Below are 144,179 nucleotides of genomic sequence, written 5' to 3' on the forward strand. Positions count from 1 at the left end.
ACGTCGCTGATTTTGTCGTGCTACCAGAATGTTCGAAGGATGTAATACTCGGAATGGACTTTCTCCTAACAAATGGTGCCATAATCAACCTGCAGAATTCTAGCGTGTCATTTTCTACGAAGCAGGCTATAGACATGCGAGAGTCGGAGGAGCTAGAACACGTTGCCTTGCGGGTTACCGACGATGACATAACCATGCCATCACGATGCAGCATGCTGGTTCGCGTAAGAAACGAAGCATTCGACGACTCGGAAGGTATAGTGGAGGCCAACGTCGAGCTACTGTTGAAAAAAGGCATTTGCGTAGCACGAGGAATTGTTCAACTACGCGATGGGTGCGCTGATGTATTGCTGACAAACTTCGGAAGTGAATTTCAGCACGTCGCAAAGAACACAGCCATCGCCTTCCTGCACAGCGCTACTGCGGTCACAGATGTATGTAGCTTAGCGTCAAGGCCACCTGCTGTCCAAACTATGCATGACGCCGTAACATCAGTTGCGATCAACCAAAGTCTGACGCCAGCCCAGAAAGAAATGATGGAGGACCTTATAAATGAATTCGCAGAATGTTTCTCCAACTCGTCAAAGGTACGGCGCACACCAATTGTTAAACACCGTATAATAACAGACGAAGCGACCAGGCCAGTATAACAACATCCGTACCGAGTGTCACCGGTTGAACGAGAGATCATAAAGAGTCAGGTGCAAGAGATGCTTGAGGACGATGTCATTCAGCCATCAAACAGCCCGTGGGCGTCGCCGGTAGTCCTTGTGAGAAAGAAGGACAATACATTGAGATTCTGTGTTGATTACCGGAAATTGAACAGTGTGACCAGGCGGGATGCATACCCCCTTCCCCGCATTGACGACACGTTGGATCGCCTACGACATGCAAAATTTTTCTCTTCATTAGATCTCAAGAGCGGATATTGGCAAATTGAAGTAGACGAAAGAGACCGTGAAAAAACTGCTTTCGTAACCCCAGACGGCCTGTATGAGTTCAAAGCGCTTCCATTCGGCCTCTGCTGTGCGCCGGCGACATTCCAGCGCATGATGGACAGTGTCCTCTCGGGTCTTAAATGGCAGTCATGCTTAGTTTACCTAGACGACGTAGTGGTATTTTCTGCAACATTCGACCAGCATGTCCAGAGGCTGCGTTTAGTGCTTCAAGCCATCCGCTCGGCAGGCCTAACCATTAAACCGGAAAAGTGCCAGTTTGGATTCCAAGAACTTCGTTTCCTGGGTCACGTAATTAGCGCGCAAGGTACTGCTCCGGATCCCGACAAGACTGCTGCCGTTGCACGATTTCCAAAGCCTACAAAGAAGAAGACGGTACGGCAATTTTTGGGACTATGCGCTTATTACAGGCGATTTGTAGAAAACTTCTCGAAAATTGCCGAACCTCTGACGAAACTGACTAAAGAAGACGTACCCTTCATGTGGCATGCTGAACAAGAGGTTGGGTTCAATGAACTAAAGGAACGATTGCAAGCCCCACCGATCCTCGCCCACTTCGACGAGACAGCGGACACAGAAGTCCACACAGATGCAAGCAATCTCGGTCTCGGCGCGGTTTTAGTTCAGTGGCAAAATGGGGAAGAGAAAGTCATAGCGTATGCTAGCCGCACTCTCTCGAAAGCTGAAACAAATTACTCTGCGACGGAAAAGGAGTGTTTGGCTGTCATATGGGCCATCAGCAAGTTCCGACCATACCTTTACGGCAGGCCGTTCCGTGCAGTCAGCGATCACCATTCTCTTTGCTGGCTGGCAAACCTAAAAGACCCATCTGGACGACTTGCGAGGTGGAGCCTCAGGCTACAAGAATACGACATTACTGTCGTGTACAGGTCTGGAAGAAAACATAACAACGCTGACTGCTTGTCCCGCTCACCAGTGGAGTCGACTCCTTCAGAAGAAGATTTCCCGTTTCTCACAGCGATGACAGCTTCGGAAATCGCCGAGCGTCAACGGGCCGACACAGAATTGCTCCCACTCATCAAACACCTCGAAGGATACGACGTCCAAGTCCCACGCATGTTTATGAGAGGTTTATCGTCATTTTGCCTCCGAGATCATGCACTCTACAAGAGAAACTTTGAACGCAACCAGGAAAAATTCTTACTCGTCGTACCGTCAGCCATGCGACCAGAAATTTTGGAAGCTTGCCATGATGAACCATCGTCGGGTCACTTAGGTGTCAGCCGGACGTTCGCCAGAATTCGTCTCAGATACTTCTGGCCTAAATTGTTAGCGTCGGTGCAGCATTACGTGAAGACATGTCGCGAATGTCAAAGGCGCAAAACACCACGCGTGAAACCGGCCGGACTTCTTCAGCCCATAGATCCACCAAAGACTCCATTTCAACAAGTTGGAATGGATCTTCTTGGCCCGTTCCCAACATCATCGTCACGGAAGAGATGGATCGTAGTAGCGACGGACTATTTAACACGATATGCTGAAACTGGCTGCCTTGAGCGAGGAACGGCAGTTGAAGTTGCAAATTTCTTCGTTTGTAACATAGTACTGCGACATGGTGCACCAATGGTCGTGATTACCGATCGAGGAGCGGCCTTCACAGCTGATTTGATGCAATGTTTGATGAAGATGACTCACACCAGTCACAGAAAAAGCACTGCGTACCATCCCCAAACAAACGGCCTGACGGAACGTCTAAACCGAAGCCTGGCCGATATGTTGTCCATGTATGTCGACCTAGGACATAAGACATGGGACGCAATCTTGCCTTACGCCACTTTCGCCTATAATACGGCAGTACAGCAGACAACCCAGGTCACTCCATTTCAACTGGTCTATGGCCGCACAGTAACAACCACACTGGATGCTATGTTGCCGGTAGAAGATGACAACAACAACCCGTACGACGTCGACGACTTCCTACAACAAGCTGAAGAAGCCCGGCAGTTGGCACGGTTCCGTATCCGCCAGCAACAACGTAGGGACGCAAGCTATTACAACCTGCGCCGCAGAGAAGTTCAGTACCACCCGGGCGACAAAGTGTGGGTATGGACACCAGTGCGTTGTCGCGGACTAAGTGAAAAACTCCTTCGCCGATACTTTGGACCTTACGAAGTTATTCGCCGAGTAGGTGACCTGAATTACGAAGTCATCCCTCATGAGCAAGAGCGATCAAAGCGGCACATCCATGCGGAGGTCGTACACGTAGTCCGCATGAAGCCTTACTACGACAGGCAATGAAAACACATCTATAGATAAATTTGTTTCATACGCATCGGGACGATGCGTTTTCGGAGGGGGACTAATGCCGCAAAGAGCTCTCCACATGCCAGGTACGAGCGCTCTCGTTACGCACCTTTGCAAGCGTCTCATCGCTAAAGCCCATTACTCGTCGCATCGCCATTAGAAGAGCGCCAGCAATGCCTCGCGCATGGCGATACAGCGCGTCTCCCGTGCACGCGCTCATGGCAGCGCCCGAGTCTGCCGTCCAATGAGAAGCCACGGCGTGGCTCTTGGCCTTCGGGGCGCGTGAAAAGTGCGTTCGGCGGAGAGACGCGGTTGACTGTGGAATAGGCTGCTGTTAACTCTTCTTTTAAGTGTGTGAATGCTTAATATTGAGATTCCGGGCACAAGTTCGCCCACAATAAACCAGTGTGTTTAGTGTGCTTCATTGAAGAGTGCTACAATATTTCATGGCTTATGCTGGTAGACAACTTGGGTCACTCGGTCGGCGGAAGCGGCTAGATAGATAAGCTTAAACACCTACAGTACGTAAAGAATGCCAACTGCATTAAAAATCTTGACGTATAATATCCAAAAAGTATAGTGTGTCGCAGTGAAGATTAACCATGCTGTTAAAAAAATGCGATATAAGGTTATGGGACGAACTCTGCTCAGTTACGAGCTCTCTTGCACCATCACGATAATTTTTGTGCGAACGATATTGCTTAAACAGGTTTTTAATTCTGGAATTCGGATGTAACTTTCGATAGGAAAACTTATTGCATTTGAAAAAGAAGCCCATTTTGTTGTTTTCAGTTGCTATGTCCTTCTTAATTATTTTTTCCACTCTTTACCAGTCGAGAGCAAAATATGAAATGTGCCAGTTTATTACACGCCCGCACACCACATTAGCAGTTCAAAAAGTGAATTGAAGGAACTAGCAACTCCATTCATTGCCCAACTCGGTGATCACTTAGAAGTGTTCGTGTTGGCTTTGCGTCGAAACTTGCAACGACAGAGCCTAAATATGTATAGATGCTAATAGGCTAGTTGGTGAGCCACGATACTGAATCAGCGCACTTAGATCTGTCATGTACACACAGACATAGAAAGGACATACACAGGCACTAGACCAAGCAACGCCACCACCTCGATGGGCAGTACTTTCTTCTGAATTGAGAAGTCTGAACCTCTGGCCTTGCACGTAGCTGCTACAAACAGGGCAACGACATGGTATGGGTCAAGAGTATGGGGAGGTAGAGAGCCCGAGTAACTAGAAATAAATTTGCAGTGCCTGTGTATGTCCTTTCAATGTGTGTGTGCACATGTCTGATTTAAGTGCGTTGTTTAAACACATATGACAGCTTTTGTTGTCAAGAAGTGTTCCGCATAGAAAAAAACATGCAATTCGTATATATGAATGAGTATTATGTGTATACCATGTATTTTAGGCCGCATGGTTGAACCCTGTTTTCTCAGTAACGTTTGGCAGTAACATAATATGATATCGTATTCAGAATTCCTTCTTTTTACTGTAGTAGAAGGTGAATGCAATAACGTCATGCTCTTTTCTGACAATCTTTACAGATTGAATCTCATTTTGAGACAATATTAGACAGTAAATTTTCTGCAGAACGATAACATCTCACTTAACAGCAATAATTCTATTACAGTAGATTTCCTTGTCTGCGCTCCAAGTACTGACAAAAAAAAATTTTGTATGCGCTGTTGCCGAGACATTTGAGACAAATGTTGAAAATAAAAGATCCTTTGAGATTATAGCTCTTAATGTGGGAAAATAGCTGTATTACACAAGTACAGTGGAATAAAACAAAATGGTGTATTCATTCAACAAGAACCAGTCAGGTACTCGTCACCACAATGTGTTTTCTTGATCTGGTGTCTAACCTTCCATACTTTCTTGTGGCCTGCTGTGTAGCCTTATAGGCAAAGTAATGTCAATACTGGTCAACGTTGTGTTACTCCTGCACTGACTAGCGCCTAGAAATATGTTCACTGTACCTATGTCATACAATATCAGGCTGAACAAGTACACATGTGAAGAATGTACTCCAGCTAATACAGGCAGAGTTCACGATTTGAGTTGGTCCTGAAAATGCTTTTTGTTGCTAAATAGGCGCTGACAATGCCACTAAACTAGAAAAACTGGGTACTGGCTTTCTGGAAGGCGCTTAGTGGTCTATACTGCAGAAAGGTAAAAGGGGGCTTGTGGCAGCAGGCCACTAGAAAGTTTCAGAAAACGGTCATTCTGCTGCAAAAAGATTTCGCACCCGTACAAATGAGCGACTGATTCTTGTTTGGAAAAGACTGGGCATTTCAAGTCTCGCAAAAACAATAACCAATATTTTTCCCCAATATTTTGGCTATGCTGTTTCCTTAAAATCTTGCACCCGTCACATTGCGGAATTCCATCTTTCCTGTTGTATTAGCTGGTGACGTAGATGTTACTTTCATGACAAATTCTGATCTCCATTTTATGTTAATACATGTAATGTTCACAAATTATCTACCTAGGTGTAGGTGCATGCTGTTGCTGTGGAATTCAAAACATGCAGTAAAGAGGCTGCACGGCAGGCCACAAGAAAGCATGGAAGGCTAGACACCAAATCAAGAAAATGCATTGTGGTGATGAGTGCTTGGCTAGTTTTTATTGAATGAATCCACCAATTTGTTTTTATTGATGTAGCAGCAATGAAAATGCAGGCAATGTATCAGACATGCTCATGCCAAAAATGTACACTACCCCAGACGTCTATTTTTAACATTATCAAAATTTTTTGAAATCACTTTTGGCATATAGCATCTAGTCGAGTGGATTACTACTTCAAGAAGCAGGCATCACTTACACAAATTTAAATTGCATAATTGACTCACTAACAAATTTTCACTAATCTACTTGTTAAATAATTACATTAGCGCACATATTGCATACACGAATCGAAGCCAGTGGTTTCACAAGACACATCCACTTGGAAAGAATTTTTGAAGTAGCGCTACTTTTAGGATAAGCACTGTCAAAATTGTGGTAAAAATGCACTATTCTTCCACTTACTCTTTCAACAAGTTTTATTTTTTATACATGGAAGCTCAAAAATTACCGAAACACCAACAAACTTTATCGCATACCTTGAAACCAGTGTCGACCTCAGAATTACTTCCAAGTGGATATGACTTTCACAGTCACCGGCTATAATTTACAAACTGAAATATGTCCGTAAATATTTTAGATGTTTAAAAAAATTTTAACTCGTCAAATATGCATTTTAATTTCTCATGCAAATATTTTCTGCCTCTGAGAGTAATATAACTGGAGAAGTAGAATTGCACTGCATATCCCAGGTGATTTCAAAAAAAAAAAAAAATTCTGTTAATGCTAAAAAATATAATACAATATATTGGCATGCCTATTATTACTTTCCTGAAAGCTTACATTACACACTGCCATGTAGGACAAATTTAACAGTAAGGCCAGAGTATTTGCCGTATTTGCACGATTCTATCGTGCCGCCGATTGTAACGTTCAAATAACCAAAAATATAACTTGGTGCCGATTCTACAGCACACACCAAGTAACGAAACTTGAGTCTACGTGTACCGTGCTGAAACAATACTATGGAAAATACAAAGGCACACAGACACGCACACAACAGAATCTTAGCAGCTGTTGGCTATCGGAGTCTGATGACACCTCCTTTTTGGTGTCTACCGACAACAGAACTGCAGAAAGTCATTTTCAGTTCAATTTAATGCGCTAGAAATGTCACTTCTGGAGGCTCGCGCAACCATCGTCTGCGGGAAGGCATTCCGCGCACCATCGACCTACCTTGCGATGTCTTCGAGTGTCACTTTCTTAAGAGGAAGCTTTAGCTCGGGCCCAACTCCGACGCGGCCTATCCAAATACATGTAAAACGCAAAAACGTTTTTATGAGATAACCCCTGGACCGATTTTGATGAAATTTTTTGCATATGAAAGAGAAAGTTAAATTCTAGTGACTGTTGGAAGCGGAATTTCGATTTAGGGCTTGAATTTTCTTAAAACGATTTTCAAATATTTGACCGTTTGAAAAAAATAGAAGCACGAAGTTTACAAATTCATAGCTCTGCATCAAGAACTGATATCGCGGTTCTGTAAACGGAATCCATTAGATCATTCAAAGCGGACAAATTCGCTATGTCATTTTCCATCTTACGTGAATTTGTTACGTTAGTTACAACGGTTTTGCAAAAGTTGTATTTCCCAACGATTAAATTTTTTTATATTCATGTGTAACATATCAACTTTGTCCGCTTTAGATGTACTATTAGATGCAATTCACAGAATTGTATTATCATTTTTAGTGGTTGAGTGACAGAGTTGCAAACTTGATAGTTTCGTTTTTTCAAAATTTCCGATTTTTGCCAATTTTTAATAAAAAATTGACAACCTAATTCAAAAATTCGAAACCAACAGTCACTAGATATTAAGTTTGTCTTTTAAATGCAACAAACCTCGTCAAATTTGGTGCAGTGGTTGCCGAGAAAAACGAATTCTCCTTTTACATGTATTTAGATAGGAGCACTCGAGCTAAAGCTTCCTCTTAAGAGGACCCGTTGAATGGCAGTGTGGCTAGCTACCTTACATGGAGCTTCTTTTACTAAGAATCAGTTTCATTTTTTAGTCTGAGTAGAATTGGTTATGATTGCAACGTGCATGACAATTTGAACGCACCCTCTATTAAAAAAATAAAGAGTGCGTTAGAATCTTGCAGATATGGTAATACCATGTTTGCCGCATGGATACTTTAACACTATTGCCAATCTGATGCTTTCTGCCAAATTGGATATGGCTTCATTACCACCCAGATTCAATTTCATAGTTGCAACTTGTTGCAATTTTCACGCAGGCAATGTGTGCCTTTTTAACTAATCTGTGTAGAGAGGCAGAACCACATTACTTGTACCAGCAATTTTAAATACACTTTCTGACAAAAAAAAAAAAGTGTTATACAAGCTGAAGGTGGTGGCAGAGAGGAAAAAATGACGCAAAATTCCAAACAAAAGCTTTTATGGAAAGGTGTACAATTCAACTCACAGGCACCCAGACACTGCACAAATCTATTGAACACTCGCTGCATTCATCAGGATGCCTCTACAGATTGGTTCACAAATGCGACCATAAGCTAACGCCCTATTTGTTTGCAAAAACCAACAGATAAGAAGAGAAACTTTCTGGTTTACATAACATATAATAAGTACTTTGAATCTAGATGAAGGAGTCACTGCACCAGTGTCCATTCAGATAAGGAAAGTCACATATATGTACAGGCATACACAATTCCCAATACAAGGTCTAACATAAAGGTCACGCATTACAGGGAACACAGGTAAAAAATTAACACTGCAATCATAACACAACACTATAACACAGACATTACACACCAGACTACAGCTAGTCTGCAGTCCATTAGTTTCTCAGGTACTTCACTTTCGTGACTGATCTTCCTGAACTTGCATTCGAGATATCGCTGCCCAACAAACATGGAACATTAATAACAAAGTGAATGTGCAAAAGAGTCTAACTTAAATTCAATAGCAAGCAATTGCAAGTTTAGTAGCCTGAGATCACAAGATCTACATAATTAAGAACTTCTTCCCAGCTTAAAGAAGTAGAAAAGAGGATGTGAAATGGCATGTAAAAAAAGCTTTCATGGTTGATTTGCTGCTCACTCAACCAGCCCCAGTCATTTTCAGAAACCATGAATTCGACGCATCCTCCATTATTAAAGAAATAAAAAAAACTGATATTACCAATGGCACTACGAAACACAACAAGCATGATTGCCACAATTAGAAAATAACTGAAGGTGGGCAATGCTCCCATCTTAGCCTCACCAGTACTACATATGAATTTGTTATTGTTCCTTCATTTATGCAAAATGAAAAGGCATTACATTCATCATTAGTTATAACCATGTTCGAGGTTGACTTGCTTTTATCGATCCCACATGCCATGGATTCCACTGGCGACTTGCATGACCTGTGCATCTTGACCAGTGGTGCAGAAAATTGTGCACAACCGCTCAAAGTTCGTTTACTGAAACATTAACAGTGAAGCTTTGAACCGTGATAGTGTCTCGGAAAACAGAAACAGAAGCCCATAACTAGGAACAAAAGGTGTACCAAACCTTGCATCCAGGTATACACTAGTTCACAGACAGACAAAACAGTGCAGTTGTCACTTTGCAAGAGAAGCTGATGGATAGTGGTGTTCACATAGAGGTGGATCCACAATCACAACCCAGCAATAAAAAGTAATGTCGCTGCATTGGGAAGACTTCGTATCCTTTAGCAGTAAAGGTGGGACATGATGCAAGTGCTTGGAACTTGCTTTGACACTAGCTGACTATGTAAATGGCAGAGCACCACCATATTAGTAACTTACAAATCTAGTTGTGGTCAACATGATTACGGCTAAAGCATTCCATAAAAAATCCAAAAGATGCATACTTTCTATACAGTATGTGCAGCAGAACTTGCACAATACTACTCTTATGGCCCCTATGAAGTTTTATTACATGTACAAATAGTACAGAAGACGAATCAAACTATTAGACTGCATATGAAAATGTTGCGGTTGGGATAATACCAGAGTACTTTACATTAATCGTACAGAAATCTTAAAGAAAGAAATGTTCAGCAACATGTCCATGTGCCAACAGACCACACTTTCAGGCATGCGATCACATTTACAGGTGTTCACAGACACCACCTAAAACTCGGCACGTCACAAAGGCAGAAGATTTTCGCAGACTTCCCTTTGAGCGACAACTTGAAGCAGTGCACTGACGTAAGTTATTCTTTTGATTGTTTCTTTACACAAGTTGCCAAGTTGTCAGGTTTTTCTTTTTCTGCACATTTTTGCACGATAATGGCAGCTAAAAAAACAAGCCAAGCGCATTTGCAGTGCACTTAAAGATTAACCCTTTGATGCCTTTGATCGAAGTAAAACCATGAGTAGACACTGCACTAATCCACTGTTGTTGCACAGCTCTTCATATTACACTGCCAAAGCAACTCTCACCTGCAACGACGTTTGTGAAATTGAGCCAGTTTGTTTTCACTTTCATGAGCTCACATATACATAGCGCAGCGCAGGTTTGCTCGAAGATGTCCCATCGGCTTGTCCAGTGTTACCCAAACCACCACATCCACTGGTTGAAACTGACAGTTCAAAGGCATGCTAGAAACTTGGCACAGTGGCTTCCACTTACTGCAACATTAGTCACTAATTCAACCTTCCTTTAATATAAGACTGAAAAGGCAACATGCTTCTTAAGTATGTGCAGTCAAACCTTCTGTATACTAATGAACAACCACATAATGAATTCTTGAATTTACGGAGTATACTAATGTTGTTTCTCATTAATATTAGCACATAATGAATGTGCTTACAATGAATACTAGGATATAAACATACTTTTGTAAAGAATGCGACTTTGTTGTTCTGAAATATAACTAGTCCTTTCACTTAGAACAATGTGTAATTTTCCCCTTTTTTCAAGTGCAGCACAAGCTGAATTGAAATGTGTTCACTGTAACAAGCAAGCACTGTGTGCTCATCGACAAGGCAGCAGAGGTACCATGTGCCCATAGCTTGACAAATGAGACTGCAGACTGCGTACCAATGAACAGCGCATTTTTGCCATACAGTTCGTGTAATTGGTACGATGCTTCGTACGCCAGTCCGGTAAGGCTTAGTCAGGGTAAGGCCCATATTGAGAGTCTTAGTTCCTGCAATGGAGAAATTGAGCAAATGACACGGCAGCTGTTGCCTCACAGAATTCAAGCAAGCCTTGCTCATTAGTATGGCACACTTAGCATAGGCTTTCTTTCACGTGCAACACTTCTTTCAACAAGCATTTCCATGGAAGACAAGCATCAATCTACTTTTGCAATCAAACAAATTAATTTGAAACTGTAGCATACCTGCCAAATTGTGAACATTTAGATTCGCAAAAATTGTGTGGACATCAAAGAAAAGGAGGGGGGGGGTAGCAGGCATAGCACACATTTTTTTTATAAGCTTGGCCTGAGCACAGTATTTCTGTAGGATGTCAGCATTTCATTAATGATGATTTAGCTTTCGACACAGCAGAGAATGCTGAGCAACAAATTGTTTTCTTTAGATCACAGTAGATGTTCTAGCGATTTTGCTGATGTTGCCTCTTTCAGTAGCTGATCTGTATAAGTTTGCGCTAAGCAAATATCTCTCTGGCATCCTTTCACCACCAAAAGATTTCGACTAAAAGGTGTCGAAACCAAAACGAACATTTTTTCGCTAACAAAATGTATTTTTCTTAAATCTTGATGCAATGTACGTATAATAGCAAAGCAAGCTCAAATTTGTGAAGGTTGTGGAAAATTTGGAAGAGTGGGTAGGTATGCTAATAGAGGAGCAAGTAAGCCCTACTTGGAAAAAAGCGAAGTGCTGGCTAAACACAGTTCACAGCTGACACGTGAAATCATTGAGACAGATCTCATCAGGAAGTTTGATAGCTCATGCGTCAGTTCTCCTTCGATTGCACTTTCATCTCGGGAAATGGCGTATCCTGACGAGGTTTCAATAGCAAACATTCAGTGTGCACTGTCGGCATGTGGCTATCATTAAAAATTAAATTATGGGGTTTTACGTGCCAAAACCACTTTCTGATTATGAGGCACGCAGTAGTGGAGGACTCCAGAAATTTCGACCACTTGGGGTTCTTTAACGTGCGCCTAAATCTAAGTACACAGGTGTTTTCGCATTTCGCCCCCATCGAAATGCGGCTGCTGAGGCCAGGATTCGATCCCGCGACCTCGTGCTCAGCAGACCAACACCATGTGGCTACTATCAGCATTGCAAATGATGCTCCGGGATTTTTGCCGATTATTCACATGTTGCGCATGGTAGCACCTTATATATTTATTCCTTCATGGCTTCATAAATAAACTGTTGCAAGTCAGCGCTGTGTGCATGTTGCTCTCTCATGCCCTTGTCTTTTTTTCGCTGTGTCCTTTTTCCAATGAATCACCAACAAGCCCAAGCTTCCACGCTGTCTCAAACAAGGCAGCAAGTATGGGAGACCTTGAACGTCATGGTGGACTCATCATTGACGAAATGAAACTTGCAGAAAACTTTGGTGCTCAGTGAACATGTGGTAAAGTTAATGGATCCGTAGATCTTGGTTCCTTCACTCCCGAGGCTGACAAAAGTGTTGCATGTGATCGTGGTCTTTTGATAATGTTTAAGCCTCTGTTAGGCTCATGGCACCAAATCTTGGGGGTATTTGCATCTAGAGGCAATGTGAAAGCACCATTGCTTTCCAAAGTCATTTTGGAAGCAGTCATCCTGGCAGAGAATGCTGACCTCAGGGTAGACTATGCTACATCATATGGCGCATCCTGGAACCATGCAATGTGGTATCAATTTGGAATATCTGGCTTGGCATCAGCTATCAAGCTGTCAGCACCTCATCCTGCCAATGTCAAGAGGCGGCTTTTCTTTACACCCAACTTTCCACATCCAGTAAAGTGCATCAGGAATGGCTTTATTGAAAACGGCCATAAAACGCCAGATGGGCACGTAGATGTTCAGCCAATAAGGATAGCTCATGACTTGGACAAGTGCGCTACAATGTTGAAAGCCATGCCGAAGATTACAGAAGTATACCTGAACCCCAACAATTGTGAAAAAAAAAAAGAAAGTTAATTATGCATTTTCTTTTCAGCCTTGAGGTTACACATGGGCTTTTCTTGTACAAAGAAGCAATCTCAAAGTCGTACTCATATCGAGAACAGACGGAAGAATTTGTTCACTTCATGGAAAGCCTAATTGTCGTAATGACATGAATGAATGCCTTCAACAGCACTAAGAAAAAATTCTTAACAGGAAAGAGTACTGCAATATGCTCTAGAGTACTTGAACCATTGGAAAGCCTGCAGGGGACCTACGAAGGCAGGCTTTTTGTCTGCTAGCACTGCACATGGCCTAACAGTAATTCTGGAAAGCACTTTGGAACTTCTTGCATACCTGTCAGAGAAAGTGCAATATAAATATTTGTTGACTTCACATCGATAACACCCCCCTCTCCTCCAAACCATCACGCGGATGTAAGCTTTTCGCTACCTTCGCTTAGGCAGCTCGGAAAGCTGGGCGACTCGACACAAGCGACAGTGCCATCACCATCAATGCTCCACACAGACTGACACAGGCAAAGAAAAGACAAAACGCCACATCTCGCCATTTTGCAAGCAGCGTGCAATTCGTGTGGTCGCGTGTTCCGCAATCGGCAAGTACGGCAGTTACACGGCTGCATTCAAACTGAAAGCTGTGCAGTATGCACTCGAGCATGGGAACCGTGCTGCAAGCAGGCATTTCGGTGTCGGAGAAAGAAGCATTCGCTACTGGTGAGGTAAGCAAGAAAAACTTCAGGCCACAAAGAAGTCGCGACGGGCCTTCCGCGGTGCAATGTCGGGAAAGTATCCGCAAGTGGAAGATCAACTCGTTCAACACATAGGGGGCCTTCGACAGGACAGTTGTGCAGTGTCTCTCGACATAGTGCAGACTGAAATGCGCAGAATTGCCTGAGCATAGGGCATCGAAGCGAAAGATTTCAAAGCAAGTTCCGGATGGACAACGCGCTTCATGCGACGCCACGGACTTACCCTGAGGAGGCGCACAACGTTGTGCCAGCGCTTGCCCTCAGCATACGAGGACAAGGTACTCGAGTTTCACCGTTTTGTCATACGGCTTCGGCAGCAAAAAAACTTCATTTTGTCACAGACAGGGAATGCAGATCAGACTCCTCTCTGTTTCGACATGCCGAGAAATACAACAGTAGAGGAGAAAGGTGCACGAAGTGTGCTTATTCGAACATCTGGCGCAGAAAAACAAAGGTGTACTGTCATGTTGGCAGTGACTGCGGATGGGTGCAAACTACCGCCTTATGTTATTTTTAAGAGAAAGACACGCCCAAAGGGAAATTCCCTTCGAGACATCTACATGAAGCTCCAGGAGAAAGGTTGGATGTCCACGGAATTGATGGTGGACTGGGTCAAGACCGTCTGGGGTCGGCGGCCGGGCGGCCTATTGTATCCAGCCATGGTTGTTTTAGACAGTTTTCGTGGGCACCTTGTACAATGTGTACGAGAGAAGTTGTCAGAGCTGCGTACGGATATTGCCATGATTCCGGGAGGCCACACTTCCGTGCTGCAACCTCTGGACGTTTCCCTAAATAAGCCTTTTAAGGACAATGTTCGAAGGCTGTACACCAATTGGATGGCTGGAGGACAGCGTCAACTAACCCCCAGTGGAAAAATGAAGAGGCCGCCTATGGAAATGTTCTGCGAATGGATCGTGGAATCTTGGCGAGAGATCTCCGATAACGTCGTCAGGAATAGTTTCAAGAAGACTGGGATCTCCAATGCACTGGATGCGAGCGAAGACGACATGCTGTGGAGCGCAGACAAGGAAGACGAGTCTCCACCCGGCGGTGATGAGTATGTTCTCTCCAACTCGGACTCGGACTCTGAAGTCTTAATAAATTTTATGTGTGTTCAGTCAATGTCTCTCGCTTGTTCATTAAAAGGTAAGTAGGTAGCTTTTATTTTCCATTTTATGCTGGATTTATTGGTAAATTATGTGAGAGTAGCCATATTCCTGACGTATGTTAACATTTAAAGCGCGAGAATGCGAGTTGAAAAAATTTAGTAAATTTTACCTCGCGTAATAGGTGCACCCCGAACTTCGAGCAGGATTTTCTGAAAGAAAAGTGCACCTATTATGCGAGTAAATACGGTATTAAGATAACGAATTGGAATTCATTTAGTAGGCATAACCGGTTCTCCTTAGCTCCTCCTGACACCCCCTCCCTTCAGGAATGGATCAAACAATTTCAAGCTGATCTAAAAACTGGAACTTGGCACATTACTGCGACAACAGAGACGCCCGATGTAGATCCCCATTTGCTCTATCTCAGTGAGGCCCGCAGAGGCCCTACCCGGCGGTGGCGGCAGCAAAAACTTGATCAGGAACTTCCTCTCTATGTCGCCCGCCTAACTACGCAGGCAGATGACTACGCGAACCACCTCACTAACAACAATTGGCATAGCCTTTGTGATTGCCTCAGTGGCACCTAAGCACACCCTGGACCTGGTCGCTTCTCTCACATTATGGCACGCTTCCACAGGAATGGCGCCATGCGGACATCATACTAATTCCTAAGCAAGGCAAGCCACTGTGCCTTCAGAATCTCCGACCGATATCCTTAACTTCGTTTGTAGGTAAACTCTCTGAGCGTGTTCTACTTTCCTGGCTACAACCCTTTCTCGAAGACAGCCCATTATTTCCTCATGCACTCTTCAGCTACCGCCCTAACGTCTCTATGCAGGACGTTTTGTTGCAGCTTGGTGGATTGCCCCACTGCATCCCAGGCCAGAGCTATTCTGGCCCTGGACCTCAAGGGGGCCTTCGACAATGTCTCTCATGACCTAATCCTCCACAATCTGGCTCCTTCCCAGTGCGGCACACACACCTACAACTGCGTCAGAGCTTCCTTTTTGGACCACATGGCCCCTATTGGCATAAGAGCTCCGGTTGGATGTCATCACACTCACAGGTAGAGGAATGCCACAGGGCTCGGTTCTATCACCCACCCTCTTCAAAGTGGCTATGGCTAAGCTGTCCCCCTAATTAGACCACATACCCACCATCCGGCACACTCTCTATGCCGATGACATTACAATCTGGGCAACCCAAGGATCCAATGAGGCCATCCAGGATGCTTTCCAGGAAGCTGTATGTGATGTGCAAAACTATGCAACCACAAGTGGCCTTGCCTGTGCAGCCAACAAGTCCGAATTGCTCCTTGTGCACAGGCAGTGCTGCAGAACTGACGAATTCCCTAATGCGGTCGAACCTCGATATAATGAACCTCAATTTAATGAAATTCTCGAAATAACGTACTTTTTATTTTTCCCACTCTCTGCCCCATTGAAAACCATGTATTCTTTTTTGCGATTTAACGAGGTCACTTTATACTGCACTTCCGATTTAACCAAGTCGTCGCGCATCGCACGCACGTACTAGGAGCCTCCTTGACAGGCAGACAAAAACTTTAGCCAGGCATGCAGCGATTTGCATGCGCCCTTTAATGCTTAAATTTTCCCGGCGCGCTTCAATACGTGGAGCAGAACGTGCCGCTGCACCATCTATTGTGTACGTATGAAACCCGCAGCGGACGCGCTCCTGTAGTGCTAGCCGGAGTGCTTCAGAAGTTCCAGGATGCATCACGCTAAGACGTCACCAGCCTGTTGGAACAGGAAAGTGCCAACCGGAAGTAAGTTCACGAACGGCGGTTGTTGGGCACGTTTTCAGTTGGTTGTTTGATCTGGTTGGGCCTAGGTCGTCCTATTCACGATGAGTGGTGCACCTTGCAAGAGAAAAGTTTTGAGCCTTGATGTGAAGGCCAATATTATCACATAAGTGATGAGTGGCGAAAAGAAGGCGGCTGTTGCTGAAAGGTATAAAATTTCAGCGAGCTCGCTTTCAACAATTTTGAAACTGAAGGACAGTATCATGAGTGCTGTCAGTGCTGGTGGTTCCAGCCAACAAAGAAAGAAGGTAAAGGAAGTAGCTTACGTCGACGTAGAAAAAGCTCTTTTCTTATGGTTCCTCGATATGCGCGCAAAAAACATGCCGTTGAGCAGGGCCATTCTTCAAAAAAGGCCCTTAACTTTGCTTGTATTCTTGAGCACAACAACTTCAAAGCCAGCAGCAGGTGGCTGCAATGATTCAAGGAACAGCATAGTATTGTTGGGAAGGTGGCCAGCGGAGAATCAGCCGAGGCGAACTCAATTGGAGCAGTGGACTGGCTGCGTGATCGTATTCCTGACATTCTATCACGTTACAATGTCTCTGACATATATAATGCTGACGAGACCGCATTTTTCAACCGGCTGTTGCCAAGGAAGACGTTGACTTTGGGAAATGTAAAATGCCATGGTGGAAAACACAGTAAACAGCATCTCACTATTCTGTTGTGCGTGAACATGGACAGCAGCGATAAGCGTGTGCCATTCGTAATCGGCACAAGCGAGAAGCCGCGTTGCTTCAGCGAAAAAAGGAGCATGCCAGTCAAGTACGCCGCAAACACAAAGGCATGAATGACAAGGGATTTGTTCAGCAACTGGCTGAAGGATCCAGATGCTGAAATGCGCAAAAGGGGTTGAAACATTTGCCTCCTTCTGGACAATTGCTCAGAGCATCATGTTCAAGATTGTGCGCTTTCCAACATTGAGCTTGAATACTTCCCTGCCAACTGCACCTTCCTGATACAACCACTCGACCAGGGAATAATAAACAGGGTCAAGTGTGCATACCACAAGCAGGTCATCGAAAGGCTTCTGCTGAACATCGAGCTCTGCAGAGAGATGAAAATCGACATGTTCATGGCCTTGGAGATGCTTTCGCGGTCGTGGGAGGCAAAAATAGGGACACTGTAGCCAAGTGCTTCAGGAAGGCGGGATTGAAGGAGAGCGTTTCTTTGAATGAAGAAACGGAGTGCAGAGCAAATGACGGTGACGAAAGTATGGCATACACAACAGATGTCGTTGACTTGTGGCAGCTGCTCTCCAATCAGGGAGGTGCTCTAAGCGACGTGGCACTCGAGGACTTTGTCTTCAGCGATGCTTGCGCTGTTACAACTGAAGAGCTGGACGATGACGCAATAATCCAGAGTGTCACAGATACAGAAATGCAGGACGACACGGACGAAGAACTCCAGGCGGCAAGCAGCATAGCTACACCGAAGCAAGTCATGGATACGCTGGATCTCTTATGCACGTATGCGGGTGCGCACTCGCAAGAGCAAGCCTTAGCAGCCCTGTCAACCGACGAGCGCCTTATAACCCCGACGCTTATTAGAAAGCGGCAGATGAAGCTGACGGAGTTCTTCGCTTCCACCTGAGTTGCATAGAATAGCTCTGCGGGAAGTTAAATAAAATATATTCCAGCGTTCATGAATCAACGTCGTCATTGCTTTACTGAGCGCGGTATCATCCGATGGCTGCGAGCGTTAAGCGCTCTAATGGTAAGTGGTGGCCTCATGGATCCACCAAGTTCATACAACTTCCAATTTTCTTCGAAAGAATATTCAAGTTGATAGCTCTGGTATGTGCATAACTTTTTTTTCTTTGTGCCACAGGTCGCCATGTCTTCGTGAAAGGAAATTTTTTTCTCTTTTAGTGATGACAAATCATGATGATGATGGCACTGATGGCCACATCTAGTGGCAGCTATGAGCACTAGGCACGGCGCTTGCTGCAGACTTGCTCTTCACTCACCGTACGTGTAATGGAGAAAAATGCGTTCGTACCCGCTGGCTATCGGGCATCACGCTCTTGGTTGTGTTATTAGTTCCGGGGTTTGTTGGTTATCTTTGTAATTTTGCTATCTACAAGGTGCCATACACCAAGAGTGTTCCAAGAACCTGCATCTTTATTTGAACTGCTGAAACATGCGAACCTCGACTTAACGAAACTCGCGGTTTAACGAAATTTTCGGCTGCAAATTGGACTTCGTTATATTGAGGTTCGACTGATCTTCCTGTTTTCACACGGCAGCCTCATCCCTCAGGTAACTAACCTCTATATCTTGGGCCTCCACATTCAGTCTGATGGCAAAGCCTCGCACACTATGCACCTTCTGGGTCAGCAGATAGCACAGGTTACACATGATAAACCCCATTACTAATCATGAGAAAGATGTCCTCTACATAGTACAGGCTCTGCTAATCAGCCGGCTCACCTATCACGTTCCGTATCATAATCACCCTCTCATTCAGACTCAGAAGATGGATGCCCTTCTACAGAAGGCAGTGAAAGCGACTCTAGGGCTGCCTCCACATGCATCCACACAACAGCTTCTTCAGCTTGGTATCCACAACACCGTAGGTGAACTTCTCGAAGCTCAATGCAATGGTCAGCTCCAACGTCTCAGGCGCAGCTGTCATGGCTGTGCTATGTGCTCTCATCTTGGCAACCTTGTCCTTGAGACACCCACACATGTGCCACAATATCGCCTCACTCCTGCTCTATGTGCTAGCATAAGTAGCTCTGATTCCCCGCATATCTTGTGGGTCTTCTTCCGAAGACCCACAAGATGTGCGTGACACCCACACTTCTGCGCAAGTCAAAAAACAAGAGTCAACATTTGTGCATGGGTCGTTTGACTCTCAATAGCAGGCGAAGAGTCGTCGTGGAAGATCGCGACTCCTCTGATATTCGAGATGAGTCTGGCGAGAGAAAGATTATAATGCAGGAGAAGAAATACCAGATAACGTCTTCTGTTTTAGGCAGGCCCTCGGGTTCCTGTCCTGGTTGTAATGCGGTGTATCATTCTTTCATCCTTGCCATGTTCTACAATTACTCTGAACTTTATATATTGACTTTCCTTGACCATGTTTGTAGATACCTCACACGCTTAAGTGATAGCTGGTTATATATAAGTGATAGTGGGATATATGATCTTATCGCACTTGACTTTATACGTAAGCTCACGGCAACACCGACAGATATATTTCGACGGTTGTGTCAATATAATTGCTATTGCGAAATTCACAATAAAGAGAGAATTTTACTAAGGACCAACAACGCTGCTTCTCCACGCCGTGATACAGCGGTGAACGATATTTCTGGAAAATATGTTGCTAAATCTTCACCAAATGACTACACTCGCATTTGGTGACAGCGGAACACAGTCGCAAGAAAGTGTGGAGGAAATGCCGGAGTTCTGGCAGCTTCAGGTGCACTAGATTATTCAGTAACATCGGCGGCTTTGTAGTTCTACCTTACATCAGAGCAAACTGTACTCGACAGAAATCAAGGGCGGCCGCACCGGTATAGCTAAGCAAATTAAGGACAATTACGCCTCTTCTTCACACTTCGAGCACGCTCCGACAGCCACGATAGATATTTCAAATGTAACCACACTTGGACGAGCAAATTTTGTTTCTGCGAAGTAAACGTAGCGGGTATTTCAAGACGCATGTTAAATTCATGGCTGTTTCATCCGTGAACATTACTTACGTGACATAACATTATCAGTGAGCGAAAGAGTTTTTATTTCAACGCGAGGAAAGAAAATCGAAACTAGCGCAACTGTTTTGCTCAGTAGTCCGGATACAAAATGATCCAAAGCCGAAGCCGTCAATAGCATGATGCCATTTTGCAGTTGCGCTGCATCACGCACGAGTACGTTGTCGTTGAGTGGTTCTGAAATCGCTGCGTTAGGGGCGACTGCAACCAGGCGTTGCGGCAAGTTATGGTGGGAGCTTCTGTCCGTGCTGTGTGATTGCGACGAGGAGGACCGCCGCCAGCAGCGGCGTGTCGCCGATTTCGTCTTCGCCGACATCGAGCAAGTGCAGCTCGCCGGACCGTCACAAGCGCCCGAAGTGCTGCGGTTTGCACTGCGTCTTTCATTGTGATATGAGAGATCGCAACGCACAGAGACGGCCAGATGCATACGAAAGACTACCATCGGGGAGTGACCTGTGCCATATTTCTCTTAACGTCTCAGATAAGCATATCAGCTTTTGTTCCGAGTTTACAAATGGCGCGTACTCGGCCCTTCCGGTATGGCTGCATTTTTCGCCACGTTTCTCTTCGCAGTTCACAGACGTTTCTTAGGCATGCGTGCGCGTATGTATGCGAAAATACTACTGGCAGATGGAAGCCTCAGGAGAGCATCTGAAATTATAGCAAAGCTGCACTGCCAGGGGAAACACCATTCTTAACGACTCTAGTGACGAATGGCCCGTTGCGTCGAAAAATCCATAGAATATCAAGTAGTGCGTAGCTTGAAGTCTAGAAACAATAGTAGCCCCAGTGTGACTTTCTCTGGTGAAGACAGCTTGTCGAAAACATTGAAGACAGCTTGTGTATTGTGAAGATTTACTAGCGCTTTAGGTATGTTACCGCGAATAATAAAAGCGCTACAATGCTCTATTGAGCATCAGGCGATGGGGCAGCACAGATATTTTCGCAGCGGTAAGGCGGCTGCATGCACAAGCGAACAGACAATGCTTTAAAAGCGCTGAAATAGAACAAATTTATTGTGCACATGGCTGCAAGTCGGAAACACATTAGCTCACAATCTAAGCCAATGTTAATTTATTATTTTTAATGTAATCTTTATTTTCACGGTTGTAAATATTTAAAAGCATAAATTTGCTGCAACCTTTATATAGTAAATCCTACTAGGCTTACAAAACCTGGTTGTGTTATGTGGAGAATTTGTAGCATTGCTACTGGATTTTCTATTTTGAGTCCGGTGTTTCATGAAAAAGGTCTTTTTAGTTGTAGTCTTATGTCAGTGCATATATTTGGCAAGCAGAAATGAGTTGATTGCAAAGTTGTACCTCCCAGTGAGCTGCATATGAAACCAAGTTTATCCTGTCTTGGCTATTGTAATGTGCATACAACAATTTTAAGTATATACAGCTGTAGTTGGCTTAGTCGCTGCAGCATACTTTGTAAAAGTAGAAGGCCATTTATTATTTTGCTGCTTCCATGCAGAAACACCTTTTTTCTTGTACCAAGAAATGCTGACAGTATTGAATGAAATGAAGTGTGGTTTATTTTTCTACTAACTTAATAAAGGAAATTTCGTCTGCAGCGTATCAGAGATTAGTTTACCTTCTTGTACTAAACAATGCGTTATGTCCTCGGCTACTGCTGTTGTCCTGTGTATTTTTACAATTTTGAAATGTATTTTATTTTAGTTATTCAAGAAATGGCAACAGCCAGAAGTCACCATCTTATCCAGCACGTTATGGGTGAGACAAATTGTAGCAGGCGCTTTTGCATATCTCATTAGCATATGATGCTATTTGTTGTAATTTTTGTGTCCACTTTCCTGGCCTTTATTCATTTTAGCATTATTGTGCAAAGGGTAATATGTTTACATCGAGATAGAGTAATTGCCCAAAGGCAAGACATGGCTGCAGGAGACTACACATAAGCCTTCTTTGTCCGTATCTCAATGTTGCACAGTTACTCTGTCGTTATGTACCAATAAGCCCAAGTTCCTCATCAGCTACATTTACTAATTCTCCATTATTACAATTTCATTCATACAACATTGAAAGTACAGAGGTACACAGGAAGACAGAGACTTGACATGATGAAGAGCCGTAGAACAAGGAGCATCGCTGTAACCAACGTTTCAACAAAGAGAAGATTTTTCTCAAAATGTTGGCGACAGTGAGTTTCCTTGTTTTCACTATTTACGGTTAAAAAAAAAGCAGTATTGCTCTTGCTCAAGTATTATGCATTATGGAATAAAAATTAGCAGGGTGAAATATCAGGAATGTCAAAATTCTTGTATGTATAGTCCAACACTAGAGCGAAAGCCAGAAAAACAAGATGTAGAGAACCACACTGTTATTTTTCACTGCCCAGTTTGGCCAGCTTCATTCCGAGCTTGCACTTTGTTGCATTAACGACCACTGGAATTCGTTAATTGAATTAGCTTGGTGATTTACTTATGTTAAGAGATTTTGAACTTGTATTAATGCAGCTTAACATAATGCAAGTAAAAAATACACAATGACATTTTAAGAGGATTGCAGTTGACTAGCAGATCACTTGATGGTATGACCTCAGGTTTCCACCGAGCTTCCATGCACAAATCCGATGCACATTCTTTTTTGTCATTGCTTGGATTTTCATAACTACAAGTACCATTTCTTCTTTGTCGACATTCTAGTTGTGTTGTAGGACCTAACTGTTTACCTTTATTTGTATTGGTATCCATGTTACACAGACAGCTGAATTTTTCTTGTAAATTGTGACATGGTAGGACAAAGAACATTTGTGCAAATCTGCTGCAGGTACACTCTGGCGGCTTTCGCCCCTGCGTCCTACCCACCACCGTATCCTGAATACGTCCACTAGGGAGTTGGCAGCCTTAGTGATGACGCCAAGCAGGCTGGAAGCCGACAGGAAGATTAAGGTAAATACATGTCATTAAGTGGCAACTTTTTGAGTAAAGTGGCTTGTAGCCACTGAGCAATGAAAGAATTAACTTCGAAGCAGTTTAGACTTCCTGCTATCGGTGCAGGAATCCTCAAGTCCATGCATTTTGTCTTAGCCACCAAGAGGCTATGTGGATTAGACGAAATGCGATACAAATTGTGAAACTAGTGGGAGACCACTTGTACAATTTTTTTTCTTGCTTAACACAAAAACTGCTTTGATAAAGCTTTAGCAATTTAAAAGCAATACAATGTACTCTCATACATGGTATTGGGCATAAATTTACTAGGACTGCCTCAATAGTAAGTATGCCAATAAACATACACCAAAACTGACTTTTTTTGCAAGTTCATCCTCATCTCTGTGCATTGCTGCATAAAACCAGTTTTTGCATATAGCACAAGTCCTAAACATGTGGATTACATAAATTTGCAGCTTTTGCTGTAAGCCAGTTATATGAAAATAAAGTTAATAGGCCATTTTGTCCATTTTTAATGACTCATAACAAACTGAGCAGTGGCTAACATGCAATTCAATTTTTGGTGTAAGGCCTCTCTTTAGTGTCCTGAAAAATTTGGCCCTCTTAATGAAGAACCAATTTTTCGGCTATGCCTTTTATGACGCGTAGTTTGGTGCTTTACAAAAAATCTCACTTAGTGCTTGCGCCAGTAAAAACACTTTTTGAGTTAAGTATTTCTTGAAATTAACATTCATCCTATATTGAAGGGTCTCCAGTTTTTCAAAAAGAAATTTCAAGTGGTCGTGTGCCAGGTTGGGACAGCTCGCATGGAATAGCCTACTTACACAAATAGGGAGGGCCACGTTCACTTGACTTTATGTTAAGATACTATTATTGATCTACAAAAGACAAAATGAAACATTCTATCCTATAAGCAGCTCTTCACATTTATTTACACTTTTGCACATTTGTATACCTCGAGTCTGGTGACTTGTGTCTGTTTGCATTATCTGCTATGTGCAGATGGTAAACGTCAGGTTTGCCCTATGGTACAGAATATTTTGGTGCGTAAATATAAGGATCTGTGTTTTTAGGTTGCCTCGAAATTTTACCCAAGCCATGCCGCACACTCGGGCCAGGCCTCTTGCGAACGACGTATAACCAGGCTCAACGCATCAGTGTCGAGTGAGTTCCGAGATCAAGGCAACCTGCATGCAACCTTTGGTGACCCCTCTACATGTTCCACCTATTTCACAGCTTCCATCTATCCAAACAGCATCACCAGCTGTGGTCACTTATCGAACCATGGATAAATGTTGGGGTGGAGTGATTTGAAGAGACATTCTATTTGTCTCTTCAAATTCCTAGCAAGTACTTGTGTTATTATAATTTATATGTGTCTTTAGTACCTAGCTTTTAATGGTTCCTTTCTATTATAATTCTCACCATCGATTCCTGCTGTTATAATGTATGTCTGTCTTTATGCCCAGCTTTTCGTAGTTCTTTTGTACTTGTGTATGTAATTGATAGGTTCATAATTCAGAAGGCTAAAATCCAAATTACGGCATTTTTTTTCTTCTTTTTGATAATCTACAGAACTGCAAAGTGTTCAGGAAATGTAACCTAACAAGGGCTCTGGTGCAGGATAAATTTAAGAGCAATATAGACTACTTATTTCAAACACCCATTATTTTTGGAAAAATCAAGAATATAGGAGCACAAAAAAGAAAATATTAAACTAGAGAAACATGAGTTCCCCTTAGAAGTCTGATAATAATGTGACTTCCTTCCACTGCAAAGATACCAGTGGTACTCTGATACAAGGTTTGAGACACGAAAGCTATGATGCCCTTGGCATTTCTCAGTGCTTATTTGCCACACTGACGAATCTCAAAGGCAGCGTAGGTTTCATTCACACATTGGTTGTATTACACCTTTTGAGTATGCATTTCTCAAACACACAGGTTTACAGCAGTGCTTTAAATAGCAGATGGATTTCCTAATTTATTAGTGCAAGAGTAACAGTACAGATTATGTAAATATAATTTTACAGACTATATGTCCATGGATGCACGCTTCTGATGACATAGCAGTGACGTGGTCGTGGGATGAATGTCTTTATTTCAGATTTAAATATTGGCTTCCAGGTATGGGTTAGTCTCCTACACTGAGTATTCTAGGTCAGAGTCCATTTACTAGAGAAAGTGAATTAAACTAGGAATTATAAACATCAAAAAATCTTGTTTAGGACACTAATGTGACAATAAGCAAGGTTCTTTGTGCATTCATTTCCAAATTTGTGAGGATATATTTTACGACTGGTTTCATTATTGCGAGAACAAATATTTGTTTATTGTCACACTAGAGTTGGCTGTCCCCATTTGTATACAACCCCTTTACAGGCTAAACATTCAGTGGATTACCCTATTTATTCGCATAATGATTGCACTTTTTTGTAAAAAAAAAATTGACTCAAATTCAGGGGTGTGATCATCACGCGGGTTAAATTTCCCACAAAAAGAAAACAAAAATTTCATCTGGTGTTTGCTATGAGATGACAACAGGTCAACAAATGGGCGGCTGCTGCTGTACGTAGTGCGGGACACCAAAAACGAATAGCGGCCGACGGAGCAAGCCGAATGTGCCGAACGCGATTTTTTTTCTTCTTGCAAGTACGTTACATGCATTCAAACAGTTTCTTCCATATCAGTAACGAATAATATCGGCAAGTTTGCAGCAATAATGCAGCCATGTCCACTTTGAGGGGGCAGAAACAGATGGGCGCGCTTAGCTGCCAGTGACAGAAACACATGGTGGGCATGCTGCGGAAACTGCGGCATATCTTCACTACTATCCTAATACCACACGTTTGCGCTAATGGTGGGTGAACATCTTAGCTGTGTTACAAGCATTGGCGTATGAATAAAGTACACCGTTAACGTATCAGTGTAAACGTGGCTACTAACGTTACCGCTCGCGATTTGTTGCGTGCCCACGAGTGCAGATGAGAAGAAACGAAAGGCGCCTTTTTGTCGTTTTTGTTGACCACAACCATTATAAAGCCTACACATAATAAAGGCAAGTTTGGTTGTACCTCTTTTTGTCATCGAGGTGCGGAAAGTAATGAAAGTAATGAAATGAGGCATCTACTTAAACATGTTTGGTGCGTGCAGACCGCTTGGTTTGTATTGAAGAGTCGGTCGCGTAGCATTCGACAGATGGTAAGCGCGATCATTATTAGCTAGACTTGGCACACGATATATCGCTGCGGCAAGTTCGAGGTGCGATCATTACACGGGAAATAAAAAAAATCGAATTTTGACGACAAAATTTAGGGGTGTGGTCATTACGTGAGTGCGATCATTATGCGAGTAAATACGGTAAATACGGTACTTTCCCGGAGATTTCTGGGAAGAATGTGCATTCCAGACCAACCTGTACTCTGTTCAGGATAGAGGGAGGTCTGTGCAAACAGATTCAAAAGAACTGAAGATATTTGCGAGCATCCACATTGCAATGGGGATCCTGAAGCTTCCCACGGTTCGGCTGTACGGGTCAAGAATGTTCAGAATCGAGCTCATTGTTCAGGCCATGACCCTAAACAGGTTTTCCGAACTCGGGAGCTACGTGCACTTCGTTGACGAGCTGTCAATACCAGATGAAGAACAGGAGAAAAACAGGCTGTTTCTCGTAAAGCCAATCATCACCTCTTTCCGAAACGCCTGCATTGAGCTACCGCGATCTCGTGAGGTGTCCATTGACGAACAAATGATACCGTTTTCTGGAAGGTGCCCTGTGCGACAGTGCGTTCCCTCAATGCCAAATTCTGTAGGGCTTAAAAATTTTGTAATGACATCCCCAGACGGCTTGGTGCTGGACTTCGCCATCTATATTGGCAAGGGAACAGTTTCTGATGATGACATGCGGGAATTTGGTCTTGGTGGAAGTGTTATTAAGGGACTTGTTCAAACATTAAATCGAGATCGAGATACTTTCGTCTTCACGGACAGGTATTTCACAGGCCTCAAGATTGCTAAGCACCTGGTAGAAGGAAATGTGTTTTTAACTGGAACAGTGATGGAAAACCGGACCGGCGGAGTTGCGGCCGCAATGCTGCAGGACCGAGATACGCAGCGCGGAGATTCAGTGTGTAAGGTGCGGAGTGATGAAAAAAATGTGCATTGTGAAGTGGAAGGACAATAAATCTGTCCTGATGTTATCCACTGCATTTGGCATCGCGCCAGAGGAAGCTGCCAAAGATGGTGTAAGGATCAGAAAAAAAAAAAGTCAAAGTGCAGCAGCCAGACGCGGTAGCAAAGTACAATAAGTACATGGGCGGAGTGGACTTGATCGACTGTTTCGTCTCGTACTGTCGTATCTCAATGCGAACGAAAAAGTGGATGGTCCGTGTGTTCGCACAGTTTCTGGATATGGCCTGCTGCAACGGATGGATCGAGTACAAAAGAAGTTGTGAGCAATGGAAGACCACAAAGCAGCAAACGCTCGACCAGCTGGAATTCAAAATGAACACTGCTGTTGCCTTAATTCAAGCAGAAATGTGGTGATCGAAAAGGTCAAGAGATAGCGAAGCCAAAAGCGACAATGAAGAGGCGCAACCAAGTCCACCACAGAGGGGAAAGATCATTCCACTACCTCCGGATGACGTCAGATATGACAGGACAGGACAGGACACTTTCCGGAGAAACATAAGCTGGGATCGCACAACAGATGCCGAAATCCAGGCTGCAGTGGTAAATCGAGAGTGAAATGCATGAAATGTGGCATATTTCTCTGCTTGTAAAACCGCAACTGCTTTCTTCCACACCCGTTGAGACCCACAGCCCCCGATCGGGTACAACCAAATTTCACCACTTCTCTTCGTTTCTTTTAGTCTTGTTTTTTTCCTATGCTCATTTGTGTCTAGAAGTGCCAAATAAACAAGTTTGAGACAGATTGTACGAAAACTTCTTTCTTGGGACTGAAGAGGTAAGCTGACCTCAAGCTTGTTGACAGTGTCCAAATGAGAAAGGCCAGCTCCTTCCATTGTGCCACAACAGCGGCGAAGGACGCTGAAAGCTGATGCAAGTTCAGCTGCAGTGCATGGTGGTTGGTCCTCTTCATTGGAACCTTCGCCCGCTGCTCGAGTCTGCATCCTCGTCACCCATGATGTCAGCCACAATCTCCGCATCAGCGCGATCCGCTACAGCTTGCACGCCGTCGTCAGCGCTGACGAAATCGCGTGCTGTAACACCACCTGGGATGGCATCTGGGAATGCCGAGAGCTTGCGAAATTCGCTGTTCAGGCATCCAGCGTCATCGTCTTCACTGTCAAGACATCCGTCGTCTGCAGCTACCACAAAGCCTGCTTTATAGAAGCAGTTCACAATTGTGCTTTCCTTCATGTTGTTCCAAGCACCAGCGAGCATTTGAATGGCTCCGAGGAGGTCCACCTTGAGTTCGATTCCTAATCGAAGGTTGATTAGTAGCCTCTGCACCAGTCATCGTCTGTACCCAATGTACCCAACCTTATACGCTTTCACAATACCTTGGTCGAGAGGCTGAAGTTTTGCCATTGTGTTTGGCGGCAGAAACTTGAGGGTGATCTGCTTTAATGGGCAGACGACATGATGGGTCGAACAATTGTCAAGAAGACAAACTTTGCGGCCAGACTTCTCCAGTTCGGCATCCCATGCCTGTACCCACTCAACGAAAAAATAGCGTGTCATCCAAGCTTTCTTATTGGATGCGTATCGAACCGGGAGGCCTTTCGCGTTCTTAAAGCAGCGTGGCGACCTGCTCTTTCCGATAACAAACAGCCATAGTTTCCATGACCCGTCCATATTTGCAGCACGCAAAATCGATACGCACACTTTGCTGTTCTTTCCACCATGGCATGCAGTGCCCTTCAGATGCAGTCTTGTTTGGCAGCATTTGCCAAAACAGTGCCGTCTCATCTGCGTTGAATATTTGGGATGGCAAAAAGCCGTCGGAAATATTTGGCCACTCTTTGGACAACCACTTCTTTATGTGACTTGTGCTAGTCGCCTCGCTTTCGCCCAAAAGGGTCTTTCCGACGAAGCTGTAGCGACTCTTAAATCGCTGCTGCCAACCACTGCCACCAGTGAAGCTTTCTTCTCCGAAGGCCACAGCAAACCATTTGGCCTTGTCCACGAGCATTGGGCCATTAAAAGGTATGTTCTTCACATGTCTCTCCAAAAACTTCGTGTACAATGCCTTCTCGACCTTGTCAAAGGTTAGGACGCGCACATGACACGCTCCAGGGCGACTGGACTGCACTGCCTTCAGCTTAACATTGGCTTTGTTCTTGAGGATTGTACTCGGGGTGCTGCGAGGAATTCCGAATGCCGCGGCGACCGACGACTTTTTCTCGCCAGCCTCCACCCGTCGAATGATGTCCGCCTTAGTTGAAAAATCCAAACTCTCGAGTTTTTTTGCGGCCATGGCTCCGGAATACGTGCCAAAAGTGGAAAGAAAAACACACTGCACCACACGAGTCTCAAGCCTTCGCATTGGCCTCGTGAATAAAAGGAACAAAGAGAATCGAAAGACGCACCGCTCCGCGTCTCCGCACTACCACAAGCCTAAGCTGCACTGATCTCGTTCGTCTCGCTGCGCCAGCGGTGTCAGCCAACCAAACACAGGAAACAGGCGCCTGCGGTCAGCATGGTTTCTCCCTCCCGCTTCCCTTTCACACCTAATCGCACTCCAAGCGCTCCTTGTCACGTGCCTTTTGCCCACACGCCCCTTTCTCAGAGTGTGGGGTGGCGCGCGTGAGATCGCGGGAACATCGCGAGAACTTCGTGAGGAGAAGCGCACTTGCGGGGATGGGACACGATGGAAGAAGCGCACTTGCAGGGGTGGGGTATGGTGGGAGAAGTGCACTTGCCAGGGCGCAGCTCAGCACGGAGTTCGATACACAGATATGCCAGTGCACGGGAGTTCTATATACGCGAACAATAGCGCTATACTTTTGCATGCGATTCCCAAGGGGATTTTTCAACTGTTCGACATAGGCAATAATTCGATATATCAGGGATCGAGTGTATAGCTTTGAAACAAAGAAATCCAGTGAGGGCGACGAGACGCCCGTGGTGCATCAGAGAAAACTTGCAGAAACATGTCAGGCACGGTGCTTGCGAAGGAAACACCAGACCAATGTGCCACAGACCACAACTTACAAGAACCAGTCAGTTGACACTAAAAGTGCAACGGTGCATGGTGTGGCGACGCTGCATGTCTGAATCTTTTTTTCTTTTTCCAACATGTTCCTTGGTTAAACTGGCTCAGCTGAGTTCTAAACTAAAGAAAAGCTGTCCTATAATATTGAACATCTGAAAGACATTTACACTGAGCAATAGAAATTGTTGTATAAATATACAGTGGGAGAAAATGTGAATCTGCAAACGCGGCCGACCACGCGTCATACGCGCTATTTGTGCCCGGCCGAACGAAGACAAGCCCAGCCTACGGCCCTGTTAAGCTGAGTCACTCTGTCAGTTCAGTCGCTTTGTGTACTGTACCAACGCATTGACTGTACGTACTTGGTGTCTCAATACTTCATGTAAGCATCAATTATGTTTGCCCTGGTGCGCTTCCACGATGGTGATATGAAGGTTGTGGTCAATGTCAACCAGATTAAGAACTTCACAGCCAAAAACGCCTTAGATTTTGACAAAACAAAGTGGCACCAAGTATACTGGCAAGACGAGCAACAAGAAGGGTACTTTAAGGCCCAAGTGCTCCGATTGTTCGGTGAGTTAAGGTGCATGAGATTTGCTCATATTTCATGTGTGTGTGATTTCACTTTTTTTTCCCATTAGAAACACAGGAGGAAGCCGAAAGGCCGGCAAAACGTGCCTCCCGCCCTCCGCGTCTGGTGTCCGATGACAGCGAGGCCAGCGACGCCTCAATTTTAAGTGCGGATTCTTTAGCCAAGGTTGGAAATTTGTGCACATATAAATATTGAAGTTTGTTTTTGTGCTTGTCAGCATGCATAAACAACAGAAATATAGACTTGTCAAGGACACGCCTTGCACGTGAGTGTTGTTTCAAGTCTCGCTAACTTCTCGATCTTATTGTTACAAGTATCGTTACAAGAGCCACATGATGGTCAACTAATATGTCTATATGTTTAATTCATTACTGAATGTAATACCCTCGCAATTTTTTAATGGTATCACGTGAGCATCGACCGCACGGCATGTCAGTGGCCTTCTAGTGGTGAGGGGCACTCCTGAAGCGAACACAGCACAATACATTTGAGCTACAATTCGCCTCGCACGACCGCACGTAAAGCTGGAAATCCCACCTATCTTGCCGCTACTAGGCTGCTGACACGCCATACGGGCGACGCACAAGTGATATTGTTAAAAAATTACAAGGGTGTACATATTGTATATCTGATTGCCTCATACTGCCCTAGCTTAATTTATTTCAGGCCATCTTTAGATTGACATTTAGTGGCATACGTAGGGCATGATAGTCGCATCATCATCTCGGAAAAGAACATATCAGTGATTGTAATTCATTGATGAAAGAGTTTTCTGAAAGAAACCACACAGTTTCTTTTTCCATGTAGCAGCTTTAGGACATCTTTACGTATCAAATAATTTACTTCTACAGGGAAAATGGCTACATTTTCATAACAGCCTGTTATGCATATGCTCACGCTGTAGTTTTTCTATTCAAGTTTTTGCCCTGTAAAAGTGAGTAAATATTACCTGGTCACATTTCTCTATCTCTATTTTAAATGTAGGCAATGAAAAAAGCTGCCAAGTGGTTCAAGTTAAAGAAGGAAGAAGTAGAGGCAGCATTTCAGCAAGAACAAATGGACATGCTGTTTGCCATAATTGGCCATAGTGAACCAGACTGGGAAGCCAAGGCCAAGTGGGTGGAGCAGGAAAATAGCCTGCTGAAAGCTACAAATGATCGGCTCAAAACTGAAAATGACTAGCACAACAGAAGAGTGGAAATACTTGAAAAAGCACTGTGCAGCAAGATCTTTAAGACAGGTCTGCATTTTATAGCAGTTATTCCATTTGCAATGGTAAACTTTTATTGCTAGATGCCAAGACGCACATATTTGGTTGTTTGTCATCTCTTTCAGTTATACTGAACACATGTGGTATGTGAATGTCGAAAGTTGTTTAGCAAAAACAATTATTTTCCATTGAGTACCACCATGTGTTTCTTTGCACAGAAAACCACATGCTGTCTCAGGAGCATCAACCTGGCTCCTGCACAACAGTGGTCGAGAAACGTTTCCAACACAAGAAACCACCACAGGTGCAGGTTTCCTCGGAGGGAGCAGAGCATGCGTCACCTGTGGCAACCTCACTGGAACCGTCAACGCCCACCAGGCCACAGTCTGCAGCAGAGGCCGAAGCAAACTGGGAGGGTGCCGACGGTGAGACTGTGGAAGCTACAAAGCTGTATTCACCAATTGGGAATGAGGTTTGTGCTAATTAAGCTTCACTTGAATTTCATTTGTTTCAAAGTACAGGTGATGAATGGCCAGTTGGCCTGCTCTTACTCTGTTTGGTGGTTTAGTAGCAAAATGTTGAGATGATTTCTTACTCTGACATGCTGGGTCTTCCTTGTCATCCATATAATTTGTACTCGACTCTGCTGCCCTTGGTTTTGGTGAGTATTGTGTGTTGTGTACTGTGTAGCTCCATACAATGAAATAAGGACATGATGGAAAGCAGAAGAAAAAAAAATCAAGGATGATAGGATAGAGCACTACTAGCATAGCAAAGCATTTTGCTGGAATCAAATAGTAATTACAGAAATCAACAGAGCTTAAAGAATGTGCTTATTGCACAAGGCCAGTAGTTGGTGCCAATATTTAACTGCATGTAACTGTTGTTTCCTAGCAAAACTTTTTTTGGGGTGAGTTGATTCCTAACTGAGCGCTAGACCTGTGTACTCATCTCATGCTTGCTTCTTTTTTTTCCACATTACTGTTTTTCCTTCTTTGTTGTTTCGTTCACCTGCACACACTGGCCAAGGCCAATGTTCTTCCCCGTGATAACTAAAGAACGCTGCATGCAAATGTCTACAAGCATGCTATTGACTGGTAATTGCATTACAGCATAATCTTGCGATTGCAATGACAAACCATTAATTAAAAATAGTATTGCATCACTTCATATTTTATTGCAGTAGTAAAAGTCGGTATGTGACAGTATTGCTATGGTTGTTTTATCGTTTCAGGTGCTCCTGGGTAGTGGCTGCAAAAATCAGTCTATGAACATTTGATGCAGCGCCCAAATTATGGCATTTTTGTTTGTGAGGCCAGTGTACAAATATTTTCGACTGCAGGCCTCATTAACAGAAGTGTCACTGGCGCTGCATCAAACAGGACGAAAATGGAGGCCAAGCCACCCTTGGGTACAACAAAGTATGACATTCTGAAAGGTATGCACTGACCCACTTAAAATGCTATAACTGGTGCATACATGCAATCTTTTGCTGTAGTTCATCTGTTGCAACATTGTGCACATTTGCAGTGAATTAAAGGTGTAGATAATTTCTCACTGTGCTCCCAACTTTCTATACTAATACTTTGCAATCGAAATTAAACTTTGATGGATTAAAAGAAAGTGCTTCAGTTTCTCATTTCAAGGCGCTGTTTATATTCAGCATTTTTCAGGCACTACCTCGAGCGCCGATGCAGCAACCGAGAAGAAATTACTACAAGACACAGTTGCCTTGGCAAAATAGTCACCTGTAAGATAGCAGACATCATGAAGGGACAGAAGAAGCATATGTAGTTTTGATTTTGAGAATATATCTGTAAATATATATGCCTCAATCATCCATTCTGCTTATTATACTAGGGGTGTTGCCACATTGCAGACCCTCTGCATGAAGACGGACCCCCACGACACACTTATACAGGACTAATTCTAATAGGCAAATACATGACCAATAGGTGTCAATGATCCAACAGACAAGTACAAAGCCAATACATTACCAATACGCCAATATAGTTCCCATAGGCAAATACAGAACCAAAAGGCCAATATAGTTCTAATAGGCAAGTACAGAACCAATAGGTCAGTATAGTTCCAATAGGCAAATACAAAACCAATAGACCAATAGCTGTCAATAACCCAATAGGCTATTGGTTTTTCTATTGGGAATTTTTGCTAGGGAAGACCTTCATTACAATCGCAACCGATAGCATTATCAATTATTGTGACAACTTCCAGCTTCACCACTGCCATCATAGACTCAATGTATCATATTTAGTCGAATCTAGGCTGATAGTTTTAGGGTCGGCTTAGATTTGAGGATTAAAAACAACGTGCCAGTAAATATGCTGCACAACTAGTGCCATCTAGAAAAGTCAGTATTGCAGGCACTGCTAACTGTGCCAGTAGCCAACTGAAGTACACGAGCGATGTCACCATTTTGGCCTGTGTCGTAACGGCGTGTGGCATGGCAGTATCATAATGGCACCAAACAGGTGACGCCACTGTGGTGCCACTTTCAAACAAAAGTTGTGCTAGCCACAGAGGCATCGTTGAACATTCAAGCCAGGCAGGACTTCGGCATCAATGAGAAAAATGTGTGCTGTTGGAGTGGGCAACGGGAGACGCACTTTGCGCACCCCGCAACGAGGAGATGACAGTGGTAAGGAAGATAGCAACGTAGAACGAGCTTGGCATGTTCATGTTCAATAAATGCTGGTTTCATTTTGTGAATGCTGTCCTCGCTTTTTTATTGCGAAGCAATACTACTTTAGGTTGCACTTCAGCCCGTTCCGTGGCGAGGCGGTGGTAGGCACCATTGACCTTTAGCGTGACCTCGCTGCGTGACGTCACACCACGTGACCTAGAGTGACGTCACACCAGCTGTGTAAAAACGGGGCCCCATCTCACGCCGTCGCGAGGCGGTAGCCACCAACGGCGGCCTAACTCCCGCTCCTCTCACCAGGGGCGCTACGGTCGGTGTGACGTCACACCAGCTGTGTAAAAACGGGGCCCCATCTCACGCCGTCGCAAGGCGAGGCGGTAGCCACCAACGGCGGCCTAACTCCCGCTCCTCTCACCAGGGGCGCTACAGTCAGAGTGACGTCACACTAGCTGTATAAAACAGCTCCGCTCCTCTCGCCAAGGCAGTCATACAGCCAGATGTTACGATGGTGCCTACGAACAAGGCAGCTCGGCAGAATGCAAAGAGGAAGCATCAGCGAGCTACGGAGCCGGAAGAAGAACGAGAAGAACGACTTTCTAAGCGGCGTGCCCAGTATGCAGCTCGGCAACAACGTGCAACCTCCTCTGTGGAAACAGCAGAAGCAAAGGAAGAAATTATGAGCTTGCCCGACAGTGAGTCTCCTTCTACTAGTTCAGAACGCTGGAACGCGACTAAATGGCAGAGGCGTGTCCAAGAAACCCCGGAACAGTGGCAGCAGCGGCTCGAGAAGGAACGTGCATTTCGAGAGAAGGAAAACGAAAAGCGAAGAAAACAGCGTGCAGAAGAAACACCCCAGCAGAGACAACAGCATTCGAACAAAAGACAGGAGAAATCTCTCACCAAGGCTGGCCCGACTCAACCCGAAGGACACATTGCAGTAGAACGACGTGAAGAACATGCGAGAAGAGTAAAGGAGTTTGAGACGGCAACGCGTGAATTCAACAGACGCTTTACTAACAACCCGTTCGGCTATGCGTGTACAGTGTGTGACCGGTTGTGGCATAAGGACAAACTTACGCCGGTGAGTGCTCTCACGTTTCCCACATTGCTTAAGGCTTACCCGGACTGGAAAGAAGAGACTTTAGCCGGTGCTGTGATGTGCAATACATGCAAGAATAGCCTTAAAGAGGAAAAGATTCCTTTGTACAGTGTTTCTAATGGCTATAGATACCCGCTGATGCCAGAAGGGCTACCGCGTTTGAACCCAGTTGCCGAGCAGCTTCTGTCTCCGCGTATACCGTTTGTACAGATGTGGAGACTAATGAATTGGAAGAACGGTCAGTACGGTATAAGGGACCAATCGTGAATGTGCCGGTAGAGACTGACCATATGTTGAAGCAGTTGCCCAGAGACGTGGACGATCAACAGCAAATATTTGTGAATATAAAGAGACGCCGCTTTGCTAAGACCGTGTACCTAGCCGATGAGGTTTCACGTGAACAGTTGCTGCCCTGGGTAGAGGTACTGCAAAATTCTCCATTGTATAAAAACTATGACATTAAGATCGACCTCGCCAAGGTAAACAACTTGATTGATATGGCACAAGACAATGAGATGGAGTTGGAGGAGTGTGGTGGTGATGACGACGAAGGTGACCCCATGTCAGAGGTAGCTGCATTAACAATGGATCACACACTATAGTGTATGACGAACAAGCAACTCTGAATCCTGTGGTAACAATGGCTCCTGGCGAAGGTCAGAAGCGATGATTCATCAATTGGGCAAACCAACGGCATTCCTGACTCTTTCGGCATCGGAAGTACACTGGCCGCGGCTTCTCGAATTACTGAAGAGCTTGAAGGCAACCCCATCTGATATTGGTATAGATGAACATGAGATGAATAGCTACTTTGCTGCAATCTTGGTGAACGAAGATCCGGTGGTTTGTGCCGTGTACTTTGAACATATGGTTCGGATAATTATGCAAATTCTCTGCAATAAGCGGCTTAGCCCATTTAAGCCTAACCACGTGGTTGAATACTTCAAACGCATTGAATTTCAGCATCGAGGCAGTGCTCATGCTCACCTTCTACTTTGGCTCAACGATGCGCCAAACGAAGAGGCCGCCAACAACGACATGCCGGAGACGGTAGCGCTGGCCGAACGACTGCTTTCACTGAATCACGATGCTTTGAGTAGGCCTAGAAGCCAACGACATGAACATACTCATACATGCTATAAGGGTAACAGGAAGAATTGCCGATTTAATTACCCACTGTGGCCGATGCCTTGCACCAAAGTGTTGACACCGTTGGTTGCCCCGGACAAGGAAGCAGATCCTGAGGGTGCTAAACGATTCGAAGTACTGAAGGAAAAACGAGATGCGCTTCATGAAGCCTTAAACGCAATGATTTACGACACGTACGAATCAATGTGGGAGCAGCATGGCATTGAAGACTTTGAGCAGTACGAAAAGGTTATCCAGACTGGACTTTCACGGCCTACCGTGCTGTTAAAGCGACATTTAGACCAATGTAACATCAACGCCTTCAATCCTTGGATATTCGAAGTGCTAAACTCGAACATGGATCTGCAAATCATTCTGGATGTATATGCCTGCGCTGCCTACGTAGTCGAGTACGTGAATAAGGCTAACCGCGGTGTATCGTCTCTTAGCAGAGCCATTAAGAATGTGATTGCCGAAGACCCAGAGGCTCAACTGTCTTACGAACAGGCGTTGTGAAAACTGGGTGTACACATGCTGAATGCCATCGAGATGTCTGCCCAAGAAGCTGCCTGGATGCTACTTCAGTTTGAAATGAGCCAAACAAGCACAGATGTAATCTTTGTGAACACTGTATGGCCGGAAGAACGGGTCAGAAGTAGGAAAAGTGGACGCGAAATGGATGCTGAACACTTGGAATTAACCAGCACTGATATATGGCGAAAGAGTGCTGTGGAAAAGTATGAAGAACGCCCCCCTGAATTGGAGCATGTCACGCTCGCAGAGTTTATGACAGATTACAACATCAACAAGATGACCAAGCGAAGAAAAACGGCAATACTTCGGTGCCGGGACTATGGTATAAACGATGTCGTCAACTACAAACGAGAGCACGTGATGTTGTACTTACCATTTAGAAGGGAGAACGACTTTCTGGATGGCAATGCATTTGAAAGCATCTTTGACGAGAACAAAGAAAGAATCATGGAGGTGAAAAGCAAGTATAACAGTGGAGTTACGAAGGCTGAACTACTGGAATACATTCGTGACATCAATGATCAGAATGGCCAAGAGGTGTCATCCACAAGTGTGCAGGAAGAAGACGAAAACGGGGATGGGGTAAGCGAACGAACTCGCGCTAGGCTGGTCGAAGAGAATGACGACACGGACATTGTACCAGAAAGCACAGTTACAAGCATCGTCGTGGCTGCAATGTGCCCAGGCGTGAAGAAAAGGGAAGACTGTATGCCTTTGGATGAATTCTACGCAAGAATGAAGATGACCAACCATCACCAAAGAATGTTAATCGAAGAGGTTATAAATCGCATCACCAATGAGGACACCAAGCCTCTTAGAATCTTCTTCACTGGACCGGCCGGGTGCGGCAAGACCTTCACTCTCCGTTTAATTATGGATGTCTACAATCGGTACTGTAAAAGTCGAAAGTTTGGTTACGGAGATGGTGAAATAACGGGAGTAAACGCCTACATAGCGTGCGCCACAACCAGTAAGGCTGCCATTGCACTTAATGGTATAACTGTGCACTCAGCCTTCAAGATCGTCATGACATCAGGCCGTGAAGACAAAAGCCTTTCTGCCTCGGATCTGAACACATTTCGAACCCTGTTCAGAGGAGTGAGATGTATCATTATCGACGAAGTCAGCATGTTATCTTCGGACCTGCTTCGACAAGTGGACCGGCGGCTTCGTGAAATAAGGCCGGACAGGATGTTGGAACCCTTTGGGGGCTTCGATATCATTCTATGTGGAGACATAAGGCAGCTGCCGCCCGTTAGAGCATCCGAGGTGTACAAGCAGCCAAAGACGTGTGGAGCCATGTATAACACAGATGTTCTACCATGGCATCACCTGGAATACTTCCCCCTAACCCAAGTTGTCCGCCAAAGCGACGCAGTCTTCTCAACTCTCTTAACCAAGATTGGCGATGGCAAAGTGTTGGAGGACTTTGAAGTTAAACTACTGGAATCTAGATTTATAGACCCGGAGGATAATGCAGCGCAGTGTTACGACGCAGTTCGTCTGTACTACAGCAACAGCGAAGTGGATGCATATAATGAAAAGGTTGCCCGTGCAAGTCGAAACAAAGTAGAACATCTAGCGAGAGACTTGGTAATTGGCCACAGGTCACAAGAGGAGAAAGATTTGGCTAAACGATCATTGGAAACCTTTAGTCGAGTTGAGACGGGCTACTTGCCTTCACTAGTCGTCTTGTGTGTGGAGAAACCGTACATGTTGATAGGGAATTTAGATATTACAGACGGATTAGTGAATGGTATGTTAGGGACACTCAAGCTGATTGAATAGATGCACAGGAAGAACCGTGCAGAATTTGGCTACGTTGTCCACCTGGAGTTGGCCTCATAGCTAAGGCAAAGCTTGCACAGCGCGGGTACGGTCGTCATATAAACAGCTGGATACCCGTAGATTTGGTGTCCGTGCAGTTTCAACTGAAGGGAAAATTAGTAAAGCACATGTCAGTCAAGCAGACACAGTTTCCTTTGATACCTGCCAGCGCCATGACCATACACAAGTCTCAAGGAGGAACCTTCGATGCTGTCGTGTATGAGTACGCATCAAACCATCCACAGAAACTTGTCTATGTAGCCCTGAGTAGGGCTACAAGTCTAGAAGGGCTGTATCTTACCAACAAGAAAGGATGCCATAAGTTTACACACAGAGGACCTAATGCAGACAGGTTCCTCAAAGCGGAGTTTGAGCGTTTAGAGAGACATAGGCTAGACACTGCGTTTGATCGATGTGAGCAGTTGGTGGCGAACAGCACGATTACAGTGGCCACACTGAACGTTAGATCACTCGATGCTCATAAACAGGAAATAGCCATGGACTCATTGCTTATGTCCGCTCATGTCTTAGTCTTTACTGAAACTGGATATTATCCAGGCGAGTGTCCTTTGGATATGCGTGGTTTCAACTTTGTGGGTGCAGCCAGACGTGTTGATCAGACTAGAAATGCAGGAGTGGCTATATATGTAAGACAACCTCTGCAAGCTACCGTTGTGACGCCTCCAGTACCGACGGAACAAGGAGAAGCACTGTGTATAGTAATTTCTGCCTTGGACTTAGTTGTGGCTGGTGTTTACATCTCACCCCAGACAGGAAATGATGCTGCTCTTAACATCTTGGCCAATGGTCTACCGGAACGAACTGACAGAAGAATGCTCGTCTGTACAGGAGACTTCAACAAAGATCCTACAAGAGACCCATCGTTCATCGAAGCCCTCGACACCAGATATTCCCTTGACCTATGCCCACTACAGCCAAAGTCTACAACTCAGTGGGGAAGCAGTTTAGATTTAATCATGTACAGACATTCTGACAAAATATGTAATCAGTGATGTACAAACCAAAAGTCATTACTTCACAAATCACTAAAGCGTATTTATAGGTTTAAATAAAAGATGAAACAAAGTAACATGTGTGTGTCGTCATTCTTTACTACGACTTGGTAAAACCTCCGGCGTTGGGCATCAGGTGCCATTCCCAAGATGAAATTCAGCTAAAAACGCGCGTGGTAGTTGACGTTCTAGACATAATCGCACAACTCTACTAATACGTGATGACAGACCCAGGGCCCACGATGCTCGATTACTACTACATAAATAAATACGCCTATCAGAAGTTGCTCGAACATCGGCGCGCCAAGGGAATCGACGACTTTAAGTTTTTCGGCGACGACGCCGTAACGTGGGAACCCCTTCCAGTGGATTACCCGTGCCCGGACGGTTTGACGTGTAGCAACGGTCGATTCGTGTTCACGAAAAGTGGGTGTGAAGCCACGTCGTGCACGCCGTTTGAGCCATACCGTCGTCTCGGCGGTCCGTCAAAGACGCCGCCCAACCCCATAAAGCGGTCTACTCGAACCATGTTCAACAAAAACAAAATAAAAACGCGTTTTGCTACCTGGACAAGGTCTCTATAGGCGACGCGTACGAACGCGTACCGTGCTACAAGAACGACATTGTAAGACACAAGATGGGTCTACCGCCGGACCCCGGGGCAACCAGCGACACGCCGGACATGCAGATGCACAAGTGGGGCAAACTTAAGATGACTGACGAACGATGGGGGTGTTATGGAGACAACTTGGCCATCTACAACGTGGCCGAAACATACAAGCTACCGCTAATGCATCGTGAAGACGACGAGGAGACATACAACAAACTGTATCGCATTTTGGACGGGGACAATAACCCCAACATTTATTACGGCGTAACGCTACCGTACTTTAACGAACGCTACTGCAAGCACCGAGTGGGCATATCTTACGACGCGGAGAAAATGGAGTGTTACCGCACCGTCGGCCAATCGATACTGGAAGATTTTGTAATGGGCACGCTGGTGAGGGAAATGTTTGTCGGCATACACGGATTCGACGGATGACTTCCTCTTAGATGATTCACTGTAAGCCGTAACACTAGCATAACCCAAGACTACCACCAGCCATACTACCAGCTGATCCGAGAATAACACACTATAGCTTCGCAATTACCAGGCTTAACCAAGCTAAGCCACGGCCGTTTTTTTGTTTGGCCTACATTCGAGGCAAGTTTCACTTTTTTTTTTTCCTGGCTTCCAACTTTCGGGGTTCGGCTTAAAATCAGGGCCAGCCTAGGTTCAAGTAAATGCGGTATTAACCCTCTGAGGGTAGATTTTTTTAGCCATATGCGACCGCCCAGGGTCAAGTTTTTTTAATGCTGATTCCAATGCTCCTTAGGGACTTATTTCGAAAAAACTTTACCGCAATTTTTTAGGGTGACGGTAAAGTGAGAAAAATATATTTTGCATTGGTATATATGTACTCTTCATTCATGAATAACAATAAAAAAGGAAATAAACTTATGAGAATTAAAAATTTCATGCATTTTTATACACATAGTTCAAGGCCTTGAAAATGTGCACACGAGAATATTTCGCAAGACTCAAATGTTCCTGCTCTTACACTAATATGTACATCCATAGCGTAATCGAACTGCATAGGTGCGAGCACTCAAGAAAACTGTGTGGTTGTGTGCCCATCAAAAAAGCATGTGCGACCAACCTCCGCTAATCTTCATCTTATCGCCAACCAGAGGCAATTCGTTTTCACGAGTGTTAAAGAAAAGAAAAGAAAGCACCGGGAATGCATGCCCGGCGGCATCCTTCCTATGCGCACCCCTGTGAGCACTAAACGAGCGAGAAAGAGGCAATCACCCTTTGAGCGATTAGTAACGACATAGCCATTAGTTTCGCAAGTGCAAGAAGCCGAAACCGCCCGTGCAACAAAACCCAAACCGCCGCTCGCGCGAGCGGTAGGATATTGACATGTGTACTTGTTTGTCTTTATCGAGCGATACGTTTCACAGCCTAACAAATGTTATCGCACAGCGCAGGACGCGCCTGCATGTATCAGAAGTTTCTGGAATGTTATCGATGGTTCCATCCGCTGTCTGTGATTGAACCTTGTAATCTGACTGCATCTGTGCCCCACGCGAATAATGTAGAACTTTGTGAAAGGCATGCGGGTCCCAGCGATTGCTCTGGAACATTCGACTACTGACGTATAAAAGCCGACGCACTTGACCCATTGATCAGATTTTCGAATCGCTGACTGTGTTTTCCGCTGTCGCCGTTCTTTGAGTGTTGCCTGTTTTTGAGGGCACAAGTTCGCCCAATAAAACAATAGTTTCGTCTTTCCTAGTTTGGCTGCTTTCTTCACCATCATTACCACGTGACATCTCGTGGAGGTGCTAGTGCGTTTATGTACCAAATGTCCCCACAAAGCTGCAATCCAAGCCCGAACAGCGAGGACAAAACCAACATCGCAATGTCACAATTCCATCATCCATTGCCACAGCCACCATCATGCCCACCCGTCACCCAGCACCGCTACGCGAGAAAGATGGACATTTGGTGCACTCCTGACCACCGCCTGTTCTGTTACGACTGCAGAAAAGCGGGTCACATCTACCGCCGATGCCCATACCGAGAGATGTGACTGTGAGGGTTCGCCGTTAACGCGCCACAACCACAGCTTGGCAAACGACATCGTGACATCGCCGACTACCTCGCCGCCACTCAGTGGAGCCCTCGACAACCATCCCGTTCGCCGTCACAAGGCCACTACTTATCGCCGTAGCGCCGACCATACACTGGCCCTGCCCAGGGCTGGTCTGAAAGCCCATATCCGGAAAACTAAAAGCAGCAACCGATGGAGGTGCGGTTGCTGTTCGTCGAATTGACGAAGATCTTCCACCGCCGCCGAAGATGCCGAATAAACTAGCTCGACGACATAACAACACGCCGCCGTCTCTACGAAGTCTGGAAGCAAAGAATGCGCCGATGAAAGATGACCTGACGACGCCACGTACCAGCCACAGGTCAACACGACGCAGCCGTGATCCGACGCCAAGACCTAACTGTAACGCAAAACAAAGAACCGCCGACCTCGACATGCTCCACGATGGCCATGCAGTCACCACCTTAGTAGACACATGAGCCAGTTACTCCATCATGAGTGGACCCATCGCCGCTCAGTTGAAGAAAGTTAAGACTGCATGGGAAGGCCCTCAAATTCGGACCGCTGGAGGACACCTCATCACGCCGACTGGAATCTGCACGGCAAGAATTACCATTCGTGACCGGACTTACCCTGCCACCTTCGTTATCCTCTAATAGTGTTCACGAGACGTCATTCTCGGCATGGACTTCCTGAACCAACACGGCGCAATCATCGACCTGAAGTTGAAGTCGATAACGCTGTTGGAAGATCGAGCGATACCACCGGAGAGCTCTCGTAGTCACCATGCCTTAAGAGTGCTCAAAAGTCAAGTCAGCATCCCGCCTCGCTCCAGCGTTGTCATTTCTGTTGGCACCAAAACACCTGCCGACGTAGAAGGCGTCATCGAGTGTGACCAACGTCTACTGCTAGACCGTGAAACTTGCGTCGCAAGAGGGATCGCTTGACTGCACAGGTAGAAAAACGAAGGTGTTGCTGATAAACTTCAGCCAGGAGTTCAAGCACATCAGCAAGGCTACGACGATCGCGTACATAGAGGAAATTCTGGAAACCAGTAATGCGTTTGTCCTCCTGGATTCTGCCACATTTACCCCGACGACCATAGTTCCCGAATTAGACTTCGACATAAATCCAAGTTTCCCCATGATTAAGCAGCAACAGCTCAGAAGTCTGCTCCGACGATATAAAGGCTGTTTTTCGACGTCATCGAGGATTCGACAAACACCAGTAGCAAAGCATCACATAATAACCGAAGAGTGCGCTCTACCACTCCGCCAGAGCCCTTACTAAGTTTCAAGGCGAGAACGTGAAGCTAAAAGAGAACAAGTCCACAAAATGCTGCGCGACGACATCATCCAGCCATCGAAAAGCCCATGGGCATCCCCTGTTGTCTTGGTGAAGAAAAAGGACGGAACCTTTCATTTCTGCGTCGATTATCGTCGACTGAAGAAGATCACAAAGAAGGATGTACAGTCGACTCCCGATAATCCGAAGCCGCTTAATTGGAATTTTTGGTTAATTAGAATTGAAGAGCTGGCCCCGTCAGTTTTGCATGTACTGTATTTACCTAAATGTAACACGAGTTTTTTTTACCGAAAATAGAAGTGAAAAGTCACCCCCCCCCCCGTGTTACATTTGAATACTAGGTATAAAACTGCTAAGAAAGGCACAAAACACTCATTATTAAGCTTGCTTAATGTGCCGCATTTACGTGCGTGTCGATTGACCTGCTCCTTCAAAGTCGCGCGCTCCAAATTCAGCGGTCAACCAATACGCGAACCATGGCCAGGGCGAGTCGCGAATGCGGTGCAAACGCAAAAAAGGCCGAGCAAATGACACCAACGAGAGTGCGCCAGTGATGAGTCACCTTGGAGGGACCAACCACGCACGTGAGTGGACGTCATTTACCCACGCATTGCCTAGATCATAAATGCAGGCCTCTGCTCAACCAGGTTAAGATCCTGCACAAGTGCAGTAATGAAAAAGCATGAGAACTTCTAGAGGCATATTATATAAAATAGAAGGGGCAAGCATGCATTAGTGACACATTGGCCATGCTTTACAATAGGGAGGCATGTTTCCTAGATAATATGATTAGCTGAGCCACGCCATTGGTATTTTCTGATTGTGTTTTTTCTCCTCTTTTCTACTGCTGATACCCTGATGCGCCTGCGCTGGCATGAACTGATATTTAAGTGTTTCCCTCGAATAAACCTCAGTTGTTAGTTTGTGCCTGTCCTGTCTTCTTCCTTGTGATCGCCTACAAAGCGCATCCAATCTTTCCAAATACAATGAACCAACTTGCCCAACAATGCATTCTGCTAGACCATAGGATGTCATGCAAGAATAGAAAGATTGATTTTGTTGCTGGACCAGTGTGCGGCGCATCCAAAGCACATGACGCTACAGAGCATCCTGCCTGTATTCCTGCCCCTGAACGCTACTAGTCATTTGCAGCCACTGGATGCTGGCATTATCAGAAACGTAAAGCACCACTTCAAAGGTTTGTTGGTGCGCCGCCTCCTTGCGAAGATTGACCGTAAGAACGCAAATATGCAGATTAGTCTTTTGGACGCTATGCATTTTATTGCAGTGGCCTGGGAGCGCATCTCCCCTGCAACCACCGCGAATTGTTTCGCAAAGTGTGGGATTTTTAAATCCACAGTGGCCACCACCTCGCAAGTGCCAGATCCAATTCCGGTTGATGTCTGGAACCAGCTTGGCATTGACTGCAGTGCTGACGATTTCGTCACCGCGGATGACGATCTCATCACCTGTGGTCTGCGCACAGTGGAAGACATCGTGGAGGATGTATCGTTGCAGCCTCGAATTTCGACCAGTGACGAAGAAGAAGACGAGTGCCAAAATGGTGATGACCAACCACCGTCGGCAGCCGAAACTATGCACGCTCTCTATATTCTGCTGGTGCTGTGACATCCGAGACTGCGTGAGAACACTACAACCCAGTTCTTCAGGTTCGAAAATTCTCTGCTGGCTGACCTCGCGGAGAAGACTCAGAAGGACCATACGTGACTTCTTTCCACGTAAATAATATTTTTTTTGCGCGTGTTTCATGGTTTTGGGATGGATTTTGCTCGTTTTTTGGTGATACGAAATTTCGGGTGATACGAATATCCCCTTGAGATTCGTATCACTGAGATTCTACTGTACTATCACGGATTACCGAATGAGTAAGTTGAAGGCTCTGCTACAGGAGTATGCTCCCGCAAGCATCTTTAATTGTGACGAGACAGGCCTGTTCCTCAAAATGCCGCCGGACCGTTCACTTTCCTTTACTAATGGGGCCTGCACTGGTGGGAAGCATAGTAAGGAGAGGGTAACTGTCATGGTCAGGGCAAATACGGTTGGCACCAAGAAGCTGCCCCTTCTAGTGATTGGGAAGACGAAAAACCTGCGTTACTTTAAGAGTGGGAAGAACCTACCTGTGTGGTACAGCAGCAATACAAAGGCCTCGATTACAAAGCTTCTTCGAAGATTACCGTATTTGCTCGCATAATAGGCGCACCCCCAGTTCGGTAGCGAAAAATCTTATGTTTTTATTTCCGCGCATAATAGGTGCACCCCGAACTTGGCACTGTGATCAGAACCGTATTTACATGATAGCAAGCCGACGCCCTCCTCCCCCTCCACTCAGGTGGAAAAAAAAAACACATACGCACATTCCACAACCCAAGCTTATTAACGTATTTGCTGAACTCACTACTAGTCCTCACTAGTGTTGCTGCCGTCACAGCTGCTGCGAACCCACACCACGTACAGCATCAGAAAAACCTGTTCTTCCGTTCACTATCGATACCCCCCCCCCCTCGTCCAAACCACCACGAAACCAGTAAAGCACAACCTGATGTGGCCGGTGAAACAAAAAAGAGAAAAAGAAATGCATCAACGGGCAAAAAATAGTTCTTCCATCAACTATCGTGGGAAGGCGCTGCAATCACCCAGGAGTGTGGACGTGCTCGCGTCGGCTCAGTGTTCGTGAAATGATCTTGCAGCATTTTCTTGCGAATTGTGGCCTAACTTTTACACCAATCGATCCGTGAAGCTACCAGGGCTCTGTGGATACCTCATTTTCAGGTGGGACACTCCATTTTCCTGTGCTACGAATGTGAATCCTGTGAATTGACCACACTGCCGCCGCCGCCGCGTGTGCACGCCAGGTGCACCAGCTGCGTGCCGGCTATGTGGCGCGCACTCGTGCCAGCTCCGTATCGCCGATCAAGTTCTCTGCCTCACAAATTAGCATGGATCTCAAAGTGACCACCGAGATGGGCTGGCGAACAACTCGCCTCCGCCAACCAGCGAAGCTGAGTGACGACTGTTCACCCCAAACTGACTACACCCAAACCTCAAGCGCTCGTTCTCGCTCCAAGACCAGGCCCCAAGTGAAAGCACAAGTTCTCAAGGCTAGATGCATGCCTCCGCTGCCTTCCAACCAAATCAAGATTATCATTTGCCTCAAGGGAGCCCTCAACATTGCCAAAAATTGGTAGTCCTACCATGACTACAGCCATATTCCAAGCTGCACAGCTGAGCCCAGCAGATATTCAACAAGACACCGTGTGCCCCAACAAAATATTGTCGATGTCAATACGCCAAGTCTACAGAATGCCGACCGGTATAAAATCCATTCAAGTCAATGGGGTTACGCACGATGTTAACGCGTATGAGACGGCCGCCGAGGACACCACGAAGGAAGTCATCCGCGGATTCCCCTTCTCTGATACCCCACAGCAGATCAACGCTAATATTGTCAATACCTGCAACCCCCTCGCACTAGCCGCGAAACGCATTGGAACGACAACCACCGTTGTTACGCCTTCAGTGGCCCCGACGTGCCATATCTGGTCTGTTATGGAGCCACCTTAATCCCATGCTCGTTATTCCACAAGCAAATAGAAATTTTCTACCAATGCACCCGCCTCGGACACCGCAAGGATGTCTACCCTTTTCCCAATAACAAAATCTGCCGAGGTTGCAGAGCTTGCAACCCACCTCCCGATCACACGTGTAACCGCAAATGCTCATTGTGCGGCGGCCCTCATCTTACGGAGGACAAATCGTGTACAGCTCGCTACAAGACACCGTATGTTATTCGCAAGCGGATTGGGGAATGCCATGCTGCAATGCAAGACACCCTTCAAGAAAGCGACTTCCCGCCCATGAACTCCAAGCCCCGCTCCAGATCCCGGTGTCCATGACGCTCGAGACAACATTGTTCCAGGACCGATTCACGTTTGAGACAGCGCCGTTCCCGATCCAGATCTACCTCTACTCTACCTGGCAAGTCTCCTACTAACAACCTGAGCTTCGCAGAAGCTCTTACGGGCGCCTCGCATGAGGGTCGCAACACACTATCCTCACAGCGCACTAACACCAATGATAACGCAGAAATAGCTTACCTCAAGAAAGGAAACATCATTATGCGCGACCTAATTCACAAGCTTTGGCAAAAAGGTTCACGACCTCAAACAATCCAAAACACCCACTCATACACCACCCGCCGAAGCGGCCCCCTCCTCTACCCACAACGCTCCACTGACACCAGACCCAAAAAGCGGGCCCTCCAAGAGGGAGCTGTGGGCCAAGTGCGCTCAGTGGTTAAGGACATGCTAGTCTCACTTCAAAGCTAGATGGACACACTCCAGAATGCAGTTGAATCCATACAACTAGCCCTTCTCGCCCTGGCACAGCATGTCGCAAACATTGAAACCCACCTATAAACTCTCCCCATGCCCGCTCCCCCTACCGACGAAACCCCGGCACAGCCCATGATGGCATCCCCCAATCTCCAGCATGGCCCACACTAACAGCGATACACTTATCTGGCAGTGGAACTGCCGAGGCTATCTCCGCATACAACCAGTCATCCGTCAACACGTTCATACACTCACCCGGCAACCGGACGTCATCATGATTCAAGAAACCCATATAGATTTGGTCACCCTCCCAGGTTACCAACCTTTCATCCCGTCACATGCTTCTCGTCGCCTCTGCACCTTCATCCGCAAGAGAATCACTGCCATTGAACACGATCTCTATGTCCGAAACATTGAACGCCTTATCATTGAACTTATACCCACCAGGAAACGTAAGGAAAGTATTTTTCTCCTTAACGTGTACAGCCATCCCTCTGCCAAAATTCAAAGCCATTTTCTCACCCTCTTCAAGAAGGCCATTAACATAGCTGGCACCAACCCCCTTGTTATTGGTGAAGACTTCAATCTACCCCACCTGGTATGGGCATATGGCTACTCGACGACAGCGCCTCAAAACCTATGGCAAGACTCCCAGCACCTCAGCCTCACTTTCATTACAGACCCCACATTCCCCACACGCCTCAGTAACTCCACTTCCCGGGACATGACCCCCGACCTGACATTTACCAAGAATGTCACAAACGCCCAATGAAGCAACACACAACGTGATGTTCCTTTCTTTCTTACCGCTTTTCTCTCAAAATGTCTTTTCGCCCACGAGTCGTGAGGCTGGTTGGGGGGGGGAATCTCACACGCGGCACCCCCCGTTCTGCCTGAGGGTCCGGCCGGTCCCCCCCCCCCCCCTTTGTACTGGCGACGGAAGCGGCGCCTCCTAATTGCTCAAACTGTTTGGGGATGCTTCTCGACTCTTTTGTGTGCTTTCTTTTTGTAGACGCCGCTAGTTCGTCTAAAGCCCAACGGATGTCTCTGTAGTTTTCTGTGCATCTTTACTTTTCTTTGGGTCATAATTCTTCAGGCAAGCGGCTGTCATCAAGTTCAAACTCGGCGAAGTCCGCAAACGATTGGCTGTGAGGATTTGAATCTGTGCGGCCTGATTGGCCCTGGTCAACGAAGAGTTGGTATTGGTGATCTGTTTGCTCTCGGGCGGGATGTTGTGACGTTTCCCGAGGGTCCCAGGAGCAGTTCGCGCCGGAGACACCGAGGGACGAGGTCGCAGCGAGTGCTGCTGAGATGTCACAGTTATGAATTGTACAAGTGCGTAAATGCTTATATTCGTTTAACCAAAGTTCAAATAAATCGAATCAGGAAATGTCTACGGATCTCCAGTGTGCTCGCTTCACCTCTCCGGCGCGGAACAAGTAGCGGACAACTTTCTACGCTACAAAGTAGTGGAGGTGCGGGGTATCGAAGACTCCCTCTATGGTGATGAGCCCAACCTTGAGAAGCCAGAACGGTACGAACGACGCTGCGACAATGGCCCACCTTCCAACTGCTGCGACATCAAGACCCTTCATCGGACCCCCACTCTTCAAAGGTACCCCTGAAGAATCAGTCTCGGAGTGGCTAACTTGCTATGAGCACGTCTCATCCCTCAACGCCTGGGACGATGACACCAAGGTGAAATTTCTTTATTTGGCTTTGCAGGGTGACACGAAAAAATGGTACACCACCAAAATTTTGACCGGTGCCCCAAATAGATGGGAGGAGTGGGCTGCGCTGCTGAAATTTTGCTTCAGTAGCCGCCATGCAGCAGAGATAGCGTACCTGCGCTTGGAAAACAGAGTGCAGCTGCCGTCTGAGAGCCCAGAGCAGTATCACTACGATGTGCTGCAACTTTGTGCCCGACTGGACCCAGCCATGAAGGAGGAAGAGTGCTTGCATCATCTTTTGCGCGGACTTCGGGCCGATACGCTGGAGAAGATGATCTTTGCTAATCCCACAACCTGTGCAGAATTTCTGCAATCTCCCCAGCGTATAAACCACGCTGCATTGATGGCCCGTGCCCATTTGACACCTTCGAAGGGCTAGCCTCCTCCCACTGGCCCGCAGCCGTGGACAGCGACCACTCCCAGGGAGCCAAACGGCCCAGCCGTCGTCGCCGCCGCAGCACAGCACTCTCTGGTAAGCTTCCCCGTTCACGAGCACCAACCCTCCGTGTCGACATGCGTGGCGGACACCCACCATCACCGACAAGGCGCTTCGACGGGTAACATGGAAATGAAGGCCATCGCTGAGTCTATTGGCTCCCTTGCCGACCGACTAAAAGCTGTAGAGGCACAGGTGTGCCGGCCGCCTGCACCATGGCCTCTCAGAACGCCCCGCGGCGACGATGGGTGCCCTCGGTGCTACTATTGCCATCGCCTCGGCCACATCGCGCGTCAATGCCAGAGGCAGTACGAAGACCAACAGCGACAGCAAAGGTACGAGGGGAGTCGTAACGGGGAGTGGCACTTTGACTCGGGAAACGGGAACGGCCGGGCATAGGGGGCCCGCCTGGCCGTTCAGTCTGCACACTGTCAGAAAACCAATTAATCTCTGTGCCTGTCAGGGCGAATGGAACAAGCGGCAGACTAATTGTAGACACGGGCTCATCTGTAAATGTCGTTTCCTTAGATCTTGCGCACAAGATCACTTCCGTTCAAAAATTGAGAGAGAGTGGAATTTTAATAAGAGGAATCGGAGGAAATGTCCTCTCGCCCGTGGGGGAAGCGGAAATAATTCTTCAATTCGGCGCCACACAAATCTCTCAGAAATTTCTCATTGTAAAGGACTGCCCGTACGAGCTGCTCGGTGGCCTCCCATTTTGCCGAGCAGCTCGGTTACTTGTAGATTTTTCTGCGGAGAAACTGCAAGTTGGAAAGGAAGTGTTCGATCTTCAAGTCGAGTCGAAGAGTGCCACACATGGTGATGTTCCAGCGCGATGCCAAGAGCAGATCCGATTAGAGCCGCGTACCGAGACTGTTGTGGCTGTAGAAATTCCTATAGACGGTGTCCACATTGTCGAGCCAAATGTGACTTTGAGAAACGGGTTGCTAGTTGCACGAACCATAACCAATGTGTTGAGTGGAGTCGGCATTGTCCGCGTGGCCAACCCTACTATGTCCCCAGTGATTCTGCATTGCGGCACAAAGCTTGGTTGGGCTACGTCCATTTATGACACGCAGCTGGGCGTCGCCGCGCCGCACTGCACAGCCGGTAGCAGCGACTTCGAAGTCGACACTGCCTCCCATTTACAGCCTTCTGAAAGAGATGAGCTGCTGTCACTTGTCAATAGGTTCCGCCATCTGTTTACCGGAAAACACAACCCAATTCAAAGAATTGACGTAACGGAGCACGTCATAGATACAGGTGATTCGGCTCCAATTCATCAGCATCCCTACCGACATTCCGCTTTCGAAAGAGAATTGATTAGCGAGCAGGTTGATGAGATGCTTTGTGACGGAGTGATCAGAGAGTCTAACAGCCCTTGGTCGTCCCCCGTGGTTCTAGTAAAGAAGCCGAACGGCAGCTGGCGCTTCTGTGTCGATTTCAGAAGAGTCAATGCCGTCACGAAAAGAGACGTGCACCCTTTGCCGAGAATCGACGACATCCTTGATGTGCTGCAGGGATCCCGCTACTTCACGACATTGGACTTGACATCAGGCTACTGGCAAATCGGAATTAGAGAGGAGGATAAGCATAAAACAGCATTTTCATGCGGGCGAGGACTCTATGAATTCAATGTTCATTACACAGCCCTTTTGCTTTTGGGCTGTGTAATGCTCCGGCTACGTTTCAGAGGATGATAAACAAAGTGCTAAGTGGTCTCCTCTGGAAGGTATGCTTGGCGTACCTTGACGACATAGTTATTTTCTCAAAGACAATGGCAGCCCACTTGGACGATCTCGAGGAGGTATTTGTTGCCCTCGAAGATGCTAATTTGAGGCTAAAACCTGAGAAGTGCACCTTTGCCCGCGAGGAGATTAGGTATCTGGGACACACGATCACTGGAGACACTATAACCCCTGATCCACAAAAAATAGCTGCTATCGAGAAATTTCCGACACCAAAAAGTAAAAAGCAGGTACAGAGCTTCCTCGGCATCTGTAACTATTACCGATGCTTCATTAAGGACTTTGTGCAGATTTCCCGGCCATTAACAATGTTAACTAAGAAAAATGAAACTTTTGAATGGAATATGGCATGTGAGGAGGCTATGCGAACGCTCAAAGCCAAATTAACCACGGCACCAGTGCTTCATCAGTTCGAACCGGGCAAAGCAATTGAAATTCACACAGATGCCTGCGATTACGGAATCGGTGCGGTGCTCGTTCAGAAGGAGGGCTCCCAGGAACGCGTCGTTGCCTACGCCAGTCGCCACCTAAACAAAGCTGAAAGCAACTACAGCACAACAGAGAAGGAGTGTCTCGCCATCGTTTATGCCTGCAGACAGTTTCGCCCTTACATCTTCGGGTGCCACTTCACCGTAGTGACCGACCAGGCTTGTCTAGCTTGGCTTATGAGAGTCAAGAATCCAAATGGACGGCTCATGAGATGGTCGTTGCTGCTGCAGGAATATGACATGGCAATGAGGCACCATCCAGGTTTGAAGAACGGGAACGCGGACGCGCTTTCCCGATTGCCCCATGATCCTCCGCTGACTAGTGAAGAAAACGCACTACCGCTACTTGCGCTGGATTATGTGGACGTCGGTGCAAAGCAGAGGGATGACACTTGGATCAGGCAGTTAATAGAGCATTTGGAGAATCCTGATACGCCCGTCGCCAGAGCAATGAAAAGAGCCGCGCGTTGTTTCCGGCTCATTGATGGAGTGCTGTACCGAAGAGCCAAGGGCTTCGACGAAGACCGCTCGGCGCTTGTTCTCCCGAAAAGCTTGAGGACTGAGGTTTTAAGACATTGTCATGATGACATTACGGCAGGTCACCTCGGAGTTCGGCGAACTTGGGAGAAGGTGCGGAGCCGCTACTTCTGGCCGAAAATGTTTTCGCAGGTAACAAAATATGTAGCGACCTGCCCAGACTGCCAGACGAGAAAACCAGCACCCGGCAAACCTATGGGTTTCCTACAACCTATACCTCCTGTGGGGCTGCCATTTGAGCAAATCGGCATGGACTTTCTGGGGCCGTTTGTGAAGAGTAAACGCGGCAATCGCTATGTCCTTGTGATGACAGACTACCACACAAAATGGGTAGAAGCGGTCGCCTGCCCCGCTCCAACGGCCACTGAGGCAGCCTAAGCTTTTGTGGAGGAAGTGGTTCTGCGACACGGAGCACCAGCGAAGATAATCACTGACTGGGGCAAGCATTTTGTCAGCAATTTGATCGAAGAAATATTCAAATGGGGAGTAACCACATCACAACTACCGCCTACCATCCGCAGACAAATGGCCTGTGCGAGCGGTTCAACCGCACGCTTGCAGACATGATCAGCATGTATGTTTCTACAAACCACCGGGATTGGGACGAATTCCTCCCTTATGTTGTTTTCGGTTACAACTCTTTACAACAGGAGACAACCGGCTTCACTCCATTTTTCTTGTTGCACGGCCGCGAACCGACTTTGCCCATTGACGCGAGCCTCAACCTTCAACGTGGTGACGAGGGTGTCATCGACACGTATGCCGTGGCGCGCAGGCTTCGCAAAGCTAGAGAGCTCGTAGCCAAGCGCCAGAGGGGCCAACAAGCAAAAAACAAGAAAGCCTACGATGCTCGACGGCGGGGTGCAGTGTTTCGAGCGGGGCAATTCGTTTACGTGTGGACACCCTCACGAGCAAGGGGCAAAACAACAAAGCTCCTCCACCGCTACCACGGACCGTTTCGCCTCCTTCGGCAAGTAGCGGAGAACAACTGGGAAGTCGTGAACCGCACCGGCAGCAAAAGGGACATTGTAAACGTAGCGCGGTTAAAGCTGTGTCGCCCCCGTACATGTCCAGAGGACGACGCGGACGACGAGAGTGATGGTGAGTGCGAGTGTTCTGCCCGCGATGAAGCCACAGTGCTGCAGGGCAGCAGTTCCGTGTCAAAGATTCAGGATCCAATGCTGTTGGTACAGCGAGATTGCACCGAAAAACATGCCAAAAGATTTCAAGAAATTGAACTTGCAATGGGGTGAGTGCTCCACTGTGTTTTCCCATGGCATCATGGCTGCAAAATGGCAGCAGTGACGCAGCAGTTCCTCCCGTCAGTGACCACGGAGGGAAACGTTCAACTAGCGATACTGAGGTGTACTTTGATCCGCGTGCACTTTATAGGGAACTGTCGTCCAACACCGAACCGAAAGAACTCTGGACTGGTGACAGTGACACAGAGATTTATTACACCGCAAGTGATGTTGACTGAGTGAACTCGAGACTAGTTAAAACTGTATGTGGCATTGTTCGTTCCTTCAGACAGATGCGTGCCCTGCAGTGCTAGTTAGTGACATATTTCTGCCGCGTATTGTTGGTTTGAGTCCAGTTCTACTTCTGAGTATATGCAGTTCAGTCTTTGTATAGGTGCTAGTAGTGTTTTCAGATGTGCAAAATATTTTTTTTTGTAGATTTATACGCCTTTTCTGCACATTATGATGATGTAACATTGTCTTATAACTGTGCGAGAGTGCTATGGTGTTTTGAGAGTGCTGTATAGACTTTGCTAGATTTTTTTATTCTGAATGTGTGCGCGCTTATGATTTTATAGCTTCATGCTAATTAAGAGTGGGGACACTCTTATTTTGTAAGGGGGAAGTGTCGCGTAGCTGTCTTTACGTTTTTTTCGTTGCCTGTGCTGTGTGGCAGTGTTCCTTTCTTTCTTACTGCTTTTCTCTCAAAATGTCTTTTCGCCCACGAGTCGGGAGGCCGGTTGGGGGGGGGGGGGGGGGAAATCTCACGCGCGGCACACCCCGTTCCGCCTGAGGGTCCGGCCGGCCAACTGCGCTGTTCCCCCCCCCTTTGCCCCTTTGTACTGGCGACGGAAGCGGCGCCTCCTAATTGCTCAAACTGTTTGGGGATGCTTCTCGACTTTTTTGTGCGCTTTCTTTTTGTAGACACCGCTAGTTCGTCTAAAGCCCAACGGATGTCTCTGTAGTTTTCTGTGCATCTTTACTTTTCTTTGGGTCATAATTCTTCAGGCAAGCGGCTGTCATCAAGTTCAAACTCGGCGAAGTCCGCAAACGATTGGCTGTGAGGATTTGAATCTGTGCGGCCTGATTGGCCCTGGTCATGGAGCAAGACATATTTAGGAGTGGAAACTCCGCTGTTTGCGGCGACCAGTAAAGGTCACAAGCCCGCGGATATGTTTTCATGCTGGCGGCACCTGGCGGCATGGGAAGAAATTACCGCCGTTTCGGTTGCCAAGGCAACCGGTTGAGCGTGTTGCTCCCGTTCGGCCGCGCGCACCTGACTTCTACCACGGAGTGGCCGGAGCTGCCGGAGCCGCCTGCCGTGCGCTGCTTTTTTTTTTCCGCTGCGGCTTCTACGACGCGCCGCATGGTGCCGCCACTGTATACGGTAGCGTCGGCCCATGCAAGAATTGTGACTTTATCTGGTCGCCCGCGCTCGCTCGCGCTGACGGGAGTTTCACCTCCTATATGTCTTACTCCGTGGCCCTGGTCAACGAAGAGTTGGTATTGGTGATCTGTTTGCTCTCGGGCGGGATGTTGTGACGTTTCCCGAGGGTCCCAGGAGCAGTTTGCGCCCGAGACACCGAGGGACGAGGTCGCAGCGAGTGCTGCTGAGATGTCGCAGTTATGAATTGTACAAGTGCGTAAATGCTTATATTCGGTTAACCAAAGTTCAAATAAATCGAATCAGGAAATGTTTACAGATCTCCAGTGTGCTCGCTTCATCTCTCCGGCGCGGAACAAGTAGCGGACAACTTTCTACGCTACACTATAACCGCCTTGACGCTGCATGCTGCCGTCACGCCAGGCAGCGCCGCAACCAGAGCTAGCAGAGTCTTTACGTGGCGCTGGAGGACAGTCGCAACAAGTCGCGCCCTTGGCGCATTCTCACTGCCCTCCTTCATCCGAAGATCCCCCGCCATTCTGCACTCTCCATCGCAGTAGCTCAGGGCTTGAGCACCGAGCAACTGGCTGAACTATTCGCGGATTCCTTCGCTCCGCCGTCACCTACTGTACGCCCCATGAGTGCAACCTGCGCACTTCCACCGTACAACAAGGCTCAACTCCTCGCTTCCCTGCGCTATTTTCCTACGCATGCAGTTTTGGAGCATGTTGAGGTGTTGTGTTCGGGCGACTTTACACTCAGCGAGTTGCAGAGGGTGTTGAACACACGTCAGACTAACGCTGACGGACTAACACACCAGGTCCTCAGGAACGTCGATGCAGCGCAGCTCCCTTCACTGCTTGAGGCATTCAAAGGTGTCTGGCGCAGCGGCATCATTCCTGCTGACTGGAAGGAAGCGATCGTCGTCCCCATACTCAAGCTCGGCAAAGCTGCCATGAACATCACCTCCTATCGCCCCGTTTCGCTTACCTCACCTCGGTAGCTGGCAAAACACTGGAGGCCATGGCTTTGCACCGCCTTGAGTGGATTGCCTCCACCCTCGACGCTTTCACCCCTGAACAGAGTGGTTTCCGGCGACTGCGCTCAACAGCAGACTCGCTCAAGGACGTCGTGGTGACGCTCGAGGACGCGGCAAGTGGCCATGAAGCTGGATATCTCGTGCTGCTTGACGTGCAAGGCGCATTCGATGGTCTGCCCCACACTACCATCATTCAAGCACTATGTGAGCTACGTCACCGGCCGCCTCTTCGACTACGTTGCAGCCTTCCTCAGTAACCGCACGCTCAGAGTCCGAGTTGGCAGCGCGCTCAGCTCCACCTGAAGCGTGACTTTCGGCGTTCCCCAAGGTAGCGCTATCAGCCTGTTTCTCTTCAACCTGGCATTGGCAAGGCTCCCTGATTACATACCGAAGATGACAGCCCACGAAGTCCGTGTGGCGATCTACGCCGATGACATTGCGCTGTTTGCCTGCGGGCCCACGGAGCCCGGCTATTCAGTGCGAGAATCATTGCAGTCGGCGATCAACGCCGTGGATAAATACCTCGCCAGCATAGGGCTCTCAGCATCAAAAACTGAGACGCTGTTGGAACATCCCCGGTCTCGTGCGCGCTTCAAAGTACCTTCTCTCATGTGGCAGAGAAAAGTGTGTTACCTTGGCCTCAACGTCGACTGCCGGCTCAACTTTAACTCATTCGCGTCAAAAGACAGCGATTCGCCGTCTGGTGGAGAAAGGGCCGAAGTGGCAAAAGACGGCAAAACGCCGTCCGACTGAAAACCGCTAGTTATCGCAATAAATAAGAGATGGCGCCACATGAAAGTGTTTCCTGGTTTTTGTTTACAACTTTTTACACCAGGTGGAGATAGTTGTCTGCAAGATTCTCAAATATTTGCAAGGAGAAAAGTATTTTCCAAGCCTGCGTTTCTGAGTCGAACATGGCGACGCGGCGAGGCAAGCCTCTCACGCAGGCAGAGATTGAATCGGTTCTATTTGCGAGCGATGATGACGACAGCGACGACACTGTAGTTGTAGATGACCTGCAAAGCAGTGATTCTGAAAGTGACTCGTCCGACGAGGATGTAGGCTCTGACGCCGAGTCAAACTCATCAAATGTGGATTGCACACCACCTGCAAAAGCACCGAAGTTAGAAGACTGGAAGTGGAATCCGACTGACGGCGACAAGAAAGTGGAAAAGTGTTTGTTCAGTGGGAATTCAGGAATGAAGAGAACTGTTCAGTTAGCCCTCTCTGCAAATCCGACAGCTTTGACGTCGTTCAACTGCTTGATCGGCGAAGACTCCTGGCAGATGATCACTGATGAAACGAACGCATTTGCTGTTCTAAAACAGGCTTCAGCGCCCGATCGGTCTTGGTTTCCCACAACACCAGGTGAGATGAAGGTTTTCTTCGCCGTATGTGTGCTTATGGGCCAAGTCAAGAGAAACACAATTCAGTCATATTGGGCACACAGATCAGTAATTAGCACACCGTTCTTCCCATCCCTGATGCCAAGGCAGCATTATCAAGCCCTTTGTAAATACCTGCATTTCTCGGACAGTAGCGGCCAAGCACAAGGGGATAAGCTGTGGAAGCTGCGCTCAGTGTTAAGAGTATGTCTTGGAAGCTTTCTCCAGTTCCTATTATCCAGAAGAGCAGTTGGCAGTGGATGAGAGTCTCATGAAGTTTCGAGGCCGACTCTGCTTTGTGCAGTTCAACCTGTCGAAGAGAGCACGCTTCGGTATAAAATTTTACAAGATCTGCGAATGACCAGTGGATACTGCCTCAAATTTGCGATATACATCGGAAAGAGCGACAAGTCGCCTGGGACGGCTGGAATGTTGTGCAGCGAGGCCGTTGTTATTGAACTTGCAAGCGAGTACCTACCAAATGGCCATACCATTTTTGTGGACAATTGGTATAGTTCTCCGACCCTGTTTCTACGTGTCAAAGATTCAGGATCCAATGCTGTTGGTAAAGAGAGATTGCACCGAAAAAACATGCCGAAAGATTTCAAGAAATTGAACTTGCAACGGGGTGAGAGCTCCACTGTGTTTTCCCATGGCATCATGGCTGCAAAATGGCAGGACAAAAAACGAGTCCACGCCTGCAGACTTCACTGACTCGTGCAAAAAAACAAAAGATGGTCAACCGATCCGAAAACCTCGTGTTGTGCTTGACTATAATATAGGCATGGGAGGCACTGACCGTCATGATCAGCAGCTGGCTTCCTTCCTTATAATGCGCAGATACGCCAAAGGATACAGGAAAAATTTTTTTTATGTTATGGATTTAGCTGTTTATAACAGCCATATCTTGTTCCAAAAAGCAACCGGAAAAAAAATGTCCTACGCGGATTGGAAGGTGGACCTTGTCGAACAGATCGTCGAAGAAACCGTTTTGCCAGGATGTCAGCGCAGAGGGAAACCAGCTGTGGCTCCATCACTGATGCGGCTAGAAGCTTCTGAGTGGGTGCATTTTCCTCGCCAGATAGGTACTCCCCAATGCTGTGAAGGAAAATCCGTCTCGAAGATGTGTAGTCTGCAAAAGCACAGAGGAAGAGAAGAGAAAGCCATTGGGAGTGTGAAAAATGTAACGTCGCACTTCACATGCCAGAGTGTTTCAAGATTTATCATACGCGAAAGAACTTCTAATTCCGAAAATGTGTGCGTGCTTTGAGAGCAAAATAAAACCATTTTTTTTTTTACACTATGACTTCTAGCGCAAGTTATCGCGGTTTGTTTGCAGCGACAACAGTCGTGCCGCGGGCTCAAAAAATGTCGCGGATGGCAGCGCGCGGAACACGGATGAAGCGGCGGAAGCGAATGGACTAACGTCGCCGTCTCCCAGCTCTGCAAGGATTCCAAGAAGGTGGCTGGCGCCGCACGCTCACTGCTTGCCCGTGGTCGTGGCTGTACACTGAAACTTGCGCTTCGAGTCTACAACTCGGTCGCAACGTCGCGTGCACTCTATGCGCTGACCATTACCAACGCCAGAGCCGCCAACTGGAAGGCAATTGATATGGAACACCGCACCGTAATCTGCCAACTTTACAGGTTTCCTCGCAGCTCACAAGTAGGAGCAACTCTTGCCGAAGCGGGAGACTGGCCGCCCTCACTTCGCGCACGGAAGCAAGCGATGAACCACATCGAGCGCCTGCAACGTTCGCCACAGAGATAGTGCCTCGTGTGTCGCCTCCACACCCTCAAGGGCTTGGGCATGGGCCTGCGTGCCACCGAGTTCAGCGGACTCGTCGCGTCGACGCCGCAACTCCTACCTCTGCCAGTCTCACCGCATGCCTCTGCGCTACTCGATGTAAACACCACGGTGCCAGGCGTCAAGTCCAAGCGTCAAACAGCTGTTTGTGCTATGCAGCAGGAAACGGCCGCAATTCTGCACGAGCGCCTCAATGACCAGCTGCTCATTTAGACCGATGGCTCCGTGGCGAGTGATGGTTCTGGTGCTGCAGCGTGCACGGCGCCGGATATTTGCGCTACACGGCAGTGCCGCCTTCGTGTTGTGTCGTCGTCGACAGTGGCCGAGCTTGATGTGATCGACCTAGCAGCTGATCTCCTGCTTGCGTGCACGCGTAATGAATCGCCCACCCTGCTGCTCCGGCGAGTTGGTGCAAACAATGCTACCGCGTGCTATGGTATATTTCTATGGGCCTCGCGCATGGCGACTAGGGTGTTCAGGAGCTAGGCGAATTTTTTACACGAAACCTAGGGACCTAGGCTCCCCTAGAGCGAAAAGTTACCTAGATATATAGTTCCAGTTGGTGCCGCGGGGGCGGCACTGCAGTCGACCGGCTGCACAGGCGAGCGAATGTAAATGCGCCTCCCAGGCGGACCGCTCTTTCCTGCTTCGCCTGCCCGTCGGCTGCGACAAGACGGCCGCCATTACACACAGGCTGCAGAGAAGTGGCGGCCTAGCGTGCAGCAACTGCGCCAACTTTGAGACATTCGAGCACCTGCTACTTCATTGCCCTGCTTTCGGTGTGGAGCGCACAGACTTGTTTACATCCCATCGGTGACTGGGACTGCCTTTTGATACGACGACCGCACTACTATTTCCTGCAGCCCACTCGTCCATCGTAAAGCAAGCTCTCTCGGCACTGATCGACTTTTGCGATGGGACGGAGTTGAGAGCGTGGATCTGAGCCCTGCACTCGCTCCTTTTCCTTCTTTTTTTCTGCCCTTGCCACCTGCTTTTTGTCTTTCTCTCCTTCAGCTTTTTCTCCCCACCCCCCTTTCCCCGTGCAGTGCTGTTGAGGTGTCCTCCTGTGAGAGACAGTTACGTCACTGCACTTATCTCTTCCGTCTCCCTTCAAAAATCCCTTCACACAGACATCTTTGGAGCAAGTGCAAGCCAAGGGCCCACAAGGAATGCGGTACACAAGGATATGGGTGATGAACTACCTGCTACTTCGAATTGCAAGTCCAAAAGCATATGGCTTGCTGCGCAGCATGAAGCTTCTCTCACTTCCCACAAGCAGTCGACTCAATCAGATAGTTTTAGGCGTACCTGGCGAGTATGGCTACAATACTGTGATGTGTGTAGTGCGCGACATGGTGCGGTGGTCAGAACGGACAGAAGCAGACAAGGAGTGCGCGCGCCGAGGCGAATTCCGTGCTGGAGAGACAACGACAATGCCGAAGAGCGTCCGGCACGTGAACATGCGGCGAAAGAAAAGAAAACAAGAGTAAAATGCCAACCAATTAGAAGAAACCACGGAGCGTCAAGCAGCCAATCGGAAAAGGACTAATCGGCCAGAGCAGAAGAAAAAGCAAGGTACGCTGGCAGAAAGGGGGAGACGCCGGGAGAGTTCCAGGATGCGACGACAGGAGAAGGTCGGCCACCGGACCGGGAGTTGAAGACGGGCCATCGGGTTCCGGACCCGAACCACCAGGACTTCACCCAGCCGGGGCCTCCTGCCAATCCGTTCCTGTGCATCGCCAGTCTACCCGAGCGTGCCGCCAGCTGCTCAAGGCCGGCAAGCTTCTGCGCCCATGGGCAGGACGAGAGCAGTCGGGCTACGGGCCCGAGTCCTATGCCCAGCTGCCCGGCCAGAACGCCACCGCCGCGTGCTCGTGCCGCCAAGCCGCCTTTCTATCTCCAAGCCAGAGCTAAGGCGCTCCGGTTGCCTGGTCAACCGGAGCGGTCATCCTACACCCCAACCTTTGGTGAGACCGGCACAACTTCTCTCATCGTCTTGTCGCCGCTTCTCCACGTCTGGACTGTTAAGCACCCCTGCCATAGTGGTCAGCCCAGACTCGCGCACTAGTTAACGCCGTACTAGCCCTGAGTGTGTTCCTTACCGCGGTGTCTGAGTGTTTATATTATGCTTTCTACTTATTTCTATTTAGTTTTATGAAAAGTTCGTGTGTGTGTTTTTGAAACCAACGGCTTTGTTCTCAATTAGGTTCTCGGAGGCTCCGCCTAAGAGAACCGTCAGAACCTTTGAGTACAAGAACCTTGCATCAAAAATGCAGATGGCCTTGAAACAATTTGCGGCTCCTTTAAGGACAAGCCTGCTGTGCAGAGGTGTGGACCACTTGTGCTAGATGAAATCAAACTAAAAGAGTCAGTTGACTTATTAGTTTGATGGATTTGTCGACTTTTCAACTACAGCAGGACAAAACAGAGCCATATCTGCTGACCATGCATTAATTATTATGTTCATCCCTCTGTTTCACAAATGGGTGCAGCCGGTGGCAAGTTTTGCCACAAGAGGAGCGGCTCCTGGTTTTGTGCTTGCTAAGCTAGTTCTAGAATGTGTCTTGCAGCTTGAATGGCACAGTACATCAATTATTGCAGTCGTTAGTGATGGCGCAGGGAACAATAGATCAATGTGGACCCATGTTGGAGTTTCAGGCAAGCTGGCCAGTCCAGTTAATAAAATTCCACACCCTGCCCTTGAAGATGGATGTTTTCTCCACTTTCTCTGTGATGTACCGCATATCAACAAGTGTGTGAGAAACCATCTTCTGTCGCATACATATGGAAAGGTAACAGTAAAAAAACTTGCTGAGAATTTGAACTGCATAAATGTACTGTGCAATTTTCATTTTTTGTTTGTTTCTAGGCGGGCCCTGACTGCATCAATTACAGGCATTATCAGCAACCTTATGAAACTGAGAAAAAGGGGCAGTTGAAAGTTGTCGCTAAGCTCACCGCCTCCCATGTCAATCCGGGAAAATTGGAAAAGATGGATGTGCAGCTAGCAACACAGGTATGTTGCTCTTGCCTCTCAACATTTCTTTGCATGCCTTAATTATTTAGTAGAGGAGAATCTTCCTTGACATTTACTCATCAAATGCCTTAAGACAATTTCTTGTGTTGAATTTTATTTCAGCTTTTCAGTAGGAGCGTTGCCATTGGACTGCAGCTCTACAGAGAACAACGTGAACCAGGGTTTGAAGGGACAGAGGGCACAGAGAAGTTTACACTACTGATGAACGAGTTGTTTGATGCTCTAAATGCTAAGTGTCCCAGTGAAGGCATTCGGAGGAACTCTCCAAAGATAAAAGTGAGTTGTTTTATAGTTATTGTACCTGAAATCTTTAAACTAGTGCCATTCTTTTCTATCCTTTTCCATACGTTTCTCGTGTAAAATACAGATACAGTAAAACCTCGTTAATTCAAACTCGGTTTATTCAAAATTTCGCGTAATTCAAAGGTTTTCGGCGGTCCCAACAGTTGGCATGCTAATTTTTCTGGATAACTTGAACAGCCAGCGTGCCCATATCCGGATAATACATCAGTTTAAACCATGGCCTCTGTGATTTTTCCTTGCCTCCGTGATCCGCAACAAAAAAAATTTGTGTGCCAGTCTCTGAGGCCAGTATAGTTGCCGGAGTGGCAGCCAGGCAGCATTTTAAATCAACTTTCTGTTTCCGGTGCTTTGTTGTGCCTCAGTGATCAGCACAGTGCTACAGCCAGTTTTAGAGGCCAGATTTAGTTGACAAAGCAACAACCAGGTGCCGCTAGGTCGAAATTTTTCTGGTTCCGTTTACGTCGTTTCTTTGTCTAACTTGTGGCAGGCACTGTTCGTAGTGTTTTGATTGTTTGGTGACGCGACCAGACATGTTCTGTGCTCTGCTAGTTATTCCTGACCACGTGCGTGGTGTTGGTGTTAAGAAAATGCCGAAGTACAAAACTGAGTCTCTGCCAGAAAGTGTGCCTAATTGAGGAGGCTGAAAAATGGACGAGCTCCAAAACACAGCTGGCAGAAAAGCACAAGGTGACTTTATCGACCCTTTCGACGATATTGAAGAATAAGACAAAGATCCTCGAGGCCTGCGGGAAGAGGCATGCGACGAAGCGGACAAGGATTCGTTTTCCTATGTATCCGGACGTTGAAGACGCCTTGATAAAGTGGCTTCAGCATGCAAATGCAGCACACCTGCCTGTGAACGGCACGCTGCTGTGCGAAAAGGCTGATGAGCTTGCGCTGCGGCTGAGCCATGAAGCATTTAAGTGCACTAACGGCTGGTTGTCCAGATTTAAAGAGCGCAATAACCTCATGTTCGTGACAGTGTGCGGCGAAAGCGGGAGCGTCAACCCAAATGTTGTCGAGAACTGGAAAAAGAGTGCATTGGCCCCGCTGCTTCAGCAGTACGCGTAGGACGATGTTTACAACATGGACGAGGCAGCATTGTTCTATAAAATGCTGCCAATGAAGAAGTTTGCCCCAGAGGATGCAGTAGTCACGGGAAAAAAACCAAAGGACAGACTAATCGTTCTGTTTGGTACGAATATGTCCGGCAGTCACAAACTCCTGCTGCTGATCATCGGAAAGTGGAGAAGCCACGGTGCTTCAAGAACGCACGACTTCCTCCTAAGGATGACGTGCTGTACAGAAGTAACAAAAAGGCTTGGATGTCGGCAGCGCTGTTCGAGGAGTACATGAGGCACCTTGACCGTAAGTTTGCTGCCGCAGGACGAAAAGTTGTTTTTGTTGTTGAGAACTGCCCAGCCCAGACCGACATCCAGAACTTGACAGCAGTTAGGCTTATCTTCCTACCGCCGAATGTTACAGCTGCATTGCAGCCTATGGACCAAGGCGTTATTCTGCAAGCGAGGAAGATTGATCGCTGCCATTTGCTTAAAAGGATCTTGTTGTGCTATGATAACGGCAAACAATATTCCGTGGAGCTACTGGGTGCCATTTGCCTAATCCTGTACGCCTGGAAGCAGGTGGAGGGAGATATGATCAGGCGGTGCTTTATGCATGCCGGTTTTTCCAAGCAACAAGATGACAGTTCCGAGGATGCACCTGATGCCAACTGCACACTGGATGATGAAGGAGAGTCATTGTGTGCGCACATGACCGACTTCAACGAAGAAAACGGTAACAAGAGCAACCGGTTGACCTTTGCGGAATATTTGAGCGTGGAACTTGATGTCCAAACGTCTCATGCCGACTCGGAAGGAGAAATATGTGACAATGGGCCTTCCAACGAAGGTGAAAGCGATGTTGAGCCTGCCTGAGCACCAGCTTTAGCTGCAGTCGTTGAGTTGTTTAACGTTGGGCACAGTTTTGTGGAGTGTAGTGGTGGTAACCGTGAATTGCTGCGCACTGTAAGCAGACTGAAGGACTCAGCCTATGGTGCGGCTAACTACCGCGCCAAGCAGTCACGCATCGATGACTACTTCAAGTGACCCATTTTTCAGGCGAAATAAAGGTGCAGTGTTGACACAGCCACGTTTCGTACGTTCATTTCTCGTTTTTCATCCATTTTTGATCATTCGAAAACCCGGTCAACTCGATTATTTTTCGTGGTCCGACGGACTTCGAATTAACAAGGTTCCACTGTAGTAATAATTCTTTTTGCAGTGCATAGCTGAATGAATTGAGCACACTGATGCAAAGCAATTTTTAAATTTCCTTTTCACAAATATTTTATATGGGGTGTAAGGAAGAACAAAGTGCGCCATGCAGAGCTCCGCAGCCGGATCGCCAATGCTACTGAAGTGGGGCTCGGGCTAGACGCTGCTCCTGGTGTGACTGGCTCAGCCTACGCTGTTGCGTCTTCTTGTCCGCGTCCATCGTGCCGTCCACAGCCGTGTCGGACTTCTTTGCCGTAATTGGTGGAGGTTTGCTGGGTCTCCTGTCATCCTGGAATTGCGCAGCCAGACTCTCCCTGCCATCATGACCACCGCAAGCACCACGAGCTTACCACTACCTGCTCCCCAGTCCTCCGTATGCCTCGGCACACTCCGTCAGCGGGACCCTCCCATCTTCAGCGACACTGACGACCACGACGTTGATGACTGGCTCTCATCATACGAACGCGTCAGTCTGAACAACAAATGGGATGACATCACGAAACTGACCACCGTCCCTTTTTACCTCACCGGAATTGCCCACTTGTGGTTTCGGAACCACGAAAGCGAAGTCCCAAGCTGGACGGTGTTCAAGACAAAGTTCAGCGAGGTCTTCAGCCGCCCTGCTGTTCAAAAGCTTCGTGCCGAACAGCATCTGCAGTCGCGCTCTCAGCAGCCTGGTGAGACCTTTACCAGCTAAATCGAAGATGTTATAGATCTCTGTAAACGCGTCGATGCATCCATGACTGAGGGCAATAAAATCAAGCATATAATGAAGGGTATCGACGAGGACGCATTTCAGATGCTCATTTCAAAGAGCCCCTCTACTGTTGCACAAGTTATTGAACTGTGCCAAAGCTATGACGAGCTTCGCCGTCAACGCATCCTCACTTGCCGTCCTGCTCCCCTTAAGGAATCGTTGTCCGGCTTGACCTCCCCTATTCAAGATTCCACCCTCCTCTCACAGATCAAGGCTTTCATCCGAGAAGTAGCTCGCCAGCTCTCCCTCATCTCCAATCCGCCGGAGTCAAGTTCGTCCCTTAGTCCGACCCTATGACATGTTATAGAAGAGCAAGTGTCCGAGGTCCTTCCTTTGGAACGGGCGCCTCAACTCACCGCCCCATTGACTTATGCCGACGCCGTCGCACGACCACGACCACTGACCTTCCGGGCTCCGCCTCCGATGCCTAGCCCTGTTTTTACCCCCGCGCCGCCATGACCTCCAGCCCATCGAGTAATTAATCCCTGGCGCACACCAGACAATCGGCCCATCTGCTATACATGCGGTATTCCCGGACACGTTGCACGCCTGTGCCGCCGCCATTCACTTCATCCACGTGACGACCCACGCACAGCTGCGTACGACCATCCGTTGTCTTACGCTCCAGACTGATTGCATTGCTTTGCGGTGAATCTCTCGGCACTGTGGAGCCTTACGACACCATTACCACGTTGCAACTTCCTGTTGGATCGTCTGAGGTAAACACCCTCTACTGTAGTCCCGTACCTGCCACATCGCCTGAAGACGTTTTCAGCCACATCATCGACAACGCCTTAAGCCCCACAGAACGCCATGACCTTCTCTGTCTCCTCGAGAAATTTCGCCTTGCTTTTGACAGCCATAGCACTTCTCTGGGCCGAACGACGCCTGTATGTCACCGTACTGACACCGGTTCTCACTCACCGCTACGGCAGCGACTCTACCGCATCTTGTCAACAGAACGACGCGTCCTTGACGAGCAAGTAGGTGACATGCTAAAGCGTGGTGTCATTGAACTGTCCGACAGCCCATGGGCATCGCCAGTTGTTTTAGTTAAAAAGAAGGATGGCTCAATCCGCTTTTGCGTGGATTACCGTCGCCTAAACAAAATAACTCGAAAGGATGTTTATCCATTGCCGCGGATCGATGACGCTCTCGAAAGCTTACAAGGCGCAGAGTTCTTTTCCTCCCTCGATCTACGCTCTGGTTATTGGCAGGTGCCTATGGCTGCAGAAGATAAGCCTAAAACTGCTTTCATCGCGCCAGATGGCTTATACGAATTTCGTGTGATGCCATTCGGACTTTGCAACGCGCCCGCGACTTTTGAGCGGATGATGGACACTTTTCTTCGAAGCCTCAAATGGAACACGTGCTTGTGTTATTTGGATGATGTAGTAGTGTTCGCACCTAATTTTCCTACTCACCTTCATCGCTTGGAGCAGGTTTTACGCTGTCTCAGTGACGCTGGCCTCCAACTAAATCTGAAAAAATGTCACTTTGGGGCACGCAAGCAGACAATTCTCGGACATGTCGTGTCGAAGGACGGCGTTCTCCCTGATGCCGCTAAGCTCCGTGCTGTTAAAAGAATTCCCGAGGCCAACGTCTCTAAAAGACTTGCGCAGTTTCATTGGCCTCTGCTCGTACTTCCGCCGCTTTATTCGCAATTTCGCTTCGATTATGGCACCTCTGACAGAGCTTCTTCGGGGAGACCCCAATCTTTCCGTGTGGTCCCCGACTTGCGATGATGCCTTCGCGACGCTACGCCGCCTGCTCACAACACCACCGATACTGCGCCATTTCGATCCAACTGCTCCCACGGAAATCCATACGAATGCTAGCGGTGTTGGTCTTGGCACTGTGCTCGCCCAGCGAAAGCGCGGCTGCCAAGAATATGTTGTTGCTTACGCGAGCCGCACTCTAACGAAAGCTGAAGCGAACTATTCCGTCACGGAAAAGGAATGTCTCACGATCATCTGGGCCATCACAAAATTTCGCCCATACCTGTATGGCCGGTCCTTTGATGTTACCGATCACCATGCACTTTGCTGGTTGTGGTCTCTCAAGGATCCCTGCGGCCGCCTAGCCCGGTGGGCACTGAGGCTCCACGAGTACGATATTCGGGTTGTCTACCGCTCAGGCAAGAAGCACGCCGATGCCGATGCTCTTTCGCACTCGCCTGTCTACGCCGACATTGTCAGTGTGTCCGTCCTAGACGACCCACTTCTCCCATTCGCTTCTGTCGACATCGCTTTGGAGCGGCGCAAGGACTCCTGGATTTCATCTTTGATAGATTACATCCCCAATTCACCTACATGCCCACCATCCCAAGCGTTATGCCCACAAGCTTCGCACTTCGCCATCCGCGACGGAATTGTCTATTGCCGTAAGTACAGTTCCGACGGCTGCAAATGGCTGCTTGTAATACCGCGGCAGCTCCGCACGGATGTATGCGCCGCTTTCCACGCCGGCCCTCAGTGCGCTCACGCTGGTCTCTTCAAGACCTACACCAGACTATGTCATAGGTTTTATTGGCGTGGTATGTACACATTTGTGCAAAAGTACATTCGCTCTTGCAGTGCTGTATTCCTTATGCATTCTAGTATCTATCCATGTGTTAATAACAATGTTATGTTAGAAATATACATTTTTATTGTTTCAGCAAACAATAGAATGTGATTACTAAATATCTCAGGAAATAATTGACCTATTTAAAATATAACTACATATTTAAAACCAGCTCAAGAAACTGAGCAAGTGTGCAGTTTAATCTAATTTGGTTAAGAAATAAGTGACATTATCTTTACAACCCATGTCCCTCCTTAAAGGGCAACCGGGAATATGGAGTGGCCATGAAACTAGTGGTGAACTGTGCCATTTGCGCCGACATAAGCACCAGATGGAGCTCGCCAAGAACAGGTGGGAATACGACCTGCAACCCTTTTGAGGTGAACATGCTCGCGGCTCATGCTGTTATGAGCACAGGCAATGGACAGACTGTACTCAATGATATTTTCGCGGCTCTCAGCATTTCCTCTTGTAGTGTGCATACCAAAACATACCAAGACTAAGTAAAAAAAATAATATGAACCCCGCAGCCCTGGACGCATCCACGGGTGTTACGGCCAAGTGCACAGCAGCTGTGAAGTCCGTTTATTCTGAACTGAACTTTGCGAATCCTGGAAACGTAGCAGTTTCGTTTGACGGGACTCGGCTGACTCATGGACACCTGTCACGCATTTGTGTGGGAACTGTTATAGAAAGTCTTGCTGGCTATGTTCAAGTTCTGTCTAACTTCTGCCTGGGATGCGAGCTTGGCCCCAAGGATGATGACCCTGAATATAGTGAATGGCGAGCTCAACATACGTGCAAAAAACAAAAAAAAAAAAAAAAAAACACTTCAAGCAAGCCTGGCCAAATGGAGGTAGAGACTGCGAAAATTCCATTTGGTCGGCCATTGGAGAAACGTGGACTCGGACACACAACTATGTCATGTGACGGTGATAGCCGCACTTTCAACAGCCTCCGGGAGGAGAAGGTATATGGCTACATGGCAATTTCGACGGAGGATTGCGCAAATCATGTGCGCAAACGGATGGGTGCTGCACTCTGAAACCTCCTGCAGAAAAATAAGGGAGAAGATAGGCCAAGCCTTGGTGGCAAAGGGAAAGCTCACAGGTGAGCTTGTGGCAAAGCTTCGAAATTATGATGGCTGGGCACTCAAGGGCATATTGATGAGATGGAGAGTGCTGCCCTTGCCACTTATTACCGTGAGACTTCCACTGATGCAAAGCCAAATCATTCACGGTGCCCAAAGGTGAAGAATCATGGTACACACACAACAAGGCTGTGGCAAGGCAGCAAGCTCCACCCAAGCATCGCTACAACCTCCCTGAATATTATTTTTTATTATTTATTTATTTTATTTCAGACAACAATACATGGTGTCGGCGGAGAGAGGCTAAAGGAGACTAAGATGTCTCCTGACGAGGCCTAATGCCCGCATTACACGTCGACTTATGTTGCCGAAGCACTCCTGCCAGTGTATACTCTCCTCTCTGACCGAAAGTTGTTCAACTGCTGTCAGAGAGGGAAAACTCAAAACGCAAATGAGAGCCTCCATTCGGTAAGCTGGTCACTTGTGCCTAAAAGCAAACATGCCTCGCTTTTCACAGGGAAACTGCTGTTGCTGAAGCAATCACCAGGTTTAATGCTCGGAAGAAACATGCTCCTGAGGCCATCTTGAAGGAGCTACACTTGAGCCGAGGCAGCACAGCAGTTCAAAGATGTGCTGAAAAAGACCAGCACTGGCTAGTGGCGTCTGACAAGAAGCACGCCAGAGCAGAAAAGTTCATGCATGCCATAAAGAAGAGGTGCATGAAAGAGAGCGATGGTGATTATGTGCCTGGTGGCTTCTAGTGCAAGGTGAACTTGAATTTCTTGCTTTAATTCCTAAGAATAAATCTAGATCCTGTCCTGGAAATTCGTCTTTCATTTTCTCAAAAGCTGCATTTCTCCTATGACACGTGCTGTTGCACAGGGTATCTTTTGATGTAATAGTCCGATTTCAATTATTCTTGTTGCATTCAAAAGCTTATGCGTTTCTACACACAATAAAACTAATAAAATATGATATCCCCTATGCTGGAATTTTTTATGTGGCAATAACTTTTGTAACAATAGAGCTAAAATTACAGTGATGGTCTAATTGTGATCTCCAATTGTTCTAGAATGTGTGCATATAAATTTTTCTTTGATATACAGTGGTAAAATTGTTGAAAAGTTGAGCAAATTGATATTCAGAAGGTATTTATTATCTCAAAAATGACTTTAAATAAGAACAAATAGATTGCATATATGCATCTAGCAGGCTAAAGTATACCTTGCCTGAAAATTTCATTTGTACATGACAAAAATTTAAAAAAATAAATCGAACACCAGTGTCTCTTAAAGAGTGTCTTCTGTACGTGGAATTACAGCCTATACATTAGGACTCCTAGAACGTCCTCCCCAAGTCCGAATTACCTGTTGGCAACAGTATATGTACCTGTCACAAACGAGGCACGATAAGTCATGGGAATCTCGATCATGGTGGCACCAAACCCGTTTTGCATTGACAGAATTTTCTCAGGTACTAAATCATTGCTCTCGATACAGGAAAGACTAAAAATCTTGGAGCACCTTATCGCATGTCTTCACGTAACATCCTTTTTAAGGAAATGAGGAGCCACGTTCGACGACCTCTACTGAGCAATACCACAACAAGATTATCTCTCTCTCTTCTTCGTGGGTGATGCGAAGGAGAGTATCACCCGCGACCCGTAACCTTGCATTCGTGGGTGACAGCTCGGGCTTTAGCCTAGGAGTGGCTGAAGCATGTGATCAAGTGGGTATGCAGAGCCCGTTTTCCAAGTGGGCGAGGCATACCAAAAGGCACTTGCTGCAGTCTGGTGCTCACATGTAGACAACGTAGGTGGTCTGGCCCTCGGCTGGGGCCGGGCCGTTCGGGTTGAGCGTGAATCCTGGGGTGTCGGCCAACTCGCCAGCTAGTGCTGCACAGAACACGCAACAGGAAGTTTGAAATCAATACACACGGGAGCAAATGTACGCTGGAGCATGTAGACGTGAGCAGTAATGCCAGTAGTGCTGTCTGGTGATAGTGCGTTCAACCAAGGCGTACAATGCAACTTCTATTGCAATGACTGGTCTTATAACACTTATTTTATGGTAGGGAACAGTTGCATAATAACCTTAAAAACATTTTCGAACCTTCTTTTTTTCTTTTTCAGAGGGAAGTAGTTAGCAGAACAAGGACAAGATAAATCCACACTTTCCGCATTACATCTACAGTACAGCCAAACCAAGCTATAACAATATTCAAGTGCCACGAAAATTCAATTGTTATAACTGACAATCGTTATAACCGGGTTGCGTGAAAAGAATCAAAATGGGGGATGGCAGAAATGTTGTGAAAAAACTATAATGCAGCCTGGATCCACACTGCTGCTGGGCGATTGTGTTATCGTGGTTGTTGGTATCCAGTTAATTGAACTAGGCTTGTATAGATGTTGTACAGTCGAACCCGGCTATATCGAACTCTCAAAAAAACGCCGATCAGTTCGATATAGAGCATAATTCGATATAAGCCTGCTGAATAATTGGATGTCATAAAAGCATATACCATTTATAAAATCACTTTATTGATGAAACTAGCTTAGTTTCGCATGAAATAGTCCTGCATTTCTTTCTGCTTGGGCAATTTCGCTGCCTAAGACGCACGCACTTCTCCACATTGTCTAAGGAGTCGGAAGCAGCTGAGGCCGCAACCTTCCGCATTCGCGCAGAAGTACCGGACTAGTGCGAGTGCACCAATCACTTCGGAGGATGTAGGCAAAGGACCGTCGTTGATTTCCTCATTGTGCCCACTTTCACTAGTGCTCGGTACGTCGGTACGATGTAGTCTTCGTTTTCGGGCTCTCCCGTGGTCGCAACACTATCGTTTGCACTCAAAAACTCGTCTACTGTTGCTTTGTCAACAGCTTCCGGAAATTCTGACAGCTCGCTCCAAGTTTCGGCAACACCGGCAACGGCTGCGTCGCATTCACCAGAATTTACAGTCAACATAGAGCACGCGGAAGCCGGCACGGCTGAAGCAATTTCGGATGAACCACTTGTACACGGCCGTGTGTACGCGTCGGGCGCCACGGGCACCGGGGTGAGAGTTCGGCCGTTTTAGCCCTAATTTCCCCCTTATTCTTCAAGATTGTCCTGAGAGTTTCTCAGAATCATTCACGCTGCGGGGATACAACCGACTTCTCACCGCGTTCGACCCGATTCATGATTTCGAGCTTCACGACGAAAGGCAAATTCTGCCACTTCATCACAACAACACGGCAGGAGAAGGCCCGCAAGGCACTCATACAATGGACATGAGGGACAAGAAAAGCACCGAGACAACTTGCACTTTCGCCATTTTGCACGACGAGGGCACAAGAGCCTCCGATTCGCTGTCTGAGCAAGCGCTGCGGGCGGGCCAGGATCATTTTTTGCAGGGGGGTGTCGACGGCTCGTCCGAAGCAGCGCGGTCACGGTAGGGAGAGCGGTTGGATGGAGCCGCGCCATCAGGTTTCCTCGCAACCGCGAGGAAAAGCCAACTTCCAGGGGCACTTTCTGCCACTCGAGGTTCGATATATCAGGAGGCGCTGCTATTTTTGTTCAATGTAAACATAATTTTTGCTATATATACTCATTGTAACTATACCGTGCCCAGAAATTGCTCGATATATAGAATAATTCTATGTAAACGGGTTCGATATAGTCGGGTTCGACTGTACTTGTTGCTGCGTGCACTTGTTGAGTTGCATTGTTTGCATCCACCCTGTAACGGCCTTATGGCTGACATTATTCATAAATGAATAAATAAATAATGGTGGGGAGGCCAGTGCCCCTCTCCACCACCTTGCTTAATCCGGTTGCTGATTGTGTTGACTCGTTCAACTGTTTAACTCTGTTTCCTGTGCACTCCGATCGCGTGTAATAAGCCATGGCTGTCGGCGTTCAAGTATGGCATTGCCATAACTGCAAAGCGGGGTCACGGATGGCACGCGACATGCGAGCTCCAACGAGGCATTGCGTAGGTGGCCCTAAAAAGGGCCTTTTAAAAAATGCAAGACGGTTGCCACGGCAGCCACTTGCCGACATCCTTTTCCAAGGAGTCCAGGTGCTCCACGTAAAACAATGAAAGGTCCCTCACGAAAACAAAGCCCCAGGGGGATTGAACCCTCTGCAGGGCTTTCTATGAGGACAACGTTGAGGCAATCTGCCTTACCACGTTATCGCTGCCTTTGTTGCCATCACTGTCGCCGTTGCTATCTGATGTAAGCATGTTCGGGACGATACTCTCATTGGTTGGAAGCACTTCATTTCCAAATCTATAGCAGAGTGATTTCTTTTCACCAGCAATGTCGTGCGTTGCCGATGATCAGCAGACAGCCAAATGAGGATGAGAAACCACGTAGCGAGGAATGACTTCGACGCAACCAACAAAGAGAAGCATAAGCGGCTTAGTCTGTTTGCAGAATTGCGCAGCATGGGAGGCTAACGAGCAATCTGGCAGCAGCACTCAGTGCCGTCAGCGAAGATGTCGCAGTCCATTGTTTCGGAAGGTGGCGAGGCATAGATCTACAGGCACAGCCCATTCGCGTTTGGAGGGTTGGAAGGATGACAGGAGAGAGGTGCTCGAGGCTGGCAATGCAGAGAAGGCTGGAAAACAGCCCATGGTGGCATGCAGCAGCCCAAATTTCCCTTCTTTTTACTTTTCAAGGATTTTGCATTCTATTACCTTTCCGCACGGACACCCAGTAGCCAGACTTCATTGTTATAGCCGATAATGCGGCATGGGGGCATTGTAGTAAGTGTAAGTAGTAAAAACATACAGAAGTTCACGGTGCAGCGGCTTCTCATTGTTATAACTGATACAGTCGTTGACCGATAAATCGGACACCGATAATCCAAACATGCTCGGTGAAAATGACTGATATTTCGGACAGCCGCCAGCTCTACATTTGATTATATAGACTCCATGGTTGTAGCATACACAGACTCTGCCGCCATTATCTCCTCTGGCAACCTTGACAAGAAATCAAATATGGCCTCAGAGATTGCATGTTAGACGGTAATCCTTGAGGCCTTGCCTTGATGGCAGCACTATGCCACAGATTTAACCGCAAATGCCAATCTTCGAGGCGTTGCCGGAATTATACGTCACATCAACATTGCCATCATCACATCCTATTCAGGCAACTCTATGCATTGCCTGCTCTCGTCATTTTGCTTGTTTAGTTTGCGTTCCACACAACACACTGCTGGCTCCAAGAAGTCTTTCTCGTGAACTTATCGACAGGCTGTATTAAATGGCACCAACATTGCCCCGCAGCCCGAAGGACTCCACAACTGAAGAGCCTCAACCAGCTGCCTACCACAACGTGCTGAAATGCAGAGATCATTGATGACCTGCTAGGCGGCAGTGTGCAGATTTCTGCCGCCGTTACATTTGAAGACTTTGCAGACGTCGACAGCGCGATGTCATGTGCCGAACTGGGTGACAATGAAATAATTGAACAAGCTCTCTCACTATCAAACAATGACTAACTCAGATGATGATAATGTGCCGTGTGCTCAAAAGCCTTCACATGCAGATCTGACTCAAGCCTTTGCAGTCCTTGCATCGGCGTATAGCACAAAACTGGCAGAAATACAAGCATACTTCGTTGCACATATGCGGAAGTGCACGCAGCAACGAATCGGCCACTTATTCCTTGCACAGGGGCCTTAAAAAGGAAATAAAATTATCTTTTTTTGGATAAATTAGTTTTTTCTGACATGCGATAGTTCAGACTTAAAGGGCCACTGAAACTGTTCAGACAAATTTTGTAGGCACATAGGGCACAGCTAAAGTTATTCATTCGCACCACAATTTGTGTGAAACATCTCATATTAAGACAGCTACAGATCATTACAAGTTACCCTCCTCCATAGTCATGCATTTTCTCCTCAACTCGTTCGCCAAGTGATCGGGGCTAAGCTCCACCTTCACTGGCTTTGCGTCATGATGGCACGTCGTGTCGTCGACTTCGGGTTCTTTAGGAGCGGGCGTGCGAAGCCTCTCCAAACTCTCCGCCAGCTGCTTGGCAGTCAACCCCAAGTGAGAGCTATCGAAGCAGTGTGCGTCGCGAGCATTCTGTCGCAGTGCTGAACGTGTCTGGTATTCCGATAACCAAAGGCGAGCTGGAGGTTTCAATGGATGGCTGGAGGCATAAACTCAACCTGATAAAGGAACTTTAGCGTAGCCGTACGTGAGCAGCCTGATAGGTCTGCACGGTCCAGCCACCTGTTGGTGCGGAACTTAACCAGCCAAACAAAGCACTAATATTGCTCTAACCAAGTGGAAAACATTTTAAACATTTGCAAAAACAACGTGTTAGCAATTGCACTCCTGTGTAAAATTTACACAAGCAGCAAAGAAGAATGGATTTTGTTACTGCTACTGTGTGTGGTTGAGCTCTATGCACACCAGGTGGCTGCACACCACGGAGACCATTCACATTTGCGCTTCTGCTCTTCCCGTGAAACGGCACGGTCAAACAGCCAGGCCCTGTCCTCTTGCTCTTTACCCAAATACCAGACTCGCGAAACGCTATTGCATTAGTAATCTTCCAGTGTAAAGTGACAGCCGCAAATCCTGGCACCAATCGGATAGCGGCAGTCCGATGCGCTGCAGCCAGTCCGCTGACATATTGCCAGTTGCTACGTTTGCACCCCACAATGCAACAAAGTCTAATGATGATGCTCACCAATAGACTGAGACCAACTGACCGACTCTGACCATGGAGCTCTCGTCAAAATGGAGCCCGTAACACAAGCAGAGGACGCTTGCTGTGTGCCGAAAGTGCTTAAGTCGAGTGATACGCCTGCTGCGGGACAGAGTTTATTTGTTCACAAAATGGAAACGCTGACCGGACACTGATAACATTTGACATGCCAATTAGCAGGACGGTCAAGGAAAGAGACGCACACAGCGTGCTTGTCACAACAGGTGTGCGTTTCAATGTGATGCTTGCAATAACAGCAGACGGTCCGAAGCAGCTGTGAGGACGAGCTGGGGCGCGATTGCAGATCGCTGTTCGGGGCGCACATTCAGTTTTGCCATTCAGTTTTGACAGCGAGTGCCCGCGTTCATCGAGCGAGATTCCTTCCTGTTTGCCTGTGCATGTGACACCAGGCTTGTTAATTTAGCTAGTAGTCGAAAGTTTATACAGCTGATAAAACTATTATCCTTACTTTGTATAGCTGTTTACTAATTTGCTATCAATGCTTCGCCTTTTGGGCAAAACTTACTTTTTCATCATGTCTAAATGTGACTTCATTAGGAACAGGTTTGACAGTACTGGAATATGTTACCTTGATCAGCACTTCTTTCTGATGAATATAACACTGCACAACATGCATCCGGTGACACGCCATTTCCTTGTCACATTATTGTCATTGCCAAGGTGCCCCAGGTAACAGTAACCTGTTGTTGCTCCTTTATAAGCTCCTTAGTTGTCCGGATGTTCAGTTCAGTGTTCAGTCAACAATGTACACCCGTGAGCAAAAGTAAACGGACCAGGCATTGCGCAATAAAACTCATTTTCTGCTCCGTCAGTTAATGTAACTTGAAATTAAAGTATGCAGTCCAAACTTGGCATTACAAGTTTTCTAGTGGACTCATCAGTTTTCGTTTATGCATGCTAATTATGGAAAGATTCTGTTCTTTCGGCGACCCTTTGGTCCGCATACTTTTGCTCACGGGTGTACAGTGTGGTCCACTGTTAAAAGGAACACACATAGGCACACCTTTGCTTTTATTGCGCCCTAGTTGCAAGTGGCTGTGGAAATTGCAATGTTGGTGCACTGCACGGATGTGCTGAAAGGAGTCGAAGCTACCAACCACAAGTTATCTGCTGCAAACCTAGGCAATCCGGGCACCCTAGGCACCCCAGGGAAATCCGGGCAACCGGGCATCCAGGCAACCTAGGGAAATCCGAGCATGCTCTGCCCTCGAGTGTTCCTTTTACCAGTTGGACCATTCTACAAATGAGCCTCACATTTTTTTTATAAATGAACTTCACACCAACTTTATATTTCACTCCGCTTAGGAATGAGAAAGTACAGTAGAACCTCAGTGATACAATCCCGTTTCGTGCAATTTCAGGGCCTCTAGATCCCTTGAACAAGAAAAGGTGTGAGGCATGCGTCAGGGAGGAGGCACGCAGCTTTCCCATAGTGCTCTGCCAGTGTCATGCGAAAATGCTGGCACACACTCAGTTCTCTCTTCCAGTACTAACGAATCTCACGTGTCATCGAACGTTGCATTCACACCTACCAACCCTACTGCGATAAGAATCTGCACCTATCTTGTTTCCTAGCACGCATAGCATAGTGCTGCTAGAAGTGCACCTGAAATAATTAATAGGTGACAACCCGAATGTGCTGCCATTTCCTGCTGCAAAGTGAGCAGCACGTGTTGCTCTGGTGGAATCCTGTCCTAGCGTTACCCATGGGCTCAATTTTGCATTGGTTTCCCATCGCTGTCTTTAAACACTATGCAATAGGAAAATGACAATGCGTGTTATCAGGCCACTTGAGCCCCAGCAGCTCGACATGCATCTGCGTCTCGTGCTGCAACATTCGCGCCTAGTGGGCACCTCAGTACTTCCCGCCAGAATGACCCTCTCAAAGAAGCTGCTGACCCAGGCCGAATTTTAAAAAGTTGACAGTAACTTTAGCATGCGCTATAGAGGACATTATCATTCAAATGCGTTCTTACTTCCTATTGTTTTCTCCCACCAAAGCTCGTGGGTTCGACCATCAATGGTGGCTCCATCAATTTTGGTGCCATTGAATTGTGGTGCCACATTGCCGAATGGTCAACTTTTCAATAACGCCGGACAACGGATTTTTCAACGCATGAAGCAATTAAGTCTTGCGCTTTAAAACCACAAACGTAAGCTTACTGAATCTACAAAAATGACAAGCATGCCATAGGCCATTTGGGCCTTACAATTTCAGTGTGGATTGGCGTCTTGAACTGCAATGATTCGTGCAACACTTCGCATCACGGAGACGTCAACTAGAGCTAAGTCTGCCAAATTTTTTGGTGGCTTTGAATAGTGCATTTTCTTGATTAATGTGGGTTTTTTTTCCCTCGCATTTTTCCTCAGAACGTATGAATGAGGTTCACTGTATTCCAGACTCGTTTTGATATTGAGAGGTTGTTATTCTAAAATATTTCTATTTGATTTGATTAGAAAATTCCACTATATGAACACCTCTAGTAAGGTTGTGCTATCCTGGTCAAACGTTTAACAGCTATGCCAAATGACATAATATGGCAGAGGTCTCGGAAATTCTTGCAATTTCCCATCTTAGACAGTTCCAACTACATTACATAGGCCAGTGCATGGGCTGTCACTGACAGCGCCAATCAAACAAGCTTAACCAAAGGACAACTAGCCCATGTACTCACTAGTCAGAGTAGCAGGCGGGTCCACGGGTGCTGCTTCAGCTTCAGTTGTTGTTGCCACCTGTGGGCAGAACAATCAGGAACAATCATTTGCTTGTTTATTGTGCATGGCAGCTGTTTAGGGGTTACATTAGACGTGCCTAAGGTATGCAGAATGCAGATGGACGAACATTGCTGACATGTAGTGCTTGGGATAAAATGTTACACTGGTATCTTTACAAGCATGACAATGTTCCCAGATTACACCAAAGGCAAAACATAGGTACAAGCAAAATGTGGATAGTTAAAAAAAATGAAACAAAAATTGTCAGACACCGTCAGAGGATGATTCTCAAAGTCAACCAATAGCTTCCCGGCAGACATGCTGAGATGTGCTGCTGGGATGCTTATTGGCTAGCTCTATCAATTATTGCTACTACGAGGAAAGACAGTACTTTGATCTATGGAAATGCCAAAATGCAGTTCGCAAGTGGTTTCAAGCCTCAACACGCAATGAGACAAGTGCCCCATACTGATGTTTTCATCTTCCCTGCAGTGATGGTTAAATACTAGGGGTATGCAAATACTCAAATATTTGATTTCGGCTCGAATAAAGAAAATGAATAATTCGATTCACGAATCGAATTTCTAATATTCAGTTTCTAAAATATTTGATTTTTTGTAATGTCAGTACCTTAGGTTAATGACCTGGCTATCGTCGGTGCCTTGATGCATGCTGTGAGAACGCTGCGCTCAATCTTTTTGGCAAGGGGTTTGACCAGGTCGGCTGGACCAATAGAAATTATTGCTACACAAACAGCACAAAGAACAAAAGCAGTGCATGTGTAAAGATTGAGCCAATTAACTACCAGAAGGCATGCTGATCGCATCGAATATGCAAGTTGAGTGTTAACACGCGTAGATTCGTGCAGACCGGAGCTTTCTACCCACATGTGAGCACACAGACTAACCTGGCACGGGATAGTTGCCGGCTAGTCAACGGCAGACCCAAATGTGCTTCAACGGCTGCCAATCTAGCCAGTATGCGTGATCTCGCGACCGATCACTAATGAGCCACCCATAAGGACATATTACCGACAAGCTTTCTGCAACAGTTTGCAGGCCCTTATCGCATCGGCCAGCGTCAAATTTTTGTCAGGATCACACCATTGGCCACACTGTCTAGCCCGTCAGGCCTAATTGAAGCTGCATCGTCGGGTGTTGGCGACTAAAGTTACGAGCAGATCAATCCACAGCAGTCACACATCCCTCAGAATGCTGACAAAACACAATGCCAGTGAAAGTGAGTGCATGGGATAACCGTTTCATGTTCACGGCTCGCATTTTTGCAAAAACACCGTGTGGTGGCCTTTCGTTCCAAACGATCTTTGTAAGCGCCCAACAGCCTCTTTCTATAGCTTCGAGCAGGTCATCACAAGCATAGCACTGGAATTACATGGCGGGCTCAAAAATATCATGTGACAGTGTGCTGACCCCCGGCTGTAGATGCATTCACATGGACGGCAGATGGATGCGTCCAGGAAAAAGAAAAAAAATAATAAAATAACGGGGGCTTGGGGGGAGGGGCGTCGTGCGAGCTTGCCATGAGGCTTCCGATTTAAGAACTATTTACTGTTAGTGCCAATGACCGTGTGAAGCGGTGCTGAGTGATGCGATGCGAATTCCCCGCTTTCGTCTGTTGTGCAGACTGGCCTTAAGAAATGATGATAACCCACAGAAACCACCTGCCAAAAAGATGAAAACATTCTGCCGTTCTATGGAAGAAAACTGATAAGCAATACTTCCTAAGCAGCAGAAGATTGCCAGTAAGCCCAGTATGGCCCCTTTTAAACTGAAAAAGCTACTGGTATTTAGGTAAACTTTGCTATTTGTTAAGCTTCTGAGGAAAAAAAAAACGCTCACTTCTATTCGACAGACATCCTATAAATAAAGTATTTTTCAAACCTTCGTATGCGACCTGAGCTGTTATCAGTACTGCCGTCCTAATTTCTTTAATAAGAGTAGAGTATACAGTAGAACCTCGTTGATACGTTCCCGTTATGTACGTTTTTCCCAACACCAAGGTTTGCAATTGAGAACACAAAAAATCACCCAATAGAGCTACGCTCATTTTTTACTGGTTCATACGTTTCTGGAAAAATAATTTTTCGGCACGAGAATTCAGTATGTCAACAAGCTGCAATCGTATGATACATTTTCCGGCTGCTAGATCCCATGTAAACAAGAAAATGCATGAGGCACACTCTATTAAGAACAGTATACAGGCGCCCGCTGCGGCAGCTTCACCGCAATACACGCTCGCCCCTCTCCCATGAAAGCACTGGCGCACACTCCATTTTGGTCCCAGCAAATCTTCTCCGGGGTCATCGCACATGGCATTCACAGCTATCACCGCCAATCCTATTACAATAAGTATCTTCGCCTATCTGTTACACAGCACAAGGCGTGAGGCGCGTGTGATCGAGAACAGTAAATATCTGCCCGTTTCGTGTGAAAATGACGGCACACACAGTTTTTTATTCCAGTACCTGCAAATCTCCACCCGGGCCATCGCACACCGCATTCACAGCTGTCACCGCCAAGCCTATTCCGATAAGCACCTTCGCCTACCTGTTTTGTAGCGCATGGTACGTATCGCTATTGGTAGCATTCTGCATGCTTTTAGTAGGCAATAATCCAAACATGCCGCCGTTCTCTGCGGCAGACGGCGCGATGTGGGCATCTCGCTTCACTCAACTTCGGCAGCATCCGGCGTTGCCCCCCAGCTCGATTTCGTTTCAGTTTCTCGTCCCCCTCTTAAAACACCACGTAATAGAAAAACAACAAAATGCGTTTCGGGCTGCTGGAGCACCACCAGCACGATGCACGTCGGCATCTCAGGCCGCAACGATCCGCGCGACGCTTCGCATTACGTAGATGTCAACAATAGCTGAGTCAAATTTTTTTTAGTTACTTTGGATTCTACGTTTCCCCACGGTTCTTTCCAAAACGTGTGATAGAAGTTCTACTGTATTATGCATCTTGATTCATAGGTACCAAGCTTACTGACAGCTACAGTAAAACCTTGTTAATACATACCTGCTTAATAAGTAATTCCTGTTTAAGTACAATTGCAATGAATCCCGCATCCTGTCACCACTGAACCGAACGTATCCGCTGACTGCTTAAGTCACTTACCGCATGCCAAACGGTTAGTGCATAATATTTACTTCATTTTTCAGCGTGTCCAAGCCCAGAATCAGAGAAATGTCATGTGTGCTAACCATAGGTAGCAAAATTGCAGCACACGGACTTTCCACAGCAATGTCAGAACAGGGTGGTCATGATGTGTTTCTAGCTCCCATAGCTTCTGGTGGTTCCACGTAGTTCACGACAACAACGTGGAAGTGGATGATGGCCCTGTCATCTCCGATGCGGCATGTGCGTTTACCGTCATGAAGGCGTTCGCAGAGAAGTGGGGCATGATGTAGAAACTGGTCTGTGGCCTTGCCGAGTTTGACGATACCATAATCTTTGCAAGGCCACCGCTGTGGCACGTGAAAATCGCAGACTATTTGCGGCCTGCTCGCAAATAAAACTTCGCCTTAGTGTAAGTTTTGAGGGAGAACTAAGACATGTTTTTTTTCTTGCCGGTGAGTCTATAGCTGCTCATGTGCCATTGCCAATTAATTAGCACATCGCTTAGGGCTCACCTGATCCACATTCCCCACCAACTACGCATTAACAAGGTTTTACTGTACGAAGATTCTTGTTAAGTAACGTGATTAGCTTTCGGAGTATGCACAGCACTGTCTTTTCCACAAAATTTGGAAGCATAAAACTGTGTTACATTTCCTGGTATAGAATATTCGGATTTCTTTTTGTTGATTCGATTCAAAATCTACTATTCAGTATTTGCGCGCCCTTCTTACATACCATAAACTTATAAGCCGCATACCGTGGCTGTGGCCAACGTCTTGTGAAACCCGTGACACTGGTGCTTTCTTTCGCCAGTGCTCACACATAGCATGTCATGTTCGACAAAAAACAATGCTTGTTGTGGCGAGCATGGGAAAATCATGCAGTTCAGGCACAAATATCCGCCACATGACACTAACGGTGCAATTTCGGCTAGAATGTCTGCATAATTGCTATGGCATTAGTCAACATGCAAGAGTATATGCACACATGCTCGAGGGACCGTTGCCAGACAGAAAGTGGATGAAAAGCCAAACTGACGACTGACTGACCTGCACTGCTTCGGCAAGTGTTGTGGCCGCCGCAGCGCTCTGCTGCGGCGGTGGGGGCAGCGTTGGGTCCATCCCGAGCCTCTTCATCTGCACGGCTATGTCGAAGAGGTAGTCGTAGCATTCGCACCTGCAACGCCACCGTTTGTACACCGGTCACGACACAAGCGACAGTGTTACTTGTTGGGATGGCTGCATTATGGGCAAACCTGGATTTAATTGAACCGGATTTTTCTGAAAGCAGTTTCTCTAAATTCAACTCCAGCTAATTTGGTCCAGATAAGAGGTTTCGGTCGACATCCATACATTTCTACAAAGTTTTTGTTATTTCAATCTTAAGATTGACCTTCACCAGATATTTCAAACTTGAGTAGTCAGCAAGCACACAATTGATCGCAATGGTGATACCAACCACGGTCCCTTTAGTGGCAGCGTCTGCCTTGGTGCGTTTAGGGGAAAATGAATACTTCAAACAAACGCCATGCTCTGCCAAAGATGGCTATTTTTGGACTATCACAGGAAGAATTTCAAGTGAGAATGGTAGCTCACAATCAATGATTACAGTAGTTACCTAATTCTATCGCACAGCCCTTTTTCTTTTTCAATGAAATTGGTCTGAAGTTTACCTACGCGGTGCAATCAAATAAGAAATTAAAACCACATTTGCGGGGTTCACAGCAGTAACTATCTACGGAGTTACCATAGCCAGCATCATTGCCATTGCCATCCCAAGATGGTGACAGACTCATCTCTCGCATACCATGCTCACACACTGGTGCAGCGCAACAATGACAATGTGCCGCTTTCAGTCTTAGAGTACGAAAGCTCATTCGGAAGATAGGTTATCTTACATGCTCAGCTAGTGACAACAACTTGCGTCACTTGTTTTTAGTGGTACAGGAAGTTACATGCATTGTAAGACGAGCCAGTGAAATGGTTGTCACAGGTGCGGGCCACCATCCCATATGTGATTGTTGCAGAGTCGTTTGAGAAATGAACAATATCAAATACACAATGGATCAAACAGAGGACATGCAGTAGAACACAGGCAGCAATAAACTGCTGCCTGAGAGTTATGACGGCAGACAACTGAGTGTCTAGTGCAAATAAATTTCTATTCTGTTAAAGTCAAATACGTCAGTTTCTTCTTTTTACTACAGTAAAATCTCGTTAAACTGTTCCTGCTTAAACAGTAGTTTTGTTTTAAAAGTAGTAAAGTCAAATCTCTGACTCAGCAGCCATTGAACATAATGCGTTTTGTATTCGCATAGACCGTACCAGCTAAGTGCATACATATTGGTTAACACGTAGTGTTTCTACTTTTCATCGCGCAATCATGGCTGTGAATGTCCTCACCGGGTGGCCCGGCAGAAAAACAAGCCTCAGAGATCAAAACAACAGCCTCCAAGCACCCTGTGCATTTGCGCATGAAGCCACATCAACATCATTTCAGTGCCGTGCCTATGGCCATGCCACAGAGCGTTGCAGCGCCGTGCAACGTAGAAATGGTGCCGTGCTGAAGCTTGAATAAAAAACGCCAGGTGCTCAGCATAGAAGAAAAATTGGACATTGTTCGTGCTATCGAACATGGCTCGAAGTCGACACTGGCACGCGATAGGGATCTACCGTTGACTACGGTGTGTGGCATTTGGAATGCGAAGATGTTGCTTGGCAGCGCTGCTGCCACCGCGAACAGATGTCGGTTATGAGGTTCAACTTTTCCCCATCGTTGCCTCTGTTGTTGCCAAAGTGCTGGCTAGCAACAGTGATGAGGATGAGACGGAAAGCGACAGCACGGGCAATTGAGGCCCGACAGTGGCAGAAGCAACGCATTACGTCAGCCTCAGGAATGCAACCGTCGCGACGAGACCAGCCACCCGCAATAAAAAAGGCGTCCCGGGACTTCTGCAGCACTACCGCAAGCGTACATGGAAAATATGCAACGCCAACAAGGAATCTGCCATGCAAGTGTTTACCGAGAAGAGGGAGCTGGGCTGAAAAGCTGGCTCGCAGCTTCAGTAAGTTTGAGGCCGCTGTCATCGCTGCTAGGCCGCTGCAGCATCAGACGAAAATAACATGTTTGTTGTGCGCAGTAAATAAATACTACATGTTTTTTCCCCTTTCATCACACTCTCTTCGAGTTCCGTTTTTGACAGGTAAGTGGGCGATCTCCATGCTATTTCGGTTAAGCAGTACTACCGTTTAGTACATACTTTTTCTGAGCTCTAGTCAACTACAGTTTAACGAGGTTTCACTGTACTGCGAAAATCGGTGGCCATGCCACACGTTTCTTGCAAAAAACTTGGGTGCGTGTCAGATTTCTACTTTGTTTAGGAGCTTTGATGTCATTTCCATGTTAGTTTTTTGCTTTGGACACACAGAAAATAGGTGCACACTTGATTTGGGGGTGTGTTAGAATAATTACTGGCGAAAGAATTGGCGGTACCTTGGGGAATTTTTTTGCGTGTCATGTTTAATTGCACCCACCGAATAATTTGACCAATTTGGTCGGTCCCTTCAATATCCGTTTAATTAAAGGATGTCTACTGTAACTTATTTTAAAAAGTCCTGATTCCTCAACGGATAGTTGTGAACACTAGTGCTTTGAAAACTTTGAAGCAACACAGAGAACCCAATGTCCATTGCAATTTAATGAAGGATTAAAGGCAGAAACTTGGAAAAGAAATGTAACACAAGAAATCTTTTTCTGTTCAAAATGCCTTGAAATATATTTACACCTTGCTACACCAGACCTGCCTACAATAAGGTTTCAAAAATACTACAGTCAAAGCCCAAATATCCTAAATTTTGGTTAAAAGTACTAAAAGTGCTTTAGAACTCAAGATGTGAACCATTTATTAAAATATTTCACCACATTTGTTCTGTAAGAACGCTATAAACAGGTACACTGCTCTATGTTCACAGCTAAAATGATCTGCATTATAGACGAAATACAGTGAAACCTCATTACTAGAAACACCATATTAACAAAGTTTTCAAAAATCCCCTGCTGACTTCTTATAGTTTCAATGTACCAAGTGGTAAAAAATAATCTTAACATTGTTGGTTTTTTTTGTGTTCTCGATCACGAACGTTGGCACCAGCAAACCGTATTTAATGGGATCCTACCAACAAGGTTCTACTGTATATGATATTTAGAGAAACCACTGCAATGTCCTTTTACAGGCTGAAAAAGATGTCACAAAGGTTGCTTAAAGAAGCATATACAGTTGACATCTGTTAGTTCGACCCTGACAGGACTGACGAAATTTATCGAATTATCTGGTGGCTCAAATTAAACAAGATGCAGAAAAATTGACAAAACACATCGCAGTTTCATTTTTTTCATCATCATCATCATTTTTATTTGCACTACTGAATAAAGGTGAAAAAGGGAAAGCCGGAAAAAAAGCCCTAAATTTCTTCGGCTTGACAAAGCTCCGGACTCCCAGACAGGCACGGTAGCGGCTGGTGTGCAACACAATCACGCATAAAGTGTGGATGTAACAGCATTTTAAACAAGTATATGCAGATACTTTCATGTTATGGAAACTAGTTATAATACAGTTGTGTAAAGTAACTTCCATTATACAATTACAATCTGTTATCTTCCATATTATTTAACACAGACTCAATCTCACATATCACAAGAATGCAAAAGCAATATATATACACACATACACACATGTACACACACACACACATACACACATGTACACACACACACACACACACACACACACACACATATATACATATATATATACATATATATACATAAATATAACAAATTTCATGGAAGTGTACAATAAACACAAGTTGCCACCAGGAAACATTCTTTTTTTTAGAAATTATTGTACATATCTGCAAATATATATGTGCATCTATGTTTAAAAAATACAAAAAAAAATCTACATATAGGCTGCTGTTTTCGCGATAGACACCCCGGTAACGTAGCCCAGGGCATCATCACATCCTCAAATTTTAGAAACGCGAAGACGTCCTTTGCAGAATTCAGTTTACAACTCAACCACTGCCATGTGGTCCAGGCACAATCAGTGCAGCGGAAACCTGGTTTCTAGGAATAAAAGTTACAAGTGTGAACGTATAGACACAACATGATAAGTTCTGCGGAACTGTTAGAGTAGTTAAGAATACACATCTATAAGAATAAATCAAATATTTTATTTTTGTTTAGAGATAACACATCAACATTTCGTTGGCTGAAATAGTTAAGTAGGGAAGGTAGTGTATGTTTAAGGCGTTGACAGCCATAATTAGTACGTGAGAAAGGGATCTGCCATGGTGCCTGGCGACGATACGAATATGTGCTTCTATTTTCTTGTAAAGTTGCCAGGGTTAGGAATGAATCGAGTTTTCCCAGCATAGCATTCTTATAAGTTAGTAATGTTTTGAATTTATGTATGTCACGAGCTCTGATTATTCTGTTTTGTTAGAAAAGCTTTTGCGTATGAAAAATAACACATCTTGTTTTGATTTCATTGAGGATGAGGCCGTTTGCCTTACACCATGCTCGAAGCCCATAACAAACTGAGCTTGCTATAGGCGTTATTTCTTTTAAATCTTTGCCTGTAAACAAAACAGAGCAGTCGTCTACATACGCGACAAATTTACACATATCGCTTACTTGTACAATATCATTAATGTAATACAGGAAAAGTATCGGGCCAAGGATGCTACCTTGGGGCACACCCGCTGTCGAAGGTTTTATCTGCGATCTGTTCTCATTAACTTCAACAAACTAATGTCGGCTTTCTAAATAGGATCAGATAAGTTCAAGTGTTATTCCTCTGAAGCTATATTTTTCCAGCTTTACAGCAGCAATTTATGGTTGACTCTATCAAAGGCTTTGCTGAAGTCTAAGTATAACCCTAAAGTCACAATTTTTTTTTCAATGTTCTCTAGATTAAGCTCCTTCTGTATATTTAAAGCAGTTTCCGTAGACTGTTTTTTCTTAAACCCGTGTTGACAGTCGGTTAGCAAGCCATGTTCTTGTGAAAAATTATCAATACTAAAGTTAACAATTTTTTCGAGTCCCTTTGATAGCACAGGAAGTATAGATACAGGTCGATAATTGCTAATATTATTTTTGTCACCTCCTTCGTGAATAACTATTACTCTCGCTACCTGCATATTACGTGGGAAAACTCCGGTTGACAGGGAAATATTTAAAATATGCATTACTGCAGGTACAAGTAAGTCTATGACGTACTTAATTGGCCTAATTTCTAAGTCATCTACGTCTCGACTGTGGCTATTTTTCAAGGATGAAAATGTTGTAATCACCTCAGGGATGCTAGTAGGCTTTAAAAATAAAGATTCTCTTAATGAAACTGCATGCATTGTATCTTGAATGTCGTGGTCTATGCATCCTACTTTAACAAAGAAATTGTTAAAATGGTTCGCAAGTTCTGTACCACCTACAAAGGTGCCATCAATGTTCAACGTATCTGTTCGTGTATCGACTGATTTCCTATTTAGTGTTTCATTTATTTTTTCCATACTTTGTCACTTCTGCGCATGCAATCATTGCTAAATATACAGCTGTAGTAATCATTTTTCGCCTTTTCTTTTTCTTTGTTCGATTTATTCCTAAACTGTTTATATTCTTTCCACTTTGACAAGTCCTTCGGCTTGATAAAAGACAGATAAAGCTTATCTTTTTGGTTGACTTGCCTAATGAGTTCTTTCGAGATCCATGGCTTGCGCGACTTACTTCCACTCCCATACTTTTCAAGCGGAAATGATTTGTAGTACAGCATTTTCAGTTTGCTCATAAATTTATCATATATATTTATGATATATATATATATTTGGCAGTATTTGCCCTCGAATAAAGCATGCACCAATTCTTTCTGTCTCTAAAGTAGTAAAATAAAGTAGAAATGACACTAAAGTTACTAAACAAAGGAATCTACTGCACACTATATTTTTTTAGCAAGAAAAACTTGCACAATGTCGGCCAGTTACCTAAAGTCAGCTTCGCCACACGTTTTTTCTTCAAAGTCAGCTTTGCCAAGATACAGTGAAACCTTGTTAAACCGTATTTGGACGGAGCTCGAAAAAAGTATGTACTAAATGGTAGTACTGCTTAACCGAAATAACATGAGATCGCCCACTTACCTGTCGAAAACGGAACTCGGGGAGAGTGTGATGAATGGGAAAAAAACATGTAGTATTTATTCATTTCGCGTGACGAAAGTGTTATTTTCGTTTGATGCCGCGGCGGCCTAGCACGACTACAGCGGCCTCAAACTTACTGAAGCTGCGTGCCAGCTTTTCAGCCAGCCCCCTCTTCTCGGCAAACACTCACATGGCAGATTCCTCGTTGACATTACGTAATCTCCATGCACGCGCGCGGTAGTGCTGCAGAAGTCCCGGGACGCCTTTTTTATTGCGGGTGGCTGTTCTCGTCGCAATGATTGCATTCATGAGGCTGACATAACGCGCAGCTTCTGCCACTGCCGGGCCCGAATTGCCTGTGCTGTCGCTTTCAGTGTCGTCCTCATCACTGTCGCTAGGTGACACTTCGGCAACAACAAATGCAACGATGGCGCAAACCTCGTAGCCTGAGTCTCTTCACGGTCGCAGCAGCACTGCCGAGCAACTTCGCATTCCAAATGCCACACACCGTAGTCAACAGCACATCCTTGTCGCGTGCCAGCGCCGACTTCTTCGTGTAACGTCTGATAGCACGGACGGTGTCAAATTTTTCTTCTATGCTGAGTACTCGCCGTCTTTTTTTATCCGAGCTACGGCATGACGCGAGTCCTCGCTTGCACGACGCCACAAGGCTCTCTGGCACAGCACCGAAATGATGTTGATGTGGTTTCACGCGCAAACGCACAGGGCACTTGGAGGCATTGTTGCGATCTCTGAGGCTTGTTGTTCTGCCGGGCCACCCAATGAAAATGACGCACCACTAGGTTTACGCGACGAAAAGGGGAAACGCTACGCTTTAACCGATGCGTACGCAATAAGCTGGTACAGTTTGTGCAGGTACAAACACATTATGTTCAATGGCCGCTGAGTCAGGGATTTGACTTTACTACTTTTAAAACGAAACAACTGTTTAAGCAGGCACGGTTTAACGAGGTTTTACTTCACATTCGTGTTATGCAGCAAAGAATACGAACGCTGCAAAGGCAGTTTGGCTTCGTGTCTGACTGAACCATGCAGGTAATTTTTGGCCCGATTTTCATCAAAAAGAAAAAGAAAACGGTGCATAGAATCGGGTTAATACCATAATCGCACATTGTGCATGGGAGCCCGCCCCAGGACCCTCGGCTGGGATTGAAATAACTTAAAAATTGAACTAACCGGAGTAGAATTGACGGAAGTCTACGATATACCTAATTGTGTTTATCATGTCATGTATTGGGCTCCTTGGAGCTGTGCAAATATCACATTCGGCCATCTGCTAGAAGCATAAATGATCATTTCAGGGTACACAGCCCTAACGTGCACAAATCAAAAGGCATTTTTTTTTTTGCTACTCATTGCAGCATGATCGGATATCAGCCAGTTTCCAAAAGCTGACGTAATACGAAAAAATGAGAGAATGAGAGAGGTAACCGAGGCTGAAATGACCAACAGGCTGGGCACACAATGCATGAGCTCCCTGTACAACACGTCATCTGGAAAAGAACTCGCGTAGGAGGCACAAGAGTCCATGTGCAGGCTTGTCAGAGGCATCACACATCTGCTTCTTTCGAATAGATCTGATCGAGACTTTTTTTTTTCATTGATATTAATGTATGCACTTATGATAATTATTCCACCTAACGAAGGCATTTTCAAGTCGGATGTGATTATGTTATAATGAGGAACGGGGGAATGAGAAAGTATTCTGAAAACCATGACATCAAGCTGACATACTGGTGTCAGAGTACTGATGTGAAGCACAAAAAACAGAAAGTTGGCCTTCATTTTCTCTTCTAGTAGTCACACTGCTAGCGAGATATTACTGAAAAACTAATTTTTAAAGCACACTTCATCACTGTAAAAACTAACTCGGTGCTGTATTTTTCTTTAGTGTGCCTCTCACGTCAATAGCCACACAATAACCTGCCCACTGTCATTGCAGTCATTGCACTTACGTGTGAGTGCAGATCTGGGGTTTTATTTGCATTCCTCAGAGAAATCAACCTTTTCTACATCCCTTGATCATCACACTGATGATGTAGGCTTGCATGGCGACTAAAAGGGAGGAGAGAAAGTGCGCGAAGTGGTGGCGTTGAAGTGCGTCCCTACTCACATGGTCTTGGCACGCTGCCAGGAGTCGCCCCAGACGTAGACACCGTGCCTGCGCACCAGCACCGCACAGGTGTCTGGGTACTGCTCCATGGCCACCCGCATGCTTGCCTGCAAAGCACCACAGTAGCTTTGCTTGCATTTGCAAGGTACACGTGCATATCTAGGCTTGGGTGAATATTTCAATATTTTCAAACAGTCGACCAAACATTACGTTATTGGGTATTCACTCTAGATCAAATTATCAAAACTTGCGATCACGTACTGTACAAACAACAACTTCAGCCTCGGTGAGCAAGTCAATATTGCCTCGACACAACTCGCAGCCAAGACAAGCCAAAGACAAATTCATTTACAGCTACCAACTGATTGTTTGGGCTCAGACATCCCTGCGACACTGCCATCTTCTCTACTGAGCCAATCTAGATCGAGCTTTAGGATGCTGCACAATGTTGCTGGTTTTGGGGGCATCGTTTGCCTGCACTATTTTGAAAAATGGCACCGTTCAAGCTGCCCCCCATATTTTTCCTTTTGTTGTCAAGGTGGCTGATGTATGGCTTGTGCGAATGGATCAGCATAAAGTCATCACCAAACTGTAAGCTGTAACTTCTACTGAGCGGTCGCGGACACTCGGCAAAGCGGTGATGACTACTCCTAACAGCCAAGGCAGGGTTTTAAGGAAAACACACTGCTCACCTGCATGGCGACACTCGGAAACAGCCACGAGAAGTTAACTGCTTACCAGTGATCTTGCCCGAAATTACCAACCTCAGGCGAGGTCACAAATGTCTAGTCCACGCAGTACGCGCATGGGCTAGACTGACGGCCGCAGATGTGCCGTACTGGTCTGGAGGCAACCAGCCGGTTAGCTTACTGGCGGGAATGGGTTAAGCTCGCGGACAGGCAGTAAGTGCCAAACTTAATTTGCACAACACAGCCTAAACTGCCGGCGCCACGCAGTCAAGGTTGCATGAGACGTCTGCTTTTTGCCGAATTGTGTTGATGCGAGACGCACATTGGAAAAACGCAGCAGTGAAAGTGAAACGCCTCTGCAGCCTTCACCGTCACAAAATATTGTTACGTGTAGAAAGACACAGACGAAAGAGACTATTTACAGGCTATTTACACTGGACTGGAGCCAGAGCGCCAGGCCGACATTCACTCACGCCAAGGGCACAGACCCACTTCGTCGTCGTTCTTGCGGCGGCTCGTCCCTTGAGCATCACTCGATGATATCGTAATAATATCAAGTACAGTTAAACCTCAATATAACAAACTTCAATATAACGAAATTCTCTATACGCCAAACTTTTTAGAACTGCTAGTTAATTGAACACCATCGATTTTGAACCTCGATATAGTGAAGCGTCTTTATACACAAATTTGATATATCAAAATTTCGCTGCTGCCCCGAAGAAATACTGAGACAATAAATGGAAACTTCCATGGATGCAGATGGTCAAATGGTTGAATTACCTGTGCCAGTTTGCAAAGCTCGCAAATGCACCATTCAAATTGTGAGCCACGCGATTGAGAGCAACTGCCGAAGTGGAGCAGCGTCAGGTTCCGTATAAAGTCCCAGTGCAATAAGGTCCTATCATGTCCCGCGCACTGTATGCTTTGGGTGCAAGTGAAAGTGTGCGAGGGTTAGCCGAGGACGACGTTGGCTTCATGTGTGCAATCTTCCCATGCAAGCAAAGGAGAAAGGGGGGAGGAGGGGACTAGCATGTAGGCGGAGGGAGAGAAGAATTGGGGACGGGTTGGCGCATGCCTCGTTTTCTAGCGCGGCCGTCGCTGTACATGATTGTCAAAGCAGCTGAGTGCAGCCCACACGATCAGTTTCAGATGCAATCTGCTGTGTCTACTGAGACTGGGCAAGCTAAGAAGGCATAGCACCGTGCGCTGTATTCCTGCAGATTTAGTGCTGGAGGTCCTAGAATCTCAAGTTTTGGAAACACGTTGAAGTGAGAGGCAGACGAAGCATTCACTGTCAACTGCCAACGCTTTTCATGATGGCGTCGGCCCACTGCAGGCGACACTATCAGTCGTGGGAGCGAAGTCGACGCAAAAGTGTGGCTGGCTTTGATTCCTACCACCGATTTGAAGGCATCGACAACATGGCAAGAAAGTGTACATGTCATCGCAGACTCAAATTCTACAAAACAAAGTTGTCCTCATTCAAGTTTGCTATTTATGATTGCCGAATAATTTAGAAAACATTGCAGCCAAATTCCACTGGCTTACTGGCACCCGATAATAGGCTCAAGTTCGCCGCACAACCAACACACTGCTTGTTTCGAGAAACGAAAGCAATGCCCGAATTTACTTTCCGTCATCTCTTCAAGTGCGTTTTGCACCTCCGCCCGCTCTGTTTCCTCCTCAAGCAATGCCAACGCAACAACCGCAGCTTAAATTGCAAGTGCCATTGACTTTGCAAGTGCAATTGCCAATTTGACTTTTGACTGGATCCGAACATGCCATTCCGCAGATGGAGCCACCATTTGAATCCAATCCAATCCACCAGACGTGCCATGCAAAGCCGGTCTCGTAACAAGTGCATGACCGCTCCAACTTCACATTTCTCGTCGTGTTCTGCTCTTAGCAAACAACGTGCTCAGTTGCAAAATTGGCAGGAGCGTGTCGTCATTTTGACATCACCAAAAACGTGGCCGCACCCCGCGGCCGATGACACTGGCGTGGCCAAGGCCAATAGTGCGCTCCGAAAACAGAATGAACGCACTGAACAATGATCTCCGATTATGCCCAGGAGCACATACTTGGCCCCGTTACAGTGCCGCTTTCCACTCATAGTATGCTTCACTGCATGGATGATAAGCTTCACTGCATAACACGATTTTATTGCAGCAAAGCTGAACATAGGGAACCAATCACCACACTCCCGAAGCCGAATTTCTTTTTTTTTAAGCGAGTGTCAAACAGCACATTTGAACATACTATTTGGCAATTCAAATATTTGCACGGCACAACTACTTCTGGTTTCAAGACTGAAGTTGGGACATGGTTGATAACCATGCCAGCGAGGTATCAACACCAAAATATTGCTATTCCTGCTCAACATTGTAGGCAATTTAGCACCTAGCTGGTTGTGCAAGCAGTGTCCAAATTACTAAACGGCACAGTACAAAGTGTTCTTAACTTCGGTCGCGATTATATATACTGAGTCTACAAGGCAAGTGCTGGTCCTGAGAACCTGTCTGAATAATGGAGCCTGTCTGAATTACTGGTACACGAAGTAATAGTAGGCCACTGCACTTTCATGATAATCTTCTATGCATTCTCTACAAATTTTTTTCCCTTCATATAGTGTCAGAACTTCACCCCTCTCGTGGCAGGTATATGCAGAACAGACTCACCGCAAGAAAACTCTTGGCAAAAATTGTAGGTAGGCTTGGTATACAATCCATATTGGTATTGGTTGATGGTTATGATTAGGTCTACTCAAGCTAGTAAAAGAAGATTGCTTTCACCAAGCATTCATGTAAAAGCGACGTAGTGGCTTTCGCAGCCAGTTCCACATTAGCAATCAGGTCGATGACTGTGGCATCCACGGTTAAAGATGCACCCAACCCTTCGGCTGGCAATGAGCTGGCAAACTGCATAGGCAACGGTTGAGTCAGAAGTGCCCACCTTGAGGTCCCGCTCGAAAGGCGTGTTCTCGATGATGGGAACCACCAGTTCTTCGTCGTAGCGGTAGCTTATGCCAGACTGGCCCTTCTTGATGCCCTGCAGTGAAGACACACACAGACGAGTTGGCAGAAAGGAAATAACAGTATGCACAACATCCTACACTATGAGATAAAAAAGAACAAAAGGACCATTAAACAATCCCGCAAAGTCACAGAAATGAAAATGTGGACATACAGGCAATAAAATAACAAAGCAAATTACAGTCGAATCTCGTTGCTACAATCTTCACGGGAACCGGAAGACGTACCATCCGAAAAGCACATTATCCAAAGCAAGCTCCAGATACGTATGAAAATTCGCATACTTGGTGACAAACTCAACAGCAAAGGTTCGTGAGGCGTCGAGTGATACTGCTACACATAAACTGTTGGGCAGAGCTGTATGAATTGACGCCGTATCAACCTAAGCTAATGCCTTTCATTAAGCGACATTATACAGCTGATCAGTTTGCGCTGAAATTTCTTCTTTTCAATGTTCGTGAAAAAGTTCTTCTGGAAGTTAAAAAAGAAGCCACCATTTCTTCATTCAATTGAGCAGCAGATAGGCTACTGCCTATCTGCATGGGTTCGGATGCATGCTATAATGAATGTAATAAGATCAAGCTTAGGTATCGGCATCCTGTAACGATCGACAAATTTATGCTACTTAGACTATAGCTCGTATGCACGTGGCCGTATTGTTCCATATGAGTAATGGAGAACATTTGTAGAACTTCGTTGACTGCTAAATTTGTGTCACGCACCCGCACTCGCTGATTAACCATGTCGATTGAGCTTCGTCTGCCGTTTAAGTTTTCTTTGCATAACTGCGACTGCGGAAGCGATCATAAAACGGCGTAGGGTTAAAATAACTACACATTTGTGGACATTGTATTGCGATCACACCAAATGTTGGCGCACTGCTGGTCGGTGTGGTCACACTGCCGCAACAGCGTTTTACCGCCGCGGGCGCACCACATGCGTTTTTTCTCCAGTGTGGCTGGGGCTTAACACATTCATGGGTTGTTGGAATGTTATTTAAGCAAGTACACCGGAATATAAACTTAATTTTTAGAAATAGAAGTAAAAACCCGCTTCTGCGGTGATATTATAAAACCCCAGGTGAAAACACAATCGCAATAACCGCACGAAAATGCACTGCTCCTATGAGACAATGGCTGGGAAAAGAAAAAAGAAAGTCTATTATCCAAAAAAACGTATTACGCAGAATCGTATCAATGAGATTCCACTGCATAAAGGACGAAAAAAAAAAAATCGGCATAAAGACGGAGGTGTAAGAAAATGCACTCACGATAGAAATGCAAGTTAACTACAGTGCACCTATAGATTAGCTCTTGATAGTGCTAGATAGACCGCACAATGACAGCTGTGACATCCTTGACACAGAGAGCAAGAGACTTGGAGCTATCACATGGTTCATCACGCACTCAGGGCTTTTCTCTTCCTCTATTACACACACACACACACACACACACACACACACACACACACACACACACACACACACACACACACACACACACACACACACACACACACACACACACACACACACACACACACACACACACACACACACACACACACACACACACACACACACTACAATACAGTGGAAGCTCACAAAAGTGCGAAAAAGTCTATCATCTGCAAAGACCCAAGAGGCAGGCTGCAGTATGTTGCGATCAAAACATTTTCAATGCACTCTCACACAATAAACCAGGAGATGTATGAAGCGGCAATGTAATGACAAAATTCAATGCGGGAAGTATTATTCGGGAAAGTATTCCGAAAGCTATAATCCGGGAAATATTATCCGGTAACTACAATTTTGAAAAAAATTGCATCTCCAACATTATTTTTCTGTCAGAGCATAGATTAGGAGACTGCGAGCCAGTAGTGAAACATCGAGGTTCTAGTGCAACAGCTGGCACTGTCGACTGTTGATATGCATACCTTGATCATTTCCTGGTGGGTGATCCGGAACTCAGGGCCTGGGTACAGCAGGGTAGCCAGCACAGCTGCCTTGGAGTGAGTGTGAATCACTGCCCCTGCACCTGTAAAACAAACATCGTAATCGTCCTGACAACCATAATTATTATTATCAGCCGATTTTTATGTTTACTGCAGGATGAAGACCTGCTACCTATAGTTGGCTTCAGAGCAGAAGCAGAATGACAAGGACAAAAAAAGAAAACAAGAAAACAAAACTCCCCAAAACTTTGAGTTTGCCAGGAGCAAGCCGTCATGGCCAAATGAAAATCAAGAGACCAGGCCTGTGTTAATTGATGTGATGGAGCATATCATGCTGAACTGGTCTTGTCCAGTTGGGCAGTTGCCTGAAGTTCGACAACTCAGGAAGGAGTGAAGTGAAAGGAGCATCCGCAACTGTCAAGGTTGGGGCGACTCTACGAGAGTCACAGGAAACGACGCTCTGAACAGAAAGAAAAGTTGAGGCACCTAGCAGGCACCTGTGTTTCACGACGACCAGCAGGCCACGGTGATTCTGGAAGTCGGCACCAATGAGAGGACAGCAGACATCGGCGTTGAGGAAAGCAAATAGGGCAGGCTGAGGGTCAGCATGAGCGACTGCAATTTGTACACAGGGATCCTGCTACGATTGATAACTTGAAGGCAGGAGGTTGGCAGGATCATTTGGTCACAACTTTGAGCCAGAACGGTGCCAACTTCTGCATCAGTTCATTGGCAGCAGTACTGGAAGAAGGACTGAAGAAAGATGAAACAGGACATGTTCAGTGCATGTCCCATTCCTTCTTTTTGCAGTCCTTTGTCCCAGTAATGCTCCCAGAACACAATGAACGTTTATGAACTTGCCCAGGTTTGTATTCTTCTGCACCAGTGTCCTCTGATGCACTGCTGGTTTGATGCACTGTCCATAACACGAAAGAAGCGACTTTAATTTTGGCCCTGACTGGTCGTTGTCATTAAAAGATGACAAGATGGCTTCCTGCTATGTGCAAAAATGTAGGTAGCAGCACGCGTCTCATCCAAAACGGCAGTGATTGATGCGGTGTCTTAGACTGGGAGCATTGTTCTCCTGCATGCCGAGGACTGCTGCAGCTGTGGTGTCTGTGGCGACGTGGTAGGATGCGATGACACTCTGCAGCACAAACTATACTCAGATACAACTTTAGAAAAAAGGGGAGGCCCCGCCCAGATGACCGAAGCGCGACAGCCGATTGCTTCCATGACTAAAATAGTCCCGCTCGAAAAATCGTGCTCCTGAAACGCGCAAGTCTCGGTATAAATAAAGACTTTTGTATTTTGATGACTGGTTTAGTAGAGCTCTCATGTGCTACAGCACATGCCGGATAGCGACAGAAAAATAACCCTGTGCCTTCTAGAACGCTGCCCGTCGTCTGCTTCTTAGCTTCATTGCAAGTGACAAAAGTAGAAAGAGCAGCTCTGCATGGCTTCTGCGCTTGTTCGCATGTACATGGTGTATCTACTGCTCGTTTTCCAAGTTTAAAATGAATCAGTTGCTATTGAAAAAGTACTTATAAAACATTGCATTTATCGCTGAAGCACACAGCTGACGCGACTTGGCCCAGTTCGAAGCACAGGCGGCCATCTTCTTCGTCGGCGGGGTCACCGGCCGTCCGGCTCATGACGTCAGTCCAGAGTGCGCGCCCATTGGTGGATGCTCGTGTGCATCCGCGTCGGAGCAGTAAACGCCCCCTTTTTTCTAAAGTTGTATCCGACTATAGTTGTTTGAGGCAATTGTAAAGCATGTCGATAAGAGGAGAGGCCGCAGATGAAGTTTGCTGAACAGTAGTCCCAGAATTGTTTGGCACTTGCCCGTGTAAACAAAGAACTAACATGTACCCAGTTTCCAACTCGGCTAAAACCCACAATTTCTAACCCGTCACTTTGTCACCTTGTCATGAATATATTTCCCGATTACTGAGTCTGCCTTCGATTTCCCCATCCTTTCATTGACTGCAACAGCTTCTCATGGCTGAAAAAAATTGTGCCGACGCCTTGTTGATCTGTTCAGGTAAAACCCACCCCTTCCAGTTTCCCAGCTGAAGCAGCGCTCTCATCCTCGGGGTCCACGACATGCAAGAAAGAAAGTATGGAGAAGAAACGCTTCATGCTCATGATCTTCACTGGGAATAGACCACCGTAGATTGATCAGGTATTCCACTATAAATGGAGCCGACGTACAAGCACAATGCTCATGTAAATCAGCCGTGCAATGAAACGCAACATCTCTGGGGGCTTGACCTCTAGCCATGAGCCATCTGGGTGAGCATACCTTGGTTTTGCAAAAATCTTCATCTATGCAAACTTGTTGGTGTGCGCACAGAAAGTGGCAATCATGTCAGCCGTGAGAAACATGAACATGTCCAGTGCACCTAGAAACCTCTGCGTCTCCTTCCAGTGTGTCCCGTCCAGGTGCACATTTCGATGAAAACTTCACTCAGCGCGGTTTGTTTGGTAAAATATCTCCTCGATAAGTAGTTGACACCCTAAAAGAAAAATGTAAACAGGTGTCCTCGCTCACAAAACATGCACACCGTACAACAAACAACATCAACATCAGAGACTATGTTTGCCTTGCCACACTAGTTGGTGTGGAATGCATAGACGAATCATCACTTTTGGAGTTGAAATCAGATGATTCAATGTCACCTATGGACTCCTCAATACTGCTCAGATAGAGAACATCAGCATCAGAAGCAACGGGATTGCTTTGAGGAGACTTCTTCAGTGATGTGCGATACGTCTTCGACGCCATGCTGTGAAAACACATCACTATTTCCTATGCCGCTCTTTTCTTTCCACGGGAGCCTTCATGCCAGAACGAAAAAAAAAATTGCAGTAGTTTTTTATTTACTGGCTAGATGGCATTAGGTGTCGTAAGCACGGAGTTTTATTTTTGGTGGGGCATTCAAAACCATCTATCCATAGTGATCAATGCTCTATGGTGTGGTAAGGAAACAGTTGAAAGCTTTTACAATGCTTAGGAAGTCTGTAAATAGTTAAACCTTTATATGACGAAGCCGGTCAAACCATCAATTTGCTTTGTTATATCGAACTTTCATTATAGAGAAATTTCACCTTTCATGCAAAAAAGTAAAGTCACCGATGAATTCTTCCATGAAAGGGGCTGCAAGATTTCCAAATTATTGCTTGATCAAAAAAAAAAACAAAAATCTGAATGAGAAAGGGGAAAATTTTTTCAACCTGAGAGCCACCGACAAAAGACAGCGTTTTATGCTATGTCGACGGTATCTTCACATCGGCGGGACGAAGCAAAGCCAGCCATGCTTTTGTATCCACTCCGTCGTCCCCACGGCTCATAGTGTTGCCAACAGTGAGATGATGCTATCATGAAAAGCACTAGCAGCTGGGAGCGAATGCTTTTTTTGCCTCTCGCTTCAACGCATCTTCGAAACTCAAGATTAAGCAACCTCCAGTTTTAAACGCGCTGGTAGCCAGCGTCCGTGTGAAACTCTGCACACGAGTACTTCGACATAAGTTCTAGGAAATGCACTTGAATAGGCACCTCTGGAGCATGTTTTGTCACCTCCGCAAACAATGTATCGTTGAACATACACCATCCTCACCGCGCAGTGTGTAGGCATTCATGAACAGGGGTGTGCACTCGCTCTTGCGCAGCTTCTTGTGCGGTGGAGGGCCCGACAGGAACCGCTCCTCCATGTCCTGCACAAAAAGGTCCTCCGCCGCTATGCGCTCCTTCTGCACCCCAGACGGCGCTATGTAGATCTCGTGCCTGCATTGCGGAGGGGAACGACAAGGCCCGCATGTGTGACTTGTGTGTTCTTTTTCTCGGACAGACAACAACACAAAGCCAACAGGCAATGAAGCCAAGAAAGGAAGAGGGTAAATTAATCATTTGCAATTGAAGCGTAGAAATAATAAGGAAAAAGGGACAATGAAAGTGGAAGAAAGGGACATTCGGCCACGGGCAGGAGCCGAAACCACATTATGCGTGCGCAACCACGGAGCCTATCCTCCTATCCATGTTCGCTGGTATTTCGTATGTGCACAAGATTAGCCCCGGCTGTGTCAGCCAGCGCACCCTCATGGCCATTGTGGCACCAGAAGCAGCATCCTCTTAACTGCGTGCGCCACATTACCTCATCGATAGAGATCCCTATTAGGACCAAAAGAAAAAGAGAAACAAAAATGCACGTATGCAACTACATACAAGCCACAGAAGACCCAAACTTCATGGAGACCCTTCAGCAGTTTACTTGACAATAAGTGAATCGAAAAGCCATGTGACAACTGGCTTTTGCCAACTATGTAATGTTACCGCATTGTGCGGTACCCCATAGGCATCGACACTGTGGCTTAGGAAGAGGGCACATGCTTGCACCCAGAAGCACGCAGATCAACACACTAAATGAGGGCACAGCTAGCCTCACTCTTGCCTTTCTCCATCTGTCAGGATACTGACACATAGCCTTCACTTATTTTGCAAGTGTCACCCACAGGAATTCACGTTGAGCTTCATGCTGCTCGAACTGCCACAATTTCTTGCGAGACACACATACAAATAGTCAATACAACTACTGTCGCTAGTAATAAATCGTGCGCAGTGGAACCACTGACCCATGCCGTATGCTGATGCCACCACCTGTACCGGTGACCCATCCTAGATCGTAGAACTGGCGGCACAGCTCAGGGATCAAGTTCCGGGGATGTTCCTAGGTGAAAGCAGTCATGAGGTCAAAGGTTAAAAAAACCACACACAATTCCAAGCATGTTTTGCCAAGACAAACCACCATTACAGTTTCTAGAATCGCGCCCAAGTAGGCCACTAATTAAAAATTATGTTCCTGTTTATTGCGATGACTGATTGTGTCTTGCTTATTTGCTGCCAGGAATGTGTCAGGAGTGAATTTATTATTAAGAGTACTTGTGTACGTTTTATTTGTTTAAGTGAAAAGCCATGGAACACATGAACATGTTATCGTCGGCCAGAAGCATTGCAATATTCCACACATAGCTACTTATTGAAATTCTCTTGAAGTATTGCGGTGTCCATCTAGCCTATGTTACAACTCTCGAGGAATATTTTAATATTGTGCCTTGAACAACAGTTGCATTTGCAGTAGGTGCTACATAAATATGGTTAAAATTGCAGTCTGTGCCATGAGCTGAATGTGAGGTTAAAGGGGCCTGTGCATGCAGTCAACAGTGATCATAGTACATGCTTTAAAACTTGAAGACCGGCTGCTACAAGAACTATGTAACAGCTACATTCACTTGCATCTTGTTTTTATCATTATTAAGTTTATTATCATTAAAATCAGTACAAACATTACTGAGTAGATGAAAGTTCTACGTTACCTCTCCACGTACAAATGGCTTACAGTACAGCCTGCCTCCTTGGCCGGCAGAAACTAACCAAATGGACACGTTCAACAAACTCTTGTGCTAACATTTCTCCTATGCGCTAGCTATAACAAGATCAGCAAATAGGTAAAATAGGTACCAACAGAATTGAAATACAATACCTTTGCTAAGTATACACTTTTGCTACACCGCCTCCTGTATATTACACTTACTGTTGCACTCATGTGCACATAATAGGGAGAGTCAATACTAATTCTGTCTTAATTTCAACTCAAAAGTTCAACTTCCCAGGGAACGAAATTCTGCATCCATGTCACAAAGTGAGAAGCACAGTTTAATGAACTGTGGGAGAATAAGGAATGTCACTGAAACCAATGTTTTCAACAATGTTTCAAGGCAGCTGCTGCCCTGATGAAGAAAAGCCCCCTTGTGAAAACATTGGTTACACGAACATTCCTCGTTCTACAACAGTTGCTCAATTGAAGCCTCCACGTTTCTGTGAACCTCTCTCTTTGTTTTTAAGCACAGCTTGAGTTATTTAAGCGTACCCTCTTAAATGGCAGGCCATGGCTACATGCAACGTGTTCGCGCCTAAGCGCTACCACAGGGAAAATAAATGAGCTTTGAAAAAGAGGGCCAATATTCCTTCTCAAAGAGGCGAGCTATATCTGACGATCACCGCCAAGAGTTGTGGTATGCCCTTCCTCGAACCACCCACTCCTCATTGCTTCAGTCACTGCTGCTTTCGAAAGTTTCTAAGCCACTACGCCGGCGCTCGGAGCTAAAATGTTACCGACAGTTAACCGGCAGTAAAAATCTTCGGAACAACAGCAGCCTAGCCGCGAACGCAGGGTGATCGCCCGCGTTCGGACGGACTACGACGGCAGCTGGCCGATGTTAACTAGCATGACGCCACGCAAAAAAAAAAAAAGAAAAAAAAAGAAGGACAGTCGCAACGCGGCCCGCAATGCCTCAATTTCCTGCTCGATCACCTCAATCGCCGCGTGCGGCACGTGATATGCCGCTTATCACTCACACGTCCCGGGCGCGCGTACGGCACGGCCTGACCGAATCGCATGTCCCAGACATTCGTACGGTGCCAGTCCTCCTCCCGAGCTACCGATCGTGTAAAGAGCAAGCTACGCACCACCATCGAAGCGCCGTTACAATGGTTTTGTCATGTGAGCGGCTCGGCGATCAAAAAAGCGCATCGCCTGCGCACAGGGAACGACCAGACGGCCTAGTACGCTACCTCGTCAGGCACCGCGCCGGGCTTGTCGGCCGTCATATCGGGTACTCGGCGGTGAAAGAATTAACGAATCGATGCCCCGCTGGTTGTCTCCGCGGCCGATGCGAACTGCTGCTGGACCACCGCGACAGCAAATGCGACTGTCCGAACTCGTCCGTCCGCACACTGCAGGGAGTCGGCTGTTTTGGCGCGCCGACAATTATCGTGCGCCGGTAGAGAGACGCCGCAGTTTCGTAAATAGCGCGTACACGCAAGAAAAAAAAATGAAAGTGCAAAAAAAAAAAAGACTGCCATGCAACGACGATAATCGCAATCGCAAGCTTCTGATGCTTTCAGTTGTTTCTATAAGTTGTGTAGTGTTCCAATTATCTCGGCTACATTATCGTATCAGCTGCGCTGGCTGCAGTAAACTTTCACGACGGTAGGCGCTGATTCATTTGCTATCAAGCACAAAGACTCTAAAAAAAGTTTGAACCCTTTGGGGTGTATATCTGCCGCACAACGATAATCGTCATCTGCCTTGATGTGTTTCCTTTCTTTAACGCTGCGAGCCTGGTACTTTCCAGTAACGAACGGCATGCGCGTTATCAGCATGACATAGCATTCCCGACAGGAAAGTAGCGGGCGCGGCGTTTTCAAGAAAGGAAACGCATCGAGGCAGATGACGATTATCGTTGTGTGGCAGAGATACACTCCAAAGGGAGCAAACTTTTTTTAGAGTGAGCACTGAACGTGCGCTGTTTTTCTGCGCTGCATGTCGTCTGCTATCAGCGGGAATGGCTCCTTTTGGTAGCGCGGGAAATTTAAACGTTAAAATCGGCGCGTCCATTTTTATTCATTTCTTTATTTACAATACTGCCGCTCTCGGTTGAAAGCATAACAGGTAGACATACTGCCTGGTACATAGTGCAATAAAAATGGATAAAAAATGCAGTGAAATATGTGACTGCAACACAGATATGCAACACACATATTGGCACATATGATTTGCAACACGTCGCAAAAGTAACGTACATAAAGGAAAATATTCAATTGAGAAGTTCATATACTTAATTCGAACACAGATGAAGGCAAAGAAAGTGTACAATAAAAAATAAATAAAACAAATGCAATCACGTGATGCAGAGACAAAAAATCACCTTGGCAGTGAGTTGCATTCAGTGTGCCAAATCTCCGAATGTACAGGATAGTTAGGGCCTCTACTCAAGTACAGAACTTATATGCGTGTCAGACTGTGCACTTTTGATCGTGATCAAGCCCGACCTGGATCGAATTTCTCGGTCGCAATTGGCTTTTTGTGCAAGCTGCGTGAGGGAGCCAATCGTGGTAGAGAATTTTGATCTGAGTTGGACTTGATTGGGATCGAAAGTGGTCGTGTGACACCGGTATTAGAAACAAAGTTTGTACTTCTTATAGCATGATCTAACTGGTTCCATTCCCATATTACACACAGAAAAAATGAGTGTTTAAATGCATCAAGCTTGTACGAGTATTCTACCAATGAGTGCTGATGCTTATATTGGCTTTCATGATGCTGTAAACGAGCAATATATTTAGACCGCTCAATTTTATAAGTATAATGAAGTATTTAGAATAGGAAATGTAAAGTGGGCCTGACTCACTCTAACTTCTAATGTCTGAAAGACAGAGGCAAACAGCAAGTTAGTGGGGTACTCGTAAGTTCATGCACAATCAAACGCCGTTATAAAGAAGTGCTTGGAACCCCCAAAATTCTTCATAATACAGGTCAGTTCATTGTAAAGATTGTGCATCGTACCACTCCCACTAGAACAGTCCAAGCACATTCTATAAGAGAAACACTTTTGTTAACACGAATTGTAGTAAAATAAGCAGCCAATTTTTTTGTGCACACTTCATCTGACATAATGTGCAATGGCAGCCAACCTTATTGCATCAAAGTACACGGCATGCTTCGCTGCAAAATGCAGAGGTGACGCACATTACTACAGATTGTCAAATGCCACTATCACCTTTCTTTGCAGTGAAAATTCTTGGTTCATTTAATACTAGTGCATTTGTTGACACTTGCATCTTTTCCACCCTAAGATGGCTTTGAAGATGTCGTAGGTCGTCAGTTTGTTTACATAGTAATGTTGTCACCAACTGTGCCATTTTTGTCAGCCGTCATACCTGCCGCTATGTTAAAACAAGCATGGTACGAGTTAAAAAGACTCCTGGAGCAGCGAAGCAGGACAGTACCACTCGCTGACATTGGCATGCTTGTCAGTTGTGTCGCTAGCACTGTCATTAGTGAGGAGCAAAACCTGGTGGGCGTCTGTGGAGGGCAGTGGTGGCACCAGTACGTGGTGTTCGTTGTAAAGCAACAAATCCATCATAGGGGACGTCAACATTCTTTCATTGTACAGGCAAATTCGTTATAGTGGTCTTCGTTGTAGAGATGTTCACAATACAGATTAATTATAGAAATTCGACCGGGACATCATCGATCCCTCGTTATGGAGGTCATTTTGTAGTAGAGGCTTTCGGCTGTATCTGTTGCAATTGAACACACCAGTATTGCATTGAATGGTTTCTAGTTTTTCAATTCTCGGGTGAGCAAAAAAAATTATGAAGCTGTATCTGCGAGTTCTCACAAACTTCGTCGAAATTACTAAGGGTCTGTTAGCTCACTGATAAACACAACTTAAGAAAGAAAACACAGATGTTGCTAAAATAACCATACGAATAAGTTGTTGCCTATTCGAACTTGTATTTTATAACCACTGATAATTAGTATGTATCAAATGAAAGCTGTAGGACTCTGACTGCTCTTTGACATTTCATAGTGAACACGCCGCCGCCCAAAACGGCTGCAGGACTACCCTTTACAGCTTGGCTGTACTGTTATTTAGCTGCATGCAGCAGGAAGTCTACAATTGCACCCAACAGATTCCTTGCTCCTTCCTGTGGCTTTCAGGGCCCCTGTCTACCCAATACTAAGTCAGCAATGATGATACAGCCAGTGCAATGGCCCATAGATGCCAGCGATCGTTTATGACCCTGAATTACAGTAGACTTGTGTTATTTCAACTCCAGTAAATTCTTTTTTTTTTTTATTTGATCCCAACCGAAGGTCCTGGCCCTGGTCCCACTCATTTCTATGGGCCCAAAATTTAGTTATCTTGATCCTGAACTTTGCCTCTGTCGGACAATCAAACCTGGATGATCAGCATGCAACACATTCTATCGTAAAAAACGCCTATTTTCGGCCTGCCCCAGGAATATGTTAAAGTGAAAACAGTAGCTCAGAATGAATAACTACAATACTTACCCGATTCAAACATGCACTCTTTTTCTAAAATGATTTGTGTCTGGGAATAACTTCCGTGGTGTAAATCCAATATGAAACTAAAACCATGTTCAACAGCCCACCGTTAGAGCCAGCCTAGTCAGCATCATCACCATTGTTGCTTTCAGTCTCAATATGAACGCACACTGAAATGATACGTTAGTTCACATGTTAAGCTAGCAGCAACAAATCTTTTCAAGTGTTCTTGGCATTCCAGAGAGCTGCATGCATCATAGGATGAACTAGCGAAGCGGTTAGTTTAGGCATAGGCCACCACACTGTTTACAATTGTTAGATAGTCATTTGATAAAGTTAGAATTGCAAATGCACTATGGACCATACAGAAGACGACAAGTTCTGGTTCTTCATGAACAGCGATAAATTGATGCCCGAGAGTGATAACAACTGATATTAAATAAATAAATTTCCATTCTGTGAAGGTAATGCTCACTGGTTTAGTCATTTCAACCCACTGGATAATTCGACTAACTGTAGTGGCCCCATCAAGGAAGTAATAATGGAAATTGACTGTACTAGTAAGCAAAATGTTGCACTCACATGGGCACTCAATCTAGACCTTCTATGAAACGCAGAAGCAGCAGTCAACACTTGCATGCGAACCTGCTAACACTAAAATTAGTAAAAGTCCTGCACACACAATACCGATACGGGAGGGGGTGAGAAACAGCACGTATTCTTTAAAAGCTTGCCTTGAGCACTTGCCTTTTATGAGATACATAAGCAATTTATTAACTATGGTATAGCTTCAGATGCAGCACACAAGCAGCAGCAAACTTGGAACTGCAGAGACTGACAAAGCAACACACTCTTTTTTATATCACAGTGACTCTTGCAGCGACCTCATTGTAGCTGATTTTGCCTGCGCTTCAGTAACTTGTCTTTATAGACTTGCTCAAAGCAAGTACAGTAACCTCGTTCATATGATTTGGAAAAGGAGTGGATACAAAACAGACTAACCAGGACAACGTACGGTCCAAGGTATGAAAAAATTTTAGCAGACTCAATCGTGGTTGACACTCGGATAATGCGAAGCACTGCGTGAAGCATTGCAGCACAAGATGCCGACAGCCGTGGATTACGTGGGGCCCGAGTGGCCCGAGTGGCCCGAGATGTGCATGATCGTTTCCATGGCTTTGGCAAGCTTACGATTGGGTCAGTAGCTTCCTCGGGTGTGCATTTTGGTGGGACGTTTTGACGAGCCCACTCAGCGAGAATCATGGTGGCACGAGACGACGGCGGACGTGTGTCGTGCTCGTGGAGCACGAGCAACGCGGGACACACATCATTGTTTTTTAAGACGGCGATGGGAAACCTAAACGAAATCGAGATGGTGGGCATCAGCGGAATACGTTACCATGAAGCTGCCCGAGCGAGACACGGCATTCACTTCGCACTGCCTGCAGCAGGAACCAAGGTATGTTTGGGTTATTGCCTATTAAAAGCATGCAGTATACTTCTTATGCCACACATGCTGTGAAACAGATAGGTGAAGCTGCTTATCGCAACGGGTTAGCAACAGTAGCTGTGAATGGCGATGCGCGACAACACGCGAGAATATTTGCTGGTACTGGAATAGGAAACCAAGCAAGTGGTGCCATTTTCACAGGAGACACGGTCGGGTGAGTACTGTGGGCTAGCTGCCATTGCGGGTGCCCACTGCTCGCGATCGTGTGTGCCTCGCACATTTCTTGTTTCCATGGGGTCTAGCAGCTGGAGAACGTATCACGTAAGGCGATACAATGGACATTGATGCAAAGATCATGCTTTCTAGGAATATATGAGCCGGAAGAAAATAAGCGTAACTCCATTGGGTCATTTGTAGCATTCTAAATCGTAAGTGTTGATGCCAGGAAATCGTATGAAGCGGGATTGTGTCAACAAGCTTCTAATGTGTTTATGCAAGCCCATCTGAATTCACGGATAAACAATCAGAATGCAAAATACCTTTTTGTCCCTTTTTGCATGATGTAACCACGCTAACAATAACGGGTGAAGAAGGAAACGCACTGGACAAGCGCAGATTTCCCGCTGTCGTTTGTGCAGCTACATTATGCATTCAAATATCGACCACCAACTAGCCCGCCTTTCTATGTTACATGTCCCTTTATGGTCTCCAAAAAAATTGAGGTAAGAATTTTTATTGCATAGGCCACTCTGAGGATTTTAAATTAGTGATAAATCAAATCTACCCAGGGGGGTTGCATTTGGCAAAAAGAATTGACCCCTAAAGCGTTAAGCAACCACAGATGGTCATAATTAATGCAGGACTCCCCCACTGCAGTGTACCTCATAAGCAGATCATGGTTTTCGCACGTAAAAACGCAAGATTCAGTTAATTCAAAATTCTGATTGACAAGCAAAACCTTTCCATGAAAAAAAATTTTCGTAGGACTTATGCAACATTTGTAAATTTGTAAAATGAGACCAAGTATGTAAAGTTTATGAAAAATTGGGGTTAGTTGCCTGGCATGTTAACGCATCCTGCCCAATGTGTCACTACTCTTTTGTCACTATAGCATCTTTGTTACATCTCGTTCTCGTAGGGTTACTATAAGCGCATCACGCAAAGAAAGAAAGCAGTGATAAGAAGGGAACTGCTATCAGTGCTGCCCCAGCTGAGAGAAACCAATCAGTTGAGAGGGAGTGAAGAAAGTGAACATCACACTCTTTTTTTGTATCTCAGTTCATGCTAGGTCTTTCTCAAGAGTTCCCTTAAGAATATAGTCCTTGATTTATGCTCACTCCAGCATATCTGTCAGGTTCCAAGATAAGGCATTTCAAGGCCTTTTTAACGTCACTTTTATTGCGACAGGAAATATGTGGACAGTCCAGGTGAATCTCTGCCGTCGTTTTGATGCTCTGTATAAAGTCCAAGTTCGATAACATCGTGGCCAGGTGCCGTATGTCGTATGTCCGAGGGAAAGCGTGCGAGGGTGAGCCAACAATGGTGGCTGAAGCTTGCATGCACAAAGGAGGAATGCGGGAAAAAAGCACACCATCTGGCATCGCGTGCAAAGCACTGGGAGGTGGTTCTACTCCGGCAGGGGCTGCATATGGCATGGCTGCGCGGGCCCTATCTTGAAAGCGATCTGTGATGTGGAAAGAGTGCACTGAGTGCTGATAGCTTTGTGTGCACTGCATTCTCACCGCTTAGTTCACACTGAAGCAAGAGGCAGCACGAAGGTCAGTTTGCTTGCTGCTGCTGCCACGCTTCTTCACACCAGCGTTTTGACAGCAAGTGCTTGCGGTCATCAAGTGAGATGATTTCATGTTTGAGTGTGCGTGTGAGACACCATGTTTGTTAATTTAGTCAATAAGGGAATGTTTACAAATTTACACGGCCAATAAAAGTACTATCTTTACTTCGTATAACTGTCTAATAATTTGCTACCGCAATCGATGCTTCGCCTTTCGAGGCACACTACGACTCCATGGTTGCCTGTCTGCATCCAGATAGAATTGCATTTACGCCACCAATACTACTTCTATTATGAAAGACATATTTCACCCTTACCGTAACATCAATACCAATTAGGTCTTAAGAATTCCCTCCCACAAGAATTTTTTATCACTGCAGTTAGTGCTGTAGGAGTGTTACAAGTGTTGAAAGGGGCCGTGAAGCACCCCTCGTGTGCTTCATGGTCAGTGCTGCTGTGACATAACACAGTCCACAGGTAGCATACGCTGCTGTGAACATCTCAGCCAAGTTTTGCTGCCGTATGCGGTGCGTGGAGCTCGCAAGCGGATCGCGAAGTCACCTTTCTCTCAAACGCTCTCTTTCCAACAGAAGGCCCTGTCCTCACTCTCTTCTGGATCCTTTATTTCATCATCAGACGCTTTATTTTCTCATTCCTTTAGGCAGCTGCTATTGGCCGATAGCTGACATCAAGCTGCGGTCGGCTACATGACATAGATAACGCGGCCGCCACAGGGTGTCGCCAAGAGTCCACTGGCTAAGCGCACTGCGGCTCACTCAGGACAAAATTGTGGCATCTATGCTAACATACAAAACTAAATTTGAACTGCGCGCCACGGTGACATTTAGAAAGCGGAGAATTGTGGGCACGCCCTACTGCACCATTGCCTTCGCAGTGCACAGCATTCAACAACGGATGGGAGAACAATGGAGGCAGTGTTTGATTGCCAATAACTCCGCTTCTGCTGAACGTATTGAAGTACTTTTTGTGGCAAAGTACAGTCGACTCTTGTTACAACGCACCCTGATAATCCGACAAAAAAGATCTGTTTTATCCTAAGTCCATAATATCCAAGACACCTCACTTCTGAAACTTTCGTCGCGATGTCTAACAACTTTATTGCAAAGAGTGAATGACGAACGTCCAAAGTAAACAACAAACAAAGAAAGTCGAAGTTTGGCCCGAAAGGCGAGGCATCGATTGCGATAGCAGATTAAGCAAGATAAGCATGACCAGCAGCAGTGAGCGAATTCACCTTCATGCTGTCTCTCGCTTTAACGCGAACTAAATGTCAAAAGCACAGCACATACAAAGCTACCCGCACTGGGCGCACTTCGACATCGCAGACTGATTTCAAGATACGGCGCCCACACGGCCGCGCCGTTAACAGCAGCCACCGGCGTAGAACTCCCCCTATTTCCCTCGCCCCTCCCCACCACTTGCCTCGCGTGTAAAGGACAGCTTGCTTCTGCCCCGCTTTCCTCCCTCCCACACGCACAAGATATTGAGCCGTCTTCGTTGGCTGACCCTCAAACGCCATTTGCCAGCACATGTCGACATGGCAAAAGTCCGTTTTATGTGCCTAATTTTGACAAAACTTGCCACTAATTTCGTCCACTGTAGCCAATAGTCTGTTATAGCACAGTCCATTAAAAGCAAACGTCATTGCATTAATAAAATAGGCAGACCAAACTAAGGCTCAAATATGGTCCGTTATATACGAAAGTCTGTTGTACGCGAGTCCACTGTAACAAGCGCAGACTGTATTTCTGAAATGGCCTATTTACACTTCAAGTGCCTTTCTCCATTTCGTCAAACAGTGGTTCAGGGCCCCTTTGAAAACAGGACTTAGGCAACCTCCATGCAAGTACTCAAAGGTACTTACAAAGGCAATGTGTATGGGTGCACGGCCTATAGGCAGATAGACATACAGGTCCGTCAAGTGCTGAAAGAAGCAACTGGAGATACCAGTGTGCAACAAAGGCAGACTCACCTCCCAGGAAGTGATGGGGGGTGACGCCTGTGCTGTCACAACGGGACGAGCTGCTGCAACTACGTCACGCATCTTCTGCTCGTGGCTCTTGGGCTTCGCTTTGCGCTTGGGCATGGGCTTGATCAGAAGCACGGGCAGATCGGCCGGGGCCGGAGTCGTAATGGCCACACTTCCTGCTACAGTCATGCAAAAAAATAAAGTGGCTCTCAAGCCCACGCTTGCTATATGAGCAATTCGATAACGAAACACACCATTTTACAAACTGTCGAGCCAGTCTGTGCAACACAAGGAGCTTTAGCAGCGGTTACCGAGCCACTGAATGTCTTTAACAGCTTTGTTGATCGTAACGGTGATTGCGAAAGGCTGCCCATGATCAGCGTGCTAGAGAATGTGACCCTTGGTGCACTGAACTACCGTACCAAGCCGTGCTTGACATCATTACTACTTCAAGCAGTCCTGGTTAACAGAAAGCAAGCACAACATACTGGTGTCGTGCAGTTTTGCCCTTCTTTTGCTGGGGAGATTTCTTTTTTTATTTTATTTTCAGGTAATTCGAAAATCCGCTTTGTGGCCCAGTGGGTGTTTTGTGGCCTGGTGGACTTCAAATTAACAAGGTTTTACCGTACAATGCACATTTAGTGGTGTTACATGAGACACAGAAACAACCACAAGGACATAAGAACCGGAAAAACAGTGCCCTGTCCACCTGTTCCGAGAGGTAGGGTTGACAAATATGGATCAAGTTCCTTTAGCATTCTTGTTCATTCCATTTCCATTTCAGTCTGTTTCGATCTCCTCAATTTGGAGTGGGGGAAGTGAGAGCTCTGATGAGGGCATTTCTGTGTTTCATATGTATTTGAAGGAGGAAATCATAGTTGGCCCTAATTTTAAGCTTCTTCTTAAGCCTCGGCTACTCACTGCAGATATCTGGCTTTAGCAGCAGCTACTTACTGCTGCCTGCTAGCACGGGACGAGTATAGTAAAACTGTTCTGTGCCAGTGACGCCTCCCAAAATCACCATATTCTCACGTACATGTTCACCCTTAATGAGCTGTGCCTGACATGACAGTGCTAGACCCCTGTTTATATTGTGTAATCACAGCTCAGCAGAAAGACAAAGCTTGCTGATAAAAAGACATATTGGTAATTCTTAAATGAGCTTTAGAAAGGACTCATCAGCGAAACATCATGAGACAAGTAGTAGCATGCTTCACTAATCACAAAAGAAAAGACACACATATACAGAAGTAAAAGCTGACAAGTACTAATAAGGTATGCTACAAGTTATGAATACATTCTTTTGATATATGTAGAAAGGACCGTCAACTTCCAATGCAATTCTTTGCATCGTGGAAGTTTATTTTTACTGCGTACATGTCTTTTTTTTCTACACACAGTTGTACATGTAAGATGGTCAATGCATTCAAAGATGGAGCATGTGCTGCAAAACATTTGATGACTGCAGCTGCCACACTGACTGCTGCAGAAAACCAGCACAGGTAATTTCTAGATTTTTTTAATGGCACAAAAGACACACAACAGACGAAAGGAATGAAGAAACAGATACGTGCGCAATTCCTTTTGTCTGTCCTGTCCTTTTCACGATTCCCAAACATGCCTCAACATCAACACATCTGCTTTTCTATCTCATTATACTACACAGGCAAATAGCACCATGCATGACGCTCTTCACCTAAAGAATTGGTTATGGAGGCCATTAAGCTGGCCCACAGTAAAAAGTACACCTGCACTCCTGTGTTTGGGAAGATCAACCTTCTGAGGAACGAAAACATGAAAAAGGAAAGACAATTGATGGAGGCGTTCTACATGAGAACAGCCAAGTGTGTAAGCGCACCCTCTGCCACGCTGCCAGACAAAGAAATAGCCTTTGCATGACAACTCCTAACCTCCTCTTGTACCAGCGTATGCATGCTTTTTCTGGGAAGAGTATTCTCCGAGTAAAAGTGCAGTTGGCAGTAAGCACTTGTCCTGTGGTACATGCGTTTTCATTTCAGTATACCACTGTTTCAGATTATACTGAAGATGTTCACCTGTCCCGCCAGGCACGCTTGAAGGCAAGCCGTTGCCATTGGTGTCCGATGAGGTGGTGGTGGCCGCAGTGGCTTCGGCCAGCACATTCTGCCGCAGCTCGTTCATGCGTTCCTCGAACTTGAGGCGCATGTAGCGGCGGTCCTTGGCAAGGCGCACGTTGGCCGACCGTTGCACATGCGCCTGGATCAAGGGCAGTGGAAGCTCGAACAGGGACTGCATGTCGCGCTGCACTGTCTGGGGACCCCGCTCGGCCACGTACCGCACGACCAGCTCCTCGGCCAGCGATTCGGACAGCAGTGCCCGGCCATTCTTAAGAAGGATGCCCTTGGAAGGACGGCCCAATTGCTCCTGGAGGTCCACCAGGTCTGCGAGGTGTCCAGAATGCGGCAGTGCGATGTTTGTGAATGCCATTCCCATTACATACTTGCTAACTTACGGTTTTTAATATTTCTAAAGATTTCGCAGACACACACATTGGAAGGAGAGAGGAGGGATAATTGCATCCATTCTAAAAAAAGTTCTGCTAACCATGTAAGTTTTGTGGGCTATACATTAACCTTATTAACAATGATTTTTTTTTTTTTGTGGAAGCAGCAGCAAACTTGAAACAGCACAAATTGACGAGCAACAGAGAGTGACTTCTTCAGCGACTTTGATGTTGCCAATTTCGTCTCCTTCAGAAACTTGTCCAAATGAACTTGCTTGAAGCAGATACTGCTCTGGCATCCTTTCATCGAAAGACTTGCAAGGGTCTGGTCGGATACCAATGGAAGGAACCCTTTCACAAGCAGAACTCATGTTTCATACAACTTCGCTAAACATTACCAAAATTGTAGAACAAACCCAACTTCATAAACCATACAGAAAAATTGGGAGAGTTGGCAGCTTCACATGCTGTTACCAAATGAGTTTGGTGCAAATCCACAAGGTTAAGGTGGTTTCATGAACGGACTGAGCGGTTGATTGATTCATTGGGTTTAGCGTCCAAAGGAGTACAGTGGCTATTAAAGATGACGCAGTGAGGCGAGATGATCCTAACTCAGCATCCAATTGTTCAGGTTCGCATAACGTCGGTGAGCAGGTCCGGGCTAGCCGATGGTAATTACCATCGGCTACCATTACATTAATGTAAACGAAAAATGTCAGGTAGTTTATTCCCAGCAACAGTGACTGTATTCAAATGGTGGGGGAATGCAAAAACCCTCGTCTACTTAGATTTAGGTATGCACTAAAGAATTCAGAAGGTCATAATTAATTCAGAGTCTCCACTACGGTCTCTCTCATTTGTGGGTTAGTTAAGAAGGTTATTCGATTTGATATCTTCACTATAGGGTAACACCCCCATATTGAGAAATGCACCTGAATTTGAATGCCATGCTTGACTTGGATCGAGATGACGCCCGGTGTGAACAAGATGCTCTTTGTGTTTCCTTCATAGCATTCATGCCAGGCATCATTCAGACCTGGTCAAGTGTGGCCTTGAAGTTAAGAAACATTTCTGAATGTGGCACAATGTTTGCTTGTTTCTTTGATATATTTTTTGCTAATTTGATCAAAAGAGGATTCACTAATGAATGAAAATGAAACTAAAGCTTCCCTTTCTCTAAAAACTGGTGCCAAAACCTCAGTGTTTGTACATATGAATGACATCATGAATTTCAAAAAATGTTCTCCTATTTTCCCACCAGTCTACTCCAGAAAAAGTTATCAAACCTCGCTAGGCTAAACCTTTATTTCCCTTAGTATGCAATGCAATCTGATGTTATAAATAGACAGGCAACTTGACTGGAGTAGACACTGTCAAAATCCGCAACGTCATGGCGAGTAGGTGCACAGAAACATTAGGGAGGCTTAAACATCGCTCTTTCAGTTTCACGTGTTTTCCGGCTAACGAGACTTCCCACTGTGGTACAAGAGGTCGCTTTGCTCGTGCAGAATCAGAACTTATTATTACAGGTTAATATTCCTCCATCCTCATAAGCCTATTTATGTCCACCGCAGGACGAAGGCCGCTTCCAGCCATCTCCAATCACCCCTGTCTTGTGCCAGTCATGCCTATACGAATTACAAGTTATGCCAGCAAATTTCCCAATTTCATCACACTATCTAATTCTCTGCTCTTCTTCAACTATGCATTCCCTTCCCTTGGCACTCATTCTGTCACTCTAATAGACCACTAATTATGTGCCTCACACACACAACATGGCCTGTCCTTTTTTTTTTTGTCTCAGAATACCAACCGGAATATCGGCTACGCCCATTTGCTCTCTAATCATAAGCACTGTCTTCCTGTCTCTTATCGTTACGCCAAACATTTTCCGTTCCATCACTTGTGCAGCCCTTAACTTTTTCACAAGCTTCTTAGTTAACCTCCAAGTTTCTGCTCCACATGTAAATACCAGTAAGATGAAATGACTGCACGCCTTTCTTACTATTCTTTCGGAACATCCCTTTACTTGCACACAGCACAATGACATAGAAGGAGAGAAGAAGATGAGAAAGAAGTGCTGAATACCAACTGAACATTTTATTGAACTTGCATGAATATAAACATGCCTGACAAAGCCTGACGTAACATGACATGACAAAGAGAAAACATACACGTCAAATAAAATTAATACACTAAGAGCAACATTCTCTGACACTGTGTACACAATTGCAATTTGCAAGGACCTAATTTGCAAAACTTCCTGTTCATAAGTGTTGTTTGCCATGGCTGTCGCCTTCGTTCATAATATTTTGAATATCCCGATTGGCTGCTTTCTGTTCTTATAAAACATTTTAGTGCTACAACATTTCTGCAGATACTGGCCCAGACACACAACTCCGTGCCTCCGTTCCCGATTCTGAGCATATTTCTAAAGCTTTCATTGATTCGCTGTGTTTAACGCCCCTTTTCAAACTCTTATTCCCTCTGTCGGTATAAAAATAAACTAATGAAATTGAGGGAAAAACCCGCTCCTAGAAAGTGCAATAAAAGGCATAAGCCAACCAAACTTTAATGAACTGGGGCTCAACGCGCCACAGTAACATTGGGGATGTGAGGGATGCCGCAGGCGAGGGCTCGGGATTCAGTTTGAACACCTGGCTTTATTTAATGTGCACGTAAATATGAGGGCATTAGCGTGGATGCAGTTTGCCCCAATCAGAATGCAGCTGCAGTGACCGGGAATCAAACCAGCAACCTCGAGCTCAACCATAGAAGGCCATAGTCATGAGTCCCCGTGGAAAGTTTCCTATGGAAACGAGACTTGGCTGTCTATAAAGTGCTGCTTTCGTTGTGGACGATGTAGCCATAGAATGTATGCTGAAGAATGACTGACCCATTATAAAGATATCTGATAGTTGTGAAAGTCCCAGCACAGAAAGACGGCCAAGTTACACTGCAAATGTTGGAGAAAATTTTTTTTATTATTGTGCAGAAGTTTCAAGAACTGCTACCGACAATGCTGGCTGAGTGTCAAATTGAACACAGAATAGGGCCCCTGGAGAAAATAAGGCGAGAGCACAAGGTACCAGTGAGGTCACTTGCCACCAATGGCTTCGAGATCTTGAAGAAAGCCACTGCACCTATGTAAGATGAATTGCTGGTCATCATATGATGTACGCTGATTTTATGCATACATTGCTTGTCTTTTCAACAGTGACCAATTTCTGCCCGATATTCCCAACCATCATTATTGAGTTATCACATGGCACAAGATGCTCACACATTTTCTGAAGTTACTTTGCGTTTTGTTGAATTTACAACAAAAGAATGTCGTCCGATCAGTTTGCAACCATGATGCAAATGGTGTTGTGCATTATGTAATGTACACAAGCACCACCCATTGCTCTGGAATGAACGGTGATACATGTATAAGCAATGGGTGGACTAGGCTCGCATTAGTTTAGATTCGGCAACTGTGCTCGCTGCTATCATTTTGATTTGAGTGCTCTTTGACCCTGTGGGCACAAGCTGGCGAAATAAAGAGTCAGATTTCTGACTTACAACTTCAACATACTCCGATTCTTCTCCATCACCACAAGAAATCTGGTGGAGGTGCTGGGTATCAATCCCAGTCCCAGAGCAAGAGGTACTGTGAACGATCGCCACTATTTGACACTATAGAGTCTTGAGCTCAAAAGAAAGTGTCAAGCTGTAGCGTAATTGTGAAAAGAGAACTGTGGCTGCCACAGGCGTTTTCTCGTGTTAGTGTGTTTGCAGAATAATGTTTGCCATTTCCTATGATCACAGTCACGTAGAATATATCCAAACCCTTTTCAAGTGAGGCAAAGAAATATTTAAGTACGCCTGTCAAATATATTGAGAAATTGTTTTGATGATGCGACAGAGAGGAATTGCCTTTGAAGATTATCCACCAAGTATATAACGGAATTTTCACGACTAACAAAGCATTCAACTTTCTCGCCCTTTCTGGACCGAATTACTTTTGCGACAGACCCCGTAGCCTAATTCCTTGGCCAAAGCAAGAAAAGACTACATCAAATGCTTATGTTTACGGAAGCAGGTTACTTTATATGGGTGTATATTGAATCATGGATTTATAAGCTGAAATAATTCGTTAAAGTTAATGGTGATCATGTCCACAGGTGCTTAGTTTATCTCCCACAAGTTAAAGATATGTCTACGGCAGCTACATACAGTGCTGTTGTAAAGACATGAGCATAATAAATATGTCAGAGACCACTATGTAAACAAAAAAAAAAAAAAAAAAACCTGTGCAACGTATTATTTGTGAACAATATGGCACTAGTGCGACATTCATTCAATACAAAAATTCTGTGTTCATATGGCAAAAAGAAACTTACAAAAGCAATATAAAGTGAACATATTCAGGTTTCACACGAGATTGTCAAGATGGTGTGCGGATGTCCTTATTTGTCAACGCATTTCAGAAGTTCCTGCTCAGGAGACTGCGCATCGTGGAGTTGATCGAAACCCTACAAGGGGGGCGGACTCGTGCGTCTTCCACGAACCTTTTACGCATGCCAGTTTGTTCATCTTCGTGTGATACGAGAGTTCCGGTGTGAATGCAGGAAGCGTATTAATCGCGCTTTCATATCCGGTGTACACGCGTTCTTATTTCGAGAGCGCGAGCTAATTTCCCACTGAGAAGTAGACTGGGAAAACTTGTGTACCAGGTACGACTACCACGACACCAATGAGGTGAACTTGACCGTAGTGAGAAAATGCGTACACTGAAAGTGGCACGCTAAAGAACGATTCGCGATGCTTTGCATAAGGCACAAACACGCTAGCAGACGGCTTGAGCGAGTGCAGAGGATAGAAGTATTGGGAACATGCCGGTCGCTCCTCGCAAAACTGTCATTATTAAAGGCTTCGCGCACATGCCAATTAGAACAGTACTTGTTTACTAACACGCTGCGCGCCTTCAATAAGTAATCAACTCCAAGGGATTCGTTAAAACAAAGCTCATCGCTACCGAAGAGTCAAGCTTGAAGTGCAAGTAGCAGACAACAACGGGAAGAAGGGTTCATCGAAGTATTAGGTTTAGCGACGTAAGCAAGTGCACTTACCCACGAACTCCCGGCCGTGAGTTCTCCAGTACTTCCTAGCCTTCTCGCTAACTGTAAGGAGACTGGACACCTTGCCGCTCTCCAGTTTCTCCTCCATAAGTAGCAGTATCTCATCGTAAATGTCCTCGGATATTGGAGGTTTGCAGCGGTCGCGAAAGCGCGCCACTTTGTGCTTTACAACAGCGTCCACAATTTGCGCCATTTCGCGGTAGTTTCTATGCTGGCTACTCGGCCGCAGACTGTAGCTGGACATTTGCAGCGCCTCACGAGGATTTCGGCACGTGCCGCTCCTTTGAGAACATCTTCGAGGCTCGTCTTAAATGGCGGTACAGGTTTAAGGACACCCCCTAACGCGGCAGGCGTTCCTCACACAGCCGCAGCAATGCGCAGCGGCGCAACCTACCATGCCTATTCTCATTAGCGCGACCAATCCTTACCACTGAGCAAAACTGATTACAAGGTGCCATTCGCGTTGGCGATGTTCTTTTAACAAAAAAATGTTTGTAATAGCTGTGATTCTGTTCAGCGCGTAACAAAAACACATATTACGCACGCATTGGTGAATGTTTCACGTGTCCCTTTATCACGTCCTGTTTTGGTTCATGTGTCTAGGGCGGTAACTGCCGTTCCTCTAACGTGCTTTGATTCTTGGCAGTGCGGTTTTTTTGAAAAAGCGTGCGCAGGGCAAACATCGGCCCTGTCCTTGCACAACAGGCGAAATCAAGACATACGAAGCTGCAAGGGGTACTGTAGTTCAAAATGGCGTTGATGTACAGCGCAACAACCCACCCATTACTGATGGAACTATAAACAGCAGTTTCCCAGCTGCTTACTATATCAGTAGATCTTCCACCGTGTGATGTGAATGTGTGATGTGTGTGGGTGTGAATTAGGGAGTTTTATAACGGCATGCCCAAGCGGCTTCTCGCAAAAGTTGTACTATGCGTATATGCATCGCCAATACATAGTATTCACGTGATGTCACATCCGCTGCTGTCGTCTGCTTCCGCTATTTTCCGCTATCTTGGGGTACCTTATCAACAGGCGCGCGCATAGGCCTATAAGTTCCCCGAGATGGCGCTGCCATAAGCCGGAAGTCAAAGCAGAAACTCCTAGGTTTATTTTATGCGGACGACATTGCGTTGATAGCTAACAAGCAAAGCGATTTGCAACGTCTGGATTATATCTGTGGACAGGAAGGCAACAATTTAGGTTTGAAATTTAGTGTTAGAAAATCGGGTGTTATGGTATTCAATGAAAACAGTGAACAGACAGGTGTGATACAGGGCCACCTCGGGTAACAGAATATAAATACCTTGGTATATGGATAAACAAAGGCAATAGATATATGGAAACACAGGAAAAAAGCATAACAGTAAAGGGGAAGAGAGATGCAGCCATAATGAAGCACAGAGCGCTATGGGGATACAATATGTACGAAATCCTCCGAGGTATGTTGAAAGGTGTAATGGTTCCAGGACTTACTTTTGGAAATGAGGTTGTTTGCTTTAAATCAGGGGTACAATCAGGACTCGACGGGAACCAAAGGTCAGGGGGTCGCCTCGCAACGGGGGCTCACGGGAAGACTACAAATGAAGCTGTGCAGGTTGATATGGGCTGGACTAGTTTTGAAGTGAGGGAAGCTCGCAGTAAAATTGAGTTTGAAGAACGGCTGAGGAATATGGAAGAAAGTAAATGGGCTGGGAGAGTGTTCAGGTATCTGTACAGGAGAAACATTGATTCACAGTGGAGGAAAAGAACTAGGAAGCTTAGCAGCAAGTATGCGGCCTGTAGGGTGGGCCACACAGCAACAAAGAAGGTCAAGCGGAAAGTCAGAGAGGCTGAAATAATCTCATGGGTGGCGGCAATGGAAAAGAAACCTGCCATGAGTAACTACTTAAGAGGAAAAAACAAAATCAGGAAAGAAACAATTTATGATAACTCAAACGGAAGCTCATTACTTTTCGAAGCGAGATCAGGATGCCTTAGAACACGCACCTATAAAGCGATATATAAGAAGGAAGAAGAAGCATGTGCTTGCTGCGGTAAAGCTAGGGACGGAGCACGTTTTATTAGAATGGGAAGACGTCTACCCAGCGGTCGATTTAGGCACCACTGGCCTCCTTGAAGCCCTTGGGTTCAGCGGGAGCAGTGGTAAAACAAACATGTCCGCAATAGGCATTAGTAAGAGGCGATTGGAGGATTGGAGGAAGAAAAGTAGGGAAACGACAAAAGACGGAGGCATTCAAAAGCACAGTTCGCAGTAGGGGATCAGAAAGTTTGGTTGTGGCAGCTAGTTCATAGTGTTTTTTTTTTCTTTTTTATTGTTTAACCTAGGTAGGACATTATGCAGTATAATAGCAAGAGCTTGATGGCGCAAGCCACCGCCCCGTTCGAAAGGGGGCGCTCATAACATCCATCCATCCAGTCGCGGAGTATCATTGAATGACGTACGTGCATACTATGTATAGTGATAAGCGTCAGCGCCATATATGTTCAGGCGACAAATTATAAGTTCGCTCATATTACTCGCGAATGTTTAGTCTTTATATATATATATATATATATATATATATATATATATATATATATATCGTGTGAAAACAATACTGTAGTGAAGAAGGCTACGTTGCTCAATTATCCAGACTTTACAGGCAAAACAGCGATCATTGTGTATCATCAGTGTTGTATGTGAACAAAGTGATTATTTGTACCTAATGCTCAATTTGTGCTATTAATAGACAACGCCTTGTGACATGTATTTTAATGGCAAAACCTAGCTAACCCTATGAATACAAGGATGTGAAGATCTCCTTATAGTAATTGGCAAATTGACTATTCATTACAAAATTATTAGATATCTGATTTGATTCGTATTCAATCAAGTCTAAATAAAGTCGCGGTTCCGCGCGAAAGGCGAAGCATCGATTGCGATAGCCAATTAGTAAACAGTTATACGAAGGAAGTGTAGTAGTTTTATCGGCCGTATAACCTTGAAAAGATTTGCTTACTAACTAAATTAACAAACATGGTGCAGCGCGCGCAGGCCAACATGAACACATGACACTCAATAGCCGCGAACTCTCGCTGTCAAAACGTTGGCGTGAGCAAGCGCGGCACAGCAGAGAGCGAAGTGACCTTCGTGCTGTCTATCGCTTCCACGCAAACAGCGGCGAGAAAACGGCACGCACAAAGGCATGAGCCGTCTGGTGATCGCTTTCGATATACGGCGAGCACGCCGCCGCGCAAAGAGCGCATTTGCTGGAAAAGCAGATGCTCCCTCCCCCTCCCTCCCGCGCTGCCTCCCCACTTTCCTCCGTTTAGCGCGGGAGATGGAGCTCGATCATGAGTTCCCCTTGCGCCCGGTCGCGAAATACACAGTTGCGGCCGGAGCCCTACGCCGTTCCCCCCACTCCGTTCCATTGTCGGCTGCCCTCACGTGATTTCACTCGCACATACAGCATACGGTGCGCAGCGACGGTGTTATCGCTTTTGGACTGTATACAGAACATCATGGCGACGGCAAAATGAGCCTGGACTCCTGGACTATACTATTTTAGTTCCTATCGCAGTAAAAATAATATTCGAAAAGCCCTAGTTTTCGCATTCCAACCGCAGTTATGGAAACCCCTTGAAGACAGGTGCAAGAACAGCACATAAACTTACACCTTGGTGACCAATGGCGAATAACGAAGAATCTGTCAGTAATTAAATTTCTTTGCAGTAGCATACGTCTGGGCATACGTTGATACACCATACCGGCACCGACTATGGGGGGGGGGGGGGCAGCGGAACAGAAGCCCTCCCCCCTGGAAGAATGCTTTTCTGCCGCTTCCCTCGCTCCGGAAACAGAAGACATCGCCGCGAGATAGAAGACCACACGTAACCGTCGGCGTCACCAGGCGTCTGATTGCAGAAAAAGAAACTACCATTATTTCCGATTGCTTGAAGAAAACCAGAAGGGGAATTCTGCTGGTAGCATCGGTGACGGCTGACACTTGGACAACGGCCAGCGAGGGGTGTGCAATAAAAAGGAATTAGAAAATCGAATAGGAGAAATTATAGAATGAGAAGAGAAGTAATGAGGGTCTAGTTGGTATATTTAGTGTATTTGCAGCGACTGTTGGCGTTGAACGATGAAACATGACACGACAAGAACATTATTTGAGTCCTGAGGAACTGAGATCTAGGGGAGCCGAGGGCTCCCTCACATTAAGTCGGTGGCTCTGCCCACGGTGGGACCAGGAGACGAAGTCCCGCCGCAATGTCGTGGGCCCCCTGTACAGCCTGGTGTTGAATGTGAAGATTGCTGCTCTTGAGGGATTCCTCCCATTGCTCTTTCGTGATGGGTGGAGAGGCATTGGGTGCTGGGCACAGCCAGAGCATGCGATCAAGAGACTATGAGTCATGACCACATTTGATCAGGGTCAATCCTGTTAACGGACTGAGAAGTGGGATACAAACGGGCTTGCAGAGGTCTGAGTGTGCTAGCCTGAGGTTTGTTCAGTTTGGGGGGAGGTGGAAATGTCCTCCTGCCCAGACGATAATGGGACACAATTTCGTGGAAAGTACATAATGGACCTTTGTGGAGGTTGACCTCGTTCCAAGCCTGGCTATCCGTGACAGCGCGGTACGTGAAATCGCGTGCTTTCCGGTGGCCCTGCTCGTTCGGATTACATCCTAGAAGGTTAACGAGCCATCTAGATGGCCTGGGAACCACGAGATGTGGTATCGTCCTTCGTTGCCCTCCCGAGTTCTTTGAAGTGCTTTGTTCACAATACTGTTCGTCTGTTCAGACACGAGGGCAATCGAGAAGGATCTAGCCGCCGTGAGCGAGTACGAGAAGACGATAGGGGGAACTTTTGCATTGTGAAAAGCCAGAGCGATCGTCACTTCCTCCGCCACAGGGGCAAACTTAGTATAGACAGAGGCGGCATTAACCAGGTTGCCCCCCGCGTCTACAACCGAGACAGCGAACTTATCCCCACTGTGATATCTGGCAGCATCGACATAGAGGACACCTAGTTTGTGCTGATTGATCTTTTTAAGGATGGACTTGGCTTTCGCGAATCTTCTACCCTCGTTATGTCCTTGGTGGATGTTTCGCGAAAAGGGGTCAAGCATGATGCGAGTCTGGTTTCCACAGTCAAGCTAACTTTGGTCGCCGGTTCATGTCTGGGTTGGATACCCGCTTCGTCCACAATCTTGATCCCCGGCTTAGTGGATGATAGTCTCATTATTTGAGCCGCTGTGTGAGCTTCTATTAGCTCATCGATGGTGTTGTGGAGTCCTAGCTCCAGCAGCTTCTCGGTGCTCGAGGACTGCGGAATGCCGCGCACGCACTCAAGGCCGGCTCCGATAAGGGAGTCAAGATTGACCTTTTCCGCCTTACTCAAATTAAGACACGACGCGATGTAGATAACATGACTTAGGAAGAACACCTGATTAGCTCTGAGTAGATTATCCTCTTTGAGACCGCCTCTTCGATTTGAGAGGCGGGCTACAAGTCTTAGGATATTACTAGCCTGCCGAGTGGGTCTGTTAAGGGCCGTCGAGTTACAGCCCTTGGCATCAATGAGGAGACCTAGAATCTTGACCGAGTCCATCCTCGTTTGGAATGTCCATTCTTTCTCGAATTTCTATCGGCAGAGTTTCCAGAGGCGCAATGGTTTCTGACCCATTTTTGGACTGTCGGTATAACAGTTGCTCTGATTTAGCGGGGGAGCGTCAAGGCCCGTGTTTTAAAGAAGTCTTCCGTAGCCTCCAACATGCTTTGTAACGAGTGTTCGAGCATGGCTAGCGAGCTGCCCGGCGCCCAAATCGTGATGTCGTCTGCATAAATGGCGTGACCCACGTTCGGGATTGGAGAGCTTGCGCATGGCTATATTGAATAAGAGTGGGGATAGGACCGAGCCTTGCGGGGTGCTGCGGGTGCCTAGCTTGTAGAGTACTCCCCAGACCGTGCCTAGCCAGAGGTGTGCCTTGCGATCGGCGAAGAAGGATTTGGTGTAGTCATGAAAACACTGACGCAGTTTAAGAGAGGAAATCTCCGTCAGGATGTGTCTATGCGCGGCCATGTCGAAGGCCTTGGAGAAGTGCGGTACGAAGATCCCTCTTACGTCACGAGTAGCGTTATCAGAGATTTCTGTCTTAAGCAAAATCATAGCGTCCTGTGTGGACAACGCCTGTCTAAAGCCTATTAGGTCGTGTTTAAAGAGCTCCTTGTTCTCAATATGTTCAGTGTTCCTGTTATGCATCACGTGCTCCGCAAACTTGGCGATCCATGATGTAAGGGAAGTAGGCCGCAGGTTGCTTATATGTGAGGGTTTTCCTGGTTTGGGTATGAATACCACTTTTGCGGTACACCAATCTATCGGGACCTGTCCACTTTTTCATACCTCATTGATCTCAGCCATGACTATCTCAATTGCCCCATCGTCTAGGTTCCTGAGGAGTTTGCTCGTGACTCCATCGGCTTCCGGGGCTGGTCTGCCATTTAGATCGAACGATTTGAAAGATGAACGCACAGAATATGGCGTTGCACTGTTCGCCTTTCCCGCCTTAAACTTCCGAAGCGTGACGCTGAAGGAGCAACGTGACCGCTGTTGGCTGATTTTAATCCACACTCGAACCTCATCTGCTCGAGCATTTATTTCCCTGAGTCAGTGCAACTTAGCACGGCAGATGAGAATAACGGAATCAATAAAACGAAAATTATGCTCATGTTGCAGCGCGCGTTGCCGCTCTGTGATAAAAGCAGTTAGTCATGCCAGACGACACTCATTAGAGTCTTCCAATCACCAGTGTTTCAGTGTCTCACGCACACACACACAAACGTGCATACACACACACAAACACGCATACGCACACACGTACCTGCACACATACCCACAACGCCACCCCACACACATACACCCCAACAAACACGCACACGGCCAGGTAGCCACCCACCCAAACACCCACACACAAAGACAGCAGGAGTGTGCAATCTTGCACGATCGCAACCGTATTTTCAGCAATAGCTATAGCAGTTTCGAGCAGTTGCGTTAAGAATTTCAGTTTTCCTGAGATTAAACCACGTACACATTAAAACGCTGTTCGCATATATGACTCGCCCGTTTGAAACCCCACATGCACATAACGCTTTTAGGAACATTATCGCGAATTTTTTTTTAAGGAAAGCCTTATTGATCCACAAGCATTTGATTTCCCATACAGATTTGCCATGTGTTCTCCCTATTTCGCAAAATTTCGCCTTGCATCTTCCAGGGCCGCAGGCTAAATATTGTGCTTCTCATGGTATGGTATGGTAAAACTTTAATGAAGTCCTGCAGATCGTGAGTCTTCACGAAGCAGGCCGTTCCCACGTGGGAACCGGGCTCCCACGCGCTGCTCATAGAACATACTTATAACGCATATAATTTAACGCTAAGGCTGCATTTAATCCACCCATTTGGAACTTTGCCTACACATCACCCATGTCGTGGTCCTTCATTTTCACCAAATATAAACAAGTTGCCTTGTTTAGTTCACCGAGGTCGCCAAGGAAGCGAACTATATACGAAACTCGTATAGCACGTGAAAATAGGGAGATAACGAGGGTTCAGTAACTATTTCCAATGCTTCTATTTCAGCCAGAATCTCTGGAGCCTCGCTACGCACGGCAGTCAACATGCGCACCAATCCCCATAAAATGTAAACTCGGTGCATGTGACTTAGAGTTCTCTCGGGACAGTGAGGCACGTAGTTAATAATGGCAATGCGACGGTTTCGAACTTTCTCTTAATTTTTTTTGCAAAAGCTCTATTTATTCTACAGTCTTGATAATTCGCACACACGTTACGAATGAGATGCTCCGCATCCTCTCAAAATTTACACTTTGTGGCTTATGGAGTTCTTTCAGGACATTGGGAAAACATCCTGAGTAGTTTGGAATGAATGCTTGTAAAACTTTGGAATGCTTGTATAAGTAATTTCCAACAAAACTGTAATCAACCTGCCCGCTTCAAACTATCGCTGCAAGTCAAGCATAACGTGACCCCCATCCTCTGCAATTATAGAATTGCTACCGTCTATTCTTCCCCCCGGGCAGTAGAGAAACCGTGTAACCCGGTTTCACATAACTCCTCTAAACAGGCCGAAAACGAGGGTTTAATAATTTTCATTAGGCTCTTCATGACCCGCCTACTTGAACATTTACCTGCATATCACCCCTAGCATATTCTAACCATTTTTTCTATATCTAAACTTGATAAATAGTAGACTTGTTTCGGAACACCGTGATAACTAGCGTATAATGTTTTCAAGCACTTCTAATTTATTGCACTAACATCTTCGCTGTAACGGAAGCCTGATGGAATGCTGGAATAGATCATCAGGAATCCATAGAATGCACCCATCAGCTATTTATGGGTGCGAGTGGTGCAAGTTGAAGCAGAGAACTGACGGAAGAAACAAACATCTGAAGAATAAGCTCTACTTTTTCGTACTGTTCCCCTTTTCGTTGTATCATCTGTAATCGTATTCGCGTGTGTAAGGCTGCTACAGATTAATTACAGGTACGAGACATTTTGACAGCAGCGTTGAGAGACAGTTCTTGTAGCCACCCCGAAAATGCTCTTCTACTGCCGAAAGCGCACATGGCGGCTTTTCTAAAAAATAAATAAATAAAACAAGACATATGAAGTTGACCTATCCGTCTGCTTCAAAGTTTTCTCAGCTTTCGTTACATATTCAATAAATTGATTGCTATGCAGTGTGATGTTAATAACATTAAACTAAAATGCTGTCTTGAAGGTTAGTAACTAAAGTTTTCGCGAGGGTATTTATTAAGGCAATGGTAGATATTCAGAAAGCTGTTATGTGGATAAGAAATGTGTTCATGTGAAGCAAACGAGAGGTGTTATAAAAGCGGCTTTGGTGTGCAAGACGGAAAGTTTTTATATTTTCTGGGAGGAAGGGGGGGGGCTAGAGCCCGGCCAGCTTTCCGAACCACACCTATGTATGTATGTATGTATGTATGTATGTATGTATGTATGTATGTATGTATGTATGTATGTATGTATGTATGTATGTATGTATGTATGTATGTATGTATGTATGTATGTATGTATGTATGTATGTATGTATGTATGTATGTATGTATGTACGTACGTACGTACGTATGTATATATGTATGCATGCATGCATGTATGTATGTATGTATGTATGTATGTATGTATGTATGTATGTATGTATGTATGTATGTATGTATGTATGTATGTATGTATCTTAGTCATATCGTGAGAAAATGACAAACAATGGCACCAAGGACAGCGTAGGGGCAATTATCTGCAGTTGCCAATTGAATTCCAATAAAGGATAAATAAATGGAAATTAAAGTGGATGAAAAGCAACTGGCCACAGATGGGGAACGATCCCACGTCTTCGAATTACGCGTGCGATGCTCTTACCAATTGAGCGACCGCGGAGCCGTTTTCCCATTCACTTTCTGGGGTATTTATGTTTATCTACTAGAAATAACCCTGGGAGTGCTAGCCAGCGTCACCACTCACAAACCTTGGCTGTATATTGTCGCAGCACTGCGCGACTAAGGCAGAGAAAGAAGAAGTAGGGTGTGCGCGCGTGATCTCGGGGTACTCTGCGCTGGCTGGGCCTGGCCTGTAGCTTCTCTCTCGGACCTCGTTTCACCTTGTAAACAAACATCATTCGTAACATCTTTGGTGGAGGTGCGGGGTAAATCTTGGACGATTCTGGACGACCCAGCTCTACCAAATGTCCGACGGAGTAGACGCTTGGCCGGTTTACGACCACAAGCAGCGAACATGGCCGATTCCGGAGAAAGCAATGATGACCCCACCTGCGGCGGACCAGACAGCAATCACGCAGGTCAGGCTGGCTGCTGGACACCGCTGCGAGAGCCACCCACCTTTTCGGGGAAGGCGAACGAAGACGTCGACGTCTGGCTTAAACACTACAACAGATTGAGTCGCCACAACCACTGGAGCACTACGAAGCAGCTCGATAACGTGGTTTTTTTTTCTCGCTGGAACCGCGCGCTCCTCTGGTTTGAAAACCACGAGAACGTTCTGACAAGCTGGGATAATTTTGTAGAAGAATTCACCAAGTGCTTCGGAGACCTGATCTCAAAGAAAAAGAAGGCTGATCAGACACTTTCCCGACGAGCTCAATTACCTGGCGAAACGTGTACAACGTACATAGAGGCTGTTCTGAAATTATGCGGCATCGTCAGCGACGCCATGACAGACGAAGACAAAGTAGGACATCTGCTTAAAGGAATCGCTGAAGATGTTTATAATTTTCTTATAACGAAGGAAGACCTTAGTACTCCGTCTGACCTGAAGAAACACTGCCGGGCGTTTGAAGCGCTGAAAATGAGAAGGATTGGGCCAAAGTTTGGACGCTTGGACAATGTTATTAATATTGCAAGTGTGTCCGTCCCAACCCACGACGACATCTCCTCGGTGATTCGGCAAGTGGTTAAAGAAGAACTTGAACGCCTTAAAGTTGTTGACGACGCTCATGTGTGCCATGAGTGGGCATTTGATCATCGCTCTCGTGTGCCACTGGTCACCTGGGCACGTCAGAGTTACCGAGAACCTCGCAGGACCTATGCTGATCGTACGGAGAGCAGCAACTTGCCACCGCAACCGACAAGTCCGGGAGTCCGACAAGATGCACCACAACGATTAGTTCCGCGGGCTCTTCCCTCCTACAACCAGCCTGAGAGCACGTTTCTCCCTATGACACCCATGTCACCGGTGTCACCCGCGACAAGCCGCGACTCCCGCATTTGCTACAGCTGCGGTGTGCCTGGACACATTGCTAGGTATTCCCACCGCCGCCAGCAGCGTGCTCCATGGTTTAATTATTACACACCCCGCGTGCCCGCTGACGAGCCCTGGCCGTATCCCAGTTCCTTCCCGCGGCTGCAGCAGGGACGCGCGAACCGCAGTGACTCCCCCTTTTCTGATCGCAGCCTCACACAACCACCGACACGACAACGACGCTCTCCATCACCTCGTCGTCGCTCGTTGTCACCGACGCCGCTGGAAAACTAGCTGGTGCGACCGACGGGGGTGAGGCCGCAATATGTTCATCTTCATCAAGACCCCCTTGTGTAAAATTGTTTAAAAACAAAATGTGTGTTTTAGTTGACAATGTGAGTGCTTTTGCTTTAGTTGACACCGGGGCGGCAGTTTCTGTTATGAGCCTGTCCTTTAAAAATCGTCTTGGACAAAAAGTTATGTTTCCTTGGATCGGAACGCTACCTTTCGTGGAGTTGGCGGGGAAATGTTGCGCCCACTTGGGGTCTGTTCTGTTTCAGTTACGATAGGGGACCAGACATTTCGAAGTGAATTTACTGTGCTTGCACGTACAACGCATGACATTATTTTAGGTATTGATTTCTTGCGTGAGTCGGGGGCAACTTTGGATTGTGGAAGTGGCGCGATTTCTCTTCGCCGCGACGCGCGAACTTCAGTGACAGATAGCACCAGTGATGCCGCCGACGTTCTCTTCGTGTCACAAGATGTGTGTTTGCCCCCTCAGACTGCAATGTTTGTACCTGTCAATACTTCTCGCCCTCGTACAGGTTCTTGTTGTGGTTTAGCCGAGCACGATTATAACAATGCGCTCAAGAAAAATGTGATAGTCCCTCGCTCCCTTATTGTCACCACTGATGGTTGTACTCGTTTGTGGACAGTGAACGTTTCAACCCAATCCATAACATTGCCGCTAGGACTTAAACAGGCAAGTTTTGACGAACAAGCCATTGTCAGCGTCGGAACGGTCGAAATGTCAACTGCCGGAAAAAGATCCAACCCCGATTCCAACCATGATAATTCTACTGACTTTAAGCGCATGATTAACAAGTCTTTGTCTTCTAGTGAGCAGTGTTTGCTGGAAGCTATGCTTGCTCGCTACGCCACAGTGTTTGATTTTGCTCAAGGCCAACGAGCGCCCCATACACCACCGGTGTCTCGTATGCAACACCGCACCCATACAGGGCAAGCAACGCCGATTCGTCAGAAGCCCTACCGCGTTTCACCTTCAGAGAGAAAAGTCATCGCCGAGCAGGTCTAAGAAAGGTTACACAAAGGAGTGATCCAGGAATCATGTAGCCCTTGGGCTGCTCCTGTGATCCTAGTCAAGAAAAAAGACAACTCATGGAGATTCTATGTGGACCATCTCCGCTTAAACACCGTTACAAAGAAAGACGTGTACCCCCTACCACGAATAGATGACGCCATCGACTGCCTCCACTCCGCGTCGTATTTCTCTTCTGTTGATTTACGGTCAGGATATTGGCAAATTCCCATGCACCCCTCAGACAAGGAGAAGACAGCCTTCGTGACACCTGACGGTCTCTGAGTTCAACGTTATGCCCTTTGGCTTATGCAACGCTCCAGCGACATTCGAGCGATTTATGGATACCGTGTTCCGCGGACTCAAATGGGAAATTTGCATGTGCTATTTAGATGACGTCATTATCTACGGCAGGACATTTCATGAGCACAATCAGCGCCTGTCGATCGTTCTTGACTGTATCCAGCAAACTGGCCTTATTTTAAACTCGAAGAAATGTCATTTCGGTGAGCGTCAAGCCCTCGTACTAGGCTTTCTGGTCGACAAAGACGGCATACGACCAGACCCTGAAGAGATAGCAGTGGTTCGCGACTTCCAACAGCCACAAACGGTGAAAGATCTGCGGAGCTTTTTGGGCCTTTGCTCATATTTCCGGCGCATTATCAAGAATTCCGCACAGCTTGCCTCTCCCCTCACGTCTCTCCTTCACAAAGACACCCCATACTTGTGGACTGCTGACTGCGAGTCGGCGTTTCAACAGCTGAAATTTTTGTTGACTTCTGGACCGGTACTGCGGCCTTTTGATCTGGAGGCGTCAACTGAGCTGCATACTGACGCCAGCGGTGCGGGTGTTGGCGCTGTGCTTGTTCAGGTCTGCGGTGGCCATGAGCATGTCTTTGCCTACGCTAGTCGGACACTTACAAAAGCGGAGACAAACTACACCGTTACTGAACTCGAGTGCCTAGCAGTCGTATTCGCCATTCAGAAGTTCCGTCCGTATCTACACGGCCGCGCATTCACGATAGTGGCTGACCATCATTCACTCTGTTGGCTGGTTGGGCTGCGTGACCCGTCTGGCCGGTTGGCCCGCTTAGCCTTGCGCCTTCAAGAGTACAGTTTTTCCGTTAACTACAAGCGCGGACGCTGTCACACGGATGCTGATTGCCTATCCCGTCTCCCTTCGCCGCACACTAAAGCTGAGGATGATGACTTCGACGACTACCTAGTTTCCATCTCTTCCGACTTTACAGACCTGCGTACCTTCGAGAGCGAGCACCGTTGCGACCCTACCTTGAAATCACTACGGGCAGCTGCACGTGAGCCAGCAGGAACAACACCGTTTACTTTTCGTAATGGTTTGCTGTACAAAAAAAATTACTCCGCTGATGCTCCCCCATTGCTTCTAGTTGTGGCCGAAAACCTGCGCCCTGCTGTCCTTCGTTCCATGCATGACGATATCACGTCCGGGTACCTTGGCTTTGCAAGCACACTACACCGACTAAGACAGAGATTTTTCTGGCCCAAGCTCTGGAAAACAACGAAACAGTATGTCGCCAGCTGTACTGTTTGCCAGCGCCACAAGCAAACGACGACAGCCCCAGCAGGCTATTTACAACCAGTTAGACCACCGACGTTACCCTTTGAAAAAGTCGGCATCGACTTGCTTGGCCCGCTCCCAAAGACGTCAGCTGGCTACCGCTGGATTATAGTATAGTATAGTATGTTACTGGATACGGCGGCACTTCCATCTGCCACTGCAGCAGATGTCTCTTTATTTTTGCTGTATCACGTCATACTCCGTCACGGCGCTCCCCGTGTTGTCATCAGTGACCGTGGACGGCAATTCACCGCCGACGTCGTTGAAGAACTTTTACGGCTTTGTGGTTCTGCATATCGCCATTCCACTCCTTACCACCCGCAAACCAATGGCTTCACGGAGCGAACGAATCGAACCCTTACCAACATGTTATCAATGTATGTCGCCGCTGACCACAAGAATTGGGATGCCGCCTTACCTTTTGTAACGTACGCGTACAATAGTGTCAAGCACGAAGTTACTGGATATGCGCCGTTCTTTTTGCTGTACGCACGCGCTCCCCAGAGCTTTCTGGACATTATTCTACCTTTATCGTGCCAAAAAGATCCTTCCATCGCCCAAACTCTGTGTCGTGCTGAGGAAGCACGTCGACTGGCGCATCTTAGGACGTTGTCCTCACAAGGCAACAGCAAGATTCGCTATGATGCGTGGCATATCCCCATAAGCTTTACTCCCGGTGATTATGTTCGGTTGTGGACACCTGTTCGCAAAAAGGGATTGTACCGCAAGTTTCTCGCCACTTACACCGGACCATTCGTTATACCCAGCCGCTTGAGTGATGTGAACTATGTCGTCGCCAAAGTAACGGCAAGTAATCGGCATTCACGTGCGGCGCAAGTTGTTCACGTGGCCAGACTCAAGCAGTGCCATCACATGTCCCTTTAACTCGCTCAGCGAGCTTCGTCTGCAGCCCCGGGGAAATGTCGCAGCACTGCGTGACTGAGGCAGAGAAAGAAGAAGTAGGGTGTGCGGGCGTGATCTCGGGGTACTCTGCGCTGGCTGGGCCTGGCCTGTAGCTTCTCCCTCGGACCTCGTTTCACCTTGTAAATAAACGTCATTCGTAACAATATATATATATATATATATATATATATATATATATATATATATAGGGGATTTCTTGTGTTGTTCAGGTCAGTTCAGCACGCCGGACCCGACTTAACATATGCAGGAAAGAGACGTCGAACTTTTCGGAAGGCTTATTTACCAAACATTTTCGGCTAGTGAACCAGCCTTCGTCAGAGTACAGTGCACTGTACTCTGACGATGGCTGGTCCACCAGCCGAAAACGTTTAGTAAATGAGTCTTCCGAAATGTTCGTCTCTTTCCTGCGTATATATATATATATATATATATATAGATATAGATATATTTATATGACCTTCATTAACAGTTGCACTTGAATAAACTCGGTGTGACCTCGAAGAATTGTTCACTAGGAAGAATTGACTAACACTTCGCTATTACTATTACTGGTTCTCCTTTCCAGAGAAATTGAAGTATCTCTTTTTTTACTGTAAGTCCGAGTATAGGCGCTGCTGCGCATGACTGATATTTATACTGATTTCGGGTAAAACCAGCTTGGTCTCATTTCGGTTACTGAGTGAATCATACATATTTATCCCCTCTGAATGCAAGTTTAGATGTTTCCATCCCTAATAAATGCTGTGAATTATTAGAAGAGTTTTTTTCTCATGAGTTGTTAGCATTGCCTACTGGAAATGCAAGCATTACTGAAACACATGTCATTCACGTGCATTTCACACGCCGCTGATAAAATACTTTGCCGGAGGGGTCACTGAAGTCTCCAGATTTTTCTTAGGGCAACATATTCATTGTCTAGGCATAGACTATCCATAGCATTAGAAATAATTGTTAGTTGGCTAACTATTTCTCTTTAAAACATACAGTAAGCCTTGTAGTGTGTTTATATTGAAATATATTTTGTCCGCGCATGGTGTTCACGGAGGAAATTAAAAAAAAAATGATGAAGTAAAAAAAAAATGCGGGTGAGTTAGTCGATGCTGGTGTTTCTAATGCGCTTTGTCCCCATATTGTTATGATTTGCACAAATAAAGCGAAAGTATGAATTAAAATGCGTGCATGTCCGTGCCAACAATGATGCGCTAAGGTTTTATCCACACCGGAATTTTAACTGAGACGGTAGAGGCAGTTCAAAAGAAGCCCCAGGTGACGTGGGTAACAGAACATTGGCAATGACACTTTAGGGGGTGTGGGGAGGTGAGGCTTTGGTAGCGCCGGGGAGGTGCGCAGAGCCCCTCCCCCCTCCTTCCCCTGGAATACTCTGGAGGAGATTTGGGCCCCGTAGCCTCGGTGCCTATGTCGGCATGGGTACGCTTCCTATCATTAAGCTTTGCAGAAGCGAAATCAATGCAATATTAACTGAAGCCAATAGCAAAAGAAAGTACATTCCTATACTTACAAACAGGCGCAAGCGTTCCTTGCAACGTGAAATGTGCTTTTATTTAAGTGTCTTAGAGATACGTCATTTAAAGAAATGACATCGAGAAGCTGCAAGGTACCAAGTTTTCGGAGAGGTAAAGGCTCTCTTTTGCTTTAACGTCGAAAGCCATAACAATTGCAAAGCTTCTTGAATATTTTGGAAAATACCATCGGAAACAGTACCATGGTCAAAAAAATCAGCAGAAATAACTTTTGCGTCCTAACTAGACTGCTTACGGGATACTACTTGTAGCCAGTTTGATTATATACACGAAATATAGTAACAATCACCGTAACACTCAGACTTTCGCAATTATCTCTATGCCACGCTGCACACGAGAAAGAAAAAAGAAAACTTTGACATGCGCATTCTACTTGCATAGATGTAGCAAGGAAGCATACGCCAGCATGGAGGTGAATCTGCATCATTCAAGAGCAATGAATGTTACAGCAAAAGTGCGTGTGTATAGCGCGTACTACGTCAGCATCATCGTCCCATATATAATTACCAGGTGAAACCCATTCGGCGCCACGTGGGTCCCCATATAATGCTACGCTTGGAGACTTCCAGTTCCATGGAGGTTCACTTCTTGCTAGTGTGCTGTTTACAAAAAAGAAAACCAAAGAAGAGCGCGTTGATCGTCGTGCCAGTAAAACTTGTATGTACGACATCCAGGGCAATGTATTTCAGTATACGGCCTAAAGGCGAGACATGCTTATTAGGCTACATTAAGGCTGCTCATCCAAGATGCAGGTTTAGGAAGTGACCTACGTGTGTCGACCTTTTCTTAAAGTTAAGCGACCTACACACACAAAAAAAAAAAACGAAATTATATGTATCCCAAGGCCAGCTTATATAAAGGGTTGAGAAACAAAGATGACTTAAAAATTAAATTTTCGGGTATTACGAGCCGAACCCTTGATCTGATTATGAGGCCCGCCGTAGTAGGGTACTCCGGATCAATCTTGGCAACGAGGGGATTTTCAACGTGCCCCCAATTCCCGGGACATGGGCGTTTTTGCAATTCACCCCCATCGAAATGCGGCTGCCACGGCCGGGATTTGATTCCACGACCTCGTCCTTAGCAGCGCAACACCATAGTAACTAAGCCACCGTGACGGGTATGAAGAGCACTTTCAAGGTAACTATCAGTCATTAGATGCTGATGATAATTAGATGATGGTTCTCGTTAGATCGCCGAGGCTCAGCAGTATGTAGCTTTGCCATTTTTTGAAATAGAAAAAAACTTTCCAAAACACGACGTGCTGAATCAGTATAATTCATGGCAAACTGGTTTATTTCCTAGAATTCTGGTTCGTGTCCTAAAAACTTTAGGTAACCATATTATTCCGCATAATTCCAGCGTATCACGTCAGAGATGGGTAATTACTTCTCAAGCAATGCCGTTACCATAATGCCGTAGCATTACAAAGATAAAAAGCTGCAGAAATTCTGAGAATTGTCTACTAAAGCGTAAGCACTGCTTCTCTCGGCTTCTCTCGCACGTAAAACAGACCCCTTGCTGTGGGAAGGGGGTTTCAAAGATGAAACCAAGCTTGGGGATATCACTGAACATCACGAAATGGCAGGAAGATAAGTGATGTTATCAGCAACGTACAGGTTGCCCTACTAAAATAAGGACATGGTTATTTCAGCAATTCAGAATTGAAAAAGAAAGGTAGGATGCAAAGCCATAACATTAAGAGTCAGGGCATGAGAGTGATTTAGCGGTAGTGCAGATTGGCACTACCGCTAAGGCCGAGAAGCGCCGAGAAGGATATATTGTTGGGCATAACGTGGTGAGGGGGTACACGAAGACTATATGACGCAGCAGAGGGTGCTAAGAATATCTGGGTCCGGACAGGCCGCCATTGGAGTCTGAACCTGGCAACGTTTAACGCTTGAACGTTATCTAGTGAGGCGAGTCTATAGAAGTGCTATTGGGGGAATTAGCTGGCAGTAAATAGGATATAATAGGGCTCAGTGAGGTTAGAAGGCCAGAAGGAGCATATACAGTGATAAAAAACGGGCACGTCCAGTGCTACCGGGGCTTAGCGGAGCGACGAGAACTAGGAGTCGGATTCCTGATTAATAAGGGTATAGCTGGTAACATACAGGAATTCTACAGTATTAACGAGAAGGTGGCAGGTCTTGTTGTGAAACTTTATAAGAGGTACAAATTGAAGGTCGTACAGGTCTACGCCCCTACATACAGTCATGATGACCAGGAAGTCGAAAGCTTCTATGAAGACGTGGAATCAGCGATGGGTAAAGTCAAAACAAAATACGCTATACTGATGGGCGAACTTCAATGCCAGGGTAGGCAAGAAGCAGGCTGGAGACAAGTCAGTGGAGGAATGTGGCATAGCTTCTAGGAATAGCAGGGGAGAGTTATTAGTAGAGTTTGCAGAACAGAATAATATGAGGAAAATGAATACCTTCTTCCGCAAGCGGGACAGCCGAAAGTGGACGTCGAGGAGCCCAAATGGCGACACTAGAAATGAAATAGACTTGATACTCTGCGCTAACCCTCGCTTCATACAAGATGTGGACGTGCTCGGCAAGGTGCGCTGCAGTGACCATAGGATGGTAAGAACTTGAATTAGCCTAGACTTGAAGAGGGAACGGAAGAAGCTGGTACATAAGAAACCGATCAATGAGTTAACGGTAAGAGGGAAAATACAGTAATTCCGGATCAAGCTACAGAACAGATATTCAGCTTTAACTCAGGAAGAGGACCTTAGTGTTGAAGCAATGAACGACAATCTTATGTGCATCATAAAGGAGTGTGCAATAGAAGTCGGTGGCAACTCCGTTAGACAGGATACCAGTAAGCTATCGCAGGAGACGAAAGATCTGATTAAGAAACGCCAATGCATAAAAGCCTCTAACCCTACAGCTAAAATAGAACTGGAAGAACTTTCCAAGGTTATTAACAAGCGTAAGACAGCAAGCGTAAGACAGCAGTTTACAATAGGGAGCGAGGCACTGAAAGTGATAAGGGAATACATCTACTTAGGCCGGTAGTGACCGCGGATCCGGATCATGAGACTGAAGTAATCAGAAGAAAAAGAACGGGCTGGGGTGCGTTTGGCAGGCATTCTCAGATCATGGACAGCAGGTTGCCATTATCCTTCAAGAGGAAAGTGTATAACAGGTGTGTCTTACCAGTACTCACGTACGGGGCAGAAATCTGGAGGCTTACGAAAATGGTTCTACTTAAATTGAAGACGACGTAACGAGCTATGGAAAGAAAAATGAGGGGTGTAACGTAAAGGGATAAGAAAAGAACAGATTGAGTGAGGGAACAAACTCTAGTTAATGACATCTTAGTTGAAATCAAGAAAAAGAAATGGACATAGGCAGGACATCTAATGCGGAGGAAGATAAGCGATGCTCATTGAGAGTTACGGATTGGATTCTAAGGGAAGGGAAGCGTAGCAGGGGACGGCAGAAAGTTAGGTGGGCGCATGAGATTAAGAAGTTTGCAGGGACAACATGGCCACAATTAGCAGATTACTGGGGTAGTTGGAGAACTATGGGAGAGGCCTTTGCCCTGCAGTGGGCGTAACCAGGCTGATGATGATGATGAAGACTATATGGGAGAACAGCCCCCCATGTTGCATTTTTGTGTTTGGTTTTGAGTGGTCTTCCATTGAAGGGTGGGGGAGGGATATTTTGAAGGCCTTTTGTCTGTCAGCTCATATCGTCGTTTTAAAGAAGAGTTCGGCGATATTACTGTGCATAAAAGCAGTTTTTATGTGAAATAAACATTTAAGACTGAAGCCTCGGCTCATTTCTGGAGCACTGTTTGGAAACATCTCAGTTGACATTTAACTCACGCTCACCAACTATCCCTTCCCTCTTCCTCGTTCATGCGTTCTCTGAAGATAATTATCTGAATACACCTCCTAATTACGAGAAAGGCCAAACACTTACATAGGCACATCGAGCAGGGAACGCAACCACAACGTCAGAGACGCAGGAAAACAAAATAAGTTCGTTGTCAATCTAATTTGAGCGATCTGTTTCTAGAAAATAATTGTCGATCTGGTTGCGTATTGTACAATGAAGTGGTCGCGTACATCGTCCTGAGATATTTGGTTTTTCTATCATTCTAAATTCCTAAAAACTGCATGGGACAATGTCCTTGTTGGTTATCTGAAGAAAACGTTCGCCAATAAGGTTAGTATCAAAGCCTTTCTTCAAGATTCACTGTAGAACTTCCCAAGGAAGACTGCGCCATAGCAGTCCAGAAAGCAATATAACGAGTAATGTATACTATTAGTGTTTTTAAAAATATATCCTGGATGTCTTTCAGTGTGGTGGTGTTACGTTTGATAGGGAACTAATTACGTTCCAGGAGCACACATTTTTTGAACACGCTTCCAAGCATCAGACATGCCACAACTGGGAAATACAGAATCGTATACGAGTGTAAAAAAATAACCCACGATTTCGATGCTCCTTAATGTGAAATTTTAGCGCAGCTCTATAAGTGTTTTCGTTTCGCTATATATTGAGGCATCGTACCAATCACCGCACCGACCGGGAGCGCCGCCATGCGCGGCGCTATATATAGACCGTCCATAAAGTTGCCGCTTCCTGGCAGCTGCAGCGCATGCAACTGCAATCTTTACCGGGAAACGCTTGCGGCAAACGCCATGCGCGAAGGCGAGCTTTTTTATTCGGTTTTCCTTACCCCCGCATGGCCGGTGCCGCGAAATTAGAGCGCAGCTGTTTAGGTGTTTTGGATTGGCGTTATATTGCAGCAAACAATTTGAATCTGAACGGCAGGGTGCTCGCAGCGGCGGCGCCGAGCCTCTGCTCGTGCAGCTTGTTTAGCAGTAGCGGCAGGCGAAGCCCCTCCGGCGGTTGCGTCGCTCGTTGTTTAGAAAGAAAGAACACGGGTGCGCTTGGCTCGTGCGCAGCGCATTCCCTAGTGGAGGCGGCGCATGCGCAGTGGGTCACCGCCATGAAACGTCTCCCATGCTGCACTCCCCTTTCATCCTCTTCCTTTCACCATGCTCTTCTCCTCCAGCTTTCTCCTCGCGCTCTCTTCGATATCGCCTTTCTTTCATCCCCCGCTGCCCACTGCGGGTTCGCTCTCTCATCCTTCGCTCTGCCCGTAAGCTCTGTTACGAGGGACGCCGAGGGACGCATGAAGCTGCCTCTTTTTAAGCACTCTCCACACTGAAGACTTTGACACTCCTGCTTCAGCACGCACACTACGAACACTTGCATGTGGTTCTGAAAAAAACTTTGACAGAATATATGTCTCCACGTTCTCGCCCAAGATAGAAGATTTATGTGGTTTCTTTGTAAAAGTCTCAGTCTGCCTCAGCGTTTCATAGGCGCTCACAACCGTCACTGAGCTTGGACGCGTACTTGGAAGTCAGCGTTGAAATAGCTCAACTGCGCGCCTTCTATGTCTACTTGACGCACTTAGAGGCAAAATCATATCGCTCTTTCCTCATTGGATTGAGTGAGTGCAACAACTTTATGTGGTCCACAATAGACGCGAGGAAGCTCTGGCTAGGCCCACTCGGGGACCATCAGGTGAAACATGACGGCCCTCTCGCGAGCCCTCTGAACTGCCAGGCTTTGCGAGGTCTGGTACTGTACTTTAATAAGCTTCGTCATTTTCTTTTGGGTGAAAGGGGGGCCGGCACGCCGACGCTCAATACAGGAACAGGCGACTAGGAGCTGCGCACTAAAATACGAATTTTTTGACGTCCATAATAATCCCCTTGATACTTGCGCTTCAGAGATAATTTAATGAGCATCTTCGGGTAAGAAGGGCACCGAATATGCAGGACCTTTAAACGAACACTTCCAATTAAAAACAATTGCTTGTGGGAGATAGCACAGTTCTAGTCCATGAGCTCGCTACTCGAAGAGGCAGACATAACTTGCACATGAGATTGAAATACATAATTGACTACTTAACAAAAATTCACGTATTAAGTGTTCAACGACTTACCTTATATTGCAATTACAAATTCTAGCAGGTGAGACTGCAAGGCACATACACTTGAAGGGATTTGTGCAGATGATACCATTTACGAGATATGCACCGTCAAAATTGCGTTAAAAATGCACTGTCGTTCCACTTACTTTCTTAACAAAACTTCGTTTTATGTATTGAAGCACAGAAATAAATAGAAAGCCAATGCATTTCTCCGAAATGTTTGGGAATAAATATATCGTAACTGGTGTCATCCTGATCAGGTTTAGTTCCAAGGGGATCCGCCTTGCGAACTCCCTGGCTAGAATTTGTATATAGCATTATGTGCCATAAGGTAATTAGTTAAACCTGCATGAGTTAATTTTTTGTTAAATGGTCGATTATACATTTCAATTTTTTTCTGAAAGTAATGTCCGCTTCTTCGAGTAGACCAGCGCTTGTACTATAATTGTGCTATCTGCCATAGGGAATAAAAAAAAAATTGTGTTCGCTGAAACAGCCGGTATTACTTCACTGTGGAAACCAAGCAGACTGCTATCTTTAACCACAGATAAAACGAAGGAAGGCAAGTCGAAGGTCAGGCAGCTTAAGAGTTCGCCTCAGAACGGATGTTTGACGTGCTCTGAACAACCTTGCTGGTCCTGAGGACCTTTACGTTCTTGGTTACATTAAGTACAGTGAGCTACAAAATTTTAAGGACCACAGCATCTCAGAAAAAATTCAATTTCTGAGCTGTCTGTAACAGCAGTAAGTAAAAGTGAGCATCACAACGTTGCTTTGTGTAGTTGACGCACGCCTTAAGATATGACACCGCATTGGTACACGTATAGCTCTTGACTGTGTTATGACTCACGTCATGACACATGTCATGGATCTCATGATTAAATTCAGTTAAAGGCGATATAACTAAAGAAACGACCACTACGGCAGCAAGACAGCTTAAGAAGATAGATAGCTGGCAGACCACTAGGGGAGAAGAGCGAATCTTGCTGTGCCGCGTTGTTGTGGACTTGGCAGATCGCCTGCGGCGCTTCACCGGTTCTGAGATGTCTTGTCAAGGTACGTGTATTTAAGTACAA

The 144,179-nt window shown here is 46.1% G+C and overlaps 1 protein-coding gene across 5 annotated transcripts; it reads right to left on the minus strand.

Moving 5' to 3' along the window:
- Positions 1–8,488: 8,488 nt before the first annotated feature.
- Positions 8,489–121,312, minus strand: LOC142590549 (uncharacterized). 5 transcript variants are annotated; one of them, XM_075702755.1, is made up of 12 exons: positions 120,964–121,312; positions 115,422–115,787; positions 113,371–113,543; positions 102,854–102,948; positions 101,842–102,008; positions 98,204–98,304; positions 96,189–96,284; positions 92,545–92,651; positions 84,270–84,396; positions 80,044–80,101; positions 72,436–72,529; positions 8,489–10,989 (listed from the first exon to the last, which is right to left on the minus strand). In XM_075702755.1, exons 1-12 carry the CDS (start codon positions 121,214–121,216, stop codon positions 10,983–10,985), a joined length of 1,644 nt encoding a protein of 547 aa, XP_075558870.1. In that variant the 5' UTR covers positions 121,217–121,312; the 3' UTR covers positions 8,489–10,982. The 5 variants fall into 5 exon arrangements, with proteins under 5 accessions (XP_075558870.1, XP_075558867.1, XP_075558868.1 ...); XM_075702752.1 differs by having other exon boundaries at positions 113,371–113,546; XM_075702753.1 differs by having other exon boundaries at positions 72,405–72,529; positions 113,371–113,546; positions 120,964–121,311.
- Between the last annotated feature and the right edge of the window lie 22,867 nt (positions 121,313–144,179).

Source organism: Dermacentor variabilis, chromosome 8 (genome assembly GCF_050947875.1).
Source record: "Dermacentor variabilis isolate Ectoservices chromosome 8, ASM5094787v1, whole genome shotgun sequence".
Lineage (NCBI taxonomy): Eukaryota > Metazoa > Arthropoda > Arachnida > Ixodida > Ixodidae > Dermacentor > Dermacentor variabilis.

Excerpts from the sequence above, each read along its gene's own strand:
- LOC142590549 (XM_075702752.1), bottom strand. The coding sequence starts at position 121,216 with ATGTCCAGCTACAGTCTGCGGCCGAGTAGCCAGCATAGAAACTACCGC. Across the intron at positions 115,788-120,963 it reads TCACGGCCGGGAGTTCGTGG|ACCTGGTGGACCTCCAGGAG; the intron begins GTAAGTGCACTT and ends GACACCTCGCAG. Across the intron at positions 84,397-92,544 it reads TGGCAGCGTGCCAAGACCAT|GTGCGAATGCTACGACTACC; the intron begins GTGAGTAGGGAC and ends GTGGCGTTGCAG.